Source organism: Scaptodrosophila lebanonensis, unplaced genomic scaffold (genome assembly GCF_003285725.1).
Source record: "Scaptodrosophila lebanonensis strain 11010-0011.00,11010-0021.00 unplaced genomic scaffold, SlebRS2 tig00001415-arrow-pilon, whole genome shotgun sequence".
Lineage (NCBI taxonomy): Eukaryota > Metazoa > Arthropoda > Insecta > Diptera > Drosophilidae > Scaptodrosophila > Scaptodrosophila lebanonensis.
In genome coordinates this window covers 10409482-10520183 of record NW_022060742.1, presented here as the reverse complement: position 1 = coordinate 10520183, position 110702 = coordinate 10409482, and the positions used below count along the sequence as shown (strand labels likewise).

Here is a 110702-nt window from a genome sequence, read left to right as displayed (position 1 = left end):
TCATTAACTATCGGATAGGGTTTTTTAAGAAAGTGATTACTGATCAGCTAAAATAATAAACAAGTTAAAGTATGAAACAAACTGTAAATAATATTAAGATTTAACATGAATTGAATTTTTATAATATTTGCAGCACTACTTATATTCTAATATAATTAAATTTTTATGCCATGTCTTAGTTTCTAACTTGAATTTTCTATATGAATGTACATTCGTTATTTAAACACCTCCATTGATTTCTGTTTATAAGAAAGTGCATAAATATTGTTTAAAAGTGAATTTGTTATGGAAAATGCCGCGAAAACAGCAATAAAAACAAACACGGCATTGCATTTAATTAACGACAAAAATACAAATTAAAAACACAATACGTTAAACAAAGCAATTCAAAAACATGAAACACAAATCAATTCGAATTCAGTGGAATCGAGCAGTCAATTGAAAGTGTTGAAAAAGGCCGAAAAAAGTCACAAAATGCATTCAAAGTAGACCAACTGATTGAACGCACCACAAACCAACAACAACAACATAAACAACAACGCTGAACGAGATAAAAGTAACAACAATATTAACAACAACAACAACGCGTCATGCGACTGCCGATTGTTTGCGTGACGCTGCTGACGCTGACGTTAAGCGCGGCTGCGCTGCGACAGCCACAGACACCAACAGATGCTGAGGCAGAGGAGAATCAAAGCAACAAAAACGCACATTTGGAGCGCCACGGGCGGCGGCGCAACAACAACAACAGCTCCAGCAACAATAAAAGCAATAATGCAGCGGCTACCAGGCAACAGCTGCGTCAGCCACAAAGCAAACGGCAGCAACAGCAACAACAAAGGCCAAAGCTAAGCAGCGAGGAGGAGGAGCAGCAGGAGGAGGACTACGATTGGACCGATGTGGACACAAGCGCCATGGCGACAGGCGATAGCTTTGAGGCTGTTGTGGAGCCAGTGAGGACACAAAGCGCCCCCTATGGTAAGTGAACGCAATTAGTTTGCTCTCCGTCGGCTTATCAGCACTCGCACTCTGAGTCACAGCCTCTCCACACTACTGAGCAGGCCTTTTTACATTTTATTTTATATTTATATATTAAGATTGTTCTTCTTCTTAGTGTGTCGCTAAATTCAAAAGTTTGCCGACAGCTTATCAGCTGTTGTTGTTGCTCTTCCACAAAATGCAATTGACTCATGACACTTGTTGCTGCTCCCATCAAGCATTTGGCTTGGCAGATGTGAGGAAGAGGAAGAGGCAGAGGAAGTTGGGGAAGCAGTTTTTAAGGCAACAACAACAACTACACACAAACTAGCCACAGAGACTGGTGGCTATAAAATGTTTCACGCACACTCATTCGAATAAATAAACACTTGTTGTTGTTTATAAACAAAGTAGCAGGCAAGACGCCGCGCATGATCGCGTAATTTCAGTTTATTTGTTTATTCGAGTACCCAGCATGATTATTTACGTACAATGTTAACCCATTGATGGGAATTGTTGCAATTCCACAGACAAGAGTGCAAGACCTTCGAAGTCATTCAATCCATAGGAGCAATAAGTATAAGAGAAACTTATTCTAATGGTATTTTAAAATCTCAATCAAAGATCTTTGGAATGGCTAATATGCATATAATATCGAAATATATCTAAATGGCAAACACTTATCTGAATTATACGTTACGTGGAATAACATAAAACCAAAACCAGAATCATCATTTCTAGCTTGAATGTACATATGTATGTAAAATAATTTTTACTGTGTGACTCTGGTAGCAAAATTAATTCTAAATAGTCTCAAAAACAATTTCCCTTCTAATCGCTTAAACGTCCACAATAAAATTGAAATGGACGTTTTCCGTCCTAAAAAGGCATTACTAGAACTAATTTGCTGTCCAGCCAACAGGAAATTGTCGTTCCCATTAAACGTCATAGCAGAAAAATATCTTTCAGGGATATTGCTTACCTGCGAGACCGGACTTCTAATTGCTGATAAAACAAATAGATAATAAAAAAAATGTATGCAAAAAAATAATAGGAAAGCAAGCGGTTGTTAAGGGAACTCAGCCCCAAAATCAAATATTCTTTTTAAGTCTGTCAATCAATTCTAAAATCGAATCTATACAAAAGCAGTTCCCTCTCATAGTTTTTAATAGTTGGGCCTAATTATCATAATCATGGGTTTCTAAGAATTTTTACGATTTACGTGTTCTAGAACATAGTATGGCAAACTAATTAATGGGGGGATCAATTGATTTACCACTTTCGTGCACTAACCTCGTCCACTTTTTAAACTATAAAATATTCTGTAAGGTAAAGTGTAGCTTGCCTTAATGTAGTCCAATAATTTAAAAGAGAAGTCTTCTTCCTAAACTACTATATTTCATGGATTTCAGTATATATATATAGATTTAAATTTAGCTTACAGAATTCATCGAAAAATATGTTGGCTTGTAGATTTAATGCCCACGAAAGAGAGCAAATTATCCAAGATAGCGATTATTATGCTGAAGCTAAGCCCCTTTAATAGAGGCTGTAAAAATAGCAGGATTTGTAAAAGTGCTATACTGGTATTGAATGAAAATGAAAATAGCTAGAAAGCAAACAATTATAGCATTAATTGAAACTCATTACTAAATTACATTCACAGTTGGATGAATTAATTTTGTTTTGAAATTTTAATAAAATAATAAATTAATGTCCCCCCGAGAAAACGAACATTAGAGCTCTTTCGTCCCTGACTGTTAATCAGTTGGCGGACCCCCATCTGTAGAGCTGGCGAGCGTGGGCTTTATTATAATTATTCAGTCGCGTTTATAGAACGACAATTCCCACTTTTCACTTCCCACTCGCCAGTCGCCACTTAATCAAAAGCAATCTCTCGTGCTGCAATGAAGTGCCTTTAATTGAAAGTGCCAAAGATACTTACGAGTATATGTAAGCGCATCATCTATCATATACAGACCTATACATACTTGTATATGTAGAAGTACACATGTCCATATGTCTCTTGGTGCGTGTCTCTAAATTGAAACTGTGTTAAAAATTAGTTTAAATTGCGGTCTCAAGAGGAGGAGCAGCTGGCGCCAGCATATTCAGAAGCCCAAATGCCGGTTGCTCCGCGCTCCTCGTTCTTTGTTCATCGCTCAACTCATAATTCCATTGCCGACTTTATTTGCCGGGTGTGTGGCTGATAAATGTTGCAGATTTCCAATGAAATCCACACACACACACACACACAATCATACGCACAAAATTGCAAATTCTTTTTTGTGGTTTGTTTATGGCCATTAAACGATTGTCGTTTGTTTTTCACAAAAGGGAAATTCTTCAGTGCCATTGGATCTATGCGCTGAATGCTAAACGAGCTGCCTGCAAAGTTGTCGGCGATTTTCCGTTTGATTGGCGGCCATTTGAAATGTTTTGAATACTAATAACAATTGGGCTTAGAGATATATGTGCGCCTTTATTGCTGTTTGCATCGAAGTGTGCATAAAATTGATAATAAAATTATAATTTATGTTGCCGGCACGTACCCAGCCAGTGTCGCCAACTATGGAGGCAATGCGTCATTATTACCTGACAGTGGACAGACAGGTTGTCATCACTTCAAAAATTCTTGAAATTACTCGCCAACACGACTGAATATTGTCAAGTATAATTAAGTATTTCCTAACGAGCTAACGAACCACACAGGCTAATCAAAATTTGCTCAAATATTTATTTTATTATATAAGCAGGCAGAACAACTATCTTCGGGTACAGAATTGGTATTGGGTTTTATTTATGGAATATTACATTCATGATATATTCGTATGTAGTTGTTAGCTTCGATAAATTTGGAGGCAAATAATTTTATGAATACTCCTTCAATCAAAGTAAGCTATTGAAATACAGAAAATTTATAAACAAACTTTTCATTTAAAAAAGTAAAGATATATTAAAACCACAATAATTCAAGCTCCAATTTTAAAAAACCGAGTATGCAGTTTTTTTCGTATTCTTTAATAGAATATAAAAGTTTGAAGCTGATCGGTGCAAAACAAGATTTTTTAAAAAACTTTCGTTTACCTCTTTTGGAGGTAGAATTTTCCAAAACCGCTTGTTATCGCCCACCTTCTCTATAAAGGGATTTTTGAGTCCAAATTTCAATGTCCTAGCTTTAGTCAATCAGTCAGTCTCTCAGTCAGAACAAATTGTTTTATATATATTGCTTAATATAGTAAGAGGTTATTAATTCGATTCAGATACCTGTCATGGACAACATTTTACAAAATTGGAAAGAGCTTAATTTACGCCTATTTTATTGAAATTTTTTAATTTGAAAGTTCAACCCTAAAGATAGTAAAGGCGAGCCAAAGCTCTTTTTAATGCACAAGCTTTTTGATTAGCATTACTTTTATTCTGAAACCTTTCAGAGGAAACTGAATCAAATTGTAAATGATAAACTGTTTCAATATAATTTATTTATTTATCTCTTTTGTAATTACCAAAATGGAAACGGAAAGATTATTGGTGCTTAACTGTCCAAAAGTTTCGGGATTGGATGCAGGTTAGAAAATTCATTAGATACTTGTATTTATTTTTCTAATCGGCATACAAGTAAAACTTTTGAACATTCCTTGACTGTTCGGGTCTTTTAAATTTTCAAGTGTTCTGCAATTGGAATTGAACGTCGCTGTAACCAGATCGAACAGATTGTTTTCATTAGCGCTGGTTCTACAAAAAGCAGCCAATTGCTTGCTCATGCCAAAATTCGCCTACTTTTTTGTACTTATTTTCCATTAGACAAATCAGATCTGACACTTGACATGCACGCACAGACACGCAGACACACTCAAATAAGTTATAGAGGAAGCCAAGACTTGGGGGAAATTAGCTGTTATTGAGACGTTTTCTTTATTTATAGGCCGCATCTGTGTCGCTGCTTCAGCCAGACTGGCTCTTCTGGCTCGCTCGCCGTTGACAGCTATAGTAACAAACACACATACTCGTACATATATATTTACTTATAGATATGTGAGTAAAAACGTGAAGATGCAGCCCACACTCTAAAGCCAGAAAGTCGTGAAAATAAATTTGCCCAACTTTGCAACTACATGCAACATGCAACATGCAACATCATAAAAATAGCAACGAATGTGCGGCCGTCCATATAATTGTCGACAATGCATTATACTTACATATGTATATGCCAACCAATTCATATGTATGTATGTATGTCCATAGAAAAAATCAAAAGATTTGTACTCAAATAGATACAAAATAAGTAGGGACAAATGTAGAGTAATCTCGGAAATTTCTATACCAAGTACGAACATTTGACAAATTAGCTCGTTGTTTCATTCTCCAAGATGTTGATTGTATAGATAGGCTTGTTCCCATTTCCGATGTTGATAGAAATGTTTGGAATTTAAATATTGCTGGCTGTTTCGATTTCAAAAAAGGAGATGATAACTGCTTGTTAGATTGGAATCAAAGGCTTAGTTTCAGATATAACTGATTGAACATTTTAATTCTGAAACCTAAACAACAAAATAAGAAATACACACAGCGCTAATACTTTTGTAATCCTTTAAAGATGATATATCTTCCTCTGACTTTCAATAAAATTGATCAGTTCTTAAGTTATCATCATTATAGTGGATTATCCTATCAAGTTCAACGAATTGTTATTTTTAAATTAAATATTAAAGATTGCAGGATGATTTGCATTTTTAAAAACCTTAAAACGCCTTAAAAAATAGTGGCTACCCAAACAAAATTTGATAAATTTATTTTTCATAAATATGTTTTAATATTCTTTTTATAGTTAGATACCACTTTTATAGTATACCTAAATTAGCTTTTCTCGTACTTATTTATATAACATATTTTTTGAAAATTTAAGTGACTTTAATTAAATGTATTTTAATTTAAATGTAACACAGGGTCTTTATTTATGGAGTAATTCATAAACTTATTCAAATTTTAGTTTTAGTTATATTATAAACTCGTATAATTATAAGTATTGGGGGTTTCAATTCATGTTGTATATAATGCCATAATTCTACTTTGAACATATACGTTTGGCAGGCTACCGTAGATAAGCCATTTGGGAATTGAAGTGCAAAGTCTGGCAAACATTTAAAGTCAAAATATTGAGAGCCGCCAACAGAGAGCAAGGGAGAGCTAATGATCTCTCCCACGCAGTATTTGTCTCTTCCGCATACGCTATTCAAGATGAATATTACGGGTTACGGGTTACTATTGGACTTAAATTTGACTTAATTGGTATGAATCAAGTGTATTGGGAACTTTACATTTTGAGGAATGATTGAAGACAAGCAGTTTCTTTATTTTTGTCATTTTTCTAGCAGTGCATAAAAGCATACAAGTATATGAATATTTTGTGTTCATTTGTTTATGTTTTTTTTTTTTTTTTTTAATTTGGCTGAGGCGTTTTCTAAATAGATAAATGCTTGTACCTATTCGTATTAAATCAAAAGCATTTCATGCCAATTTGTCAGGTTGGCCATTAAACCAATGCCAGTGCCCATAATTTGCACAATTTGGCGGCAGATGCCGAAATCAATTTCCATGGCGAATCAAAACCCAAATGTGACGACGGCATATCGTGTAGAAATCAAAGAGCATGTCACTAGACTTCAAAGTAAATGCGCTAAAATTAGACCACAACTAAAAATTGTCGGGGACAGCGAAGAAAAGACCACAACATCAACAACAACAACAACACACATTTCTATATACATTTATGTATACACATACATATATATATATTGAGGTAAGAGGAAGAAATGAAAGAAAATCATGCCACCACAACAACACATATATGTACATATATGTATGTATGTATGTATGTACATATGTGTGTTAGCTAGTATGTATATAGGAATTGCACACTTAATTAATGAGCATGCAGCGCTTTTGATCTCGCCCTGTGAAGTTCACTTCTGAGTTCTGCTGATGGACTGGCAGAGCGAGAGCGAGCGAGAGAGAGAGAGAGAGAGAGAGAGAGAGTTCCCCATTCCCATTCCCATTCGCAACGCACCAAAGTGACAAAATGAAATTTTTTACGCACTCAACGAAACTCTTTGAACATGGTTCCCCCTCCTCTCTCCTCTCTCCACCACCCTCCTGCCTCCTCCTCCACTTGTCGACTTGCCCCGCTTTGGCTGCTCAGACATGTGCATATGTCACACATGTTGGATGTTGGACGTCCCGACATCTGTCGCCTCCCCAAGAAAAGTTCAACACCCAATGAGCAAACTTTAAATGATGCAAAACACACCCAACAACGATTTTGGGGGGAGGGATTGGGGCGCTGATGACTAAACGGCAAGTGCTTAATAAGTAATCAGTCACAGGGACTTATTAGAAGAAAAAGTGGGCTGTATTAAAACAATTAGTTGCAGGGTCTTCAACAAGCCAAAGATCAGAATAACCTCAACAACTTGCACAACTTTTTCGCGCTTCAAACAAATCCACAAGTGATCTGAATAAGTCAGGGAAATGCGAGAAATGCGAACATTAATCACATGGCAAAAATATGTTGGAACCCTACATCAATTTATCTTTGCAAATGGCTGAGCCAAGGCTTTTGATTTATAGGCTGATCTTTGGCCAGATCAACCGAACTAATTATGGCCTTTTTTTCGTTGGCTATAGGGAGAGCTTCTGTTGCTCATATAACTCGGTCATATAATTTCAAATGCGGTTTAATTAATATTTTACTTTATAGCAAGTGATTATATAGAGAATTGTAGAAGTGAATCGGTTGAGGGTGTTTTTATTATTTAATGGCTAAAAGGTTAAACTACATTTTCATTCTCAGCATAAAAATAAATGACCAAATCATTCTACATTATGAAACGTGTTGTAGAAAGTATGTTCAAGTCGATTAACCATTTAAATATATTTTTGATATAGAAAAAAAGAGTTTAAAAGTATAGTATTCTCAATCTATTAAACAAATTTCATCTTAAGAAACTTGCATTTTTTAAATGATTTTTTTTTATAAAAATTGGTCGGTATAATTACAAGCGGTTATAGCCCTAAATAAAATTGAAGATGGCAACTGATTTCCAAAACAATTGCTTACAAACTTAGGGAGATTGGTTAAATTGAAGCTTTGAATTTTTAATTTACCCCAAAGCTGCTCCAAAAAAGTCTTTCAGCGCACTAAATGGTAGTCTGAGATTTGTTAGATATGCACAATTCTACAACTAGCAGAAAATGTTGAAAAAAATTCAATTTTGTAAATAGAGAATAAAGATTTAGAAAAAAATGGGTACTATGCAGAAATAAATACTTGTATTAGGATTTGCGGGAGCATTTTTAGATAGAAATGTAAATTTTATTAAAAAATCTTTTAAAACTTTTTTTTGATGTTGAGATTATATATTTCTTTCTCCCAGTGTTTCTAACCGCAAACAACAATAGGCTTAGAAAAATGAACTGACTCTCTAGATAATCTAAATTTAAGACAGTCTGGACATATGACGTTCGCAAAGCAATGTACTGAGGGCGACCTACAAAGCTCACCCGTTCAACACTCATGAGGAGATTCATCATGAACTTGGGAACTTATAGACGAAATAGAAAGGTTCAACAGCAGATATAGGAAGCGGCTCTCTGACCACCCAAAGAGTCTTCAACCAACTATCCTTCCCTCTTCGTAACAATAAACTAAATATAAGCTAAAAAACTTAAATTATGCTTTTAAACAAAAATATTTAACACGTCAAGGTATTATTATTTGCCATCATTTATTAGCATATTCGTCTAGTGCTATAAAGAAATCCTGCCTCCCTCTACATAATATTCTGGCCCATATAAATACTCGAGAACTCGTCTGTAAAAAAATAAATTTTGTAGACATATTTACACCAAAGAGTAGCTGTTTGGGAATAACTGAAAGAATAGATGGGCACTTCGATTAAATTAATGTGTAATGCTTCTGATTTATTCACTTTGCACTGCTGCCAATGTTAATGCTGATCCTGACCACGATTGCTTTCTTTTCTTGCAGATATCTTCGCTTGCTGCAATGAAGTATTCGGCTCATGTCGTGAATCATGCGAAAATGTAAGTTCTAAACTAATGTACAGACTTTTTATTCACTGCGGCCAGGTATACGCATTTCTCTTTCGCCTTCATTAATGGAAAAGCGACAGACCCAGGTAGCCCAGGTAGGTCGTGAAAGATACGCACGCTGGCAGGGACACCTGGGCGGCTAACAAATGTTTTGATCGTCTCTGATAAGACTTGAACTACTGTTGGCAACATTTCCTGGTATTTTTTATGATTGACTGTGAGTGGCATATTAAACAAAGCGCCAGACATGTGGCAACAGTCGATGCATTTGGAAAATTGTTGTTAATATTTTGTATTCATTGCTACTACATACTTACCCGTACATACATACAAGTATGTACAAGTATGTCGTGGGCCTTTAGGCGGATGGGATTTGTCAAGAACTCTAACTGCAGTTTCCGTTCTTTTGTTATTGTTGGTATTAAAACGAATGTGTTGCATCCGAAAACCGTTTCCAAACCTGCACTACAACTGCAAATGAAAATAAAAACGAAAAATACAAATTACTTAATTAACATAAATGGCAAACGGGTAGTGTGGCAACCAGGCTAACCAGTTCGTTTGGCTGGTCAGTCAAAGTCATTCATAAAGCTGAGCACACAGCTTGATTATAATCGATTTGCGTGTATATAGTATATGCATGTGTGTGTGTGTGTGTGTGTGTGTGTGTGTGAGTGTGTTGGAAACTGCAGTTATAGTCGCCAATAGCAGTAGCGACTAAGTCTGTTAGAGTCCAAGCAGCGACCCCCCGCCTTGTCTCTCCGCTTTTGCTCAGAGAGTCAGCTTATATACTCACTATAAAATCACCGACAACATTTAACTGTGTAATCATAACAATTTCCAAAACCAATTAGTTGCCGCAAGTACGAGTATCTGCAACAAGCCAGCAAGCGCAAGTATCTTACAGCTACAATATCTCGTTTGCAGAAAGTGGGTTGTGTTTTTAATTTAGAAATGCAAATGAAGGCATAAAATCTATGGCTAAATTGAAACTGACAAAGTGACAGCTACAAGCAGGATAATGCCTGAATATACATATACCATATACAAGTAGTATGTATGTATGTACGTGCATGTACGAGTATGTACGAGTATATCTGTCGGTCTGCCTATCCCAACCGGTTAGGTTCATGTTAATGCTCTTGGTAAGCCTTTCAGTCGTCCGTCTCGCATTTGAATGTCGCCGATGGCATAAAACACACTAAATTATGAGAATTGGCAGACAGATTTATTAAAGTGCGTGTCTATCTGCACATTTACGAGCAAGTGGGCGCAGACATGTGTGTGTAAATGGAATCGGAATCAGCAATTCGAGACACTTGTACTCTGACGCGATTTTCAATCAAAGGTTCTCCATACCCATACCCATCTGAAATTCGAGTTGGGCCCACTTTACACAGAGAAGACGTGTGAAAAGTCGAGGCTGCTGATCTCAGAACTCAGATAAGCTAAATTTGTGCCCATTTTATATTTGACAAAATGCTCTTTAGAATTAAATAAGTGCCCACGGAGTGCTGCACTGCAAGAAAATCCTTAATCCTTATTTACTAAACTAAGCAGAACTTAAATTGCATGAAAAGGATTTATCTAAGCATATCCTGAAAGATTACTTGCATTTATAATTCTCGTAATTGTGCCAGTAAATTGGCAGAAGCTGCATTCTACCTGAATTGCTTCAAAGTGGGAAAAAGTGGTTAAATTCAACTCATAGTTGGGTGACATTTACATTAAAAATGTCTATGGAAATAAATTGATTTCTAAACACTATAAGAAAAGTTTAAACAAAAATGAGATAATACTATCTATATCAAACGTTAAAAAAAGTAATGTGTAGTGGGGTACAATTACCTAATTAAATTAATGGACTATTATTTACATATAAGTCCAAAATCTGGCACATAGTTTCAGAAATTAATCAACGTTGAGAGATAAGTAAGATTTGTTTATTTTTAACTTAACAAAATGGGAAATTTCCATTATTTTGATATTCGATATTTAAAATTGTATTTGGAATTTATTTTCTATAGTTGCTGCTGAATTATTAGACAGGTATTTTAAAATGGATATATTTGATTTCTTTAAACTTTACCGCAATTTAACCCATTTGCGGGTGGAATGTCTTATGAGAACTTAATTGTTTATTCAAATAAAATTCAATTTAATATAAAAATTATTTCCAGTGTATGATTGGCATCTTGAAGGCAAAACGCAGGCGTTGCCCAGCAATAATTGCTCGGAGTGCGCATGCGCCTGTGCCTGTGCCAGCGCCAGAGCCAGAGCCATAGCCAATAATCTTGATTAAAGAAACGCGCGCAGGCAGGCAACATGAAATGCCACAGAATGTTGCAAAAGATGCAGATGTGTCGAGTGGGTAGATTGTGGTGTGCTCGTATGTGTCACATGAGATGCCAGAGAGCTCCGCTCCGTTCAGGCTGAGTGCAAAGGAACACAAGTGTGTACGCGTATGTGTGGGAGTGCGTGACAGACCCTGACACTTCGTTGCCAAAATGCAACAGGAAGTTCAGTTTGGCAGCTCGTCTGTAAATTAAAGCGAAGCTACCAGCAGCGAGACGAGTAGTATCTGCTGCCTGGGACTTGAAGTATTTAAGTGAACACTATGTGTTATTGATAGTGGATTATTTTTTATTTTCGGCTCTTTTTTTGATAAATATTTTTTATAAGCGCAGCTCAGATTACTGCGGCAGATACGGAGGCACACAAATCCATTGGTTTCGTTATTCAAATTCTCTTGTCTTATCGAAAAGTACCAGCAATGTAATTTATGATACAGCTCCAGTCCCAATCTTGTTGTTGTGCGTGTCCCAGCAGGTTGCTGGCCTCGGTCGAAGAGCAAGCTACAACAGCAACAACAACAACAACAACAACAGTAAACTACAAATGTAACATAATACAGAGAAGGCATAAACGTTGAATGAGAGATTGGAGGGCAGGCAGACAAACGAAGACATGCAGGCGAGGAGACAAACTGAGAGCCAAATGTGTAATAATCATATCGTTAAACATGCTCGGCAAATACTCCATAGTACATATGGGATTCCAAACGTCAGGAAACATGTGCAATATTTTGCAATCAATGGACAAAGAACACTAGCTGCCATGTGTTTGTTGACAAGTTCAAAGTGGATTCAATTGACTGTTTCTGTGAAAACTCCTTTTTGAAGATGAGAGAGAGAGAGGGGCTATAAACAAATCTACTCTTTAGGATAATGTTAAATATTATGGTACAATTTATTATTTATAAACAAAAAATAATGCTGTCAATACAGTTTACTAATTTGAAGTTACAATTTTAACTTACAAAAATTAAAAAGCCTCTATACGGTAATGTCTATTAATGAGTTTTAATTGCCATTTGGCCAGCTAAACCCCGATCCACCGCCAGTATCAATTATATCAATAATCATTGAAGAAATATATAGACATATACAAAACGAAAATAGGTATTTTATTAATTAAAACAATTTATATTAATTAATTTAATCTGCCACGTATTCCAAGAATCATAAAAAAATAAATAATTAAATTTTGAGTAATCCTATATAGTATAATATAATATCGTCATTTATAAAAACATTCACAAAAGTAAGACTAACTGGTATAAGTTGTATTTTGGAGAGGGAGATTTTATAAATTTTGAGGCGATTTCGGGCAATACTTTTTGTGTGCAGCCGATTAGGGAAATACTGAACAAATGCCCTACTTTTTGTTTTAAATTTTGGGCACTCCTTGTTCTGTCAATTATGAAAATGAACACATTACCATAACTTATCGCGCCCAGTGTGAAAGGTGCCGGCCACTGCTGGACCAGTGGTTCAGAGTGGTGGAGACTGCCCGCTGGGTGCCTCGGTTGTTGCGTCTGTCGGTAAATTTAGTGGCAAAATTTGCATGACAGCTACAGTGGACACTTGACCAGTGGCGAGCGGCTTTTGAAACTGCAGAACAATGCTTAGGTGGAGCGTTTATGTGCTGGTTGTGCATAATTTATGTTAAAGCGAAAAGTAGGCGAGTCTCTCAGCGTTAATGAAGTGCACAATTGAAACGGACCCACAACTGAATTCTCAACCTGTGTCGCATATTTTTAAGTGCGAATGTATACTATATTTCGCTTATAATGCAAATCAGTCTGACGCACAGAGAAGTGTGAGGGAGGGCCCCAGAGCTCGGAAGCAACAGACTATTCAACTTTTCAGTTAATTACGCATGGTGTTGTCATTTTTGAGGGCGCATTAATTTTATGCCTCAAAAGCGCATGTGGCATGCAGCAGAGATCGTTATCGTCAAGTTGATATGCTCAAGGATTACTGCTCGAAACGAGAGTGGTTTTTGTTTTTGGCACATGTAAATGATTTATTTTTGTAATCACATCGAGGCGGGCCGAGACGCAGACAGACCTGACTGGTTTTGGCGCCAATTCCATCGGGTGGACTCGATTCGAAAAGCTGTTGTTGCACCGTTCACTTATTAGCTTTAATCAAATCGCGTTTACATTTTGTGCACTTTGTGTGCCGCAATTCCACTAATGGTTATTTATTGTTCACTATCTGATATTTCATTTCAGCTGTCCCTGGTCCAGTTGGCCACCGACCCTCGTGCTGAACTGAAAAAATACTGCCAATTACATCAATTGGAGTTCTGGGGCTGTCTCAATCGCACACTCGAAGGTGAGATTATCCACGACACAATCAACTCTCTACTGTCAAAATTTAAATCACATATTTTCTCTAATTATTTGTCAATGATTTGGAAAAAATGAACATATATTTTCGTACATTTATAGGGCTTATCTACTATGACTAGTAAGAGTAATTTTCTGGCTAGTATCAATAACTTCGTCGAATGTTTTTGTCATTTTTTCTCTTGCATAAATTTGCAGATAAAGAAAATAATAAATAAATTAATGAAAATGTAGATAAATCAGAACTTATAGCAATATATATTATAACAATAATGCATATAAGCCGTATAGAATAGGGTCGAAGTAATTTCTATGTATTATTCGTATTTAAAATATTCACCCATTTTATTCTATTGAAAAGAAAAATAATTGACATAAGAGACACAAAAAAACATGATTGAAAATATATAGTAACTGAAGAATTGATGGACAATAGATAACTATTGTTTAGGAACCACGAACTTCAAAGCAGTGCTCTTAGCACTATGTTTATGTATCTTTTAAATAATTAATTGTTAATGTCTTTAAGTTTTTGTACAATCGCAAATATTTAGCGTTCAGCATTATTAGAGACATCCTTAAAATATTTCTTTGTGGTGTTTCCAAACTTATTTGACACCCAGTTTCCTTTCCAATCTACATTCCCATTCATGTAATTCTTTATAATCTAATTCAAAAGCAGACAAATATAGTATATACATATATATTTGTAATGAGTAGTATTTGGTATTAGCCAGAATCAAATAATGTTATAACTTGGAATTTAAAAATTAATAGTTTAAGCTCTTACTAGAATAAATTGAAACATATTAACCTTTATTTATAATTACATTATTGGCGTTTTAGTAAGGTTTCCATTCTTTTTTGCAAATGCAATATAGCCCATGTTAACCGTCGATAGTGTAGCTTCCCAACAGTGAAAGAATCCATTAAATTTGTCCAGTACATCCGGAGCCTTTTCAATTCAAGCAAACAAACAGACAAATATACAAACATACAAGTTTTTCCTCTTTATAATGTTAGTATAGATTGAAAATCAAATTAAACTATATTTGTCTTAGTTTTGAAATCTTGTTCAATTACATGCTTTATTCTTCACTTTTCGCTTATTTTCAGCTGTTGCTCGCGGCTCTGATTGGTCGGGTCGACGTTGTTGTCAGTTTGGCGTTTTACAACACTGTCGCAATGCCTGCGCAACGAGCTCTTCAAGCACAGAGTTAAGTAACGGCATTTGCAGGCGTAGTGATGAGCAGCAATTATATGATTGCCTGGAGCGCCAGGACGCGGCAGATCGTTGCTGCGGCCAGGCCCGCACATCCGAGTGCTTGCAGGTGGGTGGGAAGTGTGGGTGACAATCGAAAGTTATGGATGGGACCATGGATTTCAATTTCAATTCACTGTCGCGTTCTTCTCTGTTAAACAAAATTACTTATGTAAACCATTTACAGGCGTGTCGCGCCGTCTTCGAGACACCAAACGAGAACGAAAGCGAGAATGGATCTCGTCCACATCCCGATGATCGTCTCCAGCTGGACCGGGCTTGTGGGGAGCGAAATGCTGATGTGCTCCAATGTATTAACAATCATACGGACATGACGCCGCTAGCCAATGCGCATCAATGTAAGTCTCCCAACCCATACCTCATTTATTCTCTATGTTAGCCACTTGTCTGTCCTTCCAGACCTTCCTTGCTGCAAGTACAGCAACAACGAGCACTGTAGTCGCACCTGTCGGGCGCTCCTTCATCAGAATGTCAGCCAAGTGGAGCGCAGTGATGTGATCTTTGAGCGTCTTCAGGCTGCCGGATGTGGCACCCCATTGCCGCATTTGCCGTTCTGGCAGTGCTTCCTGACCGTCCCCAGGAAGTTGTATGTGCCGGCAGGCGGACAGACACAGCACCATCGAGCACCGAGCTATGCCGGCGCCAATGAGCAGACCAACCAGCTAGGCATAGATGCTGCCAAGCGCCAGTGCTGTGAGTTTGCGAGCAGCCACAAGTGCCGGCGCCTGTGCTCGCAGATCTTCAGCAATGATTGGTGGGAGACACGAGCCAGCTTTGATAGCGAGTGCCTGGAACAGCCCGCTGAGTTGGAGCTGCGCCGCTGCATCGAGAGTGTGGACGCGCCTTGTGAACTGGGCTGCGACGGCCTCAGCTTCTGCACCAACTTCAACAATCGTCCTACGGAGCTCTTCCGCAGCTGTACACCCGCGCATGATGCAGCGGCTCGTGAAGATCTGCTGCTGCTGCAACAGCGCGGCTATGTACGCGTCCTGGGCCAGGAACTGCACATTAAAAACACCACGCGCTGTGCGCCGGAGAAGTGGCAAGCTCTGGTCTGTGCCCTGCAGCTGCAACCCTGCACCCGCGTCGGACTCTACAATGGCATTTGTCGCGAGGACTGCAACGAGCTGTTGGACGAGTGCCTCGACTGGACGCGCCAAACGCAGCGACCGCAGGCCATATGCGCGAGACTACAGCCCACACTTAGCGAGGATGAGGTGCCACCGCCCTGCATCTCTCTGCGCGCCTACTTGGAGCGGGGTGACGCTGCTCCAGAGGCGGGCGGACACTACGGCCTCACAGCCCCCTGCGCAGCCATGCCCTGTAATGGCAGCGAGGTGTGCGTGCCGCAGCGGAATGGCAGTCAGGGGTACTCCTGCATACCCAGCTGCAGCTTGGGTCAGGCCTCCTCGCTGAGTGTGCCCTTCGGCGCCTATTTGCGCGTCGGCAAGACAAGCAGCTCGGCGGGCACTGGCTTGGCCAGTGGACAGCTGCTGATGGCGGAGCACATGGTGTGTCGGTGTGGACGACGTGGCCAGGTGGAACAGTGCCAGCCCCTGCCCAGTTACACGCACGCGCACTGCGTGTTGCCGGGCGGACGCAGTTTTCGGCACGGCGAGTCCTTCTACCTCGAGTGCAATCTTTGCAGCTGCTTTGCCGGCGAGATTACGTGCACCAAGCAGCAGTGCCGTCTGGTTGGCTACACAGACGCCAGCTACACAAGTCTGCCGTGCAACTGTCCGGCTCACTATGTGCCTGTGTGCGGTGTCAACGGAAATACCTATCCTTCGGCCTGCGTGGCCAAGTGTCTGGGTCTCCAGGAGACTAGCTACGTCTACGGAGCCTGCAATGCACGCAATGCCTGTCAAGCTGGCACCCACGACTGTCCAGTCGGCACTCAATGTCTGGAACAGCGCCAGATCTGTCTGTCCAGCATGCAAAGGCCCTGCAGCCAGCATGTCTGTGGTAAGTAACTTGGATAGGGAATAGGGAATTTCAGCGCAAAAAAGGGTCGAAACGAAAGCTATTGTTTTCGTAACTATTGTGTGAAATGGGCGGAAGAAAAAGACAAATCCCACAAAACATTTCTGTAGCTTCTTCAGGTCAACTTACTTAAAATTTGCATAATACTGTGAAAGACATATTTGAGATATAGCTGTAATATTGCTGATTATATCTGCGCCATCTCAGAGATTAGAAGAATTAACATTCTTCGTTAAAAATAAATCCCAAATAAAAAATATGTATCCGTAGAAAAGATACCCAGAGACCTATGACGATTATTATCTATATACTTTTATAAAACATTTTGTCCTGATTGACTGACTGATTGGTGATCAACGCACAGCCCAAACGGTAAAAGCTAGTCATTGAATATACTTGTAAGAAGAAGAAGAAAAAAAATTGGATGTATAATCATTTTCTGGTAAAAGGCTCATTGAATGTTAGACTTAGAATAGATCTAGAATACTAATTCAAATTTTTCTAATTTAAATTTAAAAGACATTAATTCTAATAATTTGAATAAAAACTTTGTAATTTTTTAAATGGGTTTTGAGGTAAATTCTATAAACTTTTGTTGTAGCAGAAAACTAAGCTACTATAATATTTCAGTATAGAATTAATTAAAATAATATTACATGATCTCTAAATTATCATATTTTGGCTATATATGTTTTATTTGAATTATACTTATATGGTAAAGACCTCACTTAGCTTTGTGATAAGTTTTAGCAGGCAGGTTTTGGCAAACCTAGATATGGTGTGCTATAGACATTTGTGGATTTCTTTTTTGGTTAGTGATCCTGAATCGAGAACATCTCTTTTGATGGATGGGTGGAGATACTTGACCCAGAATAAAGCCGTGCAAATGATGGTTCCCACCTATTTGAAGTCTAATGAAATTTGCTTAATAAGTTCGTAATCCGAATTATATTTTATTTTTTCTTTAGTGAATAGCTTGCTTTAATTCTTGATATTGATTTACATTCATTTTTGTTCCATTGACAGTCAACATAACTGCGTCGAGCTGTTCCAGCCATCACTCCCAGGAGCTGTGCGACACCCGTGGCCAGACCTATACCAATGCGTGCGCTCTCTTGCAGAGCAACGGCCAGTTGGCCTATTGGGGCGCATGTTTATCCGGTCGCTGTGCCGCGCAATCGTCCATCACTCCTGTCTGTGGCATCAATGGGGTTACCTATCGCAGCACTTGTGCTGCCTGGGCCGATTATGTGCTTGTGGACTATGTGGGACGTTGTCGGGAGGTTGGTTTGCTGGCCGCCGATATGGGTCGGCGTTGTCGGACGGTCAAGTGTCCGGCCCCTGTTTCGCAGCATTGTCGTCACATTGTGCCTCCCGGCGCCTGTTGCCCCATCTGTGCCGGTGGCGCTTTCCGCATCATCTACTCACGCAAGCAATTGGATCGTGCGATGTACGCGTTGCGTGGTTCTCGGAGCTCCTTGTTGACGTTGCACGGCGTGCTCCAGCAATTGGATCAGATGGTGCAGGTGAGCGAGTGTCAGCTTACTGGTTTCCTCACCATGGAGGTGGGCATCTTTGTTGCGCTGGTGACACGTTCGGCAAGACCCACACGATTGCAGCTGGAGGCATGTGCTCGAGAGGCGGAGAAGATATCGGCTCTGATCAGCGCACAATCGCCCCGAATCACAACAAATTTGGCACTTTCCAGCCTCACTGTATCCCACGTTTTGGAGCCCAGCCTTTATGGTCGTGGCCTAAATCTAAGCCCCACTTTAATGCTCCTATTACCTGTTGCTCTGATAATGCTAATAAGAAGTTTGAAGTAGTGTGTAAATTAGCGTAAAATTGTAATCATAGTCAACTTTTTTTGGTTCTTGTACAATTTTGAACAATCAAGTGAATTCTTGGTGCCAATTTTTTCAGTAGTTTAAGTTGCAAATCGCTTCCAAACACAAAATACTCCTCACGTGCCTTCACCAAATTAGGTGTGTGGGTGGAATTGAAAATGCATTGTGGATCCTTTTATTATTGCATATGTATGTGTATGTGTATATAGACCGGACCCTCTGTAAATTGTGATATTAGCTAAAATATCTTTAAGCACTCATTAAAGACATGTCTCTAGTTAGCACTTATTAATATAATATACTAATAATATTATCTATAACGAACAACCAAAGCAGCGTTCTCTCCTGACGCTTTATTTATTAGATATATCGCTAGTCTAATGCAATGTAATACTCATTCAAGATATTTTGTTATGATCCATTACATTTCGAAACTTAAATTTAATACTGTAACTTTGTTAATGAATTAACTATGTATTTGACTTAATAAAGTAGATATGATCGGTATTTTGTAAGCACTACGTGCTCAATAATATACTTGTCCATAGTCCAGTATCCTTAAGTATTCAGAATATTTTAGGATTAATCGAAAATGATTTTCGGGAATTGGGAAATCGATAATGAACAAATTTTAAAAAGCGGCTTCAATCTTAGGCTTTAAATTCTTATCAGAAATAAAATCAGCGAAGAAGTAAAATCCAAAAAGTTGTACGGAATTTCAAATAAAAAACATAAACAATAGCACGTTAGAACCAGGGCATATAATTGATTTTTAATTTGTGCAAAAATTCCATCGGACATTAACAAAAATCACATATAAATACTGCATTTTTAGGTCAATTAAATCCACAAATAATTTTAATAATAATATTGTCAATAGAATAAACTTCCATTTATGTTCTTGGTGAAGAATTTATTAAAATTACAGGCAATTCGTTAGAATGTTTATATCTGCAATGCAATTGAGTTTCATTTTTTTAAATTTGCGCGCGCATTACTAAACAGCAACACCGGCAGCACCATGACCGCCCACACAACAGTCTGGCAGCACCTCATCAGCTGTTCAATTCGCCATTGCAAGCCTCAATTCGCCGCTTTGCGCCGGCGGCTGAGATTTGTACTTGAACAGCAGAAGTGTTTTAGATTCCAAGTGGCTTGCATGTAAAAAGGTCGTGATTGAAAAGAACGTATAGAACGTATAGACGAATTTCAAAGAAAAATGCGAGCGATTGTTATTTTAACGCTGCTCGCTGGTCTGGCAGTAATTGGTAAGCAACACACATGCATACGAACATATCGCAGGTGAAATAAACAAAGAAGTTCTAACTAAACACAGAAATAACGAATAGTTGCAAAAATCAAGCTTTGCTTTAGATATGTAAGTCTCCCTGTGTGTGTGTGATAGATAGAGAGAGATAGAGAGCATCGTCGAAATTTAAATAAAGCAATAGACAATATAATGGCGGCAGTCGCCGGTTAGCGGCTCTTTTTTTTTGCTTTCCTTTTGGCTGTTCTTCGTTTTGTAACTGTTGTTGTTGTTGGTTTAAACCTCCGTTTCTTTTTTCCAATAGCTCAGGCCACGAATCCGCCACGTTGGGACCCCAACTACATTGTGAAGGGCACACTGTACATTCCCTATGCCGAAATCGCCGAGCCCTTCTATGCCTGGTACGACAAAAACACGAAACGCTCCCGCATCGATTACTATGGCGGCATGGTGAAGACGTATCAGCTTGCCAATGAGGGCTATGGCATTGCATTGAAACTGGCGCCAGTCTCAACGCGTGACGCGCTCAACAAGGAGACCTGTCTGCAGGTGAACGGCACCGCTGAGCAACAAGTAACCATCCAAAGCATTTTGCCGGATGCCAAACCCTTCAGCCTGGTGGGAACCGAGACTTTTCTGGGCTTTACCTGCGACAAGTTCCGGCTGGAGACGACCATTGGCCAGAAGAAAAATGTGTACACCTTGTGGGTTCGTTACAAGAAGTCGCCGCATTATCCGGCCTCACGTATGCCGATTCCAGTACGCTACGAGATGCGCGGCTATAACACGCTTCTCGGCTCACACTATGATCATTACTATCTGGACTATGATAGCTACGAGCACGACGATATACCGAACGAAGTCTTCGAAATCGACGAGAGCTTGACCTGCACAGGATTCCCAGGTCCGGGCACTGGCCACTTCGCCACCTTCAATCCCATGCAGGAGTTCATTGGCGGCACTGATGAGCATGTGGACGCAGCATTCCATCACTTTAAACGCAAGCATGGCGTAGACTATCGCACCGACAAGGAGCACGAACATCGCAAGAATATCTTCAGACAGAATCTGCGTTTTATTCACTCCAAGAATCGCGGCAAGCTTAGCTATAAGCTGGGAGTTAATCATTTGGCTGATAAAACGGAGGAGGAACTGAGGGCACGTCGCGGCTACAAATCATCGGGCATTTATAACACAGGAAAACCTTTCCCCTACAATGTGTCGCAGTACAAGGATCAAATCCCGCCCAACTATGATTGGCGTTTGTATGGAGCTGTAACGCCAGTCAAGGGTATGTCATCAGCTATTTAACACAACAGTCAATGTATAACCGATTCTTCCTTACAGATCAGTCGGTGTGCGGCTCCTGCTGGTCGTTTGGCACTATTGGTCACCTGGAGGGTGCATATTTCTTAAAGAACGGCGGCAATTTGGTGCGCCTTTCGCAACAGGCTCTTATTGACTGCTCCTGGGGCTATGGCAACAATGGCTGTGATGGTGGCGAAGATTTCCGTGTCTATCAGTGGATGATGCAAGTGGGTGGTGTGCCAACTGAGGAGGAATACGGTCCATATCTGGGTCAAGACGGCTATTGCCATGCCAATAATGTGACATTGGTGGCGCCAATCAAGGGCTTCGTCAACGTCACCTCAAACGATTCCACCGCCTTTAAGGTGGCGCTCCTTAAGCACGGTCCCATCTCTGTGGCAATTGATGCGTCACCAAAGACATTCAGCTTTTATTCCCATGGTGTTTACTATGAGCCGGAGTGCAAGAACGATGTAGATGGCTTAGATCATGCCGTCTTGGCTGTTGGCTATGGCAACATCAACGGTGACGATTACTGGCTGGTGAAGAACTCCTGGTCCACATATTGGGGCAATGATGGTTACATCTTAATGTCGGCCCGCGACAATAACTGTGGAGTTATGACCATGCCCACTTATGTTGAAATGTAAACCGTGTTTTGATACTTTATTATTCTTACTCTTTTTATACGATCGTGCCCCCGGGGCTTTAAATTTATACCAAGTACATACACTTTTTTCAAAACAAATGCTTGGCCTTTTCTTATCGCTATTCTGTAGAGGTTCGTGCGCTTGCCCCCAAATAGACGCAAACATCGTACTATTCATACTATATATAGTATGTATGTGTGTGTATGCTTGTACATTTACTAGTCGCGGACTGTCCGATGTGTAGATTAGCTGACCTGCACTTTGTTCGTGTTGTTGCACTTTTATCTTGCTTTGGTCGCGCTTCGAAAAATTCACGTTTCACTTCATCGGTTAAATAGCGATATCTGGTTCCATATATTTATATTTTTATTTTGAATGGAACTATTTTTAAAACTGTACATATGGGCTATCTATTCTGAAAGGCACATACGCTATAATATTCAACTTAAGAGCTGAGAAAGCCAGAAATATTCAATTAAAACAACAATTACTATCAGATGTTAATGCGTCCGATGCAGAGGAACAAATGTTGCCATTGTTTAAAGCGAACTGAATATTAATCATGGGGTGCTGGTAATTAAAAAACTTTTTCGAAGAAAATAAATTAATTTATCCAATCCAAGTATATTTAACAAGAAAGGAATGATGAAGTGGAGCAGGCTCAACTCTTAAATACCCTGTACCACCCCACAAAAAAAGAAATTCAATGAATTAATTTAATTAATTAACTAAATTAAATACAAAATATTCCATACATACATTTACATCAGAATCGTGTCTATGAGTGTTTGTGTACTTGTACATATGTATGTATGTGTGCATTGGGCCTGGTTATATGGCTATAACTTTCTTTCTGATCAACCTATCATAATAGTATATCAACTTGGTATACGGATATATAATCACTAACTTAATGTGACTACCAAATTTTGGTTCAAAAATCCAAGAATTACGGGAGTTATAGAAAATCGGGAATACGGGGGGAGTGGGGGGGTGCATCGGGAAAAATGAACAAACTCGTCCTTTCTCGGGCTCAGGAGAATCTAGATACCAAGTTTGGTTATTCTAGCTCTTATACTTTCTGAGATCCTTGCGTTCATACAGACAGACAGGCGGACATGGCTATATCGACTCGGCTTGTTATCCTCACCAAGAGTATATATACTTTGTGGGGTCTGCGACGCCTCCTTCTGTGTGTTCCATGTACACTCGCACAAAACTAATATACCCTTTTACCCTTTGGGTACACGGTATAAAAATGTTCATGTAAGTCTCAAGCTGTGTTTCTGATAGGCATTATTCATTTTTACAAATTTGTTTGAAATAAGAAATGTGGTTACACAAATTTGTTTTAATGCGAAATTACAAATGTAAGAGTCGGAATTCTGCAATGACATCATCAGATGTTTATTTATAAGTCGTATTACTTATAACAATTACAATGTTTAAGAGGAAGACTAGGCAATATTACTAAGCATAAAAATATGAAATGTTTGGGTTAAGGCTCAATCATCACAGCAGGCGACTGATGCAGGACATGCCAGGATTCGGAAACTATCCAAAAGCAGAAACACCTCCTATGTCACTGTTCAAGATTTCTAATATCTAGAGTAGAGTACCTCTACATAGGCTTGCATCAAAACGGTTCCCCAACACTAAGGACCACATTGTGTCTATATGGCACTACCAACGGCGATCCAGAGAAAAACTTGTAGACTAACCTATCGGTATTTATGTTATCTGCAGCTGATACTACAATTCTTATGGAATGAGTTTGGGAGCAAACTTTATTCATTTCAACATTATAAGGCATCCCCAGCCCATTGGAATATAGGAGTATATTCTGAAACAGATAACAAGACGTCTACAGCAATGGTACTAAAAAGTTTCATAATATAATGGACTAATGGGGCTAACCATTATTATCTTTAATGCCTACTTTTCAGCCCCGTTTAATGTAGTAGCGGTATTGGCTTTGAGTATATGTTCCTTTTATAGATTGCATAAATAATTTAGCTTGGCCTTGAGCTCTTGCCTGCGTTCACACATAATAATGAAGAGAACGACGCTGTGCACTTGAACTATTTTCTTAAGAAGTCGGCGAGGTATTGGGCACAAACGAGTATGTTGTCGGCGGACAATTTGCTGAACGACATGTGTATATTTGTTGACACGAGGCAGGCGGTAATAAATCAAATGGGACAAAGCTGGCTCAGCCACAGAGTGGCGTAATCAATGTCTCCAATCTGCACACAAAGCTTCAGCTCTGGGCCAGGAGTCGGTGGTGATAGTTGGTGTGTGGTCTGTCATGTTTGCAGTTGTCATTATTGTTAATTGTATTTGTGTAGGGTCAGGCATACATGCGCTGTATTTACTCATTGGTGGGGTTGTGGCTGGGGGTAGACGGTAAGGTACGGATGGTGGAGCCCTTATAGAGTGTCAAGGACTGTACAACTCTAGGTTTAGTTGCGGTTGAGGCGCTGTGGCAAACGGTTCGAATTAGCGTTACCCCCTCCCGACCAGGTGCTCAGGAACCAACTACTGGCTACTGCAGCTAAACATTATGCGGAAGCGAAAAAAAAAATTTTAAAAAATAGAGCAATAGTTTTTAGATCAACAACTGGAATACCCTGAGCTAAGTTAGAAGTAAAATCACAACAAATGGCTACTGGCATTGATCTGCTTGTGGCTGCAGCGCTATGCGTTGCCTGTCCACCCCTAAATACAACCCTACCGCTGGGCCTAATCGTGTTGGACGACGAGGGTATGGAAGTTACGCCGACACCTATCGATACGGATCCGTCTAATTTGGGCTTGGATGAGGATACTCCGGCGGAAACGCTGGAGACTGTGATCAGTAAGAAGGTAAAGCTGCGTGCCCTGCGTGAGTGGATAAATGGCCGCCACCTGCGCATTGCCACGCTCGAGGACTATCCGCTGAGCTATACGGAGCTGCTGGAGAATGGCACGCGCTTGGGCCGTGGCGTCTCTTTTGAACTCCTCGACTTTCTGCAGGAGAAATTCAACTTCACCTACGAGGTGATCGTGCCGCAAGATAATATTATAGGCTCTACCACTGATTTCGATCGCAGTCTGATCGAGATGGTAAACAATAGCGTGAGTACCAAAAGTAAAGTATCTTGAGAATCTTAATTCAATGTCTCGCATTTGTAGAATGTCGATTTGGCGGCGGCATTTATTCCTTCACTCACGGAGCAGCGCAGGTTTGTTTCTTACTCGACAACCACTCTGGATGAGGGGGAATGGATTATGGTCATGCAGCGTCCGCGCGAGTCAGCTAGCGGTTCAGGACTGTTGGCTCCCTTTGATTTTTGGGTTTGGATATTGATTCTGGTCTCGCTTCTGGCAGTGGGTCCGATCATATATCTGCTGATCATAACGCGCAATCGATTGACCGGCGATCGCGAGCAGCGTCCCTACTCTCTGGGGCATTGTGCGTGGTTCGTGTACGGAGCCCTCATGAAGCAGGGCAGCACTCTGTCGCCAATTGCAGGTGGGTTGCATGGCAAACAACCAATTAACCCTAATGCACTGATAAGAATCGGCAATTAGCGGTCGGTCAACGTTCACATGCAATCGCATTTCATTTGTCGTTTTTTAATTTTAAAACCATTGCAGACTCGACCCGCCTGCTCTTTGCCACTTGGTGGATATTCATCACCATTCTCACATCCTTCTACACGGCCAACCTCACCGCCTTTCTCACGCTCTCCAAGTTCACCCTGCCCTACAATACGGTGAACGATATTCTGGTAAAGAACAAGCATTTCGTGTCCATTCGGGGCAGTGGTGTGGAATACGCCATTCGTACGGTATGTGTGAAGAGTCTACAAAAGAGTCTCCAATGCCTACTTCAGGTCAACATAACCCTCTGTTTCAGACCAACGAGACGCTGTCCATGCTTAATCGCATGATTCAGCACAACTATGCCGTATTTTCGGATGCCACCAACGACACTTACAACTTACAGAATTACGTGGAGCGCAACGGTTACGTGTTTGTGCGCGACCGTCCGGCCATTAGTCACATGCTCTATCATGACTATCTGTATCGGAAAACTGTCAGCAAGTCAGATGAGAAGGTGCATTGTCCCTTTGCAATGGCGAGGGAGCCATTTCTTAAAAAGAAGCGAACTTTTGCCTATCCCATTGGTTCCAATCTGAGCGAGCTATTCGATCCGGAGTAAGTATAGAGAATGAGATTTTATACCTTCTAGAAACATTACCCCATGGTTTCAGTTATTTCTGAAACGGCTTTGAAATTAGTTAGAGTGGATCTACTTGCAAGCTCATTCGAAAACTGCCTTACACCAATTTCAAAATTATTTTTCAACTTCCCTACACAGACTACTCAACCTCGTCGAATCGGGTATTATCAAGCACTTGTCGGCTAAGAACTTACCAAGTGCTGAGATCTGTCCGCAAGATTTGGGCGGCACCGAGCGTCAACTTCGCAATGGAGATCTCATGATGACTTACTACATAATGCTGGCGGGCTTTGCTACTTCTATGGCCGTATTTAGCACCGAGCTGATGTTCCGCTACGTAAACAGCCGGAGGGAGAGCAATCAGTGGGCACGTCATGGAGTTGGCCGCACTCCTAATGGCCAGTCAGTTCAACCGTCCCGCTGGTTACGTGGCCTGCGCCGTCTGAATGGGGAGAAGCGGGTGCTGAACACATCAACGCATGATGAGAACATAACACCACCACCTCCCTATCAGAGCATATTCAATGGTAATGGCGGTTCCGACTTACATGGACTGCATCGTTGGCGACGTCCCGGCCCCAATTTGGGCAACGGAGTGCTCCTGGGAGGTGGCGAAGGCAACGAGCGCAGTGGCGTCCGCCGTCTTATAAATGGTCGGGACTATATGGTATTTCGTAATCCGAATGGACAGAGTCAGCTGGTGCCGATGCGAACGCCCTCGGCAGCCCTATTTCAGTACACCTACACGGAATAGGGGACGAGTTATCTCTCAAGTATGTTCCCGTTTTTGAAATCACACTTATCAACACGAATTTTGTGGACGTAGATAAAGTCCTGGTGCAGTTTTACAAGTCCTTTAGAAATCAACATACTATACACAACAATATTTATTACATATTTATATCTGCAATAAAATTCTAGCTTTGTTTCTAGATGTGTACACAACACCAAATTTTTAAGTGGGTCTACTTTTGAACATACATATAGGGGTGCTCTGGTATTGAACAAACATACTCGTATAGCACTAGCTGAGAAGGCAAGATATTAACTGAATATAAGAGTTATTAAGAATGGTTTACGGACGCATGATACTCGTACTATTCTATCTGTACAAGAGTGGGCATATAAAGGCATAGGTTTTTAAAATGGCACGAACTATATCCAATATTCTCATGCGAATGCGTCAAATGTTTCCTCAAACTATCAAGCTGAACGTTTCAGTGAAGAATCATTCGTTCTAGGGATATAAACAAGTACCAGTCTTTATGCATTTTTAAGAGAAGCTTAAATAGAACTTTGAAAATAAATTTGTAGAATATATAGAATATATTTCGTTGCTACCCTTAGTATCTAGGTGATGATTCAGAAAAAGTTTAAAGTTTTTTGTTGTTTCTACATCAGTACATCTACAAGTTTATTTCAAATTCGATTCAAAGAAAGTGCACAGCTCTAGTCAAAAGTGCCTCGCGCATTGAATGTGTAGGCTGTGGAATGTGCATCAAGGCTGCTGTTGGAAGAGCACGAGCTTATCGAGGGTGCATGTGTTGAGCCCATGGAGGCATACGATGAGCTGGAACTGGAAGAACTAACCCAAGCGAGGCCGCTGCGACGACGACGCTGTCTGACCAGTCCCAAGACAGACCCAGCAACTGGTGTTGTGGTTGTGGAGGCTTGACGGTGCACGCCGGCACTCAGAGAGACGAGCACGGCTGCCGATGACGGTCGCAAATTCTCAGTGGCTCCGCTGTCGCTATGGTGTGATGCCGTCGCCGGGCGATAACGTCCTATGGACTCCATGTCCGAGGACAGATCACTGGATAGCGAAGATTCTTCCTCAGTTTCGTTCGTAGCTGCGGGTGGCGACTCATTGGACACCACATTGGTCGGGCTATTCATATCCAAAGGCTGGCCGTCGAGCTGCGTCAGAGTTGGAACACTTCGTCGAAGGGTAGCACGATACAAGGGCAGACGACAGACAGGGTTGCCTCGTAATTCCACGTCCATCAGCTGCGGGCACATGCCCAGGAAGGAGAGCAGGCCCAGCTCACTGATGCGATTATTCCGCGCACTTAGGCGTTGCAGTTGGGACAACTCTGACAAAGGTCCCACGCGTTGGATCATATTACCATCAGCAATGAGAGTGCGTATGGCCGGCAGACCACTAGTGCCATCAAAGCTATTCAGCCCACAGTTGCTGACATTCAGCTGTGTCAGATGAAGCAGTCCGTAGCCGAGATCTCGCAGAGAGCTTAAAACGCTGCCGCTCAAGTCAAGCTGCTGGAGGCGGGGTAAGAATAGGGAAAGACGCGATAGGCTGAGGGTGTAGGAAATGACGCGTAGGCGCACAGTTTCCACATTTTCCAAATCATTGCGTTGCGTTACGCGACGCTGTGGAAAGGTAATGCAAATAAATAATTACAGCTCTGCCGTTACGAGTACTCCTTCGGGATAAGTAATTGGTCTGTGTTTATAAATGTCTGTATTAGGGAAATGCTATAAAATGCTAGTCCTTTCTTGATACATGTTTAAAACTTTGTGGAAAATATGAGACTGCTTTTACTGTAATTAGTAAATTGTATTTCTCCAAAAAAATAATCCTTTTTTTCCAAAGTAGACAGAAAAATGGTTGGTAGAACATGAGTTCTTTCAAGCTAAAGAAATTCGATAATTAACATTTCTAAAATCTGGATGTTGAAGCAGTGCTTTTCACCGATCTGGTTTTAATATTAATCCAGGTTCTACCGGATAAGGGCACTTTTACACAAAAAACCTATTTAGTTTTTTCTTCAACGACACATTAGATCTAACAGACAACAGCACTAAGCCGTGGCTTGGGGATAAATTATAAGGTGAACTGACAGTTTAACCTAAGAGTGCCTTTAAGAGAGCTCTTTCGATTACTTTAAAGTAAGTTAAGTTTTTCAAATGCTAAAAGAGTGCTAAGGTTATTTTTGCTCACATATAGGAACTCTTAAGGGGCCTAATCACACCATAATCGTATTTTACAAATACTAGTATAACCGGTTTAAAATACTTAATGGAGCCTAAAAACTTGGTCCTCAGACTTAAAACAAATTGCAGCAATCGGGTCGGGTAGGAGATATCGAGCGTGCACAGTTACTCACCAGGAGCTCATCGAGTGTTGGCTCTGGGCCCTGGACGGGTAGGACAACAGGTAACAAGTGCACAAAGGCTGGCAAGTGTTGGGATTCCTCATTTAAAGCCAAATCCCGATCGAACGAGTTATTGCGCAGTAGTGCTCGTCGATTATTACGAGTAGTCGGTTGTGGCTGGGGCTGTGGCTGCTGTTGCCGGCCAAGGTTAAGGCGGCCTTCGGGCGGACGTGCTTGCACCTGCGCCAAAGCAGCTGGTCCTGGCGGGGCCAGTACTAGAGGTATTGGTTGCCATTCCGGTTGCAGTGATTGGTCTGGAGAGGACTCCAAATATTCCGCCGGTGCCTGTAGCACGGGCATATTTTTTGAGTTCTACCTGGTGCCGACAATGATGATGTTATTATTGAAAGGCTGTCGTCCATTGATACAACAAAGTTGTGTTGCCATGGGCAACGATCGGTGACAAAGCTTTGGCAGGGTTGTCAATGTTCCATTAAAGCTTTAGCTGCATTTAACAGTACACCAATAGTTGCATATTTCATCGATACGGTTGAGCGAATTTCTGGAAATTTTCATGCCTCTACCTCTCACATGGCCGCAGCAACAATGTATGTATGTAGGTTGAGTCCTGTGGCATTCAACGCTTTTGGCATTCCTTGCTACCTACAGCACTGCTTTTGCCCTTTGGCCGCATTGCTTGATTTGGCAGTTTGCCCGCCTGCTGACGTCAGTCTGACGTCACAGTCGTGACGTGCTCTCTGGTTGCAGAGTCGATTTCGCAGCAGGGCTCGCTCGGATGTCACGCGGATTGGCTGCCACGTTGTTGTGCGGGGTAGCTAGCCGTCCAAATTGGAGGACGCCTCTGCCCGACTCAACATTTTACGATAATACAATTTTCTCTGTCATTTCAGTAATGGCTCAATGGCGGCGACTGTGAGCTCAGAGCTCGTCGTCGTGGAGCTTTGATGGTGCCTTTGCCGGCATTTGTGCGGCATTTGCAAGCGACGTGTTGTTCCACGTCGACGGCGTTGTTGTTTTGATTATTTAAGGCGAGCTTTTTCGATTGACGTCATCAACTGTGTGTACAGAACAAAAGTTGCGCAGTAGTGGCAACCGAAACGCGACGTTACCACGCATTTATTGATTCCATAATCAACTGAGCGGGTGCAGCAGCAACAGAGAGCTTTTAGGGTGAGAGACCAGAGAGAGCGTAGGTGGCGCAACTAGACTGTTGCAAAAAAGAGAAAAAAAAAACAACATGCCAGCTGCTTGGTATTTGTGGCTCTTCTGCAATTTGGGGAGTAGGAGTGGGGTTACACAGCAAAAAAAAATTGCCAAATTCTGTTTGCATTTCTTCGCAGTGCTTGGCTTGTAAATAAACTGAGAGCCAACTCATGGTGATGAGTTGTTGTGTGGCTTGAAAATAAAGAACTTTGTTAGGCACTCGATAATTTCTTTCAGTGCAGGGGCGATTGCATGTTTGGGGCGCAGGAGTTATCCAAAAATTCCCTTTTGCTTTTATTATAGGCATCTAAAAATAGAATTTGTCAATAATGTTGCCTCCCTGCTGCTGCTAACTGCGGCTTAACACCACACTCCTGCCGTTGTGGCAGCTGACTGTGTGTGTGTGTGTGTGTGTGTGTGTGTGGGTGGCACGGCGGCTGCTGTTGGGCAAAACATGCTCAGACATGCCACACACTGCTGACGTCATTGTAAAGCTCAATCGACGTTACTGTTGCAGGAAGCAGTGTGCCAGCAGCAACAACCACCAGCACCACCAGCACCACCTCCGCCAGCAGACGCGCTCAATAAGGCAAGCGAGGCATTTTCTTTTATGCCTTGGCCAGGCCAAGTCAGTCGCTTAGCAGCCGCGAACGCGTGCAAAACACCAACACGGCAAACGAGGAAAGCAGCAGCAGCAGCAGCAGCAGCAGCAAGTCGCTTACACAGCACGGTCGCCAATAATAAAAATAAAAGAATCGACAACATAAGTGTGATTTCATTGCATATGTGTGTACATTTTGTTGTTGTTGTTCTGGTTCGTGCTGCTTCCTTTGTAATTGAGCCAACGGCATTGAATTATTTAACAAGTGCAGTCCGTGAAGACCGTGCAACCCAAATCAAGAGTTTCTGTGTGTGCACATGTGTGAGTGTGTGGGGGAGTTGAAATAAATAGAGAAATGCGTGTGAAAAAATGCAGCCAAAAATGTTGGCATTAAAAAAGGTCGAGCAGCTGAGCGTGTATCTGTGTGTGTGTGCGCGTGTGAGCGTGTGTGAGTGACCAAGCTTGTGCTGCACTCGTTGCTCGATTATTTGGGTCAACGTCAACGCTGAAAAGCTGCAGCTAAGCAACAGCAACAGAAACAGCAAAAGAAACAACAACAAGAACAAGAGCAAATGTTGCAAGTTTTGCTTTGAAGCTCGACATTTCGATAAAGCAGCCAGCGCCTAATCCACCTGTTAAAAGTCGCCCAGCTGGATGCAACGACTATGTAGCTCTGATTGAGGGCACAACACCACCCACAGACTCAAAAACACTGACAACACCACTACAGCAACAACAATAACAACAACAACAACAACAAGTGCGCCAGGGCCACGTCGTCCACATATGCACATAACATTGGCTACCCTTGGCTAATTGAATTAAGTAAGCAGCGTGGCCAGCTAGCGTGGCTGTAAAGCAATTAAGGGACATAGCCACAGCCACAGCCACAGCCATGGAGACCAGCCAGCAACCGAAGGTGCATCGTCAGCATCAGCGCCAGCGTCGCACGGAGGCGCGTCAACGTCGCTTGGAGCGGGAAGCGGCCGCTGCCACCACACCACCCGCCTGCAATGCAGCCACTGCCAGCGATCAGGCGCAACTGCATGCCGCCGAGGAGGGTTGTGCGGCCAATGCGGCCGCTCTTAACGAACATGGCAGTAGCCATGGAAGTGGCTCAAACTCGGTTGTGGCTTCAGCGGGGGTCGGTCGCATCAGTGCACGCTACTCACAAGAGAATGAGCGTCAGAGCTCGGCGGATAGCATAGAAATGGTGGGCTCACCCAGTCAAACATCACAGCAGACAGTGGTGCTGGTCAATGGGCATGCACCGCCCTCGCAGGACACGCTGGAGGAGAGCGCTTCCCTGGGCGCTGACGATGAGCCACCGCCCGATGCCACGCAACTGGAGGTTGCGGGGGCGGCTGCGGTGCAGTCACCCACACAGCCGGCAAAGCTGAGCGATGGCAGTCGTAACTCTTCGGGGGATGCGATGAGCTTGCGTGAAACGTTGCAGCAGCTGCCGGCCACACTGACGGGTCATGGTCATCGCTCACGACGCACACACTCACCACAGTCGCCGGCGCTGCGTTCACTGGAGGCGGATTCGTCCTTTCATCGCGGTATACTGGGCTATATGGATCGCGAGTTGAAGCAGAGTTCGCCCACGCCGTCGGCATTGAGTGTGGGCGCGGCTAGTAGCGGAGGCGGTGGTGGTAACGGCACGGGTGCCTCACGAAAACAGCAATCGCTGTCAGATCCGCAGGCTAGTCCAGCTCAGCGTTCGCTACGTTCTCGCAATAGCTTTGACAAGAGTCCGCGAAGGAAGCGCAGCAAATCGGAGTCGCGACGACGTCGGGAACGCAAATTAATAGCTGCCGGCGAGATGGAAGTGCGTCAGGCCAATGAGACGCTGATGCGTTACCTGAAACAATGCTCCGAGATGAATGACGCCTCGTTGTCCGGCGAACTGGAAATCGATCAGAGCTATGATGAGCGACGTGTGCATCGAAAGACGAAATCGCAGCGGGACAAGCGGGGCCAACTTATCAGTGAGTAACTGTAGCTACCATGCCACCCCACCCACTTAGCCCATGCTTTCATGTCTCTGAAAATACCAACGTATTTTCGTGAGTTCCTCTTGCAACCTACACCACACATTCCATCAACCTCCCTCCTCCAGCACTGCTGCTGTTTTTGTTCATTGAGGAAAAAGCTTTACCTACTTACCCACGCCCGCCTCCGCCTCCTCACTCCTCACTTCTCCCTGGTTCTCATCCCACACAGGACGCGTCTGCGCACTTTCAATAAAGTTGCTAGCTTGCTCTTGCATCGTTACTAACTTGCTGCTTCCCACTCTTTCCCTCCGTTATATCTCTTTTTGGGCCTGCAGGTAAACTGTACTCAGCTGGTGGCCTATCCTCCATATTGAAGGAGCTGGCCGACGACATTGCGCCTGCTGAGGGCGAGGAGATCTACAACCCATTCACACCGGTCGTCTCGCCCACGGACGATGCGCCCGCGCACATCGACAAAATGTTTCTGCAGACGTCATCAGGGTATCGACCAGTGGAGCACAGCTACTACAAACGCTCCTTCGTGGGCGCCGGAGCGCAGCGAGGACATGGAGGCGGCATTGTTGGCAATGGAATGACCGCAGCGGAGCTGGGTGGCGCTGGTCGCCTCTTTCGTTCCGGCGGGGGCGGCAGCTACGGCGATACGCGCTGTCTGCTCGACGCGGACTTCAATCGGTGAGTGAAATGGGTCTTGGGGTGTAAGACGCGCGAGGGTTTGTTCCTATTGAGTGACGTGAATTTATATGAGAGTAATCCTGCTATTGCGTGTCGCGGAGACGTTCGGTGTGGACGCCGGTGGGCGGCCTTATCGACAGTTGGTTATTTTTAGAAACGCGAATGAACCAAGTCTGGAGGATGTGGAGCTGTCTAGGCTGCGTGTTCAAAATAGGATCATAAACAACGCAGAGAACGGGAATGAGGGTGCAGTTCATGAATATTTTGGCACAATTATTATTATTTTCGACCCTACCTCAAGGCATTTGTCAAATGACAGACTGTTGTGTTGAGGGTATTAATGTGAAGGTGGTGACAAAATTGTCAACTCTGCCCCCCAAAAAAACTAGCTTGATGGATTGTTATAAGAAAAACATGACGCCTTTATCTGACACTAAGAAATTCAATTCAAATATAGGAGAAGAAAATATTTTTGGGGCTAATAATGAATGATTGCAAATATCTATAGAGTTGAGCAATTAGTTGACGCCTTTATTTGACACTAAGAAATTCAATTCAAATATAGGAGAAGAAAATATTTTTGGGACTAATAATGAATGATTGCAAATATCTATAGAGTTGAGCAATTAGTTAAATTTGTTTTTAGGGTTATAGCCCGTTAGAAACATTATACAAAATTAATAATGCTTTTCATGATAATCAGAAAAATTAAATAAATTAATAATGGTTTAGACTTTCGGAAAAGGTAAACAGGACATACAATGTAACGGATCTCTACGTTTATAGTTTCATAAAATAAAATCGCTAGAATAGATCTGTCTGCCACCCCATTTCGGGGACCAAATGTATAGCATGTAAAGTTCAAATTCCTAAATTAAAGAAAACATTTAAACATTTCTAATTGATTCATAAGCTGGTCGAATTTAAAAATCTTTAATGATCCGTCCACCACACACGCATAAATTTAGTGACTTTTGTTTCAAAGTCTAAAATAACGTGGAGTCTAATATCCAAGGACTTGCTAGAAAAAGGTTCTAATTTTATTTGAATTCTCGATTGTTGTTGCAGCAACGAGATCTCCAGCAACATACAACTGTCTTGCGTAATTCAACGAATTTGGCTGCTCATCTCAAATATATGCCACGGCCTGCTAGCTGGTCTAGCATTGGCCCATTTACTCTTTGTGCTGAGCAGCCATCCCATGGACTGGGGAAAAGTAATTAAGGATATGAGTCTTGCTGGCGAGACCATAGCAACAGTGGCAGCAGCATCAGCACCAACAACAGCAACCATCACAGCATCAACGGCTAATCTGGGTCTGAAGTTAGGCGATGGCAACGCGGCCGTGGAAACGTCAAGTGCGGCACCAGCAGCGCCCTTTCCAGGAACAACGGGTGGCGAAACGCTGGCGCTGATTAGTGACTATGCGGCTTTTGCGGAAATCTATCTGAACACCTTTTACTGCTTGGCCATCATTTGTCTGGTGTCGGTATTCGATCGGTAAGTGGATGTGTATACTCGTTAGTAGTAATATACATTTGGTTAGTTAGAATGCCGTGTAGTCGAAGGACTCGACCATTACCTTGTTGGCGAATGTGTCCTTAATGAAAGCGAATTACAAGTCAATTTAGTTGGCTGGCAACCTTCGATGTTAGCGCCACTAAACATGAAAGTGAAAGTCAAGCGAAAGCGAGGCATATGACAGGCAGGAGGTCGGAACACATTGACCTCAAGCGACTAGGGCTAGCCTGACCCTCAAACCCGATGCTGAAACCCTTGAAGCCCGAACGCAAACCAAGTGGCACGCCCACTTTGCGCGAAAACAAGTGCTTAGTTAAACACAAAGACGGCCTGTGAAATGCGGCCTAGACAATGGCAACACGCTGAGGGTGAGGCTGGGTTTGAATGATAATTAGGCCCATACTTGGGCCTGCTTTTGTTCGTATTTACGCATCGTGGCAAAGCATACGAGTACTTGTCTATTTTTAATTAGAAATGCGAATTTTTCAAATGCGCCAAGTGGGCCGCCGACCCGCCCACACTCAAGCACTCGCCTTCCACCTTTTTGCAGCGAAATTTGTTTGCTGTCCTGGCTGTTTGTGTCCTGGCGTGGTTGGTTTTTCGTCATCAGCCAAATATCTTAATGCCTTTAAACTTTGCTCTTTTTGCATTGCGACGCAGCAGCGCAACCCACACGAGCATACCCTCTGCCCTATTGGCCGGCCCACACTATTGCCGCCCGCTTGCACTCTTGACCTTTAAAAGTTGCGGCATCGTAGTGTGCGTGCTTTTGTGTGTGTGTGTGTGTGTGTGTGTAGGCGTCTGGAAGCGCTCGCGGCGCACTGACAGACCATCCGAGCTGATGTTCTGTTCGCTTGGCTTCAGTTCTCTGTTTTGGCTTGGCATTTCCCAGCTGTATCTTCAGCTAGGCAACCATCCATCCACCCATCCACCCACCCACACTTTTCCCTGCAAGTGTGAAACTGTTTGTTTGTGACATTTTCACGACTTTATCCTGTGCGCTGATTTATAAACCGCTTGCTGCCTTCTTCCAATGTTTTGAATGGCATGGATGTTGCAAGAATGAAACTCCTTTGACCTTTCGTCGCTGCTGAACAAATAGTCATGTACAAGTAGATATGTACGAGTACTATATGTGTGTATGTTTGTTCGACTACCATTTCAAATTTATTTAGATAAATGTCAACTGGGAAAGCCATTTAATGTGGTTGTTTTCTTTCATCTCTTTCTCTTTCTGCAGGATGGACATTTGCCGTTGGAGTTTTTCAAATGCCAGCGAATTGATTTCCTTTCGCTGGCTCATCATCACCATGATCTATATAGCGACAATAATCTTAACAATCTGCTCCGATTCCATTGATGAAAAGCTGTACCTATTTAATAATAACAACGCAAATCTGACTCTAACGCAACAGGAGCTGGTAAGGATCTGGACCGTGTTTTCTTGAGCTTCCTAATTAAAATAGATGTCGTGTCAAATATTAAATGACAAAGCTCGGAATATAGTTAATATCAAAATAAAGTCTGATGCATTCAATGCAGATGTTATGCTTCGTAATTGAAATTAAAATACAAAGAAGAATTCAATCGTACTGTGAAGACTCAGGCTCGGAAAACAATAAAATATATAGAAAATTAATTTCTGATGTATGCAAAGGTTTCTCGAGCCTTTAGCAGGTTATTCAAAACTCTAAGGCTAGTTGTTTTAGGGTTGATTGTGCACTTAGATTTTGATTTCATCAAAAGTTTAAAAAAATATTACATATATTTTTCGACAAGTTAATAAGCGTTTATTTGGATGCGAAGTTAAGGATAAGGAACCCCTTTGTATTATGAGTCACTAAACTATTTTATTATTGATTTGAGAGTTGATCCGGATCCTTCAAAGATGTTAGGCTAAGAAAGTAAATTTAATAAACTGTATCTTTTAAATATTTGTATTATTTTAAAAATTGTATTTTTTTTGAATAACGTTAAGAGAGGTTTACCATAGAGCGAACGAAGTTAAGAAGTAGAGGGTTGGACAGGCGGGAATTTATTTCAGGGGTTCATTGAAGTAAATGTAAAATCCGTTCCAAGGCAAGAAAAGACTTCAAAACTTTAAATAATTCATACAGTTGTATGAATTGGAATAATTAATAAATAGTGTGCTACCCATTAAGTATTGCCCCTATGCCTATTTAACTGAAAATAAATCCAAATTCTGAGTTCGTATATTCTAATCAAATTCTTTTTGAATTGACGAGAATTCTTCGTAGATGTTTCAAAATTGTAGAAGGAAGCACAAAAATGTAATAAATAATATCCCAGACAGCATAATTCTCATTAATTATCTTATTCTTTACAGCTGAGCAACAGCGTTCAGAGCGTTTGGAGCAGCCTATCGGTTACGCGAAGCATTGCCGCTATCTCTGGATGGATAATGATCGGAATGACGCCTAATGAGGATATGCTGTACGAGCATCTGGTCGATCTCAGCAAATATCAATTGACAAATAATTGAGTTTAAGCTTAGCAGACTAATTGTAAATACGAGTATGTATGTCAGCCACTGTATTTCTAGGTACTTATACTATATGTATATCTGTAGAGCTCTTAGCGCTGTTGTTGAGTTCCCGGCTTTTTATATATGTGTGCGTGTGAGCCTCGTTGTTAACATATAATCGAAACAAGTTACAATGGCTAGAAAACCAACCTACAATAATTAAGAATAGTCTTTGTATATAATTATACGTACAACTAAATAATTAAATGAATTAAGCTTTAAAATTGTTTAAACATCGGCAATTTTTCAATTGCTTTGATGCCCTTCACAGGCCGCTAGAACAAAATTTAGTTTGTTAAGGACGCACTTAGTGTGCGTGAGTGAGTTGGGCGCGTGTCACGAAACGCACCCAAATGCTCGCCAGGAGTAGTGCATAATAAATATATATACATACAGATATAGATACATATATATATACATGAGAAAACCTATATGATTAAATGTACCTACTATTTACTAATGCATATATACGAGAAATAATACATACAAGTATATACAAAATATGAAAATGAAAACACATACATATATAGAGAATTATATATAGCAGTTTTGCATATGTATTGAAATACTTTCGTACACATATCGTATAGAAGAAATCATTGTTTAATCAATTCATGAATCGCAATCGTTGCCACAGCTGGACACAGCGGCTTCCTCATTTCCCAGACCGACACAGAAGTCAACTTGCAGGATGCGCGAGGTATTTAATATACATACATACATACATACAGCAAAAATTGTACATAAATAGCAACTATAAATGCAAATATAAATTGCATAAAATAAATAATCGAATATTATATGAACGTATTGGAAGAGAAACCACGTGCTTTCGTTTGCCTTTCTAATTTTCAGGATATTTGTGTATAATCCTTCCATGTGCTTGCTAAAAATTTCCAATGCCAATGACATTTAAATAACTCCAAAGAAACAATGCAATAAAGATAAATGAAATAAATAAACTGATTTGACGAACGAGCTATAGAAACGACAACCGAACATTGTAAAATTGTATATAAAATATAAATGCAAATAAAAACTGTAAAAAAAGAAGCAAAAAAACCATGTTTATTTACTTATTGGACAATTACCCTAAGTTCCTGTGAACTGACATTTGACATTAGATTGCAGGATATAAGATATTTTCAGAAAATGCTTTTTGAGACAATGTGGGTCTAGAGTAGAGTAGGGTAATAATCGAACGGTTTTCGATAACATTTTCGTAAATTTTTTTTAGCAGTCTATAATTTTGAAATATTAAAAAAGGAAAGAATGCGGGTAAGCAAGAAAGTTACCATTTTTGTTTGGTAATATTTCATTGGCTTTGAAAATAAAATTAGTAGCAACATTTTATAAAGATGTGCAATTTTATTTTTATCATGTTAAAAGTATTTAAAAAACACAATAAGCGACAAGAGAACAAGGACGAAGGAAGCACAGCTGAGACTGTGTGTTTTGCCTTTTTCTTTATAACTCCATTTCAAAAGCGACGTCAGATGATCTGTTTTTTTGCCAAGTGCAATAGAAAATTCCGATCACGCATCCCTCTGGGCAATCGAACAACTAAAGCATTGCGTTTCAGGATCTTCTACTTGTGCCATTTAATTGATTGATTATAGTGTGTACAATTTTAGGTAAAATAAAGTTTAATTCAAAATCAATAACTCCTTAACGACGTTTTCTAAGGAGTTTTGAGTAATGCTGCTTACTACCGTTCATTAAAACATACTCGTGCATTGATTTATGTAATTCACGTTTTTAATTTTTTCTTGCATATTTGAAACATTTGAATTCTTTAAATTCTATTAATACATAATGTACTTTTAATTTAAATTTATGCTGATACGGTATATTTGAGACCGTAACTTTAGTGCCAAGACTGTTACTTATTTCTATTGCTGATGCACTGGTACTCTTTCTTCCTAGTTTTTTTGGTATATCCAATTTAAAAAAAAAAATTAAACTAAAGTTATAAATGGCCAAATAATTCAGTTATTTGTGAAGCATAACTTGGAGAGTTTTGCTGCTCACTGGTTTGTGTCTTTGTTGGTGTGGTGAAATACATACTTTGTATGCATAAGCACTTTCTGTAATGTACCATATGGTAAGTTTTTAGACAGCAAAGTTACGAACCCATGGGGTGTGGTGTTACGCGACATAAACACATATAATACGAGTACACTGTCGAGCTCCATTCAGAGCTTGGATTGGCTAGCTTAAGACCTATTTCTCATAAAAAATTTGCCTTAATTACTTGGCGTATGTTTTAAATCAGACACCACTTGCAAAATGTTTATCGAAAAATTCGTTTGGCAGAATAAATACATGCATGGTTTTCAAGGAGCTGTATTATTTATTTTTATTAATTTCGTTCCGATTTCGTAGCATCCTGAATAAGAATTATAGACCGCACAACATTTGCATATTCATGAAACATGTTCTGCCATAAGCTGTTGTTCCTGTTGCTTTGATTCACCTCTGTAAGCATGGACAAAAACCCAATACTAATTTTTATACCCTGTACCCAAAGGGTGAAAGGGTATACTAGTTCAGTATGTAGGTCTTATGGTACATACATAGATACTATTATTTGTTTTGTAATTTAGGTTCAATTAATATTAATTTAGAGCATTTAATCAATATTGAATGTTTGAGTTTTTGAGAATTGGGCCCAAATAACAGTAGCAATATATTTTTATTCACAAAAAAAAAAAATTGTCCTTTCTCGGAGAATCTGGATACCAAGTTGATTATTCTAGCTCTTATACTTTCGGAGATTAGGTGCCCTATTGAAGCCTTTTCTTATTTTAACTCATTTGTAAGAATTAACGTTCTTGATTTTACTTGAATAATGTTACAAGTTTTAAATCAAAATATTTCAAACTCAGTTTTGTAGCACAGTTTAATAGATGCGGATGCTATATATAGCTATCTCTATAGGTACAACAAGTGGGAAAATACAGTGCTATATGGATTGCTGAACTGATAAGTCGTGCGCGCTCTGCAATGCTCACATAATAGAGAAGGCCAAAAATAACTTGGATATATGTAGATATTAACATATACTTGTTCCGTTTCGCTTTCAACAAACTAAAGGCTTGAATTTTATTGAATATTACCAACATTCCGGTAATGAAGAAACTAAACATAAGCACTGTAACTCTCTCCTTCAAGTGATAAAAATGCGAGAGTTACAGATTTTAGAACTGAACGATGACTGTCTGTGCAATGTGCTGAAATATTTGCAAATGAGAGATCTGTTTCATCTCTCTCAAGCCTCTGCAAACTGGCAACATATTGTCAAAATATTTACGGCTACTATATATCGAAAGATTGAATGGAATGGATGTGGGAAGTTCACAAAGAACTTCAAACAAAAGCTGCTACTTGGCTGTGAACATTTTAAAGAAATGCGCTTGAAGGCTGGCGGTAATCATTTGGAAAGCACTGAAATTCTTTGCCAGAAAATTAGAAAAATGGTAATGTTAGAGCATTTAGAAATAACACCCATAAGTTCCTGTACTGAACTGGACGGAATGTTTTGGAAAAGCGTTCTGCATGCATTTCAAGAGTTACCCAATTTGAAGATATTACATATAATAGGCGGTAGGTAATCAAAATGTGTGCATTGTTTTATTTAAATATTAACACTTAAAAAGCCATTCTTTTAATAGGTAATTCCGTGGGTTTTAACTATCCCATCTGTTTGAGACACCTTGAAGAACTCACAGTAGACTCGGATATTGATGCTCAAGTCTTGCTTGAGTGTTGTATGTCTACTTCCAAACTTAGTGTTTTGCACCTTAATAGAGTGTACAATGGATATTTGGCTAATATTATTTCACACTGCAACAATTTGGAGGAATTAAAGCTCAGTTTACAATCAAATGTTGACTACAAACCGCTCGCAAAGCTGCCCAAGCTTCGGAAACTAATCATCAATGGGTATGAGAATATAAATGGAATTTGTGACATGTTTAGATGTATCAGTTCTGAAAAAATGGAACAGATAACATATTTACGAATAGGACCTGCATATTGTACCTCCGAAATGACAAAACAAATTTCACGTATGAGGCACTTAAAGTATTTAAGCTACAGATGTCCAGATCCGCAATACATGGAACTTCTTACTCAACTCACAGACCTGGAAGCGCTCTGCATTGATTGGACAATTGCCAGTGATTGTTCAGATCAACTTTTGAGCATTATAAGGGCTTCAGAAAAACTAAAGTGTCTTCGCATTATGCAAGCAAAGAAAATGCCTCCAGACTTTATATTCGAAGTCTCTGACATACTTAAGGCAGTCGGGAGTTCGAGAAAACGTATGCCCCTAAGCTTGGAGCTTTTTGATCATGGCCTTGACCTTCCAGCCACAAAACATGTATGTGTATAAGGATTTTTCTCATTTTACAGCTATTTTAATAATTTTGTTGCTTTTATATATTTTTGGCAGATGAGTACCCTTTTGAAGGTACGCAAGTGTTTGAGTCACAGATCTTATCCCGACGTTATTGCCGGAGATGATTATTTTTACGCAAGATAGTTTATACACATAGTTTATATTTACAGATAGCTTTACAAATAATCAGATGAAAATTAATGATTGTGATATTATGTTCTCTAAAGGTACTCTAGACAGCCCTAATTAAGAAATAAATAGCAAAATATAATCTTCAAACTACAAACATTGTGTATACATAATTATGCATAAAGGAAAATTATGCGAATTTCATGTCAACATTTACAGCCTTTTAGTTAAATCTTTTTTTTTTTCATTTACAACATTTATGCATTTATTTTAATTTAAATTCTAAGACAGATTCTAAATTCTACACCCTTTTTAGTTGTCTTCCATTTCGCGAACACTGCAAATTATTTATTAAAGAAGTAGAATAAAAGATACAGTAAACTAAGCCTGAATTATAACCAACCCACGTGATTGTCTTTGCAACGAAAGTTTGATAAAAGTCTATAATGGGCAACAATTTGGAATAGTTCCGTAGAAACAGAGAAAAGGAACTTGGAGATTTCAATTTGATGTACGTTGTACACTACAAGAATAATAGAATTCGGATGCTTAAGGTTCCTTCAATAACTTTAATTCCTAAGACTATATTAATACCGTTTGTTACAAATACGAAGTGTCTGAGCTGCTTGGGCTGCCATTGTGAATAAGATATATACAGGAAATTATTTAATTATCAGTGTTAGTCGTGCTTAAGTAAGAATTTCGAAATACAACAATAGATACTTTAATATAAAGTTTTATATTTATTAAGTACTTATCAACATATTGACACACAGCTTATCAAGTGTTACTAAATAGGTATTGAACATTTTTTATATTTAAAATACCTTTTTTGTCAGTTTATAAATAAGAATTCCTAATTGATATTTTGACGAATTGAGTTTGTTTCTAAAGAATCAGCTACTGAATGAATAAGCATTACGAACGATTATTTCCGTATGATGGTACAAGCCTTTTGAATACAAGTATATATCCCTTTCCATTTCACGGAGTAATATCAGATTACAAGAGTCAACCTATGCGACAATTTTTGTTATCGGGCAACGTGTGCGGAATAAAGCAAGAACATAACATTCGCAGAACTAATTAGCGGGTTGAATTGTAACAAATCGCCGATTTGAAGATATTCAATTCCATTTGCATTAATTTCACGGACATTTTTGTGGCTGATTTTTGATAAAAATGCTTCTCGTCATTCAAGTTTTCACAATCACTTTAGAATCGCGGGTACTACTAGACTCTGGTCTCTGCCATGAAATCAACAATAAACAAGTAAAAAAGCTAAAGTCGGGTTTCCCGACTTTGAAATACTCTGTACATATGTTTACAATAATTATAGAAATTAAAAAAAGTAAGAGAATTACAAAAATTATCAAAAAAATAAAACAAACTTGCACAGCGTACACATATAACGCATCTTTGTGCAAAGTTTGGTGTCTCTACCTCTTATAGTCTCTGAGATCCAGGTGTTCATACGGACAGACAGGCAGACAGACAGGGCTAGATCGACTCGTCTCGTCATGCTGATCAAGAATATATATACTTTGTGGGGTCTGCGTCGCCTCCTTCTGCCTGTTACATTTTCAGCTCCCGCAAAACCTAATATACTCTTGTACATTTTATGTACAGAGTATAAAAATATATACTTGTTTCCTCAATTGAAGCGTTTCGTTATAAGTTTATAACAGAAATAAATATTGAATAGATTATATATTCGCTGAAAAGGGAAGGGCTCAGTAGGAGTAAAGTAAAAGACAATAGTCGCGGACCGCCGTGCGTCTGTTCGCTTTAGAGTTTTATTGGAGACTGACACTTTTGCTATACATATTCTTTATGCTTACATTCGTATGCAACAGTGACAGATAACTTGTAGATAACATAAGATTATTATCTGCTTATATTAACATGCGTGCATTGGTACTTATGTTTGTATTGATTTTCAACACCCTTCCTCAATGCAAACATGTTTTACAAAAATTTTCAAATCAAATTTAACAGCTTTGTAAAATGAACATGCTTCGCTTTAGGGAGATTTTTCGTTAAAATATCAGCTATCATTTCATTGGTTGATGTATACTGTAAAACAATTTGTTCTTCGTTTACAACCTGTCTTGCAAAATGATATCTAATATCAATATGCTTTGTTCTTTCATGGTGTACAGGATTCTTAGCTAATTGTTGAGCACTTAAATTATCGCCATGAAGAATAGTTGGAGTACTCGAGTCACCGCAGCCAATCTCCACTATAAGACGCCGTAGGTATATGGCCTCCTTACACGCAGTTGAAAGAGCCATATACTCCGCCTCCGTGCTGCTAAGTGCCACGCTGCGTTGCTTTTCAGATCGCCAGGATATGGGTCCTCCAGCCAAGTAGTATACATAGCCAGTATACGACTTGCGATCGATGCGGTCGCCACCCCAGTCTGCATCCACATAGCCGGTAAGGGGTTGTCCACACTCTTTGTAGTGCAACTTCAGGTCCACAGTTGACGCCAGGTATCGAAGCACATGTTTTACACCCACTAGGTGCTCTGCATGCGGATCTTGATTCCGTTGAGCTAACTTGGCAACGGAATGCAATATGTCTGGCCTTGTTGTAAGCGCCAGCCACATTAACTCGCCAATTGAAGACTGGTAGGATGCAATGTCAACCTTTTGACAATGCTCGCTGGTACATATCACTTGGAAACCAGCATCCAGTGGGGTCGCTGTAGGTCTACAGGTCTCGCATCCATGTTCACGCAATATGTCTTTGATGTATTGCGAATTGCTTAGCGAAATTTCGCCAAGCTCACCGTCGCGCTGCACTTCCATGCCAAGGAACAAATGCAGCTCTCCCTTGTCAACACATTCAAACGATGTTGTAATGGCTGACTTGATGTTGGCCAAGTCCTCTTTTGATCGGCATGCTATAATTATATCATCAACATAAACAAGGATTAATGATAAGTCACCTCTTCCGTTCCTTTTGTAAAGACACGGTTCATTTTCACATGCTACAAAATCTATGCCTTGTAGTACACAATCGAGCTTGGAGTTCCACTCGCGCCCCGACTGCTTCAATCCATATATTGCCTTTTTAAGCAATAAAGCCTTACTTGGATTATTGGGATCTGTGTATCCCTGTGGCTGCTTCATATAAACAGTTTCATGCAGGTCGCTATTCAAATAGGCGGTACACACATCTATCTGGTGAAGGTACAGCTTCAATTCCGCTGCTAACGCCAAAATAAACCGCACGGTTTCCAATCTGCAAACGGGTGAGAACGTCTCTACATAGTTCACGCCATACTTCTGGGAGCACCCTTTAGCAACGAGTCGTGCCTTGAAACGTTCGACTTTTCCATCAGAGTCACGTTTCAGGCTGTATACCCACTTGCAACCAACTGCTCGCTGATCTTTTGGTAAATCAGCCATCTGCCAGGTTTCGTTTGATTGTAGTGCCTGATATTCCTTTTGCATCGCCTCTTGCCAGAATACTGCATGTGTGCTACCAACGGCCTGATCATAGGATGTCGGAACCATTACGTCACTAGCAACCAATGCTCCAAGCACATTGTATTGCTTTCTTGGACGACCAGGTTTACCATTTCGAACAATTTTAGGCCGGCCTGGCCCAATCTTCACAGTATCCTCGTCAGAGTCTTCTTTTTCGACTGCACTCTCATATGCGTTGGAGCTGCTGTCGTCAGAACTGTGCTCACTGTCATCGTCGTCGATGCTTCTGTCACCATCCGTGTGAGTGACATGCTCTTGAACCTCGCATGCAGGAAAATCTACCGTAACGGTATCTTCATTGGTATGACCACCACAACGCTCATCAAATAGAATGTCTCGTTTTTCGACAATCGTCCTCGTCTCTGGGTCGTATAACCGATAGCCTTTGGCTGCTACCGAATACCCAACCATACGGTACTCATGCCCTTTGGGTTTGAATTTGCCTTTACGGGGACCCTTTGCAAGTGCAACTGCAATGGAACCAAAAACTTTTAGATGGCTAACACAGGGTTTCTTACCTGTCCACGCTTCCATTGGAGTCAGGTTGTTCAGTGCACTGGTAGGTGATCTGTTTCTTATGTATACTGCTGTGTTGACTGCTTCGGCCCACAAAGACTCGCCTAGGCCCGACTGCACCAATAAGCATCTGGACATCTCCGTTAATGTCCGGTTTGCTCTTTCCGCCACGCCGTTCTGCTGCGGAGTATAAGCCACGGTCAATTGCCTTGCAATACCATGGTGTTTCAGGAAACCGTTGAATGTTGTGTTGACAAACTCGCCTCCATTGTCGGTTCGAATACATTTGAGCTTTTTATCTGTTTGCCGTTCAACCAAGTTTTTAAATTCGACGAACTTACTGAACACTTCATCTTTCTTCCGCAAAAAATAAACAAATATACGCCTGGACTTGTCATCGATGAAGGTCAGAAAGTATTTGGATCCAGCAAGTGACTTCGTGTCGAATGGGCCGCATACATCAGCATGAACCAGTTCCAACAGCTCTTCGGCACGGTTAGTGCTTACCTTTGGGAATGGCTGTACATGTATTTTGCTTAGCATACACGTTTTGCAATTCAAGTTGTCTGGGAAAACAACCTTTCCAATACCACGCACTAGCTCTTTGCTGATCACTTCCTTCAGACTGGTAAAATTTAAATGGCCATAACGCTTATGCCACAATGTACCATCTGATTCAGTTGCGGAATAACACCTATTTTGTTTGCCTTGAAACATATAAAGGTTCCCAACTTTATTCGCTTTCAGTATACACTCGCCGTTTTGTATAACTTTAGCAAAATGTGGCCCAAAATGTATAACATTGTTCTTTTGCACTGACCGGCTGACGGACATAAAGTTGCCATTCATTTTCGGTACATACAGTACATCTGACAACACCAAGGTACAAAGTTCTGTCTGTAACTTCACCTCTCCTCTGCCTTCGGCCTTCAGGAAACCAGCGTCAGCTAAACCGATCATTTCAGTGTGCGCAATAAATTTTGAAAATAACGTCTTATCGCAACACATATGGCTTGTTGCTCCGCTGTCCAGACACCACATGTTGTTCTCTATCTTTCCAACGTCCAACGCATTTAACAAGCTGCTCTGCTTTTCCATCTCTTTCTTTGTCGATTGCTTTTTCCCTTCACCGCGAATTTTCTCACGCTTGCACTGTGCCTTGTAGTGCCCTTTTTCGCCGCAGTTGTAGCAAACGACGATTTTTGAATTCCTTTTTGAATTCGCTTTGGAATGCGCGACGATCTGCTGCGTAGCTATAAATGCTCTTGCATTCTCGCTCTCTCCATCTGCATTGCCTCTGCGCTCTCCCTCTTCCATCAGCTTGATACATAACACATCAAATGACGGTAAATTGTCACGCGTCTCAATGGCGACGACAAAATTTTCGTATGGTTCGGGCAAGCTTGACAACAACACGATTGTTTTTAACTCATCATTTAATTCGATGCCAACTGTACACAAACCATCCAGAATTTCGTTAAATTCGTGTATGTAACTTGAAATGCTTTGGCCTTGAAACATGCGTTTGCCTAGCAATTTCTTGTACAGCGACACTTTCCGTACAGGTCCACTCGGCTGATGAACGTCCTTTAACTTTTTCCATGCCTCGTACGAAGTGTTGCAATTTTTAATGAAGCCCAATTGTGAAGCTTTTACACTTAGCGTTATAATTGCTAATGCCTTTTCATCTTTTGGCCTTGAACTCTCAGTATTACTAGGTTCAGCACCTGATGCCACACTCCACAATTCCGCGTGCACTAAGACAGATCGCATCTGTATGCTCCATGAGTCATAGTTATGCTCTTCCAATTTGTCTATTTGATATAGCGCACTCATTTTTTAAATGTTATATTTCTTGAGTCACCAAACGATTACTATTTCACAATACTTTGAACTTCTCCTATGAGCCTATATGCCCTGGGCCCATAACCTATTGAATAGATTATATATTCGCTGAAAAGGGAAGGGCTCAGTAGGAGTAAAGTAAAAGACAATAGTCGCGGACCGCCGTGCGTCTGTTCGCTTTAGAGTTTTATTGGAGACTGACACTTTTGCTATACATATTCTTTATGCTTACATTCGTATGCAACAGTGACAGATAACTTGTAGATAACATAAGATTATTATCTGCTTATATTAACATGCGTGCATTGGTACTTATGTTTGTATTGATTTTCAACAATAAATATTTCAAACGTTATTTTTTACCGATAATAAAACACTGTTACTTTCTGTGGCTTTGCAGTTGTTTATCGTATTACAATTATATTGACAAACGTCAAACGAAATCGACTATATATTCCAAAGAATCCGACTGCTACGCTTCTTTTTTTCGCTTCTAATTGTATGTGAAAGTCGCAGCTCCATTCGTGATTAATTGCAAGCAGGCATTGTGTTCCTTCGCTCCTTATATACATACTGTAATAAAGCAAGCTCTCCAAAAATATATTTACTGGCATGCCCAAACACATGTCCAAACACACATGCACACCACAAGCCATATACATGCACACAATAAAGAAATGTTTAAGTATGTGCCTGATATTTATGGGCCCACAACATTGCCGCCTCGTCCTTGCCATCATAAACTTTTAATGACGCTAAATGGCAACAGATGAAGGACTAAAACAAAAGTCCCCCCCAGTCGGGAAAAAAAGAAGAGGAGCGAACACATGTTTTCAAATTTAAATAAAACGTTGTACTTAAGTTAATTCTTAATTAATTTGTTGTTGTTGTTGGTTTTCCTCAACAGACGGTCCTTCGGCGCACACGGCGTATACGCAATTTCGGCGTGTAAATGTTACATACAGTCTGTACGTGTGTGTGTGTGTGTGTGTGTGTGTGTGTGGCTGCTTTGATATTCAAATGTGAAAAATAATAATTAGCGAAAATTGTGCTGAAATCTAATATTTTTTGTAAGTGGAATTTTGCAGGCAATGCCGGAGCTGGATTACATTATCATAAATGATTTTTAAACAGTTTTTCGTCTTGAAACCGCACTCCCTACACTTCTTACACTTCCTACACTCCCTATTTACCGTTTGTGCTCGGAAAAGTTGTGGAAGTGGTAGTGAAAGTTTTCTCTTCACTTTCTTTGTAGCTTGTTAGCCAGAGCGAGCGTATAAATTATACAAAATGCATAAATCTGTCTTCAAAGCCGGTCAGAGGGCAGTTGGCCAGCGGCTCTTTTGTTATTTGGCCGGACGCATTACAATGCGTGTTTATGTATTTTGAAAGCCCCAGGATACTTGTTCTAAAGTTCTGTAGCATGTAAATTTTCTGTTTGAGCTCAGTGTGCAAATTGAAAGCTCACGGTTGGTGCCGGTTGGGGAACGGCGTGTCAAACCTAATTAGACCAACAACAATTCATTCTAACCGCCTCAGTGCTGGCCCGGCAAGCAAGAGTCGTGGTAGATGAATGGTGGGTAGTGAATGGGAAGGGGGTGCTTGTTAGGTGGTGCGGCGTGGCTCTAGGTAAACGCATTATCATCATTAACCACTTGCAGCAATTATGGCGCTAATTGAATTTCTAAATGAATATAATGAGTCAACAGCGAGCAACAAGAACAGATAAATGGCGTTCAAGCAGGCGACAGGCGGCAGGCATAACAGTAAAATAAAAACAGGCAACGGACCACAACAATACCAACAGCAACAACAACAACAACAACAGCAACAACAATAATAAATGCAGCAATAACTACGCGACGCAGGCTCCTGTAATTAGGTTAAACACACACGTGGTACAAAGTGCCTGCCATCGCTCGTATGTTGTTCTCTATGTTGCTGTTTATGTGTGTGTGTGTGTGTTTGTGAGTGTGTGTGCCAAGATAAAACGCTGTGAAAATGAGGTGAGAAAATGAGAAAAATAAAACAAGAACAGTCAACTGGAGAAGACGACGACGCCGACGATGATGACGACGAGCACGGTAATGGAAGCAAAAATAAAAAGGCGCGTAATTTCCAATGTTTAACCGCATGACAGCGAAAAAATTACACCATAGAACAAAACATTGACATACTATACACACACACACACACACACACACACACACACACACACACACACACCAACACACACATGGTTGAGTATCGGGTTTGGTTGCGGTGTCTAAAGTACAATTACATAGCCATAGCAGCTAGAGGCACTCAAGACAGCAACAACAACAATAACAACTCACTTGGCTCCACGTCCATTCAGCATATGGCCGAATAATTATCCTGTTGCATCCTTGTGTCAGGCATAGCTCAATTTTCGTAGCCTCTGCTCTACGCAACTGCCTGCCCTTAGTAGACAATGGCAAATGTTTGGAGATGCAAAGTATATCCTGTCTATACTTGTATAGTGTATACAATATATTATATATTACATTATATTATTATACAATACATTATCAGATTTTTTTTTATAGAGATGAAGCTAATACATAATTTATTTTCTGCCTACATATTTTTCATTATATTAATTATATCTATCTTTAAGATTTTTTATTATTTTATTATTTTATTTATTTTTCCTTTTATCGCATAATACTACTAGTATTTTATTGATAAAAAGGTTGGTATTTTAAATTTTAACATAGTTGAATAGCATTGCTTATCATAATCACATCCGAATGAAGACGTAATTAATGAAAAACTCTCTCCCCTTCTACCCCAGCATTTGAACTACATTTTCTTGTTTTAAAAGCTCTTAGGAGTCTGGATTCCAATTTTCCTTAACGTTTTTCCATTTATACCTTTTTTGTAGCTCACACATATGTATATGAGTTGGGCCAGCGTTTCCAAAACTAAGTTTAATTGAACTGCCTTTACTGCCAATTACTTTTCTTTTGAGTCGGCTATAGTACAGAAAGATTTTTTAACAAGTTAATTCTGTCCTTTTATTGTCATTCATTCATCACTCGATTAAAGTTTTTTTTTTTTGTGATTTGACACATGTTTCTATAGCCTTCCAATAAGAGGATAGATTTGATTTTTAAAAAGTTGGTATAAATCATTTAGAGAATTCGATGCATCTATGAAATTTAAATAAATAAATTATAGTGGAAAAAGCAAATAAAAACAAATTCGCGTGAAAATTGTTTCCTCTTGCTTTTAATTGTTAGACTTTTTGAAATTATAAAAGCGAAATTCTTGAAATTCTTCCTTTCTCTTCAAATGTTTTTCCACTCGCGAATTATAAAAGAAAAGCTTATTTATAGTTCTTACCTAATAAGTTGTACCAAAAAGGCAATCTATTTTCTAAAGACTGATAAATAAATTAAGCGACGGTTCCGATATTTACAAATATATTTTATGTAAGAACTAATTACAATTCAGCAGTTGGAACCAAACAAAACAGAACATTTAACGTGCGACCTATGAGGACAATATAAATGACTTGTATAATCCAAAATAAAAAGGAAGGAATAATTCGTGGATTGACATCCTGTAAAACAAAAATATTATTTAAAAGCCCCCGACTCATTTATTTTTTACTTCATTTATGCTTGGATTAGTGTTCATAATAAAAGTGTATGAAAGACTTTACCATTCCTTCGGTCCACAGAAGGGTTTCATCAGAAACGATTTGTTTTTCTGTGTACTTGAAAACAGATTAAATCTTGTTCGTTGGAAAAGGGAGAAAGTACACTTGTGAATAGGAAATGAAGAGTACTTATATACGTGTAAGGGTACACACAATCCTTCGAAAGGAGTCGCTGTGCACAAGCTTTTAATTAAGCACCGAACCAAGCTGAACATGTGAGCGAGGCTGTGTAATGTGGACATCAGCATGCGCCATACGACTCCCAACTGTGAGTGTTATTCCGGAGGATGGTCCGTCCAGCTGGCTGAGTGTGTGGGAAATTAACAAATAAGAGTATAAATTATGCGACAACACAAACAGTGCGGGGAGAGGGGGAGAGGGGGAGAGGAAGGCAAGGCGAGGCAGCGGCAAAGGCAGATTGCGGTCATAGGAAGCGGTCGATGTCGATGCCAAACATCGATGGTGTTGCCCAATGGTTGCCGTCGCAGCCAAGACAGGCCATGCCAAGAAGTGTAGAAGTATAGAAATATGAGCGCCATTGCAGCAGCTGTCATTGTTGTCGAAGTACAATGGCGTTTGGTCTCTCGATTGCCCGGACGCTGGTCGCCAAACGACGCGCTCGTGACACCCGCAAAATGGCCAGCTTCGAGTTACAGAAGCTTACGGCCACAATCTGTGTGGTTGAAATAAGGGAAGGGAAAGTGACTCCAAATGGTGTCAACCATTGTTGCTGCTGCTCCTGTCCTCTACTTTTGTGCCCCACACACACAGACACACAAATCATTTGCACCGCAACATGCATCGTCTACGTGATGTTGAGGCAACAATCCTCGCGGTCATTTAACGGCGCCTGCTTCCCATGTCCTCCAGCGGCTGCAGCCAAGAGTTTGTCCGCCTCAGGACCAGGTCAGACACCCGTACGCGAACTTGGATCTCTGCTTTTACAGTTGCTGTACATTTTAAGACCTACTATCGATTGCCTTTTAAAGCACGCACTAAGTTGCATTTTCAAAATAGAACGAACGCGGTCGTTACATTTCGGGACTGGGGTAGACAATCAACATTAAAAAGAATTATGAATGAAAGGCACCTACTATATATGTAGGAAAGCAAACTCGTCAAAATATGTAGTTGAAGGTACAAGAGATAGCCATTGTTTTATGGAATATACTGGATATACTGGAATTATAATACAATCAGTTCGTTAGCTCTCAGATTGCTCCGCGAATAATCAGGAAATTTTATAATATGTAATGTACACTATAACGGATATACAATACAGTATATACAGTACAATTTAAAGATTGTTTACAATAAATGAAGAATAACTAAAGAAGAGAGAACGCTACAGTTGAGGAAGTCCGACAGTGGAATACCCTGTGCCCAGACAAACTTCCGTCACTGAGTTATGTGCACTCCTAACATAAGCAAAAAGGAGAAGAAGAAGAGGGAATTGAATGCTGAAGTTTGTGGGCGTAGTACTGGAGTGAAATAATAACTTTTCTTAGAATTGACCGATTTGGATGAAATTCGAAACAAAAGTAGATATTTGTGAATAGATTACGTGTGATTTGGTTTCCGAAGGTTTAAAAATGTGGACGGTATTGGCGAAATTCTGTAGCGGGGAGAGGGGAGGGAAAATCAAAAAAATAAAATAAACTCGTGTAGCCTAGGGACTAGCAGACGGACGGACATGTCTAGATCGATTTCTTTCTGCATGTTACATACATTCGCACAAAACTAGTATACTGTTTCACCCTTTGGGTACAGGGTATACAAATCAATCACATTTATGGAATAGTAACAAATTAATGTTATTGATTTGTTAAAACCAAAACACGTAGTTCTTTAGGTCTGTACCAAAAGTAATTTTATCTGTGAAGTGAAACATAGAAGCAATTTAAATATTTTTAGCATAAAATACTAGCTATTATTTTATTTTTATTTTTCTGCAATAAAAATGGAAATTAAATTTGCTGAATAGTAGCTGGTCTGGTTTATTAGATTTACCTTTTGTTGGAATGCAATATGTGAGTATTTTCCCCTTTCTTTCCTTTCACAAATTAACATCATTTTACGAACAATAAAGTATGGTACTTTAATGGAGAATTGCAAATAAAAATATTATTCGCACATGACACAATTGCCCAACGATGGCAATGACAATTGTATCGACAAAACGAACCTTGACTTCGGTCTGAGTAGCACGTATATATGCACACATGCTCACAATCATAATACAGAACGCATAAAAAGAGCCCTATTCCAGCTATTGAAATGATAATTATAGTATCAGTTTCAAACTAAACCAAATTAGAGTAAATTCTGTGGAACGAGAGCTGGATATGCATATGTGTTCGAACCTGACTGGCATAGGCAGGTACGTGCTGGATAGCCAGTTGGGATTGTTCGTTCATATTGGGATAGTGTGAGGACAAGAGGCTGCTTTGCATATAAATGACCTACATGTGAATATTTGTTTGTTGGACGGACTTTCACAATCCGGTCGAGGTCAGGTATCAGGTGAGGCAAACCATTTATTACAGATAAGAATCAATTGGAACAAACAAGTTAAAGCCAAGTTGTAGTTGACAATCGGCCTTGACTCGCACTTTAAGGCACTCTGAGGGCCATTTCCGGCACTCTGGAATGTTAGCTTTCGGGCTCATTGCCTGCACGCGAGCAATACTCGTTGAGGTCTGTGCCCGAATTTCTCTCTATTGTTTTTTTTTTTTTTTCTGTTTTGGCTTCATCTCAAATGTGATGCGCTCGGCTGGCCAAGCGCTTAGCTTCAGACTGCACTTTGTCTTCATAAAAGTCTCGTTCAGCTCGAATTTACATAAATTCGTTCGGGTACTATCAAGAACTCCGTGCGCTTCGCGACGCGATGTCTTGGCACCCATCAATAAACGGTCATAAATTTGGCGCTTTCCGTTTGGCCATTTCGGTCTTGGGCCAACACTAACCGACTTCCCATCAACTTCAGCAACGACTCCAGCTCTTGTGCATTACTCTGCCGTTTTTTTCTGCCCATTCCCAAGTTCTTATCGTTGGCTTAGCTCTCTTTTTTCGCTCTGTCTCTTTGTGCCTTTGTCATCCTCTGCTCGGCTTTGTTGTTGTCGCTGTTGTTGTTGTTGTCGTCAGCATCTTCGTGTTTGTGGCATAATTTATTTGCCATAAAACATGAAATGAAACATTTTGGCTCGTAAATTATGGAAAAGGCGAAGGCACACGTGGCAAAGTTAAAGGAAAAGGCGAGCAAAAGTACAAGTAAGTCAAATGGCCCTCCTCCTCCTCCTCCTCCTCCTGATATCCCTAGGAAAATTGCCTACACATTTCAAGCACATGCATGTGGCAGATGTATGAATGGAGTATGGCAATATAAAAGTCCCATATCGGTGTGTGTCCAAAGCATTGGCAATCATTGTCAAACAAAAGCTGGGGATAATCACAAGCAAGGGTGCGACTAATTCAAGGCCGTCTAAGAAGCACTCGAACCAATTAAGCAAAGTCCCACAACTCCCGATCCAGTTATGTACCACCAAATAAAAGTAAATGAAATAAAGTGATCTGTCAGAAGCAGGTCTGCAAATAACAACAGACCCCGACTGTGGCAGTCATACTTGTAGATGAAAAATCAAAAGTTCTCTAGACTGAGATGCGGTCGGATGCCTGCCTTCGGTTGCGGTTCTTTCTCTTCTTGTTTTAACAAATGAAATATCAAAAAATGTGTGAATGAGTTCCAAATTAAATGCTAAAAATATATCAGCACACACAGCAGGAAAAAAAGAGAATATGAGAAGAAAATTCAAATGAAAATATGCGGCAAAGGTCAGAGCCAAGTCGACGCGTGTGCCAGACAAAAATATATTTCAGCATATATACTTACATACATATCCTACATAGTACATACATATGCACACACGAGGGGAAACCCTAAAAGTTTCTGCCATCGATTACTATGACCTGTATTGGAACCTTTTAAAATGCCTCACATCACAGTCTAAGAAGAAACTATTTGATTTTTGTTGGAATATTTTAAGTTGTCGCTTAATTATAACAACAATTTGTTCTACAAAATAACTATACCATCATTTATAATCATTATTTTAAAAGTATTGCAAAGGCCAGTTCATTCCAACTAAACAATAATATTGTATATGGTTTTCATAAATTTATAAAACAACAAGTAATAACAACCTCGCAAATTTTTCGATTGTTTTCGAAATAAAATTTGCCAACCACCTTTCCAACACAATACGAGTATATGCCTTCGTTACCTGTAGAATAAAAAAATGGTCAAAAGTTGCTTGGCTGTTGCTGCTATGACTGCTATATAATTCATGTATAGATTTTGTTCGATTGTATTCTTTTAAAAGTTGGTTGAGTTAGCTTTAAAAAGAAAGAATTTCATATACTTGTATAATCGTATAATCATAAGGAATAGGAATATACTGGTTCATTCCAGCTAATTTAAGCAAATGATTTACTCGTTGCATATAAACAGACATCAAAAATGAAATAATTAATCGTCAAGTTTAATTAACAAATTTAATGATTGTCCACGATGGACAGTTTTTAATAAAAACACTTTGCTGATACAAAAAAAAAAAAAAAAATAAATAAATAAATAAAAAAATATTAATAATAATATAAACAGACAGGCGAGCAGAAGGCGTGCCAGCACTATTGATTCCTTTTGACTTGCTGCTCATTTAAATACCCACAACACGCGCTCTGGCACGCCTTCTTTTTGAATGGAAATTACTAATTTCAAATTAGTAATGGTTCGTGAAAAGGCTTGAAAAATAATTTAGCCATGCATTCTTCATACAAAGTGCTAAATTGTAATAGATAATTATAATAATAATTTTAAAGTAACTTCAAATTATGAAAATCTCAAAATAATTATCCAATTTGATTCTGCTCTATATTTAAAACCAATTGAATGCTTGCATATCGAATTTCAATGTAAGCAGTTGCTGGAAATAAGATAAATAACCGGTTCAATATTATATTCAATATAATAAGCTAAGCGCCAGCTAATAAATCCTTTTATCATAATCAAAGGAACCCTTATTTCTTATATAAGATATTTGGACTGCTGCAGAGTTGACAAACCTGCGTAAAATTATAAAAAGTGTTGAAAAGTATTTCAAAATGCTTTTTTCTTTTCTAACAATAAGAATAGGCTGAGTGTGTTCAAGAACACTTGAAGAAGGATCGAATTCGTAGTAGATTGTTGCCTCATACGACCCTTCCTGTAACACGAATCTTTTCAGTTTGATGCACAGACTGTAAAGAAATATTTCCAAGCTATTTCGTATTGACGAGTCTATGAAACCAAAAAAGTAAGCACTTAATTAAAAAGACTTAAATATAAGATACACGATAAATTTCTTTGAACACATCTGTGATCTGCCTAATGGTTTAGTTCCATTTTGCCAAACCGTGAGTGTTACCCTCGTATGAGAATTATGCGTGTATAGGTAGATGAATATATTAAGCAACGACAAGTGTATATAGTATTTATTAGGCTGCATGGAAGATTCAGGGAAAGGAGCGGGAATGAGCAAAAAGTAATTGACAGCAGGTTGATGGGCGAAACGAGCGATGCGAGGAGTTCAACAATTTCTAGCTGTTGTTTATGAATGAGTTTGCCATAATTTTGCAGGCAGCGCAATTGTCGAGCTGAAAATGTGCAAATATGCGCAAATGAACAGTTAAATCCAACCATATGTGTGCACATACATCGTTGTGTGTTTAAATTAATGTTAAGATTTAAGGAGGAACAACTTTCTGATTGCAAGTCCCCCCGCCACACGCGGCGTATGCGTAACTTGAATTTACTTAACAAAGTCAATAGAGTGGTTGCTCGCCTGACTGCACACACACATCCATAACTATGCACACACTCACATATATTTATACATATATGTATTTAACATACGTTCTCTTCAAATGATGGCAGGTTAGAGCATATAAAAAACGTGTTGGAAATGTCGAACGAATCTGCTACACATTTTTTTTTTTCTTCACAGCTTTAAAACGATTCGAGGTAGCCAAGTGCCTTAGCTTATGAGGGGGCTCGAGTGAAGGGAAGTGGAGTGGAGTGGGGCAAGAGTAAGGGCTTATGCGCATACTTGGCAACATTTATGGTAAGCAGTACGAGCATACCCGGCAACTATTTCACTTCACTCGGCCTGGCATAAAATGTGTCATGTCATGTGCTTCAAAAATATAAAACATAATGTCGAAGAAGTGAGGAAACGTGCGCACTTACCAGAAGGACTACCCACCACAGTCCCCCCTCCTTCCTCTTCCCTTAGACATTGAACTTGAGTTTAAAGTGAAGGCGGGCGCGGGGGCTCAGATGAAGTGCCGCTTTTTTCCCATTCAGCGTTACTTTTGTGTGCCAACTGCCTCAGCCGTTGTTGTGTATAAGGAAAAGGACGAGGATGAGGAAGCGTTGGCTTGATTTGATTTGCCGTGAGGCGCGGTGCGGTGCGGTGTTGCTGATGGAGGCGGCTTTAATAAACAAATTGCAGATAGAGCTGTTGGTAGGTAGGTAGGTTGGTAGTGGCTGTTGACAATGCCGTCGACGGCTGTTGACGGCAACGCGACTTGTGATTTCCTGCGGAATGTAAAGCAGATAACAAAAATTAAAATGTAAAGCTGTCGGCTGTGATAAATGGCAGTTGAATAGCAGGAAGCGATAATGAAAAAATTTGGATTGAGAGAAGTATTTAAGTTCATACACACATGTGAGCATATATGTACTTAATAATGTTTGGCGTTTAGTTAATAAAAAAATGTAAATGTAAAGATACATAAAAATGGTAATCAATTGAGAAATAAATAATTTTAGAAATGGATTAATTAATTAATAAATAAATGTATACTTCTATTTAAAGAATTTCATATCAAGGGACTTCGCAAAACATAACTAGAGATGATAAATAAATAAATAAATAAATTTGGGTTTATGTGTGCGTTTTGTGTGTGTGTGTGTATGTTTATTTTAAAATCTAATTGCCGTGTGTTTCTTTTCGAAGGTGTGCATGCGTATAATGGGAATAAAAACACTTTATACAATAATAGTAAATCTATTAGTTTCATATTATTACAATTTGATTTTTTCTTTGAATAATATGAGTATTTACAATTGGTCAAAAGAGCCATTTTTCATGTAAATGTTTATATTTCTTATTGATTGACAAAAATTACAAACGAAAAAGACCTGAGAAATCGAGGTCAACAAGAAACCGGCAATTGGGCCATAGTTTGCCGAACTGTAAACAAAGCTTCCCTCACCAGGTCTGTGTTTCTCCATTTACAATTTTCCCCCGTCGGCGCAGAGACTATTACAGACAAATATTTATTTATTTGTATCCGTTTTAAATTTTTGTGTTTAGGTTCCAGACATGTCTTTTTTTTGGTTAGGTCTAATAACGTCTCTGGGTGCTGTAAATTAAGGCATAGAAGGTTGGCGGAAAAATACAATTCGCCTGTCGAGACGGATTATTGTATTATTGTAATTTGTACAGATCTGTTTGTCAAGAAATAAATAAAATTAAATAAATAAAATTTCGAAAATGTTTAATTATTTATTATTATTTGCTTTGTTTATGTTAAGTGGAGTGGAAAGATAACGCCATATATTTCATTCTCATCAAATCGTTTAAGCATAAGTACAAGCTAATAAAGCTCTCGAATAAATCAAACACATTTTCAACCAATGTAATGTTTTTTGATAATACCAGAATTGTTGTAAATTGTTTAAGTACATTTATTTTATTATATTCGAGGTAGAAATAAGAATAGTCGTATACATGCAACTGACTGCGAAACAAGAAAATTTACAAACTGCACTCATTTATTAAACTGTAAATGTTTGGTTGGAATCAAAAATTACTCTCAAGTCACACTCACTGCCACCCACACAGCTTGAGCATTCCACTCAACTCAATTGGCGATGTTTTCCCTTTAATGGGAAAACAACTCGGAGACTGCATCGTAAAGAGCCGACAGCAGTATCGCCAGCACTTGACGTTGTCGGCTGTCGCGACACGAGCGCCAGTGGCTTATCAGAGGCTAACCTGTTGTTAGCACGATGCTGGCGTCTGCGGCGGCGGCGGCGCCGACGCCTCTGCTGGCAGAGCGTCAACGCTAGCGCCACACATGGCGTATGACAAATGACACGAAGGCAGCACGAGCAATGCCGCTGCTTCTGCCACTGCCACTGCCACTGCCTTGGCCGCTGCCTGGGCCGCTGCCACGGACGATGTTGGGCATTTGGCATCAGTTGCTTGTGTTTCTTCGTTGACGTTGGACGCATGACGCGGCAAAGTGGCGAACAAACACTCTCCCGCTCCCTTATTCTCTTAGAAGAAGAGGGCCACGGACACAGAAAAGAAAGACAACTGCTCGTCATATAATTTTGATAAACAACCATAAAAACGACAGCACTCAGTGCGTTCGATATTCACAAAACACTGTGCGTGATTCGTGTTCGCATATTCGCGTGCGGTGTTGCGTATACGCCGCGTTGTGTTTGGCCGTCTTTTGTTTGTCGCCCCATGCTTTGTTTTCATTGTCAGCAGCAGCAGCTGAAGAAGGAGAAGCAGAAGCAGAAGCAGAAGACGAAGTAAAAGCGGTAAAATCGGTAGGACGGCTGGTTGTGGCGCGGCATTGTCCTTACCGCCAAGTGCCGGAACGTGCTCGAGTGTGTGCACCGTGCCGTGTGTTTCTTTTCGAAGGTGTGCATGCGTATACGTTTGTGTGTTGTGTGTGTGCGCTTAGGTGTGTGTTGCTGCTCCGGTGGTTGCTGCGTGCGGCTGCTTGCCAAAAAGAAAACTTTCTACCTTTTCTCGCTTTTGTCTATTGCACAACAATAATATTTAACTGTTTGCTGCTGCTGGCGTGCGTGTATGAGTGAGCGTTTCTCACTCTTAGACCTGAAAACTTGGAGTGCCACCTGCCTAAGAACTTGCCAAGAAGATAACAAATAACAACAAAACGGAAAATTGAATCCATTGCCGGGACGAATGCAACCAAAGGTGGGTAATAAAAATGAAATTGGTAATAAAAACAAAGGCATATTATAAATATATTTCATCAATAAGTTCATGAGTTCGACAGACCCTTAAGTCGAGTCGGGCCTGACCTGTTATACACCTGAAGAAATTTGTTTAATTTAAGCAACAACAAAAAACATCACAATTTTAACTCGAGTGTAAAAATTGCGTTGGGTAATTCTGTTTGTTTTTGGTCTTTTCTCACTACGTGCGTTTGCTTTTCGGCTTAATCCTCAATTGAAGTCCTCAATTCGATGAGTATAGCATACAAAATAGGCCAAAACAAATTTAATTCCAGGCAAAATCTTAGCCATAAGAAAAAGTTTTATTTGATTTGCTTTTAGCGTTCAAGCGCCCAAAATACTTTGTTGCCTTTTATTTTTGGCAACAAAACAAATGAGTTTGGGGGGAAAAAAAATATATATATATATGTATAAGTATACAAAAGCTGAAAGCAGCAGAGTCCAAGAAATCATGCTTATTTTTATTAATATAGTCGACACGCTCGAGCACAGGCTGTCAGTGATTTTTCTTCGGTCTAGGACTGTCCGATTTGGCCCCCTTGCCTTGACCGTGACTGTTCTTTAATTAAAAATGCAAATACTCAATTTTAATGACACACTCGCTGGCCCGTAAAAGTCGCAACTCATTGCCTATAATGTTGATGCTGTTACAGGTGGGGCGTGTGGGAAAAATTTAACTTCAGCCACGACCTTGGCAATTTGTGACCGTAGCTCAATTTGTAGCTGTTGCCCTGCTAGCAGTCTGTCAGGCTGTCAATCGGTTGGTCGGTCTGGTCGGGCAAAGCTATCTATTGATTTTAATTGCTCTAATCTGACATTGACGCTGTCATCAATTCCCGATTTGATAATTTATCAATGCGGCCATAGAATAGAGCAGAATGGCAGAGAACAAGTAGAAAAAGCGAAAGCACACTCACACACACACAAGCACAAATGCCAATAATTGTGTTTCATTTTATACGAATGATAATGCAATGACAGTTGCTAGAAACAACATTTATTGACAATTGTTTACATATGCACAATCTCACAACTTTTCCATGACGCATTACGGATTAAAAGATAAATTATGATCTATTCTACCTTAATTAAGCACGAGCAAAAAGAGATTGAGTTGGACGGCAATCCAGCAAGACGAGATGTAATTAATGAGAACCTGTGAGAAAGTTAACAGCTTGCGACTAGTAATAAAGTAGGATTTGCTGAACTGCAGCTCTCAACTCATTAATTTCAGTCGGCGATTCCTGTTAAGCCAGCACAAAATTAAATATATGCCACAGCACGTTTCTAATTTTTGTAAATGTAAAGTCTACGAGTCGGTAAATAAATGCTGCTCATAAAGAAGAGATACAAATTATAGCAGTGGGTAGTCAAAAATTTATGAAAAAATTTATCTTCTTATATAGTAAGTTTGTAACTCAAGGGCATATAGTCTTCAGATGGCGGCAATCGTTGAAATGGCATTAGAAGCTGAAATTTAAATCTTTTCATTAATAATATTGTACTTCTTCTATAAAAATGCTAATATCGAAAAGCAATGTTAGTTAGAGTTTCATCTTCAAATCGAAAATATCAATTCAGCATTTAATGTAACGAGATATACTTATATTTATTTTAGATAATATCAACAGTTGGCGAGACCGTTCCTATTCGATACGTATATTAACCTTAACATCTGAAACAAATGTTCTTAGAATAACGCTACGCTTGGAATTCAGGGAGAGATATAGCCATGTCTGTCTGTCCGTTTGTCCGTCTGTCGGTCTATATAACCTCTCAGATCTAAGAAAGTATAATAACCAAACATGGTATCCAGATTAATCTATGTCCTAGAAGGGATGAATCAAAAAAATAAAACAAACTTGCAAAACAACTTGTGCAAAATATGATGTCTCTAGCTCTTATAGTCTCTGAGATCCAGGTGTTTATATGGACAGACATACAGTCAGACGTACAGACAGACAGACATACATAGATCGACTCGTCTTGTCTTCACCTCCTGCAATCCTAATACATATACTATTCTTCATTTCATGTACAGAAATTTAAATAAGAAATATATAGAACTATTTCTATCAAAATACATTTATTAACAACTGTTTACAGCAATTTACATCAATCCGACTACTTTTCTATGGCATACAGACTATAAGATGAATGATTATTCACAATGTTTCGGCAATGTCTTTATTTTTGCAACTAATATTGGCAATCTCTCCTTCACATTGTCTCTAATGCAGTCCGGTCTTAATTCTCTTATTTTCTCCAAATACTGAGGTATGTCGAGCACTGACCGGCGTCCCAATTGATATTTGTAGGGAGCGCCAGCACATTTACCAACAGCTTTCAATTCCGACCGTGCTAGGTTAAACTCAAGAATGAAATGGGGAATACAGCCAGTAAGATCCACCCCTTCAGGTATATCCTGATCTATGCTCTGCTCACCAGACTGTGAAATAAAAATGTTATCACTATATGCACCATATGCCGATTAAATTGAACATACGACAAAGCAGAGCCAAAATAGCAGAATTAAAGCCCGAAGTATGTCCATAGCAGTCGCTGAATATTCGACCAACAAGTACAACTAATATTTGTTAAACAGATGAAAAATTGCCGCCTTGTATAGAAAATGAATTTGTCAGGGTGGGGCCCTACATATATTTAAGGTAATTAAGCAAGAACAAAACTAATTCCATTATTCCATTGTTTTTCTTCAGTGGTATGCGTTTTATTGCAAAAAACCATTTCTAGATTTAAAGTATTAAAGCTTTCAGTACAATTTAAGTTTCTCTCCATTAAATAATGCTCGACAACGAATTAAAAAATAGAATAGGAAATAAATATTCGCATCTCAAATAAATACATTTAAAAGTATCTAGTTAGAAATGCTCTTTCTTATCTTAAGCTTGCGGTTGAAAGTATTTTGTGTTGCTGCAATGAGTTTTATTACCCATGAACCAAGATGAAATAAATAAAACATAATACTACTGTGTGAGCAGCACAGTTGTTGATTTTATTTGTGAATTGAATGCAACAAGAATTTTTGTTTTATTTTCCGTTTCCAAATAGACAAATTTGACTTAAAGTTTTTTTTTTCGGCAGGAAAAAGCAGAGAACAGAAAAAATACGATAATACGTGTCAAACTGCAAAATCTGTAATCCAAAATGTATGTCCTACCGACTAACAAGAATTTAATAATATACAATTTTACCCATTTGTGGGTGGAGATATGACATTTGCAATGTTTGTTTGTTTTCTTTTAGATTTTCAGCATACGGACTTCGAATGTGAATTTGCATTGATTTATGGTTCGATATCTGTACTGAAAAAGAAGTAAGCGTGGACTCGATGTCCGGGACAACAATTTTTGATTAATCGAAGCAAGTTGAATAATTGTGAAATGTGTAAATCAAATACATATAATTGAAATGCATGGCTCTGCAGTAATTCGTTTACAAATAAATAAATAAAAAATAATTTAAAATCATAATTTACAAGACTACAAGTATTAATATTCAACTAATGTTTAGCTAGTATGTTTAGCCACTATGTTTAGATAGTAAAATTAATAATAAACCTTAGCTGGCAGGCCATTCCAAGTCAAGTCAAGGCTAAAGTAGTCCAAGTTTCAAGTCTGTCATCGATTTAAAACATTTTTTCGCAAAAGCTTCTCTTCAATTTGCATATCAGTTTTAGTCTGAATTGGTAATGGCTGCTGCTAGAATGAAGTGCTTGGGCCACTAAAGCCAGCAATGTCAACGTCAAGGTAAGCCTGAAAGGACCGCGAAAAGTGACGATTGTGGTGAGCTTTCTCGCCAGTGCGAAAAGTGCAATGTCGCACGTTGTCACTGTCATCGTCACTGTCAGTGTCAGTGTCACCGAAACGATCGACCGTATAGATCGACAGTGAATTGACATTGACGGAAAAGGAGAAAGCAGTAGCCGATAAGACTGTCTGCCCTGCCTGCCCCAAACCCTCCGGGGAAACAAACCCATACACTGCCTCTCTCTCGCACACATCGCCTGATATCTGGCAGTCATTTGCATTTAAATCGACTGCGGACGATGCTGCATTTCAGTGGCAACTTTGCGGCACATATCCACTTCCCAATGTCTATATTGTGACTTATACACTGAAGTACAGTGAAAATGGCATAAATTTAACTTGACTAAGATGTCCTTTCCAACAAAATGTTTATTATTTGCATATAATTAAACTGTTACCCAGAAGCCCATCTACTCGATCAAATGAATTTGATAATATTTAAATGTCTAACAAAATTTCTATATAAAAATGTTTTCTATAACCACAAAGTTTATTAAAAGGATTACTGGTAACTATGCGCATTCGTTTATGACTAGTCGAAAAGTCTAATAGAAAAACCTCCACAAACAAAATAAATTACATTTGAAAATTGGTTACAATTGGTACACCAAACTAGAGTTCTCATTATTGATAAATGAGGCAAGTCTTCAAAGCCTGTAAATGATTAGTCTTTCGAATTCAAAAGTCAGTAAGCCCCGTTTTAAATTTTGCTAAAACATTGTTAATATGTGTTTATGCCCTTATTGAATATTCTACATTAAAAAAAAACATACTATAAGTTTGAAAAATCCACTCTCCCAACCATTGTTGCATATCAATAAATGAAAGGTCAGGGCCATGGGCGAAGGATTATGTCTCACTAGAATTTTTAAATAAATCTTTTTATAAAGCAAGAATAATTGTTTAAATTCTTTAAAAGTCTCTAATTTCTCTTATATTTTTGCTAAAGCTAAATCGAAAAGTCTATTGATTTGAAAAATTTTGAAAAAAATTTTATTCACATTAGAAATTGCTCGCGTTTATTGCTTAAGTAAAATAAAAGAGTATAGTATACTTCCGATTGTTAAAAAAGACACACATTTTTTTAAATTTGTTCTTGTAGAGTCAATTCTTTTCAAAAACAGTGCAATTTTTTGAAGAATTCCGAATCTATCTATAAGTGAACTTTAACGCTGTAAAAGATATACAATAAATGCAAAATTAATGACCCCAAGTTAATCTTCGAATGCGATGTAGATTTATAAAGAACCTTTTAAAGTACTTTTAAGGTCAGAATAAGAATATTTTATTTGCTGTATAGAATGAGACTTTTATTGTCAATCTTTGCAGTAAATATTGCATCTATAATTCCCGCTGCTCTTGCCTCTTATTTGTTGCTAAGTTGTGCATAAATTATGCATGATGCTGTACAAGTAGAAGCAGGTGAGCAGAGCAAAGCTCTCGCATACTACGTACAATGTAGTTGGGTGGCAGCTGCTCCAATTTATTTGATTTTGCACAGTCACAAGTCACAGGTGACATTTTTACGGCCAATCTGCGTGCTTCTGCACTTGTCGAGAGCGAATCAAGCAGCTGTGGCACGGCAATAAAACGTTTGGCTCCACTTTTCTTGTAGCTGGTTCTTGTTGTTGTTCGTGTCGTTGGGTGGCAACATCTTTTGACAGTCAGTCATACGATTGCCAATTTACATGGCCATAAAGCGACAAACACACACACATTCGTACTCGAACAAACAGACAAACTCACATACTCATATAAATCTTTGTGAGTGCTTGCTTACATATGCTGCGATAGAAACAGGATTTATAAATTTCTCTAGAGAGAAGCTCACACACACATACAAACACAGATGCTCAGCTCACAAGGCAACCAGCACAGCAATATTGAGAACGGTGTTGGTATGTATGGTTTATCTGTATGTATGTGTAATGCGTTATCAATTTGTTTGTACGCAGAGGTCGATTCGTACTAGTATATACGAGTATTGCCCCCCAGCCGGCCCCTCCCCCCTGTAGGGAGGAAGATAAGTTAGCCTGCCTGCCTTTTGCTTTGTTCAATAATTCATGCACCGCCACAGCCCCATCATGGCATTGGGGCCAGCTGAAAGAACATTGGAGTGATTCAAGCGTGGCCCTAGCCCTTTCAAAATTTAATTACTTTTCAATTAAACGAAAAACCGACTGCACACCATATACTTTCATTGGCAGTCCCAAAAAAGCCACAAGGCCCCCCGCATGCAACGCTTTTTGCATACTCTTTGTTGCTGTTTCCTGTAAACTGCACAAGTTCAACGTTCCACAATGGTCATGAAATCAAATGTAGGTGGGCAAAAAAAAAGTTAGCAAATCAATAAACTTACAAAATCGCATATTATTTCTCCCAGACGTTATTTCTTAATAGATTATTAAAGTTTATCAATCAATGTATTACCATTGGTACTTTAAGTGACATAAGTTTATAAAATTGATCGAAGTATAGATGTGAAAATGTGCTCAAGACAAATATTTACTTTTCGAAACAGTTTTCGGGGCCTGGATCATTGAGCTATGGGAGTTTGTTTCTGAGTAGGCACTCGTTGTCTCCTTAAATTTAATCACTTTTTAATAAAAGTTGACGATTTAAAAATAAAATAGCAGCTTACACGCATTAGTTCTTACGCAATCGAGTACTCTGCTGAATCCACAATATTAACGTACACATAAATGCATATTATATAGTTTTATGTTTTATAAAGCAGCTTAATAAAACACCAATTATAATTGAAATATAGACAGGTATTGTCAAATATAAAAATGAATGAAAAAGTATTATTAGCATGCATTTTATCAATGGTTCTTTAAGTAAAAAAATGCAGTCCTGGAAAATGCAATAGTATTATTAATTGTTCATTTCAGAATACATTGGTTTCTGCACAAAAAAAGTTTCGCTTGATTGTGAAACATAAAAGTTATGTTCGGCGATATATTCCATTTATTCATATTTTCGGTTTTTATCGTCGTCATTATGCATTTTTCATCTACCTTATGAATATAATAGTCTACAATTTTCTTAAATACGATAATGATTTCATTAAACAAGAAATTAATTCGTGATTATGACCCAGGAACACAAATAAAGTAATAATTGCGGATGTTTTATTTCTAGGTATTTTAAAAAGTTATCCATTGTCAACCCCAAAAAGTAGGCAACAACAAAATAATATTGAATGCGTTACCATCATCTCTATCCTCACTTATCTTTGTTGCGGCCACACCGCGGTTCAAATATCATTAAAATGCAAAAATTGATGAGCGTGGCGGCTGCGGCAGAATCCGTGGTGGTGGCGGCACCAGCGGTGGCTGTTGTCTGGGCAGCCAAGTGCGACGAGAGCGCGAACGCGAACGCGAATGGGCATGTGGGTGGTGGGCGGTGGGCGGTTTTTGGCCGCCCATTTAGCGTGAAGTGAACATTTAATTAATGTTGTTTGTTGGCTACGCGCGCCGCTTGCTGACGTTGATTAAAATGCCATTTATAACATTTTGCCTGCATTTAAGTCAAGCATAAGTTGGATGCTCATTAATTTGCACAGACATTGAGGTCGTTCTTGGGGTCGATGGCGGAAAACATGGGGCAAGAGGGAGACGAGTGCTTGTACGCACGTTTTCAGATGCCAAAATTTATATTAACTTGTTCAGCTTTAAGGGTTGAGGGACTTTTGCTTATCTGACAAGCAGCTATAGTGTGATTATAAATAAGTTAATTGCAGGCTAAAGTGTGCCAGAAATAAAGCTAAGGTCGAGCCCGCAGAAAAGCAATTACAGTCGCTTGGAAATTGCCATTCTTAGATTGTAAGATAACGTTACAGCTCTTTTGTGTATTTGTACATAAAGCATTATGAAAATCCTAGCAAATAAATACAAGTGAAAATGACCTACATTTGAGTATTTTTATGAGCCACTCTCAATCTCTATGTTTAGGCGGATGTGAAAACACACTGCTCAGCAGTTAAGGTGACTACAAAATACTCTGTGAAGTCGAGAAGTAGAACGCCAGCAAATTGCATACGAACAGTTTTTCAAACCTTACGTAGCCGAAGAACTTATCTGAGAGAGTAGGGTATCCAAAGTACTGGAACTTGAAGGCCATTCAATTAAAATAATAATCATACTTGTAGTTCTAGTTAAAGCATTTAATTTGGAAAAAATAATTGGAAACCCTTTCTGTTGAATATTATTGTTTGTCAAAACAAAAGCTTTACGATATATTAACATTTACATACGTGCGTATAAGAAAGTGTTGATTAAATGGAGCTTCAGATGCAGTTATGCAAAGTAAATATTAGATTTCTTGAGAATTAAGTAAAAATATTAATTTAAATAATAAAGCATTTTGTCTTGGTGTTTAATATTCAGAAATTTCTGTTCAATATAACAAAAAAAGCTATTTCTAGCAATCAGAATTTATGTATTTATATCAAATAATTTATGGTTAAAGTATAAGGTATTTATAAAATATATACATAACTTACGATGATGTTCGTGCATTTTAGTCAGAAATAGGCACGTATCATTTATTTTCTTAAACTAAAATTGAATTTTTGATATACATTTAAATTCGCTCTTTAGTTAAAGTATAACAACAACTGCGCGGTCACAAGCATGACATCGCAGTAACAATAAGATCACATACCTACCATTTCAAACGAGATGCCTAAAATGTGCGACAGCTTAAGATTAGGAAAAGTAATGTTGCACACTAGAAATCACAGGCCGTATACTTATCTTACACACGAAGGTCCAAGGAGATTCTCGAACCCATGCAAAATCAAGCACGCACTCAAAAACAGACGCACGACCACTTTTAAAGTTGTCACACAGATTTGCCGGAACATTGAAAACATTCCAGACTGCCAGAAAGAAACCGACCGAGAAGTGAAGAGAGAGAGAGGGAGAGAGTGAGAGTGAGAGAAAGGAGTGGAAAGGACCATTTCTGTAGCTTTCACTATCGTTTTGCCAAGTGAAGACATTTGCAATGTGCGCTGCGCTGCTTGCTTTTGATAAAGCGAATCAGGCACGCAAAAGGACAGCAGCAGCAGGACACAGAACACAGTGATAAGGCACTGAAAGCGAAAAGGTTGCGAGCAGGCAAAAGTACAACAAACCCTTCGCACTTGGCCGGGCCAAAAGGCAAACACACGCCAAGCACTTTCAGATGTGATAGCCATGGACATGGACATGGACATGGATATGGAAATGGAAATTGAGGGCATCGTGTGTTTGTCTCACACAGAGCTACACAATTTATGAAGCCATTGTCTTGTGCTCAGACACAAAGCTTTGCACTGTTAGTGTAAATGTGAGAGTCTCTCTTTGAGTGTATGTGTGTGTGTGTGTGTGCTATATAGTTGCAGCAGTCCGTTACTGCTGCTGCTGCTGCACTAAATGGGGGCTATTAATAATGGTCGGTGGCCTCACAGAGGGGGTCACATAAATGCAGAAGTGCGCCGCGAAGTATGCTACAAAAAACATCTCAGACGCCTCCATTAAGTCAATAAATATATACAGCTAGGAAAAATATAACGGGCACTACTTAAAGTCGCGTCTAGGCGGCGGCGTCAATGCATCGTCAATGTCTGCCACAATTTGCGCAATCGAATTCATTGATTTTCATGCAGCAATGTGTACGGCAACGAGGGAGGAGTACGGCTTGGATTGCTTTTTTAGGGGCCTGAGTGCTAGGGTGCTTGGCATGTCGTGTTGCGATTGGAACTTTCAGCTGTATTAATATTGGTTTTGCCGCGCTGTGACGCACAGTGGCTCTTGGGGACACTTATCTTTGAATAAATAATTTCAGAGCTATTTAAAAATGTAAAAAGCATATAATGGCGAACTTTTTATTTATCGATTTAATGGAAAGTTTCACAATTGAACATTTTCTGAACTAAAATTGCTCAAAAATATTATTCATGCCATTTTTTTTTTAGTGTCAATCATGCTACAACTTTCGATTGTTGCACTTTTATTTAATGTGTTCATCTACAATAGGGAAGTATTTTTATAGCATCAAACGCAACTATGAGTTGAAATTACAATTTGCATTAAAGTTGTGCACAGATTTATTTCAAATTGAAGAGAATATAAAAACAAACATTCATTTCATATTTTTTTTTTAGAAATAATAACGAAATATTTGTTTTCTCTTTTAAAATGCTAGCTCAAACAGACGAATAATATCAACTAAGATGATGAAAGTTTTATAAATTCAATGCAAACATTTAAACAAATGTTTTTTATTTTATAATTATCTGTAATGATCAGTTCTTTTTTGAAGCCCGTTATTCCTTACCTAATTTTGGTTTGATTTTTTTAAAGAAGGGCAAGATATCTATAGTATAAACAAAAACACTGTAGCAATTCTCTTTCAAAAATGTGGAGAACGATCCACTGTGCGCCGGATGTTGCGCTTGGCAAGGGTTTCGCAAATAAAACGGCATCAAAAGGCTAAAAGGGACAATTTTTGTAGCCAGTTTTTGTGCCTCTATCGGACTGATTGCCGAATGAAATTTTTGGCAGGCAGCCTTCAACTTGAAACAAAAGGATGAACAATGTTGCTGATGTTATTGAACGGTTTCAGGTTAAATGCCTAAAACAAGTCAACAAACAAAAAAGGACAGGCAGCATTAGGATTTTGGCAAGCGGTCAACCACTCGACCATGTCTGCCGACAGCTGCCCCAACTTGTAAAATCAAAATGGCTTAAACGACACTCTCAAACATCAGACAAGTTGAGGGCACAACTGAAAAATTGAATTGCGACTACTACAAAAACATACGCCGAGGTTAGCAACCTAGACATCCGAATGGACAAACAAATAGAGAAAGCGTGCTGACTGTATTCAGTTAGTCTGTCAGTCAGTCATTCAGTCAGTCATCCAGGCAGTCATCCATGCAGTCAGTCAGTTGGTTGGCAAATTGTACGCACGCCTCCTGCCCAGCTGGCGTTTACTTGAAAGTTCAGCGGTGGCACAATGTCCTTGAATGCTTTTTGTTTTTATTCCTCAGTTTTGTTTCATTTTAGCCTACGTTTTGGGTTATTACTTTTGGCGAGGTCATGACAACTCGCTGACAGCGATGACACAGAACGCAACATTTGCTGACAGTTTAAAAGAACTTAAGGAAAATTATTCAAAATTTTCCACACGAATATCCGTAACGCTCCCAGCCAGTGGCAGAGACAGTAGCTTGAATCAGAGTGCCTCTGTATGTGTGGGTGTGGTTTCAATCTGAATTTAATTTCAGCAACTTGCGGTCGCACAACTGAGACTGTCGGCAACTTGGCTTGCCTTGAATTAGCAGCTTAAGCCGTCTCGCTTACACAGCTTAAATGCCAAGGTGTCGTTAAGTGGGTTGAGACGGTTCAGGGTTGTCAGCTTAGCTATATTTAGCTATTTTCCTAAACCGATTAGCATCACAAATAAAGCATTTCTAAAGCAACGGTATCAGAATTATTTAATAGAAAGGCTCATATCTTTGATTTCAAATAGGAATGAATTCAATAGTTTTATGACACATGCTTTGTACAATAATTTGAGTTAAGTAATTGCAATGTAATGTATCGAAGTAAAGGAAACTGCAATTGTGATCTGTTACATTGATGTCACATCAATATGTATCAATGGGAGTTGGCAAATGTTGGCAATGTCTATAACTATCAGAGGCTGTCTGGCAAATCCTAAGTAGTTTTGGAAAAAAGTTATATTCCATATACCTCGTTAAGTTGTGGAATCAACAAAGTATGTAAAGTAATCTAGACCGCAAATTAAAATTCTTGGCATTATGCCAATACTTGCATTTTCAAATCTGTAGGCCGTTCTTAAGTACTGTATTTACTGTATTTATTTGAAAATAATTTGTTATTTGTTAATTTGGTAATATACTATGTGCCTAATTGGAAATCACTATGAAATTTCTAATTTGGAATTGACACCGGTAATTCGGTATTTCCGGTATTTAATATAAAAAACATTTATTTGCCGATGGGGATATTTGGAACTACTTGTATGTATTTAAAATTAGGTATAAAATACTTGTTTCTCTTTATTTGATCAGTTATGTGATCACTATTTATCATTAATCTCTCCTTAATTGTGATATCGTTTTGTTAAAAAAAACCTGTCAGTAGGTTGTCCCACTAGCATTATAGGAATTGAAATTAAATGCGCTACATTAATTAATTAAATTCAATACAAATCAATAATTTTTGTTAACTGATTAAAACTGTTATAGAATTGCTTAGAAAAACATTGTTTGGAATACATAAAAAAAATGAAATCGGATTCTTTTAAAATTTCTGGCTTTAAAGAAGAACTAATAAGCATCTTTGAAACTAATGTGGGAAAATCATTAGAGCATTTAACCCTTACTTGCTCTTTCTTGTCTATAGCTTTACGACGTCTGTTAAATATAAATATAAATTATAGTATTATTTAAAAAAAGAACTTTATATGAATCGTAAACCTTATCTAAAGTAAAGCTATAGTGTGTAGAAAGGAAACATTTAAAGGCATACGCTTTCGCTTTACAAAAGATACAAAACGTATATTTTGAATGCAATACTTCGGGCATTGTTCTCTTCTACCTATTAAGCAGAATAAGTTTGTATTACTTGTGCTATTGGCCAATATAAATTATCATATAACATGGCTTAATTGTCTTGATAGGACATTTATTATAATTTATATCCGTGCATACGAGTATATATTACTGCGAGTCTTTAGCATAACGAATTTTAGCAACGATTACACGAAATAATAAATTAAATTACACGTAGTCCTTGATTCTGTGCAGAAAAGTTGATTAATGCTTCTGCATAAATGGCTTAAAGGATTGGAATAGTAGATGAAAATACTACAAATATACAGTTTGCATAAACAAATTAAATAAACAATTGTTATGTGTTGTTCTTCAGTTCGTAGCTGTATTTTGTTTTCCTGCCATCGACCATGATTTCCTCTTTTTACTTTCACAGCATTTCTCTGTTGAGTTTGATATTTGAAGCATTTCCGAACGATTCGAGTGCAAAGCAAACGGCAAACCCGGCTTCCTAAAAGCCCATTGTGACAAGTTTTGAGGTACGGCCTGTCCGGCCCCTGGCCTGGCACGCCTCGTTGAATGTTGGCCAAAAGTGGCCATTTAATTTGTATAGCATTCGTTCGGTGCTCGGCCGGCAGTTTAAGCGCCGTTAGCAAACATTTTAATTTTTGAATGGACCGCAAAGAAGAAACCGTATCCTGGCCATAAGCGCCAAAGCTATGGCCAGAGCCTGTCGCTTCTCAACTGCCACAGCATCCGCCTTGTCTTGTTTACATTTTTTTACTGCCATTCTGTTTACTTACTTATGCTGTCGAAATACTGAGTGGTTTGGGTAGATGAGGAAAGGGACGATGCTGGGTCGGTGTCATTCAGTACTTTGGCATGCCCTAGGCCGTAAATTCATGTTAAAACAATCTTATTAATGGCTATAAGGGCGAACACACGCACTCATACACGCACCCACATCCGGGCTCAGTGAAATTGTGTTAATAATGCTTAACTGCGATTTTTATATACGATTTGGTTTTTTTGTAGCTGCCGTTTTTTCGGTGTTTTGGTTTTGATTTTTTTTTAGATAAAATATTGCTATTCAGCTTTCCTGTTGCTTTAACCGTCTTTCTCACTCTCTCGCTCTCACTGCGTGCCAATTCTAGCCATTTAGTTTGATTTCTGTTGTTATCTTAACGAGTATGTGGCCATACATTCGCTTATCGGAAGTAATGGGCTTAGCACAACGCCTGACAGTTGGCACGACATTTATCAGCCCGATCCGAAGCCCTCTGCCCATCACATGTCAAAGTAATTCACTGCCCTGGTTTCACTATTTTCCCCCCTAAATTCCCGCTTCTTGTTATACTCTGTACATGAAATGTACAAGAGTATATTAGGTTTGCGGGAGCTGAAAAATGTAACAGGCAGAAGGAGGCGTGGCAGACCCCACAAAGTATATATATTCTTGATCAGCATGACGAGACGAGTCGATCTAGCCCTGTCTGTCTGTCTGTCCGTCTGTCCGTCTGTCCGTCTGTCCGTCTGTCCGTCCGTATGAACACCTGGATCTCAGAGACTATAAGAGATAGAGACACCAAATTTTGCACGAAGATGCGTTATGTGTGTATTCTATACGAGTTTGTTTTATTTTTTTGATTTTCCCCCCCACTTCCCCCCTATGGGGGTTTTCCCGATTTTCCATTCGTATAATCGCCTATATCTCGGAGACTATAAGACCTAGGAACACCAAATTTTAGTCCCAGATGCCTTATGTGAATACGCAGAAAATGTATATTTTGGAATTCCCCTCCCTCCCCCCTCTACCCCGCAAATCGTAACTCCCGTAATTCTTGGAATTTCGAACTAAAATTTTGGAAATACCCCCAGTTAGTTATTATATGTCCGTATGCCAAATTTCATTATGATAGACCGATTTAACAAGAAGTTATAGCCATAAATATATTTGCTGATGCAGCGCTGCTGCAGCGCTGCTCAAGCGCTGCCCGCGGCTGTTGTTGATGTTGCTGTTTGGTTGACTGCGAAAATGCTTACACAGACACGAATTGATGCGCATAGGCATACATACACTCACACAGACGCAATTGCTATGTAAATGTGCAATTATACACCCTTTACGTGAGTTCGAATACCGAGAGAGGTAAAATCGATCAAATTTTTTTTTTTATTTTCTTAATTTTTTTTATTTTCTATAATTATTGTAAACATATGTACAGAGTATTTCAAAGTCGGGACACCCGACTTTAGCTTTTTTACTTGTTTTTTGCATATGTTTGGGACTGACAGCAAGTTTGTTTAGCTTGCGGTTGGCCATTGATATTATCTGAAAATGCGAACAATTTCCGTCTTCCCTCCAACTGTTCCCAGTGTAAATATTTTCCTTCGATTGTATCTCGGATAAGTATTATGGCCAATTGCACGTGACAGAATCAGAATGCACTGAAATTCGAGGGCATATTAAGTGGGAGGCGTAATGATCAGCTATATGCGGGTTTGGGGATCTACCCACACACTCACACCAATCCGTAGCTGGCAGCACGCCAAATGGCCATGCCTCAGCGATTTTGTTTCGCTAGAGTACATTGGGGGCTTATCTGGAAATACATTTCTATTTCTAATTCGTTGTTATGCCATAAATCAGCGCATAAATATATAGTGTACATATATTCGCCACTGATCGCAAACTATGTTGTTTGTGCGCAAACAGTCCACACTCGCAGGCATACACTCGCAGAAAAAGCAGCGAGATAAGCCTTTTTTGGTAACTTTTTTTTTTAATTTAAAACTTTAATTATACTGTTATTATTTATAATAACTTAAATTAAACTTAAAGAAAAACTAGGAGTTTAGTCTTATTTAATTATTTATTTCAATTAATTATTAATTATTTATACTTTATATAAATCTATTGTATTTTGATAACAGAAATGCATTACAAGTTTGGCAATACACAGCTTACAAGTAGAAGGAAATACACGGCTGTTTCATAAATAAATGGAATGTAAAGGAAAAGTTTTAAGAAGATATAATGTAGAGAAAGAATTTAATTCATTTCTATCTCATGCCCTGCAAAAAGGAGTTTAATAAAAACAATAAAATAGTTTTTCTTTTTTATGTCAAAGTTTTCACCAGTTTTTTGTGCATAAAAGGAATTTTGCTAAGATATCATATTTAAACGAATTATTGTTTCTAGCTTTGTAAAATATCCGATAAGATAAGATTATGAATGAGACTAACATTATGTTTAATAATTAACCATTATTATTAATTATGTTTAATAATTAACTCCTAGGCATAGCTTTAAAGTCATTTGAGAACATTTTCTCTGATTAAATATATATGTATTGTTTGTGTATATTTTAATCGAGAACCATTAAGTCTTTGGGATAGTTCAGGAGCAGTACTCGAGCTCTCGAAGAATTTGACACAATACTTTCATTTGAATGGCCCCAGTTAAACCAATATGAAAGCCAAACTAGATTTTACTCTGGAGGAAGGTGCTGTTTCAACAAGATAATGCACCAGTTCACGTTCTCGTTATCAATGAGTTAAAGCAAATGGCTAGGTGGTAACCGATTTTCCTACAACAAAGTGGTGGAGTTTGTGGTTGACAACTCATTTGAGGTGCTCGACTTTTCTCATTATAAACAAAGTAATGAAGCTATCGAATATCGCTGGAAAAGTTTGTGTTCATCTGTTCTATCCTATTAACTACAATCTTTGTACTTTTATTAGTATTTTACATATTTTTCTTCTTTTATTCGTACAACCCAAGTAAAGAACTAATCAGGTCAAATGGCATGATATTTAAAATTGAGAAAAATTATCATTACATAATGGTTTATAAGTATAAAACAGTTTAGCTGTAAAAGTTGTGTAAATTGAATTTTATAGTAAGAAATGTTTCTCACACTTTTTCCATCGCAACCCTTCGAGTTCATTTATCTTAGCTATAACATTGAATGGCGTATTACACATATGCTATATGTATTCGAATGACTATATTTAAAAAGTTTTCAAAGAGAATACTTGACGTCGCGTCGTCAATCGACCATGTGCGAAAACAATTTTAAGTGGCTGCCAGCAATAATTCTAACAATTTCGATTTATTAAATGATTTTCCGTTTCCATAAGTTGTAAAATAAAAATCAATGTGCACAGCATTGACACTGAACATATGCTTCGATTTGAAGCCACAACATCAATAAACAAGCGATTGAGTGCCGGCTGCCAACTTTGGCAGACAGACTGATGAGTAATCTCTTGATGTTCCACTTCGATGTTAATGCTGATGTGCGCTGCCGCCGATCCGGCTGCGTGCCAAGAAATGAGGGGGAAAAGTTTGCAAGAGTTGTGTTGGAAAAACTTTGTAATTGATTATCGTGGAAGTAGCCATGCTACTGCAATTAACACAAATGCAAATGACTGGCATGGGGCGGGTCGTCAAAGAAGGCCTGTAAATGGGCGTTGGTCAGCGGACCAGCTGGCAGCTGGAGCAGTGGGCGCATCATTAGGGAAAGTTATGTGTAAATTAATGGGTTTAGTTTTCGCCGTCGGTTAACGAAAGTGCTTTCAGGAGACGGTTAGTAGCTGATTATCTTTAAGAGTTACATACATAATTTTGTTGCGGCTCAAACAAGCCGTAGGCTCGTTTCCTATTGAGTCATTAATTGATTGCAGAGGCATTTGGTTGATGTATGTTAGGAATATGGAAATAATACCACACTATAAATATCAACTGGGTGCCGAGACAAATGGGTATCTTTGAATTGATAGCTTCAAAACCGCCCCAATATGATGTGCAATGCTTCTGTATCGCCTTTGGAATGAAGAATTAACTTTTATGGCTCGAAAATGATTTAAAATTTGATCAGCGGATCAGCGGAAGTAACGCTTCAGTTTTAATAAATATACATATTTGTAAAAATAGTTTCAGAGGATTCTTTTGAAAATACAAGAAAAATTTATTGATTCAAGAGAGATTTAAGAAATATATATAGGGGATTATGAAATTTATGACAAGCTTTTGTAATTTGAAAATAGTTAAGAAGCGTTTATAAGAGTAGATATCTGCATTTTAATTAAAACGTATTAGAAAATACTATACAATTAAAATAAATGTAATGTTAATATGAAAATAAAATATATGTAAAATGTTTGCAAATTTATGAAATTATTTGGATTTCATATATAAAATTTAAGAAAATGTTTTTTGAAGTATTTTCAAGTATTCAGAACCACTCTATAAATATCTTCAGTACTAACAACATACTAGTAGACTCAGCAACTTAAAGAATTTGTCGACTTGTTTAAAAAGTTGTATAAGCTCGGTTTAAACTACATTAAACAAGATAGAACGCTACAGTCGAGCAAGCCCGACAGTAAAATAGCCTGTACTCTCCACAAAAAGGAAAAAATTAAAAAAAAAAAAAATTTTTTTAAAATTAAATTATTAAAAAAATGAATGAATTAATTAATTAAAATAATTAATTAAATTAAATTAGAATACATGTTTATGTTCAGTTTAAACAGCATACATTTACATCACGTACCTATGCGTGTTTATATGCGTGTATGTATGCAGCACAAAGTTAAACCAAAGCAGCAACAACAACAACAGCTGCGGGCAGCGCTGCCGACAGAGGCAGCGCATGAGCAGCGATTTTACTTATGGCTATAACTTTCTTCAGAATTGACCTATCATGATGAAATTTGGCACACGGACACATTAGTACTAACTGGATGTACCTACCAAAATTGATTTCAAAATTCCGAGAATTACGGAAGTTATAAGAAAAAATACGAATTGCGGGGGAGTGGGGGGGTGTATCAGAAAAAATAAACAAACTCGTTCTGCCTAGGGCTTATAGGAACCTTGATACCAATTTTGGTTATCCTAGCTCTTGTACTTACTGAGATCCTTGCGCTCATACAGACAGACGGACAGACGGACAGACGGTCAGACGGACAGACGGACAGACGGACAGACGGACAGACGGACATGGCTATATCGACTCGTCTTCTCATCCTGATCAAGAATATATATACTTTGTGGGGTCTGCCACGCCTCCTTCTGTGTGTTACATACATGCGCACAAAACTAGTATAGCCTTTCACCCTTTGGGTACAGGCTATAAAAATGTAAGGCAAAGAATTTAACCTACGAAATATAATGAAAAAAAAAGGATACTTTCCATATACTTATAACACAATCAATCATTGAATTCAGAGCAATCCTAAATTTTTAAGCACGCCCTCAATCACCAACTAGTCATTAATTTCGTGCCGTGCACTGAAGACTAATGCGTTGGTTTTTTTTCTTGCAAACTTTTTGGCGCCCTACCTATTCGTTAAAGTAGCTTAAAGTTTCATGGTCTTGGACATGATGTCATGGCTGATATTGGTCTGGTACATAAGCCATCTTATGAGCACATTAATGCCAGCACCAACACCTACAAGACATGTCTGTGCAGACGGCGGACCGATGTCTCGACTGGTCGTGGCTTGTGTTGTTACAAAGAACAGAAATCCCATTAAATTGAGCGTCAGCTGCTGCTGTGCCCGCCCCTCAGCTCGCCACCATCTTGTTTCATGGCACGCCCTAAGATAAATCGCTCTTAAAAAAAGTGACAAATGCATCAAAATTAAAATTACGAGGTGGCATCGCATGGCCCGAACGACGGGCAGGTTGAGAATAAAGTATAAAGATGAGAATGACATACTCAAGCTGCTTTGTGTTTTGTGCTTCGTGCTTCGAGCTGGTGATGATGATAATGACGATGACGATGAAATTGTTGATAACCTGCCACACGATGGTGATAACGAGGCAGCGAAGAACAAATGATGCTGCCACTGTTCCCGCGGTCCCTCGCTTCCTGCGTGTGGTGCTGATAATGATTTTGATGAAGTTTATTGCTCGAGTTGTTAACGTTCTTTGGTGCAGTATTTGTTATTGTTGCCGTTGGTTGTTTGTGCGTCAAATGCGTTAATAAAATTTGTTAACTGCCATTTTTTACACAATTTCCGGCTGTCGCAGTTCGTTTCCTCATGGCCGTGGCCATTGTGGAACTTTGTCCGCTCGCTGACCCGCGGATAACCTGTGGGCCAGGCAAAGCATTTTCTTCCACCAATTTTGCGTCGCCGCTTCAGGCATCGCCGCCTATTAATTTATCTAAATGATTATGTATTTTCCGGACATTGAAAGTGAAAGCGCGTGGCGAAAGTATTTGCCTTTCATTCGCTTTATTGTTTCCTATAATTTCCATTGCCTACCTTCAGGCGTTGCCCGTTCTGCTCGTATACGCAGCAGAAAACCGTCCGCATCATGCTGACTCGTCCTTCGTGAAATTTGCATGCCAACGTTTGAAGACAACAGCAGATCTCCTAGCAAAGATAACCCATCATTTCGACAGATTCACTCGAGCTTCAGGCATTAAAACTATGCAGAAAAAAAGCAACAGCAACAGAAATTCAAAAACATCTCCTTTGTGTTGGAATTTCAAAAACTGTAGGCAAATAATGCTAAATAACTGTGACGCAAGGGAAAGATTTCAATGTGAAAATAAATCAATACACATAAACCATTCGCTAAACGAGAAATCATTCATAAACTCATTATACTTTATACTCCATGCATATTTATAAAATTACGAGCTATTTGTTATTTTTGTGCATCATTAAATATACTCCAAGAGGAAAATGAAAAATTTTATAATGCAGTAAATATTTATTTATTTATATTTCTACCTTCCTGGTGCACGAAACATTTTCAATAAGTTTTTAACAAAATTCAATTGAATTTGGATTTACATGTTTGTGGGCCTGAATTAATTTTAAGTTACTTTTCGGGCCATGAGTGCTTCAGAGTAACAAAACTTTGCACTTTGGGCCAACAATACAATTCCGTTTTGCGACTCGATGAAGAAAGGAAATAAATTAAAATCGAATTAAGCTTAAATGTGGCTAAATAAATTATTGTTTGAATATAGCAATGCCGCCGTCCACATGCCCATACACATTTTTGATTGGCAGATTGATTTAGAAAGCCACACCAAACACATCAATTGTTGCAATCGGTTTGAAAATATATACTCCATGCTAAATATTAACAAAATAGTTAATTCATTTTGATGATTTGCCTTACTAAAGTATTGATTTTACTTACACTAGAATATCAACATTATTTAAATTAACAAAAATTTGTGAGAAATAATAAATAAGAATGTGAAATTTTCAATTTTTTTTTAGCTTAAATGTGGCTAAATAAATTATTGTTTGAATATAGCAATGCCGCCGTCCACATGCCCATACACATTTTTGATTGGCAGATTGATTTAGAAAGCCACACCAAACACATCAATTGTTGCAATCGGTTTGAAAATATATACTCCATGCTAAATATTAACAAAATAGTTAATTCATTTTGATGATTTGCCTTACTAAAGTATTGATTTTACTTACACTAGAATATCAACATTATTTAAATTAACAAAAATTTGCGAGAAATAAAAAATAAGAATGTGAAATTTTCAATTTTTTTTTAGTTTTCTTGCTATTAACTGTGTTTAAATTTATTTCGAAAATCGAATAAAATTAAGCAGGAAATGCAAAAGAAGGATTTAAAGAAGTTATAAGTAATATTTAGACCAAAAAAATTAAATTATTACTAGAATTAATCAATCGTAATAAAGTGAAGCGATAACAAAAACTACAAGTAGCTCGCTTTAGCTGAAGAGTATTTATTTGCTTGTTATTTTAGATTCATTGGTTATTGAATAGCATTGCTGTTAAATTAAAACAAAAGGTTTGCATGCTTGTTTAATTCACATGAAAACTAAGTTTTCTAAGTTTTACTAATGACAAATTTTGATGACAATAACAATCCAGCAATGTGTAAGTAATCACATTCAAATAATTGAATGGCACCCAAATTTTCAGGCAAGGTTGTGCTGATTGTTTACAACTACATCAGATTATATGGATGTTTCCAAGAATAATGCTTTGTTTAAAATACTGTGTAATTTTACATTGGTGTGAAGATTTTTGTATAAATACTCTTCCGAAATAATGATCAATAACTAGGCAAAGCGTAGGAGGTATTCGTTACTATGGAATCCCCATAGTTACAATGGATATAAGAAATGAATAGACAAAAGCCAGATTAGGCTAGCTGCTCAATTTCTTAGTGCCTGAGAAGAGAACTTTTGGCAGCTGCCCAACGCAACTTTAATGAAATTTCTGAAAGTAGCTTCGCACGCAGCCAACTGACTGCCATTTGCAATATTTGCGACGAGAATACCGACGAGGACGACAATTCAATACCACACTTTCATTTTCACTTCCGCCTTGCTGCACTTCCAGAAGGAAGTACAATAAGTACAATGAGAACGACAACGAATTCGACGCGAAGCGACATTGTTTTTAATAAAGCGACGGCGTCGAGAACCCCAGAGTGTTGCGAAACAACACAACAACAATAACGGATGAGCATCGCGTGTAAAGTGGGGGAGACAGAGACAAATTGGGAAGTGGCTCTTGGGCGGATGGTTGTGGGGATGTAAGAGGGGAGGGGTCATATAGATAGTGAGTGTGCTAGCAAGTCAAATAAAAGCGAGCAACAACTTAATCCCTTTGGCAAAACAATTGCCAAGATGGCAAAACTCTTAAGTTGCTTGTAGATACTTTTAAATTCAAACTAAGAGCAGATTCCCCCAACCCCAATACCAGCCCCATCGCCTTTTCTTTCTCGCTCGCTCACTGGCAAAAGTTTAGACAAATCTAACTTATCTTTTTGTGTGATTTTCTCTTTACAGTTGGAGACTTGAAGCAGCAGGAGGGGAAGTGAAGCTGAACGGTCACGCAATTAGCAATGAACAAAATATTAAGTCAAACTTTAGCTGCATAAAGACACACAACGGGAAAAATCGAAAGTGGAGACGTCTGAGGAAATGTTTGCCTAAGTGGCACACTTCCGCTCAAGCTTGCCATGAATTGAGCAAAAAGTAAACATCAACAACAGCAAGAGCAGGAGCAGGAGCAAGAGCAGGAGCCGACTCATAACGAGGCGGCCAAAACAATATCTTAGCCATGGCCAATCTTACGGCAATAAATGTCTGGTTATCCACAACCACACAGATGCCGCTGCCGCTGCCTAACGTAACAATGCAGCCGTATTTCAATTGGTCCTCCACCACCAGCACCAGCACCACCACCACAGCCCCCTCAACAACAGGAACAGGCACAGTGCCACTCACAACAACAACAACTACCAATGTAGCAGCTACAACGGCGACAAGTATAGAGAGCGAATCGGACAAGCTAATCAACAACGAGCTCGTGCAAATCTTCTTCTGCGTGCTATACGCCACAGTCTTTGTCCTTGGAGTATTTGGAAATGTCCTTGTTTGTTATGTTGTGATACGGAATAAGGCGATGCAAACGGTGACGAATATATTTATCACAAACCTGGCATTATCGGACATATTGCTCTGTGTGCTGGCCGTGCCATTCACTCCACTCTATACGTTCATGGGCCGTTGGGCCTTTGGCCGTACATTGTGCCATTTGGTTTCATATGCCCAGGGCTGCAGCATTTACATCTCCACCCTGACGCTGACCTCGATAGCGATTGATCGGTACTTCTTCATCATATACCCATTTCATCAGCGCATGAAACTGTCCACCTGCATTGGCATTATAGTGGGTATTTGGGTGATCAGCGCATTCGCCACCTTACCCTACGGCATGTATGTGAAGGTCGTCACCGAGGTGGACAACAGCACAGAGATCATCGGAGCGAGCAATGAGACGGTAATAATAGGAGCAGCTGCGGCAAACACCAGCTACGAGTCGACCTTTATAGAAGCTCCCGATACCACATCGGCGGCTCAGGCCTATCTGCAGGTGATGACAGGCGGCTTGGGCGTGACGCTGCCCCCAGACTTGGCCATTACGCGCACCTACTGTGAGGAGAACTGGCCCTCGGAGCAGTATCGCAAGGTATTTGGTGCTATTACCACCATGCTGCAGTTTGTGGTGCCGTTCGTCATCATTTCCATATGCTATGTCCTCATATCGGTGAAGCTGAATGCACGCGCTAAGGCTAAGCCAGGCTCGAAATCTTCGCGGCGCGAGGAAGCGGATCGAGATCGGAAGAAGCGCACGAATCGCATGTTAATCGCCATGGTCGCTGTCTTTGGACTTTCGTGGCTGCCCATCAACATGGTGAACATCATCGATGACTTCTATGTGAAGAGCAATGAGGGACGCTTCTACATACTCTTCTTCTTCGTGGCTCACTCCATAGCCATGTCCTCGACATGCTACAATCCGTTCCTCTACGCCTGGCTAAATGAAAACTTCCGCAAGGAGTTCAAGCATGTGCTGCCTTGTTTCAATCCCTCCAACAACAATATCATCAACATAACACGTGGCTACAACCGAAGCGATCGAAACACCTGCGGTCCCCGACTGCATCATGGCAATGGCGAAGGCGGAGCTGGTGGCAGCCTGGATGCCGATGATCAGGATGACAATGGCATCACACAAGAGACTTGTCTGCCCAAGGAGAAGCTTTTGATCATACCGCGCGAGCCCACCTATGGCAACGGCACTGGAGCCGTCTCGCCCATTCTGAGTGGGCGTGGCATTAATGCAGCCCTGGTCCATACGCGTCAGGCACCGCAACAGGTGGACATCCTGCTGAACGATCGGGATATGAGGCGTGTGCGACGTCGCACCGATGACGATACCGACTACTCCGGCGATGAGCAGACGGTGGAGGTGCGTTTCCGGGAGACCCCCTTCGTCAGCTCCGACAATACAACAGGCATCAGTCTAGTGGAGGCGGCGACGAGCGAGAACTATGAAACGGAACTGGCTGCCAAATTGGTCGGCCAAGGTGCTGCGACAAGTCGCGGCAGAAGCAACTGAGGAAGGGTAAGTTCCACAAACGAATTATTGCAAAAACTCAGTCATTATTTATCTAAAGTTTAAATAGGTAACTTCATAAATTGGGGTAACACGAAACTATGAAAGAATATTTATTGTGAATATTTAATCTGAATTCATGATTGTTTTCCAAAACTATCAAAAATATTGTGCAAGTTGCAACATTGTAAGTGGGAACTAACGTAGCATAACTCTAGTACAAACATTAGTCAGGTAATCCGGCACCCCTGAGAATGAAACGCAGGCCAAAGCCAGTTCAAGTGTTTACTTTGACTTTAAGCAGGTTGCTTTTGCTTCTTGGAAAAAATGGACAGTTTTTTTTTAATTGTTGCCTCCATAATTCTTCTAAAAAAATGTTGAAAAAGCTTTTAAAACTCATTAAAAAGTGATGCAAAAAGTTTAGTAAATAAATATGACCGCCACAACCTACTTAAAACTTGTAGATATCACAAAACAAATAAAAACTTTAAACTATTATTTACCTATTAACTTTTTAATCTGTACTTATGCTGCGTTTTGAGATAGGGGTGTTTAATTTTTAAAAACACAAAAGATCTAATTTTATTCGAAATGAAATTCTTCTTATTAATTAAACAATTTAATAGTTTGAGTCTCTGGAGCCTAGTTCGACTTGTATAAAATATATTATAAATACAATACTTTGAATACAAGTTGTACAAAATAAATCTATATGAAAAATCTAGGCATCTGGCTTGTCAGTTATGAAGATCTCACGTTAGCAATAAAATGTAATTTCGTTCTTATCTGTTATATCGAAAATATTATTTTCATAGTTTACGTTGTGGAAAATAATTCTCTATAGTGATTTCCGCAATAACTTATTTGTGTAATTTGTCAGATTACAATTCCGAAACAACTGTTCCTTTATTTCCTGATAAGTGCGCTTTACAGAAGAACATTTTAACATTTTGTACTTTAAAAAGAAACCAAGAAGTGCGTTTTTAATAATATATAGATTATACTATATAGATTATCATGCAAAATTTAAAAATGAGAAAAATCGAAAATTTTAGGAATATCCAATTTGAATGTCAACAACTATTTGTTCTAAAATGTATGAGAATTTATATTGGAATCCGAAAAGATTTCTGCTTAAAACAAAATGGCAGTGCAAGCTGTTTCCAGACTTACTCAATACTCTCAAAATATTACTTACCACAGTAGTTAAAAATAACAAGACAAACTGCCGATGTGGAAGAATGTAAGGTCCGCCACTTAGGGTTCGTCCACATGTAAGAGAGTTGTACAGATATTACATAAATTTCTGCCAAGTCAGGCGGTATTGCGTTTGATTTTGTGTGCGTGTGCATGGAAAAATGATTCATGAGGAAATGTGCTGAGCAAATCTTTTTGACAAAGCACAACCATTAGGGGCCAGCAGGTGGAAGAGAAGAGACAGACAAAGATAAATGTAGAAGAATTTTATGGCATTTCAGCATATGTAGTTGTATTCCTTTCTGCAAATGTAGCCATCTCTGTGGCACTGCGCATCTGTGAGTGAAATAGAGTTACAGGCTGAAACAGATTTGCAGGCTGACGCAATGCATTGCGAGAAGGGGGAATAGTGCTGCAATGATGTTTACAACAAAGCCGCAACATATGGCAGCACATTTGGCTCTAAATTTTCTTTTTTTTGCCAAATTTCATTGGCGCTGTGCGCATTTCTTGCGGCCTCCACAGCAGATAAAAGCGAGGTTAGTTTAGTCATAAAAGAATTCATATTTGCAAAGTCCCAATTATATACTCGTACTTGTATATATATTTTTTGCAGCTTTTAAATTTGGAATTTAATTAATTTTTAATACCATTGTTAATTCGTTTGACATTCAAATGACATTTTTATTGTCTTTTTGAGACCTGAATTATTTTCAATGCAATTAGGTATACATGCTTGTATTATTGGATTATATAAATTTTTGAATATCCATTTTTTCAATGCCATTATTTCGAAGACAATCAATTATTGCAGAAGCTTTTGTCAAAACATATCACCTTTTCTTATTTAAGTAAATATTTTGGCATATTTAGGTTTAAAACCAAAAAATTATACGAGTTCTAATAAAAATATACAAAAACATAAAGCATCAAAGCTATTAATCGTAGCCAATGTACTCGAAAAACAAAATTTAATGTTTTCATGTGATTGTTAACGAGTCTACAGTCATTTGGCTTCTCCAGTTAATGAAAAGCAGACAACAATAGTACGCTGGTTTCAAAGGTGAAACGTTTTACGAAGCCATATCAGATATGGCAAGAATATGAAATAATTTTAATTATTTTAAATACAAGTTCGAGAAAGTTGCAATTTTAAATCATTGACTATTGTCAACTCGATTTGGCAAAAACGAATAATCTACAACAACAGATCGATCATTAGCAGGAATAAGAAAATATTTAACAACAATTTAGTATTTACTTAATACGCTACCTTTATCTGGGCAGAATATTTTCATTTTATATTTGATTTAAAGTATAAAAGAAGTTTGAAAATGTTTTAAATTAAGCTTGAAAATATAAGTAAATAGAGTCTACCTTGTCAAGCCAGTACTTCTTAGCCTTACCACTCCACCTTACTTTCAACTCGGTTGCGTGTGCAACAAGGCGTATACTTGATGTTGTACACCAAAGAGAAGAAATGTGTAGTAAATCAGCTGCCACGGACGCGTTGCTGGCATTGCCAAAGTTGCCAAAAGTCTGTGCCGTCATCGCATGTAATCTCAACTGGCTCTGAGCCACATAAGACGAAAATACTGTTTTCCAAGCTGGTAATAAAAAACCGGGAGCACCTTGTGTTCGAAATTACTTTGTAGAAAATTCTTTATAGCAAGCACGTTAATTTGTTCTAAGTTTTCGCCCACGATGGCAAAACTTGAAGGTCAGTTGTTGTTGCTGTTATTGTTGTTGTCTGCTCTGGCTTGACGAATGGATGGATGGCTTATAATGGATTGCGGAAATATGAAAAGAGTGTGCCGACAGTTAAGCGACCCTTGCATTCAGATCGGCCGACAGGTGGTCGCCATTAACAAAGGCAACAATAACAAAAAACCATTATCGGCTGAAGTGGCCAGTCTGTTAAGCTGTTTAGGGAGCAAGGAGAGATGGAATAGGAGGATTGCTAAAACAAAGAAACACGAACGCCATCTTAGAATCACATTAAATTATTTGCGCTAAGGCCAACCGTTTATAATAATTTATGGAAAAAATATAGCATTTTATATTATACTATGAGAGGGATTGGCCATATGCGACGCCAATTTAATGGTCACACTCGAGCAGAAACGGGTCGCCATAAAGTTTATAAATAAACAGCGGAATTTAAAATGAATTTACGATATAAATTCCAACAGGCCTCTCTGTGTAAGGCTAATCCGTGCTGGCCTTGGGCAGAATCAATTTCAATTTCATAAAAATTACCTAAATATGCAGATGCTTTGGAAAAAAAGCGACAGTACAGGGACTTACTTAAGCAAAAATATTTACATGTTTCTACATGAATGGCCGCCAGATAAAAAAGCAGAGGCGCATGTTGTAGATGTTGTTTACCTTTTGGACATGTTTGTGGTTTACTTTGAAGACAGACATATAAAACATTTTTGCTGTTGTTTTGCGTATACACGTATAGCATGGAGCGTTCAGTAAGCGTATCATTAGAGTAAGCGAGAGACATGAGAAATGCCTTTAAGTTATGAATAATTCAGCGTAGTCGTTAGTGGCACGTTGGCTAAAGCAAACAAGCGCCAGGGATGCGGCAATAGAAACGAGCTGCCTAATTAGCCATGCAGGGCACTGGGCCATCAGCATCAACATGATGCCCAGGCTCCATGTCCAAAACCCCAGCTAAACGTTGCCACTACCTATGGGCCGTCGGCACTAAGCTCTCGCTTAAATAAACGACAACACCGACAGACAAACACACTTACGCACATACATACTATATAGCTGCACTCACAAAAAAAGTTTCTAGTTTAGTATTACTTAGAGAAAGAAAAGGTCAGTTGCCGCCCACTTTTTATTTTAATCAATGGTCGATATGAACATACTATAATTATTTGAAGATATTTTCGCTTTTAATATGCTTACATAAATATTTTAAGGCATTCATTCGTAGTGTGAATTAAGGCAGTTGTCCAGGTATGCTTGGTAAGCAGTATGCTACCGAGAAATTGAATTCAAAATATCAAAATACCAAATACGAAATAAAACTTTTGAAAGGTTATAAGAACAGCAACAGATAAATTAATTAATTAATTAATTAATTTTTGTTGGTCTTAGTCACAGGGATCCAATACAATGAGTAACATTAAAACAACATTATATTACATTAAAATTAGGATAATTTTTCAAGTACCCAACATTTATGCCATACGTTCGATCTACATATCATTGCCAATGATTCATTGGATAAGCAATGAAGGCATTGTAGAGTCTTTCCCAAAATATACCAGCATCATTTGTCCGTTAGAGATCGAAGTATATTTTATGGAATTGTTTTTTCTAAGCAGCACACGCACAAGGACGAGTTGCATATTTATTTTAATAATATTTTAAAAAGTATATATATTTATTTTGGTTTGCAAAGCATTGTATTAATAATATTCTGATTATGCTACATATTGTACACTCTCCGTTTACAATCACTTATTAGAAAACCTATTTCAGTTGGTTTTTTTTTGGAGTGTACGGGTATCTGAATGCAAAATAAATCTACATACATACTCGTATATGCGATACTCGTATCTATGAAAACAGCCGGCTTACAGAGCAGGGCTTTAGACTGAATCACGAGTGAACGGTAAGTGATATATTTTATGACCATGTCTGTATGCTCTGTGCAACTAATGCTGCATTATGCATGAGAGCTGAAACTGCGAATGGCAATTGTCATGGTGCACATGACTTGGCAGGAGTTGCAGGGAACGCAACAGCTTTAGCTGCCAGTTGGCACAAGTCCATCTTATCCCGCACTACCCTTCGCAGTCTGCCTGTCTCCGTAAACAACATGCCCGTCGAGTTCGGAGAAAACTTTTGTGCAACTAAATTGTTTTTATTATTTAAAATGCAGAGCATCGTGGCAGACCACGCTCACTAATAGCATCCCATATTAAAGGCATGTCAGTGTAGGGCCAGCAGCCCGGGCTAACAAAGTTGGTTGCCCAGATGGATGACGACTGAATTGCATATCAAGCACTTTTTTTTTGCTGCCTTTTGTCAAACTGTCACCAGTTAGTTGCAAATTGTGATAATTCCTGTTGGAACAAAGCAGCGGCGGCTGATAAGCAAGCAACTTGCCAGATTGAGACGCGGGCGTACGGGTGCCACCGAGTTTCTGCAAAAGTTTCATTTATTAAAATATCACCATTTTAAAAAACATTCAACACTCGGCGCAATAACTTTGTCACTTTTATAACTCCGCAGGGGAGTGGTTTTATTTGTTTTTGTAGAACATAATTATCGTTGTTTGTAAAGCCAAAGTTTCTATTTGTTACTATTGCATTAATGGGAGTATATCAGTTTACATGGCTTGAACTTTTCAGTAAATCCAATTAGTAAGTTAAATGAGCAACTCAACTGAATTGAAAGTGAATCATTCTGAGAGCTGTATGTCTAACTACATATTCCATTTTTTGTTGCCAAATAAAGTCAAAGCATTGCAGTGCATCTCAACTTCTATCAACTGTAAGAATATTTAACAATAATCACACAATATTCAAATATATTACACATTTCAAATAAATTGTATTTTATTGTTCACAAAAGCAACATTTATTGAAAATAAATACTTGTACTTTCACACATACTTGTAAAAGCAGAACTACTTGTATACTCGTATGTATAAACTATCCTTTTTAGATTATTGCTTCTTAACCTTAATACTTATAAAAAAATCGTTTGCTCTTATTTTAGTATTTTTTAAAGAAACAATATCAAATACATGCTCAAAATATTGTTCCTTCAAAGACATATTTTTGATTTAATTTTTTTTTTTCAAAGAATACATTTATAAATTAAAGAATTAAAATAGCTCAACTTGTTGTTGTTGTTTAACTGATAATCAGTTGAAAGCAATGTTTTCTGGCTGTGCTGGCTGTTTTAGTAGCTATTAAAGGATAGTCCACTCATACCTACAGTCTGCTAAAATATGAGTTGACATTTATAAATATTGTAGTGTATTATTATTATTTTTTTTATATAGATCCAATACCTACAAGTATATTGAAAGGAGAAAGTTTTTATCTGTTGGCATCCTTTTAGTATTGGCGGTTTTAAATGTTAAGCGACACATTTCCTCCCATGAATGCAAAATATAAAATTCCATGGCACATTTGAACTAAAAGAGCCACCACAGCTTTTAATCAATCACACTAAAAGCACTAAAGCGCGCTGTAAAATCAGAAAGCCACTGTAGTAGGTAGTACGAGTATAATGAAACGGCAGTAAATCAAACACAAGCGTGCCAATGACTCCCGACGAGTATCGTAATCGCAACAGAAAGTGTTCCGCTATTCATGATACCCTTTCCCCGTCAACCAACCACCCGCCAAAACCGACTAAGCGGCACAAATGTTGCGGCATTATTGTTGTCTTTGTGTTGCTTTGGATTTAAGAGCAACAGTAATGGCTGCTTATCAAGCAACACACACACACACACACGAACATGCATATGCACATAAGCTCGCACCCACATACATAATACGCACATACGAGTATATAGAGAATAACATTATTTGAATATGTACTTACACTCGACGCGAAATGTGTTCGACATTGACTTGCAATAAAAGAATTATTGCCTCGCATTATTTTTTGTCCGATCGCTTAGGCGGATTTGAAGTGTTATGAAACATGTGTTTCTGGCTTTTGGGGTGGCTTATGTGTGTGTGTGTGTGTGTTCGTGTTTGTGTTGGTGTTTGCCATTGCCAACTTAATGACATGCATTTATTTTACAATTGGCTGCCAGCTTGCGGATAAAGTTGTACAGGCAAAGGCCGAGTCGGGTCATATATCAAATGGGGCTGGCTGTTAAATACATAGGTCGACGGGATTGACAGTCGGACAGTTGTTGAAATAAATACGTTTAATGAAGTTCCACAATGGCAAAGCCAACGACAACAGGAAATGCCTAATTGATGGCTGAAATATCCGAAGAGTACGACTACAAGTATATATATATATATATGTATATATACTATAGCCTCACAGACAGACAGACAGTCAGTAAGTCAGTCAGTCATTCATACAAGCTGACAGACAGTTGATGTTGTAATCGATAAGCGACAGCTGCTGCTCGCCGATTGTGTAATTAGTAGGAAATAAATACTGTGCTGAGTGCTGAAAATCGTACTACCGTGTTACTCTGTGTCAATATGAGTGAGTGGAACGATAAAGATGTGCCGAACTGACTCCTGAATACCCTTCTTCCCGCTACATCCTTTAAAAGACAAATAATTTGTTGTGCCACTCATTTCTAGGTTAGCTACTAGGATATAACCGACAAATTTTGATCAGCTTGTGGCGAGGTACTTTAAATACTATAACTTATATCGGACATACAAATTTTGGTTACGACTAACCCGATTTCGCAGACAGGTATTCTGAACCATTATATGGAATTTGTATAAATGAATGAGTTTAAATAGGATTTCTAATAAACTTGCTCTCAGGCAAGTCTACACACCAAGTTTTGTGCCCGTAATGGCTGTGACTGTAGTGGTTCAAAAGTTTAAGCCTACCTTTTTGCAAAAATCTAGATTATTAGTTAGCTTGAAGTATTTAAATCAAATGGGCGGTAATTGGGATATATTGGGTCCTTTGGGTCTTACTTTTTGGAAAACCATAGACTATTATTATTGTATTAATTTATTACACACTTTGTCAAAAATGTATTAAGCCATTTCATATTTCTTATATATTGTGGGAGCACTTTGAATAATTAAATTTACTATCAAACAAATCTCGTTTTTCTTCTCTGAATTGAAATTTCTTTGAAATATGTACTTATTTAACGAAACTTTGTAAAATGGATTTTTTTAATGCATATAAGCCACCATTATCCGCTGAATCACAAACAGCACAAGGACAACATTAATTGTGCATCCAGCAAAAAACTAAAATGAATCGATAGGAGATTGCAATTAAAATGTTTTTTTTTTCGCACATTCTCCAAGCGGTGTTAACAGCGGAGCAGAGCGAAGGGGGAAAGCAAAGCGAATAAATTCTCTTTAAGCTGGCAAGCCGTCACGTTTCAAATACGATGGCCACCTACCAATATATTCTCGTTGGCGTTACCAGAGCTAATCAGACTAATGTGTGCGCCAGCAGCAGTGCCAACAACAGCCTTTCGCCAATTAAGCAATTACGTTAACAAGCCTTTATTATAGCACAGCCATGTATATGCTATGGGAAGTCAGGAGGAGGTTCACAAATGCGTGCCTAGGTGTTGAGCAAACAATTAAGACAAAGTTGAATGACAATAATATGGGTATAGACAAGGAAAATTGCCAGCTGACAGAACTGCGGGCTGGCAGATTTAAAGTGTTCGGCATTAGCTGAAAAGCATCTATCCTGCCCACGTCGAGTTGCGTGCCCAGCGGGATGCCAAGTTCGGCGATGGCCAATTTTTCAAGCAGCTTGAGGTTGTGGCCCCATTTCCTTGAGCAGCACGTGAACATAAATTTTCATACCTACTCTTTGTTTGACAGATCAGACAATAGAGGACGAAAACAAAAATAAAACAAAACAACTGGGCCAAGCCCCAAGGAGTTTCAACCCGAAGAAAAGCCCTACATACGTCAAAATGTTTTGTTTTTGTTGTCTTCACACATAAAAATAAAAATGAGGGCCATAACATTTATTGACTGTCGTCCGGTCTCGGCATCGGCATCGGCTTGAATGCGTTTCTAACTATGTTAAATAAAGCATAAAAATTACAGCAGGACATCAAATAGCAGCAGGCGAGCTGCCTAATCCTCCAAAACAACACTCATAAACACCCATACACATCAACAGTTCGGAACCATTTTTTTACATTTATTTTTATTTTTTTTATTTGGGTTGCCGTCAATGAGGCAACGATTATTGCAACTTTGACAAGGAAAACAGAAACAGACAAACAAACCCGGAAGACAAACAGACAGCATCAGTGATGATAATGATGAGGAATTTCGATAATAAAGCTGATGGAAACGACAATATTTCTGGGCTTAAGTAACCATTTCGAGCCTTTAACGCATCAAAAGCCTTTAGACTTATGTTCGCGTTCGCGAGCAATTCATCCAACTTGACGATTGAAGATTGTTGCTAGCGTATGACATACAGGGTGACCGACTATCTTCAAAATTCTCTGTGCATAGGTAGTAGTATTTATAAACCTCCAGCCGGTTAACACTTAAACATTGACTGGTTATTTGAATGTGAAAAATTTTAATTTTAATTTAGTCCTCACCTCACAGAAAAGAGTAATATAAAAACGATGTTAAAATAAACTTTATATATAGTATATTGCGGATGTAAATTATATGTATTCAGAACTGGAAGTATTATTAATATTATTATTATTAAGTGAAAAGTTAACAGTGATATCAATAGATTCATTTGCATAAAAACTTCTGGGGCAAATAAAACTCACGCCAGCCAATTAAATATTGTATAACAAATATCTTGAAAATAGCGAAAAACTGACTAAAAATAAGATTCAGATATTAAAAAGTATTTGAGTTTGAGACTTATGAATTTATGTGGGAATTATTTCTAGCTATACACTATACAATAGCTGCAAATTTTGCTTTCACATTTGTCGGATGTAAATTATAAGTACGAACTCTTCATGTTATTAAATATTTAAATAACTAAATTAATTATTATATTTGCATATTCTAGGATATGCCTAGGATATAGCCTTGACATGAAATATAATTTGAAATGCTACAATTATTCGCAGCAATTCCATATTTAGCAATAGATTTAGTACACTTAGTATTAGCAGTGTTTCCGGTTGATTTTTCATTTAAGAATATTATTTATTGTTGTATTTAGCTACAACAGCACATTATTATTCAAATGAACCATTTCAATTATTAACAAATATTTCTAAATTCCATTTCATCCATGCTTTTCATTCAGGAACATTGCAGATTTATTACTTTATTGTTTTTACGAAGTTGTTTTCTTTTAGGAATCAGATAGCTTTGATATTCTCTATACAAGTTCATCCCCCCCTTTAATTTTTTTTATAAATAAATTTTGCCACGCAACGTGACCTAATCTTAAATCTTGCAAATAGAAGCCATAATTATATCATTTAATAATACAAGTATTTAACATTGTTGTTCAATACGCTATTAATCATATAGTTGGCATGTAGATAAAAGTTTATTTTGTTCATTTTAATTGCATTTATTGAGCATACAAACAAGAAACTAAAATCTCTGAAGCTCAACATAAATTCCAGGTTTCTTGCAAATATTAATGTTTTTGGTATTTTTGCGTCAGCACATTTTGGTCACCCTTCCTTTTTGGCATACCCCAGACAATGAGAGGATGTGGAAATGTCCGTGTCACGTTCCCATTGCTATGCCACGCACGTAGCACAACAATCGCACAAAATTTTTGTTTGACTTGACTTGGTGGTATTTGGAGGGCGGGTCGGAACTGTTCCTAATGGCAGATATGGGTGGCGGCTTTGTTTATTGATGAAAATTGTCTATAACTCCGAGTGGCGTTTATGTGCAATTAAATGCTGTAAAATGTAAAAGGTTGAGTTCGAGCTGCCCAGTGGCAGGTGACAGACCAGGATAAGGCTGAGCACGTGCCCTGCTCATGCCATTATACCATGATAATTGGAGTATAAGGGATGTGGGGGCCATCTTGGACAAAAATAACGCACACACTTAATTTATGCATTACGCGTTTTTGAACTCTGGCCACAACAGGGACGAGTCATGGTTAATGCTATGAGACAGCAAAGTCAGTCTTCTAGCCAAATTGACTGCTCAGCCGACTCGGCCGAGGGCGTAGTACAGCCAGTCGGCTGCCTTATCTATTGTGACGAGAGCGTGTGTGTTTATGGGAGAGTGTGGGTGTCTGATATGCTGTTATCAGAGTCTGCATTTGTGTTGACAGCGCAGCTTAACGCCACTTTATATGAGCCAAACGCAATCCCACACTTGCGTACACACCTACAAGCGTACTTCCCCTCAACTTGACAGAGACCTCACAGCTGTAGCTCCGGCTGTGGCTGAAGCTGACAGTAGCCGGCTATATGGCTTGCGTCGTCATTAGGAACTTTATTAACAGTTAATTAAATTTTGTGTTTAATGATCGCAGTCGAGGCGTTACTGCCGACGGCTATGGCGGCAGAAGCTATGACTATGGATGCGGATGAGGTTGAGGATGTGGCTGCGACTGCGTCTAGGCAAGCACTTATAAAAATGCTTGCGGCTTTGCCTTTATTAAAGTTGAAAAGGCAATTGTTTAGCTGTCTAGCTGAGATTAGCGGATACTCGTATAACAGCGGGGGCTGTTTCTATTGCTCCTTTTCGTTGCATACGCATTTAAGGCAACAATTAAAAGTTTAATGAAACGGAAAATGTTTCAGTGTTGTGATGAAACAATGGCTCTCTGTTCAAATAGAATACGAGCATACTATGAAATCGATTCTACGTAAGAATACGCCATTGCTATAAAAGCGAATAAGCAAGTCAAGAAGTGCTCAAGAACTTGGTTTTACAGAAAATAGTTGTTACGAATTTGTTACCCCTAAAAAATTGGAGTCTTAAAAAAACCTTTGGTTAACAAGACAATTTTCAGTAAAATTTTTCAACAAAGACAAACCTAACGTATTTATGCAATCACTTGAACAACTACAACCTATCTTTTATCTATAAAATGCGTTGATTTTATCTCTCCAGTCCAGACACACCAACAATGAAATTGTTGGGAAAATATTTTTAAACATATAAACTTGTCTGAACGCCGCCTTGGGAGTGCGCCTTGTTCATGGCTTCAAGCGCTAAGTGGCGCCACTTTAAGTCGCCTTTAAGCAGCAGCAGGCATTGGCTGTGGACCTGCCATCATTCACATAATTATGCCATGGCAAGTAGGAAAACAACACGCTCGTAAAAAATAAAAATGCCTAGCAAACAACTTTGGGGAGGCAAAAAGTAAACAACAAAAGAGAGCCTAAGAGGCTGGGCACCCAGCCAGCCAGCCAGCCGTTGTAATTGCTGTAAACAGTTGGCAGAGGCGGCGCACGAGCGGCAGACACCTGTCAGCGGGTTAGGCGTGGGTGCGCGTCAAACTTGCCTAGATCCACTCGAGAGGCCATGCCGACAGCTACAGCAGCGGCAATAACAAGAACAATGTGGCCTGCAAACATTCCGTTGTTTATTCTTTTCAACGCCATTTCTTAATTTATGTGCAAAGTCGACAAAGCAAAAGCAGAAAATATGAATTTGGATAATAACGGCTGCAAAGGCACAGGCAGCCATAACTCTGAAGTCTAGAGGCGTGAGTGAAGCAATTTTATGGCACTTGAGAACCAACGCTTTAAAGAAAAATGCAAAATATTTAAGAGTTAAAATGAATCTCGGAGTTAGAGTTTGGCATCCAGCTGAGCATCACATACGTGATGTTCGCCAAAAATGTTCACATGTCAAAGTTTTCACACACGAAGAAATAAAACAAACATACTCGTATAGGAGGCAAAGAAAGTTGTTAGACAAGGCTGCCTGCCTGCTCGCAGGCACATAAAAACACATGGGCGTGGCTCAAAAACCTGACAGCTGTGCGGCTTATAATTTATGGCCAGGTTGCTTTTGCCGAGGCGGAAGTTCCATTTGCAGCACTCAGCTGGGAAATGACAAATGGCAAGAAATAAAAGCCCACGCAGACAGTTCAGTTCAGCCCAGTTCAGGGTATTTTTCCTAAAGATTGTGTCATTAAAAATGTAATTAAAGCACAACCTAGCCAGCCGGCAAGTCTCTCCTCTCTGGCTGTTTGCATGTTGGATAGACTGGCAAGCAGACAGGCAGGCAGGCAGACAGGCAGCTTGCCAAACCAAAATCAATCACATTAAATCAACACAGGGCACAAAAAATGTCATCAAAATCAACGCAAAGCAAACAAGTCGACAAAGGAACGCACCCACACCCGCCCGCACACACACACACGTGCACGGAGGGACAAAAATGGCAATAACAACAACATTGCACATTATCATTATTTTAATCAAAGTTGACTGCACTTGTAGCGCGCGCGTCTGAGCGATTGATATCACTGTCAGACACAAGCACACACACACACGCGCAGCCTGAACTTTCCCTCAGCCCACAAAAGTATGCTACACATTTTTATATAGCACAGACAGCGCGTTGAGGCGACCGACCTGCATGTCATTAAGCTATACGCAGACTTGCTGAAGACAACCCAAATAATCATTCATTTTGCGCGGATTCCTTTTTCCTCTGTCTTGATTTTCTGTTTTTTTTTTTCTCAAGCCAGCAACGGACGATAATCATTGGCAAGCACAAAGGACAGTCGTATGTGGTAAGCGGGAGTAGAAGGTATTACACCAATCGAAATGTCTGTGCTGGAAATAAAGCAAAGCACTCGCTGCTAGTAGCTTTAAGTATTCCGCTTTAAATATAATATATGTACATAAAAGGGTTCACTTTTGATTTGCAAAGGTAACCACAACAAACAAACATACAAACAAGAAAGAAACCAGCAAGTACTCTACATATAAAATGAAAGAAAAACTCTCAATATAACAGCCCAACTTAAGCTCGTTCGGCAACTGCTCTGGCCCGCCCCTTAATGACAACGCATGGCATAAAGAAAAGGTACAAATTAAGTAGACTTAAATGCGCCCCAAAAGCTTGCCTTTCCGCCTCCCCATCCACCTCCTGAAGACCACGAGCTTGGCGTTGATAATTGAAATGAAATTTTCTGCCAATGTGGCTTGGCAAACACCAAGCATAGCAACAACAACAAAAGCACAAAAACAGCAGCAACCACAAGCCAGGTAATCTTTGCCAACAGCCAAGCACAGTATACAATACTGTTTAACTAGGTGCATAAAACAAAATGTGGCAATTTTTAGAATAATGATTAAGAAAAAGAGAACCCTTACGAAAGTTAAACAATGGGAATGAAATGCAATTCAATTGCACAAATACATTGAAACACTTGAATTTAGAAAGTAAAGCAGGTTTTTCAAATTGTTCATGAAGATTCCATGTTTTTTCTAAGAATTAAAGTGTTTCTTGGACTCGATTTGAGCCTTTAATACACACCTTCGCTTAATAGTTACGGTTTTTCAATTTAAAAGCATACAGCTTAAATATATTCAACAAAATATATTGTGGTTTTCTTTAACCTAAATAGTGAATTGAGAAATACAAGTAATAATTTGCGTTAATTTTAAATATTATACGAATGACAAGCTCATAAAGAAGTTAAACCCGTAATTTATGGCATATTTTATCCTCAAAATTGAATTATTATTATTTCTTTATTTAAGATCCTGGGTTGGCCAATTACTACATTTTATGATATTGATTAATCAATCAATTATAATGATTGCGGCACGGCTCGAAGCCAGAGAACATACTCTGGACCACATTATTTGAGTATTTTTTGCACAATAACTAAACAAAAATGTCTGCACTTATATAGACACATTTTTCCACTGTACCTTGTGCTTTGGTCTTTGTTTGTTTCTACATCTTTTGTCGCCCTCTATGGCGTGGCAAGTGGCAGGGTTGCCACTACATTGGCAGGCGCAGGCAACCGCTTTATTAAGTATTCATTATTGTCAACTTTGATTGTACTTTGTGACTGGACTGACTGGTGGAGGAGGATGAGGAGGCGGGAGGGAGGGGCAGCTACATAGTAAGTAAGCGCAATGAGTGAAAAATTACTTTGCGCTTTGTTAGCTTTTTGTTGCTTTGCGACAGGTGCTGAACTTCCTTGTGGGGGGAGTGCGGTTTGGGGGTTGAGGCTGAAGTTCTGTGGGCTACTTGGTTAGGTAAAACATTAATTGCCAACAGCATTAATGTTTATGTAATTAATTTCAATGACTGGATTTAGTTTCTTATACGTTTGTTTCCCCTAAAGCGCAAAGTGTTTCAAAAAGTTATGCTTTTCTAAATGTTGTTGTTGGCATTGTGGTCGCTTTATTGCCGTGTTGTTAGTTGTAGCACTTAAGGAACTTTTACGCAAAAACAGAGAAAATCAATAAGCAAAGCCATAAAGCATTCGTAATACGCAATAAATAAATTCATGAGCCTAGCCACAAAGGCGACCATCCAGAAACATTGCTTGGAATGAGAATTGGCAGGATGTCTCCGTCTGCCTCAGTCTGCACTCCAGTGACATTTCTCAAGTCGCTTCTGGAAATTGAAACCCACTTCAGCTTCTTCTGACTCCCCACTTCCAAAATGCGAAAAAGATGGCGCGCCGATTTATTTGCCCGGCTGCAGGCAAAGAAAGTTAGACAGCCGTAATTTACTGCCGCTCGCAATTGCGATGCTGAGTGGCTTTTAAGTTGCCGCAATTAGTGCAAGCGCCCGGCATAAGCAAATTCATAACACACTTGCCTTTCGTGCCCCATGGAATTATGTCCACAGAAACCAAAAACAACACCACCGCCTCGCAGACAGACTATGCAAGTTGACTCGACGATGAATGTCTTCTTTAATGAATTGCATTTGGCAGATAAAAGTATTTATATGTACGAGTATATAGAAAGCATGTACTCTGCTGATTAGTATACGCTAATTAGGCGCAGCATTGACGGGCGGGTAACCATAAAAGATTACTTCTCAGAGCGAGAAGTTCAGCGAACACAGCATGTATAAAGGTTAAGAATTACTGAGTTCAACACAAAGATGAAGAATAATTGCTTGGTTCTAAATATTATGTTGCATTCATAAAGTGTACATAAAGAAAAGAAATAATGAGAGAGAAGGTATATTAACATTGAAACTCTAAATTAAATTTTAAAAACATTAAAAAAAGGTTTAAGTTATTTCTAAACAAGAAAATAATGCTAAAGTCGAGCGGCCTCAACTCTAAAAAATTTCATTAATTAACTTAAATGTAAAATATTATACAATTTCAGCAGCATACATTTACATCAGAATCGGGTCTATGTGTGTTTATATGCGTGCGCAAAGTTAAGTTAATTCCCCCACCGTGATGGATTCGTTATTAGATATTTTTGTCATTTTTAAGGCTGTTGTATTTCTTTAGTTTTATTTAGTTTAAGTTCTCTATTGTATTGATTTTTTTTATGTACATCGACTGCATTGTTTGTCTATTAAATAAATAAATAAACTGAAGCAGCACCAACAAATACAGCTGCGGGCAAAAACAATTGCATACTTTTTTGAACAATTTCATAAGCTATTTCTTCAAATTCTCAACTGGTTAAGGCCACATTCAATTAACATTGCGCCCATAAAGTTCATTTCCTTAAGAAAAATTCCAATCTTCATTTATAAAGTACTTTTTTTTTCATATAATTGCTTTTTTTATTTTTTGCTTAATCACAGAATTTATTTTCTTGTTTGTTACGGATATAAATGTTTTTTGTTGTTAATTTGCATCTTTGTACAAAATTTGGAGTCTCTAGCTCTTATAATTTCGGAGATATAGGGGGAACCCGATGGAAAGTCAAAAAAAATAACAAACTTGCATAACGTACACACATAAGGCATCTTTATGCAACATTTTTGTTCGTTACGGATATAAATGTTTTTATACCCTGTACCCAAAGGGAGAAAGGACGAGTTTGTTCAGTTTTTCTGATCCACCTCCCCAATCCCCCCCTATTCGTGATTTTCTATAACTCACGTAATTCTTGAAATTTTGAACTAAAGTTTGGTAGACACATCCAGTTAGTGATGATATATCAGAAAGAAAGTTATAGCCATATAACCAGGCCCAATGCACACATACATACATATGTACAAGTACACAACACGCAAAGACACGGTTCTGATGTAAATGTACGTATGCATGTATCGAATATTTTATATTTAATGTAGTTAATTAATTAATTAATTTAATTTATTTTTTGTGGGGTGGTACAGGGTATTTAAGAGTTGAGCATGCTCGACTTTAGCATTCCTTTCTTGTTTGTATTCTTTTATATATCGCAAAAAGCTAAATTGAAGTTCGGTGAAGAACTGAAGATTTTTCAAATAAACTTTAGACATAGTTTTCCCTTCATTGGAGCTTAAATTTTCAAAAATTCCTTCTTAGTGCGCACCTACACTATGATAGGATACTTGACCCTATTTCAGCTTTCTAGTTTTTACCGATTGGACTGTGGGCTGTTGACGCGGTTTCCCTTTGTACCACAACATTTTTTTACAGGAGAACTCTTATATTTTAGGCCCCAAGAAGAACTTCAAAAAACCAAGTATGCAGTTTTTCTTGAAATTATTCGGAGAGTATACAAACTAAGTTTAAATCGGTTGGAAAATGCAGATTTTTCATATAAACTTTGGAGCCTATTTTTGCCCCTTTGGAGCTAGAATTTTCCAAAAGAGTCCAAATTTGAGCTTCCTAGCTTTTACCGACAAACTGTTTTATATATATATATATATATATATATATATATATATATATATATATATATATATATATATATATATATATATATATATATATATATATATATGCAATACAGTCTTATAAAATCCAAATAATCCCACAAACAGTTTAAAACGAAATACATGCTTGTATGAATAAAATGTGTAGGCGAAGCAGCGCAATACTTTACAACAAATCCAGTCGAAATTTCATCTTAATTATTTATGTTTTTACAAATATGATTTCAAATCATCTTAGAGCTTATGGTTTGCCATACAACTGTCTATTAAATGCTGTTGGAAGTTCCAAGCTCTGTAACACTCAAACAAACAATAAGTTAGTTCCGTGAAATGACTGCTTTCGTGTTTTAAATTGTCAAAACATATCCCTGAAATGGATGTCAGTTATCGAATATCAAGGCTGTGCCAATTGCTCGCCTTTGCCAGCAAATGTTTTAATTCATTCGAGTCTGACGCTGACAGCGATGACATCATCTTCAAATACGTACACATTTACGACCGAATTATTCTTGAAAAAATAACAATCGAATAATTCTGCAATAAATAATAATACTTATGTAATATCACCTTATTGCTAAATATGCGAGGCATCACACTAAGCACTACAAATGCTGAGTGTTTGCATGAGAAAAACATTTAAGAGCAATGAAATTTAATGAGTAAAAAGTGGGGCATGAAAATCGATGAAGCCACTAGCTGGGGCAGGCGGGGAATTGGCGGTAGCCGCATGCCTAAAAATCTACTATACTCGTATACTTGATGTATTTTTAATTGCTGCATACATTACAATAGATTTGCATTACATCATGACCATATGATGTAAGACACAAAAAAAAAGAAGCCAAAAACTGAGCAGCTTCTACGCACACAGATACACACGATGGCATACATTTGTGTGTGAATAAATATTCATTACTGTGTGATATTGAGGCACATGCAAATATTTGTTGTTGTTTTGCAGGACACAAAAAAGGGCTTCAAGTGACGCCCACGCAATGAACAAAAGCCCTACACGCTCGTGTCCGCAACTCACGTCCAACGAGCTTTGAATGAACTCATTACTTCGCTATGGTCTTCCCCCTCCAGCACCCCCTCCCCACCTTCTGAAAAAAAGGCAAAAATGTTGACACTGATTTCTGTCTCTCGCTACAGCGCCCAAATGAATGGCTTGGCTTTTAATTTGATGACCCACTGAAAAATGCGTGCCGAAAATGATGAAAAATTTTGCACGCGACTCTAAAGAGTATGCGTACTAAACGCAATGACCCCTCTAAGCCACTCGACTTAATATTGTTGTTGTTCTCAAGCTCTTGAAATATGTTTCGTCATAAATTTGTTTGCATATCGAGGGGCTGCTTGACGGTCATGTCCCAGACTTATTTATGCGCACAAATTATGTGGCATTATTTTAAAATATTAACTTAAAGTTATATAATATTGTTCACCACCACCAGCACCATCAACAACAGCATTAACAACAAGTGGCCTCTGGCGCCTTTAATAATTGTTTTGTTTCCTTTAACTTGCAGTTTTAGGAGCCACTCGTCATGTTTGTTTGTTCGCGCTAGGGATGGCCAACCGAATTGCAATTGGTTTTAAAGTATAAAAGTACAATGAAAACACCCATATAGAATATATATAAATTGAACATAAATATGAATGGAATAATAAAAGAATTTCTTTATTATTTTATAATATAAGTAGATATCGAGTATTGACATTTTCTTGCAAGAACTACAACTTTCTATTTAAAAAACAGGAGTAGCAACTAGAAACTTGTAAAAAATTCGCAAAGATATAGAAAAGTTTTAAAGCATATGTAAAATATGTGTCTTAATAGAAAACATAATAATATAATAAGAAATTTTTTATCTTTATTAAAAAACGCACATTTTTTATAAGAGCTCTCGAAGTAAAAAAGCAAACTAGTTTTAATATTTTGACAATTTTACGATATGTAAGAGAACAGATATTTTCAAAAACAGCTACGTTTGGACTTTGAGGACACCAGTCCATCCTTAAATGTAATAGCTTTCCCGTTGAACACTAAACAATGACGATAAGAAATGTCCTTTAACATTTGTTAAACATGCCATCACCTCTCTTATAATTTCATACTAATATTTGTTTGATTAGATCAGGATTAGCTTTGGTGATTGAAAGAACAGAATAAAATTACTTGTTTGCTTTAGAGCAAAAACACCTCTCTTAATATATTTCAAATTATATATTATCTATATGCTTTTTGCGTTTTTGATAAAGTTTCAAGACTTTCTCTCAATACTCAAGGATTAATCACGCACTTCGTGCATCTCTAGTCCACATTGTCTGTTAAATAAAAGTTCAGAGGGTACTTTGGCGTGTCGTAGGTTCCCCAGCGCGCATTTTAGACAAAATTAAATTTTCAATTTCTTTTTTGTAATCATTTCTGTTGATATCCAAGTTTCGTGCACGCACATACATACGCACGCGCAAATAAAAAACGCTCACTCATACCCACACACACACACACGTGCTGATGGCAGCCACACATTACTGTGGGGAATCGTCCTCCCACATCCACCCCATCAGAGTGCTGCCCGGTCTGTAGGTTTTTGCTGTACATTTGTTCGAGAGTTTATAAAATTAATTTGCTTGCGGCGAGCACCGAGTCAGCTCCATTAATAAGTGGCCAGAGCACTCATTTTATTTTGTTTTTAAAAGTGCTGTTGCTTTCATTTTTCCATTCGCAGAACAGAACAGACGTACGGTGTCTGTGTGTTTAAAAGACAACGAAAAACAGATTTCATTTCTATTGACTTTCAACGATTTAATAATGTATAAATTGCGTCGCTGGGGACTTGGATAGCGACTCGCATATCAGTCGTTTCTTATATTCATTGTTAAAGTGTGTGTGTGTATGAGAGAGAATTGATTGATATGCAAAACCTGCGAAAGGAATCTGCACAATTTTTTGTCTAACGACGAAGAGAAGGAACAAACAATCTCCTAAATTATGTATACACGTCGGTAGTCAATTTAAGCAGACTTTGAAGAAAGTACGTGAGGAAAATAGAACAGTACGATTGCAAAAAGGCCGTTTCCTATTAAACAAATGGAAAACTTCATCCAATCTAAAACATACAAAACAAAAACGCTGTCAATTTTTTTAGCTGTTGCGAATTTACGCGAATGAGCCGACACAGTTTCTTTCTCAAAGTCGTAAAAACTTAAGAGTATAAACCTAGATAAACAAGTTTTTTTTGTTAGCGGTGGAGGTTGACTCTTAGTTTGTGAGAATATCAAAACTTTACGAGATATTATGCCTATAAAAAATGATTCTTTTTATTGATGACGCATGCGAACCAATCAGTATTAAAGTCTTTAAAAATACACAAATAATTCTACATTGTACCTACCCAGGAAAAATCCCAATAGAGCTAGTGGCCAAAAGTAGTAATGCCAAATATTTGTGCTTACCTGGTGATCTGGTTAATATCCTGGAAGAAGATTAAAAAAAAGTGCATTTAATACTATTAATATGTTAATTAATGCAAATGAGTGTTTTCATTTAATTCAGTTAAACTTAATTAGTGTTTTAATATCCTTAATCTGTTCAGCTTTTAACCAGAAGCAATTAAATGCAGAACAAAGCAGCAAAAAACTGAAGCTTAATACACATATAATTCTCTTCTGTTGCATCAACAACTGTAATAAAATGTTTTGATGGAAAAATGCTACTTATGTAATTTTTATCCCATCGACATTGCAATTCCATTAAAGGATAACAAATATGTAGAAACATTTCGCTCTGCTCCTTCATTATTAAAATAGCATGCTGTACAAATTTTAATCAAGTTGGAATTGCAATGGCATCATGTTTCATGACGTCACGACGAAGAGAAAACACCATTATATAAATATATCTACATTAAGTAAATGTGAAATTTCTATGCTATTTTGGGCCTCAAAATTACAACAGAAAATTCTATGAATTTTAATTAATATTAGGCTAAAGCGAAAATCGAGCAGAAAAATGCACAATATGCCGCACAGAGCACAATCCAAAACAATAATGAGCTAATAATGACAACAGGAAAATCAAAGCATGCGTTATTAAAAATGCGAAACGTACAAAAATCAATTGAGCGTAAATTGACAAAATTTTTGCACAAGCCTGTTATAATAGACGGCGGATTAATAAAACGACAAAAGCGGAAATCGAAAAAGGGGGAAAAAAATTAGGTGATGAAATAGACAAAACACGTCAATATACAAATAATCAACTCTTATCGTTTCCGTTTATATGTGCCTTTGGAAATTTGATGAATAATAACAATTAATTTATTACCTTTGATTTTGTTAACGAGTTTATTTTTATTTATTTCGCCTAGCGACGGGGCTTTAAGCTTGATATGTTTGAAAGAGTATTATGTACATTTTAGGCATTTTCTTTTAACGATTTTGTATTTAGTTACTTATTTAATAAATTGCATTTTTTAGTGAAGTGTATGATTGGTTTTAAGTTGTCTATAGTTTGGTTTGAGCGGATTTAGTAGATTAGAGGCAAATGCTAGATTAGAAGTTTAAAAATATTTTTTTGACGCAGCTTTTTTGATTCTTTTTGTAGAAAATTCATAATAATACTATATTGATTATTGTTTGTGTTTATATTGTTCCAATAAAAAAAAAACTTGTTCGGTTAAAAAGATAATGATTGTTGTTGTCATTTGTGTTGAAGTTGTTTGTAATGAGGGAATTTGTAAACAGACTTGGGGCCAATATAAGTTTACTTTAAGAACGAAAAGCGATGCATCTGATCAAAATGAAGTGTAAATCAGTCTTGTTTTAAGAACACCAAAATAAACTTACTTATTTTCAACAATACGATAGGCAAATAAATATAAGATAGTACGGAAACAGTACTGTCAAGGAGGAATTATTTTGTCGTGCGAATAAATGCCTTTTTAGCTCTTTTCTTATACGTTGTTGGATAACATTTTCACTTAAATAATATCAATATATATTTCAATTTAAACCCTGATTCGAAGCGTTCAAAACATAAATAAATTAACTATATATCCATTAGTACTAAATTGCCAAAATTTTTCATCAATTTATAATTCTTATGAAGCCTTTTAAAGTACAAACAAAATGAATTAGAATAAAAATCTGTTGTATTGCTGAGTGTAGTGTAAAATGAATAATGCCAACTATTGGAATTCTCACTTTAAAAATAATCAGTATATCAGCATTTTTAGCGCCAATTAAAATTGAGAGGAGCCCTTCAAACATTTAAATAATGTATATATGTGTACTATATGTATTTAAAATGAATATAATTAGTTTTTGTTTGCTTTCCTGTGGCTATTTATTGCGCTTAGTCAGCTATGAAAAGAGAGGGAATTAAATTATTCATTTAAATGAGGGCATTAAAAAGTTAGTTTTAATGGTTGCTTTAATGAGTAAGCACATATTGACATTGCCACGTAGCGTATACGCAATGCATTTGATTAAAACTGCGCTTGCAACGACCCAGCCCCCAGCACAGCCCGCCCCCTCGTCAGCACTTGAGGCACTCAGCGAGACGAGGCGCAGCAACAAGTGGCTAATGCTAATTACAACCAACGGCGGTTGGTTTTGTGCGCAGCAAGGGCGGCCTTCTGTGGCCGACAAGGTCAGTACAATAATGGCAAAGCAGCGACAGCAGTTTGTTTGCCTTGGCAGAGGCGTGTCAGGCGCCATGAGTGTGCCAGGCAAGACCTTTACGGGACAACTGTTGGCCAACAACAATTTATGAAAGCTTATATATGTATATAACCGACAGTTGATCTCGGTGCATAGCAAATGCTAAAAGTACATACAGTATATCGAATATGTAATGCATGCATATTTTATTTGTTGCCATCATCTTGTTTGCTATGCAAAAAGAATTGGCTCAATAAGCTCAAGTAAATGCGATTTACGATTGCAAAGAACAAAAGTAAACTGCAGACAGAAGGCAAACGCATACACACACTCACACACACGCATTCTCGCAAAATACGTAAGATGGCAGCCAAATTGGCATAAGCTGCTTTGGCAACAGCCACTCACACACATGTACACACACGTACACGTTTGTGCCTAGAAGTATGCAAAGTGAAAGTATCTAGGCGTAGAAATACAATAAAATGGTACAGAAACATGGAAAGAGAAAAACCAACTGAAATTTATGTACACATGTATATTTATGCTCACACCTATTCATGCCTGCCCCCCGTCTCTTTTATTTTATTTACAGATTTTCGAAACGCATTTCTAGGCAGCGTCGTCGCCCTCGTCGTCGCTTGTCGTCCTGGAGAGTTTAAAGGAAACGCCACCGGTAGAGCTGGGAAATGCGATATAAACAGCACCTTGGTTTAGGGAGTACATAAACAAAATGGAGTCTATTGTAAATATGCTGATAAGTGCCAAATCAAGTGACAACGATGTGAAAAGTGAAAAGCGCCGCGAACGTTATAGTAGTGGGTGGTGGGTGCTGGCACAGACAAGACGCGCCTTTGCTACAAGCAGGCCCTAAGCAATCGGCTAAAACTGCTTGTCAAATCGTTGATATCAAATATTTACAACAAATTGTGCGTGTGTCCGTACGTATATGTAAGTATGTATGTGTATGTGTGTGTGTGGGTGAGGGTGTGACTGAGCCGCATTCACAACGCCTCCGGGCGAGCTCTGGGAGAGCCAGGCAGCAAGTGCGCCACATTGCGCGCTTTATTCGCGGCGTGACCAATGCGGGAGGCGCGAGAAACGGGGAAGCATCAGTTGACATTCAACGAGCGGCAATTTCTAAGACATTTTGTCATTTACAATTTGTATGCGCGTCCGATGCGACAACTAAAGCTAACAACTGGGCCAACAATGGTAACAGGGACAACAGTGTAGTTCGATCAACATTATTTCATGAAATTGCTAAAACAAGAACCAAAGAAATGTTCCATTAGATTTAATAGAAAAGCCAACTTACAAAGGACAAATCCGATTTAGACTTAAACTTGGAGTAGCTGAACACTTTTCAAAACATTGCTTTAACAAGCTGCTTAACATTCATGGAATAATTTGAACTTTCTACCGAATTCGGGAAAGTTTTTCAGTTTAAAAAATGCAGAGTTCGAAAAAATACCAATTCAATTTTGAAAGCAAAGATTGACATTCTTTGAATAACCATTTCAATCCAAGCATGATTTTATTGAAACCTCAAAGGAACAGACTGATTCTTATCGCTGGCAGGCAATCTAAATTATGACTAGGGAACATTTTTAATTCGACTTTTCATTGTTTTAATTTATTTATCCTTAATAGCATTTTAATTTGAAAAGCGTTTCTACTTGTCTGCAAAAGTGCAATTCTCAATTGCTATTTATAATTTATTCCAAGTACTTGAGGAAATGAAATTGAAATGTAAGATGATATTGAAAAGTGGCATACCTATGTAGCGTCTGATTGCAGTTTCTGGTACTTCGGATAT

The 110702-nt window shown here is 38.6% G+C and overlaps 7 protein-coding genes across 7 annotated transcripts; 5 read left to right on the top strand and 2 right to left on the bottom strand.

Moving 5' to 3' along the window:
* Positions 1-410: 410 nt before the first annotated feature.
* LOC115632766 (reversion-inducing cysteine-rich protein with Kazal motifs) lies at positions 411-19229 on the top strand. Its single transcript, XM_030530015.1, has 7 exons — positions 411-978; positions 9026-9081; positions 13670-13772; positions 14903-15117; positions 15235-15406; positions 15468-17033; positions 18078-19229. The coding sequence occupies exons 1-7, from the start codon at positions 591-593 to the stop codon at positions 18875-18877; spliced, it is 3300 nt and encodes a 1099-aa protein (XP_030385875.1). The 5' UTR covers positions 411-590; the 3' UTR covers positions 18878-19229.
* An 803-nt stretch (positions 19230-20032) lies between these two features.
* Positions 20033-22221, top strand: LOC115632295 (digestive cysteine proteinase 1). The gene is made up of 3 exons (XM_030529387.1): positions 20033-20166; positions 20470-21456; positions 21513-22221. The coding sequence occupies exons 1-3, from the start codon at positions 20118-20120 to the stop codon at positions 22121-22123; spliced, it is 1647 nt and encodes a 548-aa protein (XP_030385247.1). The 5' UTR covers positions 20033-20117; the 3' UTR covers positions 22124-22221.
* Positions 22222-24784: 2563 nt separating this feature from the next.
* Positions 24785-27105, top strand: LOC115632495 (glutamate receptor ionotropic, delta-1). The gene is made up of 5 exons (XM_030529672.1): positions 24785-25240; positions 25298-25637; positions 25763-25956; positions 26025-26326; positions 26490-27105. Exons 1-5 carry the CDS (start codon positions 24785-24787, stop codon positions 27103-27105), a joined length of 1908 nt encoding a protein of 635 aa, XP_030385532.1.
* Positions 27106-27800: 695 nt separating this feature from the next.
* On the bottom strand, positions 27801-29824 carry LOC115633017. Its single transcript, XM_030530340.1, has 2 exons — positions 29477-29824; positions 27801-28739 (listed from the first exon to the last, which is right to left on the bottom strand). Exons 1-2 carry the CDS (start codon positions 29822-29824, stop codon positions 27801-27803), a joined length of 1287 nt encoding a protein of 428 aa, XP_030386200.1.
* Positions 29825-31432: 1608 nt separating this feature from the next.
* Positions 31433-38867, top strand: LOC115632463. The gene is made up of 5 exons (XM_030529623.1): positions 31433-33280; positions 33622-33979; positions 35048-35479; positions 36741-36921; positions 37848-38867. Exons 1-5 carry the CDS (start codon positions 32185-32187, stop codon positions 38001-38003), a joined length of 2223 nt encoding a protein of 740 aa, XP_030385483.1. The 5' UTR covers positions 31433-32184; the 3' UTR covers positions 38004-38867.
* Positions 38868-61029: 22162 nt separating this feature from the next.
* Positions 61030-109555, top strand: LOC115632490 (neuropeptide Y receptor type 6). Its single transcript, XM_030529667.1, has 3 exons — positions 61030-61179; positions 83441-85565; positions 109479-109555. The coding sequence occupies exon 2, from the start codon at positions 83715-83717 to the stop codon at positions 85557-85559; it is 1845 nt and encodes a 614-aa protein (XP_030385527.1). The 5' UTR covers positions 61030-61179; positions 83441-83714; the 3' UTR covers positions 85560-85565; positions 109479-109555.
* On the bottom strand, positions 63288-63807 carry LOC115632491. The gene is made up of 2 exons (XM_030529668.1): positions 63727-63807; positions 63288-63669 (listed from the first exon to the last, which is right to left on the bottom strand). The coding sequence occupies exons 1-2, from the start codon at positions 63772-63774 to the stop codon at positions 63382-63384; spliced, it is 336 nt and encodes a 111-aa protein (XP_030385528.1). The 5' UTR covers positions 63775-63807; the 3' UTR covers positions 63288-63381.
* Positions 109556-110702: the final 1147 nt, after the last annotated feature.

Bases quoted from the DNA above. Each gene is read 5' to 3' on its own strand.
- LOC115632766 (XM_030530015.1), top strand. From the start codon at position 591: ATGCGACTGCCGATTGTTTGCGTGACGCTGCTGACGCTGACGTTAAGC. The intron at 979-9,025 runs GTAAGTGAACGC...CTTTTCTTGCAG, and splicing joins GACACAAAGCGCCCCCTATG to ATATCTTCGCTTGCTGCAAT. The intron at 13,773-14,902 runs GTGAGATTATCC...GCTTATTTTCAG, and splicing joins TCTCAATCGCACACTCGAAG to CTGTTGCTCGCGGCTCTGAT.
- LOC115632295 (XM_030529387.1), top strand. From the start codon at position 20,118: ATGCGAGCGATTGTTATTTTAACGCTGCTCGCTGGTCTGGCAGTAATT. The intron at 20,167-20,469 runs GTAAGCAACACA...TTTTTCCAATAG, and splicing joins CGCTGGTCTGGCAGTAATTG to CTCAGGCCACGAATCCGCCA. The intron at 21,457-21,512 runs GTATGTCATCAG...TCTTCCTTACAG, and splicing joins AGCTGTAACGCCAGTCAAGG to ATCAGTCGGTGTGCGGCTCC.
- LOC115632495 (XM_030529672.1), top strand. From the start codon at position 24,785: ATGGCTACTGGCATTGATCTGCTTGTGGCTGCAGCGCTATGCGTTGCC. The intron at 25,638-25,762 runs GTGGGTTGCATG...AAACCATTGCAG, and splicing joins CACTCTGTCGCCAATTGCAG to ACTCGACCCGCCTGCTCTTT. The intron at 25,957-26,024 runs GTATGTGTGAAG...CCTCTGTTTCAG, and splicing joins TGGAATACGCCATTCGTACG to ACCAACGAGACGCTGTCCAT.
- LOC115633017 (XM_030530340.1), bottom strand. From the start codon at position 29,824: ATGCCCGTGCTACAGGCACCGGCGGAATATTTGGAGTCCTCTCCAGAC. The intron at 28,740-29,476 runs GTGAGTAACTGT...ACCTTTCCACAG, and splicing joins CAACACTCGATGAGCTCCTG to CGTCGCGTAACGCAACGCAA.
- LOC115632463 (XM_030529623.1), top strand. From the start codon at position 32,185: ATGGAGACCAGCCAGCAACCGAAGGTGCATCGTCAGCATCAGCGCCAG. The intron at 33,281-33,621 runs GTGAGTAACTGT...TTGGGCCTGCAG, and splicing joins CAAGCGGGGCCAACTTATCA to GTAAACTGTACTCAGCTGGT. The intron at 33,980-35,047 runs GTGAGTGAAATG...TTGTTGTTGCAG, and splicing joins CTCGACGCGGACTTCAATCG to CAACGAGATCTCCAGCAACA.
- LOC115632491 (XM_030529668.1), bottom strand. From the start codon at position 63,774: ATGGACATACTTCGGGCTTTAATTCTGCTATTTTGGCTCTGCTTTGTC. The intron at 63,670-63,726 runs GTATGTTCAATT...TTTATTTCACAG, and splicing joins TATTTTGGCTCTGCTTTGTC to TCTGGTGAGCAGAGCATAGA.
- LOC115632490 (XM_030529667.1), top strand. From the start codon at position 83,715: ATGGCCAATCTTACGGCAATAAATGTCTGGTTATCCACAACCACACAG.